This window comes from Hippocampus zosterae, chromosome 13 (assembly GCF_025434085.1).
Source record: "Hippocampus zosterae strain Florida chromosome 13, ASM2543408v3, whole genome shotgun sequence".
In the NCBI taxonomy this organism is placed as follows: domain Eukaryota; kingdom Metazoa; phylum Chordata; class Actinopteri; order Syngnathiformes; family Syngnathidae; genus Hippocampus; species Hippocampus zosterae.
Genome location: NC_067463.1, coordinates 11,064,763 through 11,184,417, shown reverse-complemented (window position 1 = coordinate 11,184,417; position 119,655 = coordinate 11,064,763). Strand labels below are relative to the sequence as shown.

Here is a 119,655-nt window from a genome sequence, read left to right as displayed (position 1 = left end):
TCCTTTAAAAATGGTATTGTAATCCGGAAGTTGTATAAAACAATTTCATTTACAAAATGAACTCAACCCAATGACTGACACGTCACCAAGCAGGATGAACAGAATGAACGCACAAGTTTCTTAATATGACACCTCCTAGTGGTAGTATCAGAGAAGCGATCCTCAGACTGCCTCCTGAACACTAAGGCGGCTGATAAGATACCTTTGGATTCACATGAGTGCTTCTGGCCCTCATATTTGTGGTGAATTGCAGGCGATTGAGTGTGCTGACTCTGCAGGACTCTGAAAAATAAATCACTCTAATTGGCTGCTCGTTGTAAGCGAAGCGGAAGGAACAGCATTGCTTTCCATTGCATGAAAGTACAGGGATTTTTTTTTTACATTACTTGGCCATCGTTGCTTGTCATTGAAGCGATACAAGAGAATCCTACCGCCCATTTTGATGCTGTAAGAATACATCAAAGGCATATAGGAAAGGAGGAGGGAGCAGAGGGTGAACTTGGGTAGTACACGGTGTTTTTCTATGAGCCAGCAGAGATGATGGCGCATACCACCACTCAATCTGCAAGGGGTGCAAACAGTTGACAAGCTCTACTGGTTTGCTGACATCGTCAACGACGGGATACCCCGCAGCCCTCCCCAGCCTACAGAGTGGGTAAGTGGATCGGTCCACATCTCAACTGCATTGCACTCTCCACACGCCACTGATGGAATACGATTTGACAGGTTGAGTGTATGTGTGCGCGCCCGTGAATAATGTACATGTGTGTCAAATTCTTGCCAAACTGTCCAATTATTGTTTAAAGTTGTAGTCAACAAAACAACATGTCATAAATCTTGACTGGCATCAATATGGTGACTCACTCCACGATTACCTGCCATTACTGTATGCTGGATTTGCACAAGGCAAACGAGTTATGAACTTTTCTGTGGAGGAGAGTTGGACCTTTAGCACCTCCTGGTGGTGACATTAAATGCAGGCATATGCAGTGTGTGAGCATATCTTGAAAAAGCTCAGTAGCGGTTTAATAATACTGTAATGTTCACCAACCGTGCAATTAAATGCATGTTTTAAATGTATATATACAAATCCATATCAACTTTTCGTTCTGACCAAGGCACCTGCATGTCTTTTTATCCCAACTTGAATGCATCACATTTTTGTTAAGCATACTTGACAATGGTTATCAAAATTTACCAATTTAAAATGTGATTAAATGCAGCCACAGTTACTGTAACGCCCGCCTCAATCAATAAACGGGTCGATTAGTATGTAAACTATAATGCCCGTCTCGTACCCACATTTCCCTGAGAAAAATCAATAAACTGGTCGATTAGCATGTAAACTGATCTTAAAATAGTGCCAGTAGATTGCTGTATGTGTTTTAGTTGGAGGCGGGAGTTGGGTGACACATCAGGACCAGTATCTCTTTGGTTCACGATTGTTCAACAGGGGAGGAAAAAGCTTCATACAGGTACAAATAGTTTTTCAGATTCATATAAATAGTCTCTGCGTGTTGTTAAAAAAATTTACGTTTTTTTTGTGTCTGCATCAAGCACTGCTCAATGTCTCTTGTTGATCCTTCCCATTGCACTGCTATCGCGAGGCAGTGGCATTTAGGAGAATGGATACCGTAATACACAAAGGAGACACACTCACTGGGTTTCCCTGCACAATCAACTGAGATCCAACGCAAATTCTGTCTTGACAAAGATAATAAATGCTAATAAATAAATACCGATGCTTTGTTTTGGGTAATCAATATTTTCATTGCAGTATGTAGGTCAGAGCAGATTATTAACTTCATACAGGTCAATTTCTTTCAGCAATCTTTGCAAACAGTAGGATCTCAGTTTCAGTGGTTGTAATGGTAACGGAGTGTACACAGCAAGTGTCTGTGTCCAATTTAAGCTCATTTTACCTTCACGGAGTTCGTGTGAGTAGCTACTGTACATAAACTCTTGATCCTGTTGTAAGGGGGTTAACCCATTTGTGTCTGCTGTCTACCTTTTGTAAAGGGTTTTAATTAAGGCTTTACGGACAGAACTCAAAAGTATGAAAGTCAGATTGCGTGCACTCTTCCACGCCCCAATTTCCATGTATAAATGGTAGAATGGGACTCGTGCTGCCACTTAGTGTTTCCACAATCCACTATCTGGCAATTCAGCACTACTGCAACAATGAAACCCCCCCAAAGTGCAGAAACATTCACAACAACATTCACACATGCAGAGAGTGCTCCATCACCAAGTAGCAATCTAACTTCAACTGCCCTTAAGCATCTTGCAGGTCTATTTTTAGAACCTTCGTACCTGAACTAGAATAAACCTTCAGCCTGCATAGTGAGGAGGAAACAAGCAGATTGTTGTGCATTGCAATTAAGAAGCATCTACTGTATTTATGATGCATATCCCTGATGTTTTTATTACTGTTGTATATGATACGTCCTCCGGCTAATGGAGGCGCAGCTCTGACTCATGGCCATCTGACAGAATTACAATGCATCCATGATTTAATGGAGGGAGGTGCTCGCTTTGAGACTGCTCAGTTAGATATTGAGAAGGCCGTGCATTTTGTAGGATGACAACACTCAACACTCACCACTGCTCCCTTCACTGGAGATGCTACTTTTCATTAGTTCTTACATTGGTTTGGCTTCAGGGAGGCATAACGTTAACCAGGTAAAGTTGCTGAGAGCAAGACACTAACATGCAAAAAATTATGTGAAAAGGTTTGCCATATTTGATAGCATCCCTTCAGGAAAGCAAGGAAGCACAAATCATTTTCATTGCAAAATGTTATATACCGGTATTCATAACATTTTTTTTCTTTTGCACCCGTCACAGCAAGCAAAAACACTCCATGTGCACACGCATCAACTACAGAGCGTCCTAATGGAAACAAAACTCCCAATAAGGAAGATAACATTCTGCATTACACAATCTGTGCTGGAGACTGAAGAGCGCCCACAACGAATTTACACGCAGACACAGTTTGTTCTCTCCCCTCAGGATATTGATTGTGAGCTTCAGCTGAACCCTGCTGCATCATATGACAGATGCCTGAGTCCAGAATAAGATAGAACCGCATCGTACCAGTCTTGGTGTGTGTGTGTGTCTCTCGGCCTTGCACAAAAGCTGATTATTGCCAAAATCGTCAAAGGTTATCGAGGTGGAAAATACTCTGCATATAGGTTCACTAGATGTTGAAGTCATTTATTCATTTATTCATCATACTACGATGGTGGTAGACCACGGACTGTATATATATACATTTTGTGTGTGTGTATATATATATATATATATATATATATATATATATATATATGTAAATAGGTATATATATGTGTGTGTGTGTGTTTTAATTACTTCTTTACTTTTTATGAAGGTTTAGACCCTGGATCGGACTATTTGTATTTTTATTATTCTGAATGAGAGCATGTACAGCAAACTAATTTTCTTCACAGGCCACATCATAGTTATGGTTTTCCGCAGAGGGTCATTATAACCTTAAACCCATATAAATGTATGATCCCTCGCATCATATTTTTTTTCTCAGTAAAGCTGTTGATTCATTTAATTTGCCAAACAGACGATTTACCCGTGCACCACAGTGGTTATACTGTCCTGGGTGTGGCAATGTTTGTGTGCAATTTGCAAGAGGAGGAAGGCCCCTCACAGCGATGATGTCACACTAGTCCAGACTCAGTGATCAATGACTGTCAAGCTCTTTTATGAGAGAAATTCTTGTAAATATTGGTCGTGACTAAAACACAAGCCTCTCAATTAAGTCTGCTCGAGCCAAAACGACCAACACACTTTTGATTACAGACAGTAACGGATGTTAGCGGTCACAGATATGATGTAAGTCATTTTGCAGGCCTCTCGTATCTTTAAAAGGTCAAAGCCGTAAAGCATGCAAGAAACCAATTCACTGAATCAAATCTACTGGAATACCACGTGGGACATGAACCCTCATGGGACCACGCCCGAATGCATGATGTGAAACAACATGGAGACCAGGCTGGAGGGGAAAACTCGGCGGTCTTGAAACCTTGATGAAGGCCCCTGGAGAAAATGGGTGGCAGGGGGGGATGTTGGCAGGGGGTGGGGGGGGGGGGGTATTTTGTCTAAAAGACCACACCCTGTAGCAGCCAAGTCATGCTTAGGCAAGTGCAGACACACTTTGCGAAACACAATGGATGACATTACAGTATCAGAAACACAATGTCCTTCAGTGTTATTGCTGTTAAGTAAACAAGGCTTCCCAGCGCATATGCGGATGAGCAGCAGTCTTCCAGGCAGAGCATCGCATTAACTGATTGTTTTTGCTACATCGACAGCAGAGTATCGTCTAGAGTACTCTACCAAATCTATGTGGTCAAATGTGCAACACACTGTACAATGATTTTTTTAAAAAAAATTTTACATCCATTCCTCACTTCCTCGAGTAATACCTGATTCAAGAAGTGTTAGATATAACATGCCACAAACATGCAAGTGTAACCAAGACCCACAAGGTGTTTTTAGGCTTCTGTAGTTGTTATATTTATAGTTGACTTTATCGTTCTGACCCACTGTTTGGATGCTACATTATTTAAAAAAGAGAGACCATATTCCCATCTGAATGCTGACCTCATCTGGCGTGAGCTCACTAAATTTATTGAGGCATGAAGTGATTTCACCTGTGAGTTGTATCAGAAATAGTCAAGCATGTGACCTAATACTCACTGCAGCAGCAACGACACGGCCATACCCGGAAGCCTTAGTCAAGCGTTAACAAACACACACACACAAACACACACACAAACACACACACACACACAAACACACACAGAGGAAAAGGGTTCATGCAGGCAATTAGTCAGACATAAGAGAAAAGCTGGACAGAATAAAAATATCAGCACTTCATCTTTCCAATAGATTGGCTTAAGGCTGACTAACCACGATGGGGTTGCTCTGAGATTCTGATGCAAGGCTTCAAACTGCTTTTAAGCTTCTGAGAAGTCCATTGATCACAAGCCACGCCTTTCTATCTTTCCGCTCATCTCCAGCAGGATACACAATGCAAAGGCCATGATGAATAATTAACATCTAAATGTGTCCAGCTGCTGCAGGTCAAAAAAGACATGGCCTCTACACTGTAAACCGAATGTTAAAAAAATTACTTAAAATATTTGAGTGCACAGTACTCAAATTTTGACAAAAAGTAGTATTGACTCAACTATGTCAAAAAATACAAGTTGGATATACTGTAATCAAAACATTGAAGTTCAGAGAACTCAAAGCTTTTGAGTAACCGTATCAAAAAATATAAGTTGGATATAATTAAAACATTCAAGTTGAGAATAGGGCGGCCCGGTAGTCCAGTGGTTAGCACGTCGGCTTCACAGTGCAGAGGTAGAGGGTTCGATTCCAGCTCCGGCCGGCCTCCCTGTGTGGAGTTTGCATGTTCTCCCCGGGCCTGCGTGGGTTTTCTCCGGGTTCTCCGGTTTCCTCCCACATTCCAAAAACATGCGTGGCAGGCTGATTGAACACTCTAAATTGTCCCTAGGTGTGAGTGCGAATGGGTGTTCGTTTCTGTGTGCCCTGCGATTGGCTGGCAACCGATTCAGGGTGTCCCCCGCCTACTGCCCGAAGACAGCTGGGATAGGCTCCAGCACCCCCCGCGACCCTAGTGAGGATCAAGCGGCTCGGAAGATGAATGAATGAAAGTTGAGAATACTCAAAAGCTTTTGAGTAACTATATAATCAAAACATTGAAGTTCAGAGAACTCAAAGCTTTGGAGTAACCGTATCAAAAAATATAAGTTGGATATTATCAAAACGTTGAAGTTCAGAGAACTCAAAGCTTTGGAGTAACCGTATCAAAAAATATAAGTTGGATATAATCAAAACATTGGAAGTTCAGAGAACTATCAAAAAATATAACTTGGAATTGGAATATGACAATCTCCGCTGACTGCTTTGTTGATGTTCCATTCAATATATCCTCATCGCTCACAGAGGTGCTCAATAAGTACGTGTTTTTAAATGAGTTTTTGGTTTAGGGTGTGCTTGTTGAAATGGACAGTCTTTACTCTAAAAAGCATAAAAATTAGGACAATCGTAATTTAGGATGCTTCATTCCAAACATTCATGAGAGGGTGAGTAAGATGACATCATACATATAGTTATAACTAGGTCACCTAAGATATTGTAGTTATGAAGTATACAGCCAAGAAGACAGCTCATGTTCCAGAGTGACATGATGGCATTTATATCCAAATATAAACAGGCAGATACTCTGGAAAGATTCAGGACTCCAGACAGGAATACGATTCCACTTCCAAGAGCCACCGGACACTTATAAGAAAACAGATAACATGATACGGCTGTTGCAGCACATTGCGTCAGATCTGTCTCCAGTCTGCTTGAAGCTTTGAAATTTCAAATTCAAACATCATCCCATATACCCCCAAATACTTCCCATCTTGAATTTTATCAAATTAATAACCCATAATATGCAAGACTCATCCAAAGTAGTGCCAGTTTCCCTACATTGATGTGAGATGGGACACCATATTCAAGTGAAAAAGAGAAAATGTTTTGAAACTAGCCCACAAAGTAAAATTGTCAATAGACCCTTGCTGCCTACTTTGACTTGATGAAAACCGTCCGGTCCCGATTATCTTAACGTAAAGCTGACGGACACATGATGAAATTGCCTCCTTGAGAGGCTTAATCAGTCAAAGTTACATTGTTTTTTAAGCTTTCCATATCATCTTATATCCGATTTCTATTCGACATGCATCTTAATCACATCTGTTCTAGTGCTGGAGGCCATCCGTTCATGCACTTCAGTGGTTCCTTTTTTTTCTGAGAGACTATTTTATTGCTCTTGTAAATACAACTATGTTAATGTGTGTGTATATGTACATGTGTATATTAGACAGAAACCACAACCTGGCAAAAATCCATAGATGAGCTGACGAACGTATGAAGTGAAGAAGTGATGGATGAATTGGAAAGCAAGTGAGGATAATCTGTGACAAGAAGAGCAGCAGGTAAAAAGTGCATTTGTTGAAGGAGGAGCTATTTTCAAAAGCCTACTCAGAGAAAAAACTTTGCTTCCTACCAAGAAAGAAATAGGTCATGCTGTCTAGTCAAAAACATCTTTAAATATTCGACTAGGAGCCGGCAAGCAAGCCCTTCCTATCTGGAGAATCAGAATCTGTATCAATGTTGCAAGATTGCAATCATCCATCCTTCAGGCCTTGCATTCGGCACGACAGTCATTCATCCACCCACATATCCGTCCATATTCTCTGTAATTTTTACACCAAGTACCACCGAAAAGAAATACTTCTGCTCTGCAAGTACCACCATTTTGACCTACTTTTAACTGCAGTGGCGTACTAGGCCTAAGTGTCCATCAAAACGAGAAAGAGATTTTATTCCGAAAACGGGATATTATTGGAAGTCACTGGAACATTATGGACAGTTGGAACATTAACAGTGCAATAAAAAATATTTCAACAATGATCCAAATGGTATGCACATAAGTTAAATACAAATTGTACCCGAATAAATATTGAAAAACAAAATATGTAAAGACTAAATGCAACTTAAAAATTTAACTCCAACTGAAGTGTACTGTGTGTAGGCAGCGTTTGTCCTCTGATGGGTTGAGGGTGAGGTGAAGGCTATGACAGTTGACTTTGGGCAAGAGCAGGGTATAAACAGAAGAAAATCACCTTGTGAGGTAGACTTGCTCATCATCTTTAGTGTTTTTTTTTTAACATACTAGATAATGAGCATGTGAACACCAATTACCGACCAGATTTAGGAAGAAAAGTATAGGTGGAGGGGGATCTCTTCATCAATTAATTACCAGTCAGGCATTGGACAAAATCCCTTAATTCCTGTTGAATCTAAAATGTTCATTTTATCAAGGCATTTTGTCTGATTCTATTCCTTCCAATTTCTATTAGTTTGACAAAAGCCCTTCGGGGTTCCATCTGCACATTCTACACAGAAAGGACTGCGAGGATGATTTTTGTGGCAAACAACTATGGCTGCAACTAATGATTATTTTGATTAGCGATTCATCTGTTGATAATTTGGGGGATTAATTGGATCAAAAACGTTCATTTCCAAACCTTTATTTAAAAGCAAGGCATAATTTAACATTGGCAGAGAAGAAAATGGGCAAACATAACACAACACATTATGACTCAGTTATTGGCTAGGTCTAGAAAATACTGTTGGCAAAAAATGTTGATCACTGTTTTCCAAGGTAAAAGCAGATAACATTGGAGAACATTTTTGAAAAAATAAACTCTGTTGCGTGAGATTTTTATACTGATTAAAACAAGAATTGGCATGCCGATTCCAAAATTGCAGTCAGATTTTTTTTTTTCCGGTACCCTTTTTTTTTCTCCATAGTTTTCCTACAAGAGCCAAAAAGTCCACTGATTAACTGTATTTAGACTTGGCAGCTGATTACGAGTGGACTTTTCTCTTTACCTTGTAACCATGGTTTCATTTAGTTTTATGCTCTTTATTAAGTTGTCAAAGCTTGTAAACTTTCCATTTCAGTGTTTTATTTACACACAAACACATTTCTTTGGGTTTTTTTCCCTTTAGGATTCTATAGCTCACAAACTTTAGATGATAGAGAAAAACTGATATCGGGTTTGGGTTCCGTACCTGAAAATGAGTTAAAAACATTGAAAAGATCTAATTACACAAAAATTGAGTTCCCGGATATGCTTTCATAGAGGCCAACAGACAACACCAAAATAATCACTGTGTTGAGAAACTGAAATGTGGATTTGGACAATTCAAAGTTCAGCAAACAAGCAATGTTATGATTATTCGATTGTCAAAACAGTAGCAGATGAATTTGATAATCAATGTGGTGTTGATTAATCAATCAATTGTGGCACCTCAAGATAAAACCTCATCAAACACAAGCTTGAACTCAGATATTGTTGTCTGTTCTTCAAAATTCAACATATAGAAGGCACACACACTCGACTGAGATGAAGCTATCTGTCTTTGGGACATGGGGCTGCATCACACTGTTTCCACATCGCCATTCTTCTTTCCACTGCTGCCTGCTATTGTTACAATGAGTGATGACTGCATTCATTTTATTGAACCAGCTCTGCCCTTTCACAGGCGTTGCCTTGTTTACTCTCATGTTCTCCGGCACCTGAGACCTGCATCCTCACAAAACTTTTGTCACCTTGCAATATCATCACATTCACACCGAAAATAGACAAACTTGAAACTCAGACAGCAGAAGGCGTCGAATTGGAAACGTCAACATTCTCTGGGTCGCATGTGTTAAACTCATGCAACTCAAGCGCGGCATAATCAAAAAGCTAATGATCTTAGCTTTCCAAAGATATGTAAACCACTGTTACTCATGACATCATTATTACTCTTTACATTAACACCACAGATATGTAGAGGGAAATATGACACGCCTCCTTTGACTTGTGTGCCCATTGTGCAATTGACCAATCAGAGGTCAGAATTTGGGGGTCATAAACTGTCATCGCAACAGTTACTTTGCTCGCGTTCATGGGGTGGTTTATTCTGCGAATTCTAATAACTTATAATGATTGATGATGTAGAATTATGAAATGAGTATGAAATTAACAAAAAGGAATCATTCATTGGGTCATGGCTGTGTTGGAGCCAATCACGGGACATGTGGGTACACACTCGACTGGCCACCAGCCAATCGTAGGTCACATGAGGAAAAATAACCCTTCACATTGAAATTCACACCTAAGAATAATTTCGATTCTTGAATAAAATCAAACATGTATATTTTTGGGATGTCAGTAGAATTAATGCTAAGAGCGAGGCTTAAGGGAAAAGTTGTTGCCCCGTTCATTCATTAAGGTGCCAATCTGACTGGAGTGCCTTTTACGGCAACTGTAAGAGGCAAAAGCAGCTTATTGCTGGATCATAAACGAGACTTGTGCTTCCATCAAGCATGACATGTTTTCAGTAAAAAAAAAAAAATAAAAAAAAACTTTCTACAAACAGGTGCCAAAAATTAAATGTTTTGTTTTGGCCCAAAGGAAAGGGGCTAATTGTGTTCATGAATACCCATGATCACATGGTTGGGTCTGTTCGCGAAAGCTCATCAACACACCATTTTCTTCCCTCTCTGGGAAGGTGGAGTTAATCGCAACTGACTGCAAGAATAAGGCAATTTACGATCTGGATTGGTCTGCCACATAAAGGGACAGAATTTCATTTGCACCTGAAGTGCAAATGAAATTCTGTGGGGAATCTATCCCACGCTGTGTGCACCAAAGTCAGCCATGTGCACAACTACTTTGGTGAATTTGCCACTTAATTTCCGTTTGACAGTCAGAATGGGAGAAACACAAAATGTAACTCTTTGCACGCAAAAATTGCCTTCTGGCAACAGCAACCAATAAGAAAGAAATGAAGACAAAATACTGGCTAACCTACAACGACGGCTGTCGACACGACAAACTCAGAAAAAAACCAACAAAAAAACTGTTTGGGTTGCATTGGCCTGTCACTGAGGTGGAAGCATTTAAAGCAGTACAAGCATGCACATTTTATGGCCATGAAAATGGACAGACATTTTCTCTGATGTCCAACAAATGAGTGTGTATTTTCTGCCACTGTGCCACACTATTTACACGGCTGATGTCGCTAGAAAAAGTAATTTAAAAAAGCAAGGTGAGAACCGAAAGTCTAAAAACAACAAAACAAAAAACCATGATGGGTGACGACGCAAGCAGACTGCACAAAGGTGGCTACAGGTATCAGGTATTATTAGCTCCAAAAGGAAATGAAAATGTTAATTTTATGGTGCATGCCACATCGGGAAGCCTGAATCAATCAATATTTTAAGGCTTTTTATACTAAAGTCTCCTGATCGGATCGAAGTAAGTGAGCTCAGTGGCCCCACCCAGCAATGATGGGGTAGTAAAGTGTGCTTAGCACTACAGTCCATTACTGAAATCACATTAGTGTCAGGCAGAAGCATAAGAGGTGGACAAACATCCACAGTCAACCGCCTTACATCACCAAGTAAAAACACATGACGACACCAGGTCTTCCAGGCTAATTATATGTTGATATGTTATAGAATGCAGGTCTTGTTTAGACACAAATGCAAGATGCGAGCATCTCATATTCACTCGATGAGGTCTGGGAGCGTCAATACAGGCCTTGTGTTGTTGACAACTCACTCGGTTACCTCTGCCACTCCCCCTGATGTAGAATCAATCACTCATCAACACAGTAGTTGTTTTCTGTGTAAAGAAGCTTCTCCACATATGGTAAATAATATTGCAACATCTGGGTGGCGGTGTCTTCTCACATCTGGCGCAGATGTGAGAAGACACGGCAACGCCTATCACTGCTGCCAACTCAGCATCACTGAGCGGTCCCAGGGACCGGATGACACCCACCTGCCGTATTCGGCTCTGGTGCAGCGGCGGCGGCTGTCCACCTTCCGGGGACGTGTTGTTCGAAGCTAGTTTAAGGTCGGAGCCGCCGCCCCTGGAGAGAGTGTCTTCGGGGCTGCTGGACATTCTGTCTGTCTGCAGCTGGTAGCGACGCGGTCAAAAGTCGAGGAATGGCGCGGGGGGTCCTTTCGCCGGTCCAAGATGGATGTTAGTGGGATGGCCTCAGAATCCACTCGGCTCGGGGGTTTTCATCCCGTGGCGATGTGAGTAGTCTGTGACGATGGAGGGCAAATGCAAGTGTTGTTTTAAAAAGCAAACGAGTGCTTCCTGTGTTCATGGGATGCTGCTCTGTCTCTCGAGCGCGTGTGGCGAGAACGCGCCGCTGACGCGCTTCCCCGAAACGCTGCAGAATCGATGCTGCATTCAAGGACAATCGGGAACTCCGGAAACAAGTAATAACAACCGCAACAATTTAAAACACTATGAATCGCTCTCAAAACGCATCTTGTCTTTTTCCCCTTTACTAAAAACTACACAACGTTATTATAGCAAAAAGCTCCGAATCCTTTGTCAAATGTATGGCGGGGTTACACGATACTTTTAAAATAGGAGCTTGTGTAATTTACCTATTGCTGATGGATCTAAATGCACCGACGTGCAGGACCCATGGCATTCTTGTTCTGCTGAGGGTGCCTCCACCCCTCGTATATTCCACTGCAGTGTCATGGAAGGAAAAGTTCATTTGTCGTTTAATGTCTTTAAAAGCCTTTCAAACCCATTTTTACTGAACAGAGATTCATAGGTGAGAAGTACAACGGAGTTCGGCAAGCTATAAAAGCTCACTCACTATGTCCTTACGCTCCCACCTTGGCCTGGTTCCCTACGGAAAGCAACAGATTTAATGAAGGCTAACGGGAAATAATACTAAATCAGTCTTTGGCAGTAGAGCAGGTGTTCTGACAAACTGTTGTTTTAAATAAATAAATAAAAATCCGGTTTTCATTAAGTCACACAACCTAAAACTCAAAATAGCAAATGCTCGTTTTATATAGTTGAGTAGTAAATTGTTTAGGTCTGCATATAGCGTTAAACTGTAATTAATTCTAACTTCATTTGCATTAGTGTTTTGAGAGTCATTCACTTACCTTTATAACTGTGTGACACTGCCCCCTGACTCTTCCACATGGGATCACAATCATTCATACGAATGAACCCTTGTTCACACTGCAAGATTTGGTCCGGTGCTACGCCGGGGCTGCCCCACAACTGTCTTCAAATTATGCAAGGCATGTGCGCGATAAAATGATGTCACTCTACAAAGGAAACGTCGATATATTGCAATGATCATATGACATAAATTTATAACAGATTATTAAGAAACAAAGGCAGGACTGATGTTTAAAAATATAAAAAATACTTTATTTTACATTGGAAAGAAAATGAACAAACGATTAATAACAGCAGCACCAATACAACCAGGGTTGACGAACGTTGACACACATGGGATTACATGGAGGGGAAATATTATCAATTGAAATCGTGATGTGCTCATGACGGATTTAACAAGATGAGAGCTGGTCCAGATTGTCATGGCTACGGCTGGTGAGGTGGGCCTCCAGAATCTCTATAAACAAATTCCTTTTTAGTAAATTGTAGGCCATGGGTAGGAGTTGCTTGACAACCTTGTGGAAGTACTATTGGAGAAAGAGGAGACAATTAAGACATACGTTTGACCAGAATTTGTCACCATGTTGTCGTCATTAATCCTGAAGAACAAAACTCAACTCAAGCGAGGAACAGTAAACATGGCCATGGAGCAGATCTGAATTGCCTGTAGAGGTGCAAAGTTTGGAGAACTTATGTAATTTTAAATTGTCCAAATTCTCAGAATTAAGCGTCTCAACAATATAAACCAGGGGTAGGTAACTCTGGTCTGAGAGAGTCTCTATCCTGCCTGTTTTGAACACACTTGATTGAAATGATTACTAAGACCGGAGTTGCCTACTCCCGTTATGTATATATGTTGTGAAATTTATGTTGGCCTCCATGAAAGCAGACTGATTATAGGAGCTTGGTAGCTCCTTCAGCCAGAGACTGTTACACCCGCGCTGCAAGAAGGAGAGATACCGACCCTCGTTCCTACCGACTGCTGTCAGGCTGATGAATAAAAAATAACAATCATAATAATAATAATAATTTTTATCCATTTGTGTTCATATTGTATTTAATTGAAAGATGTTTGTTGGTTTTTTTTTCTCTTTCTCCTTTATTCTTTCTACATACGGTACATTCTTGCTGCTGGAGGCTGTAAATTTCCCCATTGTGGGACGAATAAAGGATATCTTATCTTATCTTATCTTATTTGTCTAAAAAAATGCAAGCATCAGCTTTTACATCGGAAAACATTTTTGCCCATTTTCTGACATTATCCGGATTACATGAGTAACTTAATCATAATCAATTCATCCATCCATCTTGTTTGTTCATTTTCTGCACTTTCAATGTGAAATAATGTCCCGTCTTAGAAACAGGACATTAATTCGAAAAATGTTTTTTAATCCAAATCATCGATTATTCGACAAAATAATCAAGAGATAAACCTATTACTAGAATAATCGTTTCCTAATGACATACACATTGTATTCCACACTACTTACGTGGGATCCGAAACAGAAAAGGTCCACTCCGAGTTCATAGCCCATGCCATAGTCACATTCATCGTTGGCAAACTGAACAAACGTGATCATCTCCTGAAGAGGTCGAAAGGCTTTGACGCGCTCTTCATCATTCCGAGCTTCTGCAATGGCCTTGCAGATCTTTTTGAGAGCAGCTGGATGCAGAATAAAGAATAATTGATCAGAAGCAACAAATAAATCACAAATACCGAAGGACACCAGGATCCTCTATGCTGACAGTTTTAAGAGTACAGTGGAGCCCGCACACTCTGTTTTTTAACCGTGCCTTTGCATATTTGTGTTTTTTTTGTGGAAAATGCATACTGAATTTTAGTTGTGTTTTTGATGGATTTGGGTTTTTTTTGGTGGTTGGGGGGGTTACTTCAATGGGGGAAATTAATTTCATCTAGGGGTGAACATAGTTATGAGCTTGGTCACAGAATAAATTGAACTCAATTAAGGTGACACTGTATTGATTATGTGTGTATATATAGACTGACCATCAGTTTCTGGAAGTTCTCGGTATCCCACATCATTCTTGTCAACAGGTACAACAATACCAGCACCGTGGAAGGTTCTGGCGACAACCTAGGGAGGATTTAATATGTCATTTCGGCAGATCATAAAAGTATTATTTTGAGGGTGATACTCAGGGATTGCTGCACTTTAATTTTATGTGATCATGTTCCCAATATCCCATGGAAAGACAGACACTGCTACACTTAACTTGCTTATGATAAATATATACCCCGCTAACAAGTGCGGATATCAGAAATGCATTTTGAAAAGCATAAAAAGTGGATATACAGTAAGCAGAGTAATAGTACGAGTGAGGTTACACGTCTAACTTTGGAGGAGCTACCTTCTTGTCCCGCTGCTTCATGCCTTTTGTCTTCTGCTCTAGAGATAAGTTCAGAGTCTCTGCTCGCTCACACAGCCTTGCCTCCAGGCTTTCTAAATCTTCTTCCTCCATTTTCTGCCTGCCCTTCTCCTTCTTTTTCCTTAGCAGGAACAGGCTGTCAAGCAGTAAAACATGTAGTAGTTCAATGAGTCACTTGACTTACACAAAGAATACAGATTGTATTTTTTGTACAATTTTGTTGTGTTTGCGTCTTTATTCAGCACAAAAAACAAACAAAACAAAAAAAGTGCAAGAAGAGAACGAAGCTGAAAGAGCCTGCAAAGAATTCTCCTCCCTTCGGACAATCACCCTCAACCCCTATCAAATACATTTGTGATGAACTAGAACAGAGGTTGAGAGAACGGGAACCCTCACCAATGTTCTTCCGACAAGCTTTTTTAACACCATAAGTATATTTTTGCCATTTCCACAGCCTCTAGTTTCCTGAGCTGCTTACACTGTTTTCTACAAATTAATAACTTGATTGAATCGATTACAACTTATTGGATATGTCCCTAAAACGAGAAATGTGATGTGGTCCACCGAATGCAAGCATGGAATGAGCTCCGATAGTACTTACTGGACAGCAGCAAACACGTTGTCTCCCATAGCTGTTATAGTGCAACCCTTCTTGGCTTCATTCTCCCCAACAAATGAGGGGAGGGAGTCTGGATTATCTCTGTTAAAAGTTTGAATAAAAAAACGAACACAGTGACCAGTGACCAAAAAATAGTCTCTTCTGAAGACTTATTAAAAGAGATAGATTGACAATGGAGTATTAGATGGTGTATGTTTTGGTACCTGTAGTAGCCGATATGATGCTGGCTTTCTTCACTACCCTGTAAAATGGTTTGGAACTCTGGTGGATCGTAGAAATACCTCCAGTGAAGGTGGAAGTTAGGAGAAGCATTTTTGCAGTGTTGGTGAGCTCCAGCCAAGATGTCAAAAGGACCAACTAGCTGTAAACCAAGTGTGTCTTTCAGGGCACCTAGAAAACGATATTGTAAACAAGTGATCCATTAGTTGATATGCATACTGCAAAGATGATGCTCACGCGCACACGCACACGCACGCACGCACGCACACACACACACACACAGACACACACTGGTGAACAAATAACGATGGGCTCACCACAGGGGTTGTCTGGGCAAAGCTCCTTGCACAAATCCCAGAAATGGTACAGGTCATCAGGCATATGCAGTTTGTAGAGCTGCAGTATCTCACCGCGTTGCTGTTGAGACACCTTGGACAGGGGCGCTGCCGTGACATCATCAGGACACAGTTTTTTCACCTCTACATTGCCTTCTCCCGACTCCTGACAGAAACATTGAGAAATTGTAATCAAATGCGTGCCAACATAACAACAGAAGTAAGTGGTGCTCTTTAGTTTGTGTCTTCAGTAGAGTTTCGTCTTTGTTCTCATTCTCATGTTTTGGCAATTTACTAGTACTAAAGTAACTCTTCTTCGCAGCATATCAAGCATATCTTACCTTGTTACAACTGAAAGCCGTTATTGGATACAAAAAATCTGTTATCCAAATGGAGAGTTAATTTTTAGTTCTGGGACCTCTTCAACACATACATCCCTCCTTTTAATTGCATTTTTTCAAGCACTGCTGTGTCAGAAGAAGCAGGTTCTGGGACAAAGCAATGCACTTCATGAGTGAAGAAAACACAGCTGGGAACTACGTGGTTTCTCAAAACACAGACTACAACAAATCCATCAGAATGTACATTAATTAAAACAATCTTTTACAAAGCTCATGCTCGGTTGTTTACTCAAGGCATGGCTGTCGAAATTCGCCAAAACAGAAAAGGCTAAATCATATGACGTTAGGGCGGCATTATTATAATTGAATGAAACGAAGACTGTTTTACAGTTTAAGTTGTGAATAATAAATGATAAACAATCAGAAAATGCTTTGCGGACCCTGGTGGCTCATCACTGTGATAGAAATCATTGCAGCTTTTAGCAAAGTGTATTTGATTCGTTTTGCACCTTAGCGGCGTACACAACATTTAGTAACTCATACCTACCATGCATTCTTGTTGAGCTACACCGTGCACGAGTCAGACAAGTCAACAATCACCGTGAAAAGGTGACGCCATATTTTTTCTATGTTTTTGCCCAAGCGTCCGCTCTATGCGGGGCTGCTGCTGCTGCCATGTTGTTGCACCGCTGTCCAGGCAGCATGCCAAAGAACCCGAACACGAAGCACTTTGCAACCTATTCGAAACGCCGTGTGAAACAACTCTAAAGCTTGAATATCACTTCTTGAATCCGTATCCGCGTGTACAAAGGAACACGGTTGGGGTAGCGAGAATTTACCTGAATGGATTTGGACTTTCTTTTTGCGCGCCCTGTCATTTTTTTCCCCCTGTCGCTGGAACGAGTTCTTCCTCGACGGAATATAATATGCTGCCACTTCGCCAAAGCAAAATGGACGACTGTCATCTAGAGGACAACGTGAGCTAATGAATACTGTATATATAAAACTAGTGCAACTACAGTAGCCTACAGTTGTCATCACATAGGTTATTTACATTTACCGGATTAAAAAATACAAAATAATAATTTTATTGTGTATTTCATTTGTTAACTCTTTACTGTTTAATAAATACAAGGACGTGCTAACCAGTCAACCACCGTGCCACTGAGTACTACAATGTAAGCCAAAATAAAATGTGTATCTATAGGTACTAAGTACAGTATACAGTAAAATATATGTTGTAACTACAATATACACAAACTATCATCAAAACAAGCAAAATAATACACTAATATAGATAACTTATTTAAATTTAACGTCCTTAATTGTACCTAATATTGTGGCTCTTGACTTCACTAACTAACGTGTAGAAACGTCTAACTTTTGATCTTGCTTGTATGACATAATTTACTGACACATATACGGTATAGAAATTCACAAGTCCACCTGGTTCACAATACGGTCTCTGTAAGGGGAGCAAGCAAGTAATGAAAACTGATCTGACTGCAGTTGGAAATAAATTGCTTACTTGTCACTATGAAGCAAAGGAACCTTCTGGTTATTCGAAGAATGAAAAGTCAATGAGGTCATTAAAAAAATCAGGATACGGATTTCTTGGCAATCAATTATTTCAAGGCGCCATGCAAACAATGAATTCTAATTCGTAAAAAAAAAAAAATCCCGGATTTGAGCCTTCTTACGCACTATTGAGGGTCAACATGCTCCCCCTGCAGGCCTCTTCCACCTCATCAGCTGCAGTGGGAGGGCTCTGGAAGGCCATCGGCTTCGTGATTGGCTGGCGATAGAGAAGGCTGCCATGACACAGTGGATGCTGCACAGGATCACTTCAGCAGCATCATTTTACAGTGAATCCACATCCTCCTTGCTGTTCCCCTCTCGTGCTCATTTCTCTCCACCTTTTCCTCCCCTCTTCTCACCGCCACTCTTTCTCCCCCCTGTCATCCTCTCTCAGGCACACTGCGGAGGACCTTCACACGCCGTCAGGAATATAGCAGCCACGGCAGCTGGTAGGTGTGCTGAGGCCTGTCTACCTTCGTGCCTCCCGTCCTCCTGCAGCGCAGGCAAGGCATCACGTTCTCCTTTGCGCTCCATCAAGGACTATCTATTTGACAAAGTGTGTGAGGGAGAGTGTGGGCAGCGATCTGGAAAACATGCGGGGAATGCTACCACACCCTTGTATTTACTGTCATAGGATGAATCCAGTAATTATTTGTGTATTCTTGGTGTCAACTACAGTATATGTACAAGATTCATATTTCAGATCTGGTGGAGCATCGTGTCATTTTCCCTCCATCACCTTTGCTGCTACTGTACATTCATTGTTAGTGCATTTTCATATGTACGAGTGTATCTTCACAAATGGGTGTGTAACACTAAAGGACAAAACTTTGGCACGCTATGTTCATGCTTTGTCAGCCTGCCTTCTGACATGCTTATTCTTTATCTTCATCACCAGCAATCACATTCATTTGTCCACTCCTCTACCTGCCAATTTTTTCTCCTCCATCCTTTTTTCCACTGTTTTCCACATTCCGGCATCCTTAAACTTCACCTCTCAAGCTCATTATCCATCTCCATCTGCTCACTACCACATTTTCCCATTTCCCCCTGGCTTGCTGGTTACCCAGGATGCCTTGTTCCAGGCCCCTACGCTAGGCCTTAGCAGCATGGGCGGAGCCTGGGTTGGAAGCGAGAGAACGGATTGGACCCTTCCCCTTAGGACGGGCACGCTGGCGGGTCACCCTCCTTCAGCTTCAGATGGGCGAGGACGCTGAGAGCCCCAAGATCAACCACACCTTCCTACGAGACTATGTCACTGAAGGTAGTAGAACAGATGGCATGTTATCTGCCTCTTGTGTCCCAATATTGTGTGGCCCAATGGGTGCAATCCATCCTTGCAGAAATAAATGGATCATAAATCCAGTAAGTTTTCTTCTGGTTAACCATTCCCATTTTATTCTGTTCCAAGCTGATGTCATCTCCACGGTGGAGTTCAACCAGACAGGGGACCTACTGGCCACGGGGGATAAAGGAGGCCGAGTGGTCATCTTCCAAAGAGAAACAGAGGTCAGTGGCAGACAAAAATGTGCACAAAATATGTTTGAAGCAGATAACATTATTCTGGTCAGCACCTACAAACCTCAGTAGAGTTAAATCAGGGTTTGATTTTTCCAACTCTTGGCCAGTCTAAAGCGGAGTCCGAGGAGGTGTTGGAGACTGGGGACTCGGGGGAGTATAATGTATACAGCACCTTCCAGAGCCACGAGCCAGACTTTGATTACCTGAAGAGTCTGGAGATTGAAGAGAAAATCAACAAGATTAAATGGCTGTCACAACAGAATGCCGCACATTTTCTCCTGTCCACCAACGGTGAGAAGATCTTTAGATAAATTGTATTGGCAACACAGATCAGTTATCATTTGTTCCAAAACCTCACTTCTGAATTTAGATCTAAATATTCTTGTAGACAACAATGTAGATCAACAACATGGTTCTGATTGCTTTTCCTGGTCACATCCCATTTGGCCACGCGTTGGTATCGGCAAAATTGAGTCTATTGGAAAAACAAAAGCCACATGAATGTCATGCCCATGAGGCTGTTTGAAAGTTGCCATTCAAAGTGGCAAGCTGGACCCTGGACAGAGAACCGGTAGAAATGGCAAGTCAGCCAGACACACAAAGGATATTACTCCCAAATAATAACTGTAAGCATCACAGTTGAATACAAACCTTATTTTGTGATTGATGTGATTGATCTTAGTTGGCAATGGGTGAGGTCATCGTCAGAAAATAACTTTTATGGTAATTATGGCCTGGCACCATCTGAAAACACATGCTCTGCCTTCCATCAAATTGCACAGAAGTCATCCGTGTACAGCTGACAGCCTCTAGGGGCCATACTTGTATGTTATCTATCAAGCGATTGCTCTGACATGTTGTGATGTGTCCTTAATTCATCTCTTTAGTGCTCCACAAAATAAGGAAACTACATTCTGCTGTTATTAATTCAAAAAATGTCAGTAATACGATATAAGAATTCAGTCTTCACCCAAAGTGCTTTAAAAGTTTCAACATCATCAGCCAATCCCGCTGACTACTTTTCTATTTTATTTGTTTATATTTTCATTTTTCTCCTGGACTAACTTCAACTCCATATGGTGTTGTGAACATGCAATTTGGCATTTCACAGATAAGACCATTAAACTGTGGAAGGTGAGTGAAAGAGACAAGAGACCAGAGGGATATAATTTGAAAGATGAGGAGGGCCGCCTCAAGGACATCTCCACCATCACCTCCCTGCAGGTGCGCGCACACACACACACACACACACACACACACACACACACACACACACACACACACACACACACACACACACACACACACACACACACACACACACACACACACACACACACACACACACTCCTTGGCTCAGATGCATTGTACTGTAACTCATTTTCATCCGTCTTGTAGGTGCCAGTACTGAAACCCACAGATCTGATGGTCGAGGTCCGCCCCAGACGAGTGTTCTCCAATGGTCATACCTATCATGTCAACTCCATCTCGGTCAACAGTGATGGGGAAACCTACCTGTCAGCTGATGACCTGCGTATCAATATGTGGCATCTGGGCATCACTGACCGCAGCTTCAGTATCCTTCCTGCTTGTTTTCCTCCTCATTCATTTTCGTTCTCTGTGGGACTTGGGCTCATTCGCTGTTATTTACTGATTTTTTTTTTAACCAACTCAAATTGACAACATTTTGATTTGATTGCACTATCCATATAATTTCAGAGAGAAAAATGTCCTTTGAAGAACAGGCACATTTGACAAAGAAGCACATCATTCAGCATAGTTGGTGGAACACATGCATGTATCGACATGCACAGTGTTTCATAGCTAATGCTTCTTTTGCATGACACACCTTCCAAAGTGCCACGTTTGCATTTTTTTAGTTGCTTTAAATGCAAGTAGGTAAACTGAACAGTTGTCGTATGGGGTAACACCCCTATGCTGTACAGTGTGTGCAATAAAACACAATCCGTTTATTGTGATATGAATTCAGCATTTATATTTAAAATAGCCAGCATGTTTTGATTTATACTGACTACAGTATACGTACATCAGATACACGCTGCAGTCTTTCATGGGGTGCCGTTGGTAATCGTAAATTCCCATTAAAACATAAGCTGACCTAGAAAATCAGATTCATCTTGTAGTTTGGAAGAAGGGTTTAAATAATTCACAGGGTAAGTGTGCGCTCTTCTGAACCACTCGGGGACACCACAAATAGAACTGAGAGACGAGCAGCGTGTGCATGCATGCTGGGGTTGGTTGAGGTGTATGTTTAGGTCCTGATTATGTGATGAAGCGTGAGCTGGGCTACTGAAATAAGGGATGTGCGTGTTGGATAAATATGCTGACTATATACAAGGCTACTACTTGCTATCCACAACATCAGGTACCAAAACCAAAGAGATTCAATTAACCCTTTCAGGGACAGCGGTTACAACAATGGACAGCTTATCATGTGATCAGGTTCCAGGGTGCATGAAAGGGTTAAAACATCATCACGCATCTCGTTGTACGTATTTTTGTATGAGAAAAATCTCGTGGCACACGATCAAAACAGAAATGTCACGAAAAGTATCCAGGATGTGCTGAATTAATAATGAGCTTTGACAACATTTCACGACTTTACTGTGTGTGACTTGACTTATTCTTTTGCGCGATTGGCAACATGTGCAGACACAGGTTAATTATGAACCTTCTGCCATTTGATAGAAAACCATCGCATTGTACTTCTTGTCAGCTGCAAACCGCCGTGGCTGATAGATGAACTCAGATAAAGTCCCGGTACCGTATTTGTCGTGAATAAATACGTTTGGGTCCAATTGAATAAAATGAGATCGTTGCCCGTGGCCCACCTGCTGATCTCTCATGACACACTCATGAATTAATTACTCCTGTCCATGACCTAGACATCTTTTGTATTTTTTCATGCATTCTAAAGAAAAAGTGTCATCTTTGTACATTTAACATTTCATTGGATCTCAAGAGTATTTTTCCGGAGTCCATCATTTCAGTTGTGGCATGAGCATTGTCATGTATGACCCCTGACAGAGCATTTTGCTAGACATTGTGGACATCAAGCCAGCCAACATGGAGGATCTCACAGAGGTGATAACGGCAGCAGAGTTTCACCCTCAACACTGTCACCTGTTTGTGTACAGCAGTAGCAAGGGCACCCTGCGCCTCTGTGACATGAGGTCTTCAGCGCTTTGTGACAAACACACGAAATGTAAGACACCTACCTTCTTAAAAAAACAAAACAAAACAAAAACTGGACCACGTGTTTAGAAAAAAAGTGTGATCACTAGATTTTGTCTCCCATAAATATCAAACTGACCAGTGTTTGAAGAGCCGGAAGATCCAGGAAGCCGCTCCTTCTTTTCCGAAATCATCTCCTCTGTGTCAGATGTCAAGTTCAGCCACAATGGACGCTACCTGCTGACCAGAGACTACCTCACCGCCAAGGTGTGGGACTTGAACATGGACAAAGGCCCCGTGGAGACATATCAGGTAAGAAAGTGTTATTTTGGGTGTCACGGTAAAGAGTGAAGGCAAAGGTGAACTGCAAGATAGAATTGTGACTAAACTGTGGTATGGAAGAGAAATGTCGGCTTCTTGCTTTTCTCTATGCAGGTCCACGAATACCTAAGGAGTAAGCTGTGCTCACTCTATGAGAACGACTGCATCTTTGACAAGTTTGAGTGTGTTTGGAACAGTTCAGACAGGTGAGTGCGATCAACAACAAAAACACATGGAGTGTTTTTTTTTTCATTCCCTCAAAGGAATCGATTAGATAAGCTGAATCATTTTTTTTCTCCCCCATGACAAGAAACGGTACAAAGTCAGTCGTATTCAACATTGCCAAATACTGTACATGGTCGCCAGGAATATGTCACTTGTGATTTATCCTCGTTGGAAATGTTTGAGCCGAGGTTGCCTTGCCTCAATTCAAGTTTACATGCGAAGAGTGTGAGAGAGCTACATGCAAGGATTTCACATTCACTGTATGTGATTCGTCACAAACTCATATCAGAGCTTTTAATTGGCCCAAAGATAAGCTTCGGACGAACAATTTGTTGGCATATGTTTTTTTTTTTTTAATTCATGCGCTGCTCTGTCCGATGCTAGCGTCTGATTAGAGACCTCCTTTGTCAAAATTTGGTAAATTCTTTTCTACCAATTGATAAAATTGGTTAGCCCCCCACATGGGTACTTTTTAAAATAAATCATCGGTATTTAACAATATAAAGTGTTAAAAATTTGAAGGTATGCCCTAATTTAATAATGAGACAGCATCATCCTTTACTCCACATTATTGATGATTTACAGCTCCCTAGCATTTAGCTACTATGTGAGTTGAGGTCTCGGGAGATAAAAGTTCACCAATATCTCGCACCATGTACTGCGGTCTTGCAAAATATCTTGCTTGATGTCATGCATGACGGCTGCTCAAACGTCAAAGATTAGATTAGTTTTCTGCCATGATTTCTCACAAATTAGTTCAACTGCTGCGGCATTAGCGGTTCCGGTTTAGGTCTATTCATGTCTTTGTCTTATCTCTTATATCGGTTGTTGATCTAAGAGACAATTTCACAAACAATCTTCTTTCCTTTCTATTGACAGCGTAATCATGACGGGGGCATACAACAGCTTCTTCCAGATGTTTGACAGGGAGACGGGAAGGGGTGTGACCCTTGAAGCCTGGCGGGAGAGCAGCAAGCCACGGGCTGTGTTACGTACCCGCCGGGTTTACACGGGAGGAAAACGTCGCCGTGGAGATGTAGGCGTCGATAGCTTGGACTTCAGCAAGAAGATCCTACACATGGCTTGGCATCCGTCAGAGAATATCATCGCTATAGCAGCCACCAACAACCTGTACATTTTCCAGGACCGGGTCAATCCGGAGGCAGAGTGACAGGGATGGGCAACGACGTGAATAACAGACAAACATTTTAGTTTGCATCACTTGTCACAAATGCAAAGTGAGACTTGAGGAATAAACAATGAACGATGACATTCATTTAATCCCCTATCAATTGTGTGTCTCCTGCCCATCCAGTACAATTTTTGGTAATCCATCTGCAAGGACCACGACATGTTGACTCCTCTCTGCTGTGCTCTACATGCGTTTGCCAAGACTGGACTAAGTGTTTGTTGGGTAGCAGCACAGCAAGATTGTTTGATACTTCAAAATGATGGCTAAAAGTGGTGTTCACGTGCCATAAGTATAACATCGTGGTAGTGGTGATCACAATAACCGGAATTTATTCCTTTGTTTTTTTTAAGTTTGGTGACAGTTGCAGCAGAATCTCTCTTGAAGAGCAGCGCTCTTAAGGGAGATTGCAAGCAAAAAGTGACCCGTTATCTTGTCCACGTTGCAATGATAGCAATTCAAAACACAACGCGGCAGTATTTCTGCTTTCAAATCATGAGTTCTTCCGCAGGTAACAAATGTATACACTTTTTACTGTATGCTGTAAATAGTCCGTGTTATTTTTTATGCCACTGCCACTTTTGTTTGTCAAGCGCTAAATGTACGAAATAGATTGTTAAATACAAGAGAACACGAACCTCGTTTATAAAAGCAACTCATTATTCCAGAAGAATACTTGATGCAATGGCTTTGATATGTGTTTTGCTGGTTAAACAAAGAAAGGGGTAGGATGTACAAATCACCATTTAAATTTATTGTACAGAATTGCTGTGCTGGGCTTGTGTTGAGTTTTAGATTGCTGCTATTTCAAAGTATTCGCTTTGTGGAGTGGGGAGGCGGGAGGGGGGTAGTTAGGCAGACACCTCGTATTTAAGGTCAAACTTGCCGACGTTCAGGCTGATCAAATGAAAAATGGGCATAAGTTGCTTTTTGGAACATATGTAGGTTCAAATGCGAACATCAAGCGTACAATCATTGAAATAGAGGAATCTGAATAAATAAGCCCCAAGAGTCATGAGGGCTCATGTGCATGAAGGTGAAAGGTCATTATGAATGCCATAGTTCAAACATAAAACGTCATGGAAATGTATCACTGGAATGAAGGTTGTTCTCGTCGTCACACTTTTTACCTCACAGTGCCGCACACTACGCTGGGGTGCACCGCTGAAAGCCACAATGTACATTAAGGTGTTGTAATAAGGTGACGTTTGTTGGACTGAACTGTGTGACCTGTTCACACATTGATTGTTCACAGTGAAGTGCTTTGTTTTTAAGTGACCTTGGTCCCACTGCGACTAATGTAAGTGGTTTGGGATTTGGGACGGTGTCAGTGCAGGGTTGGAATGGATCGTGTTTAATAATTGCTGCAAAATGGGAGTTCATTGTGTGAAACCATGCAAAAAAACAAAAACATCTATTAAACGTGACATTTTCCTCACTCTTCACCTAATTGTTCACACACATTTAAATGACAGTATCCTTACTGGTATCTGCAAAGTATCTCGGCTGTAAAACTTGTACTAAATGGTTTGGCAAAATATAATCCATCACCCACAAGAAAATGGTTTATGTAATCGAAAACATTATATAAGTTTCAGGACGTAGTGCTGTTGAGTTGAAACCAGTCACTGGTGATTACATCATCATATATGACCCAAGAGAGGATTTGTGTTCAGGGGTGCAGCAGCAGCATGTTGCCACTACTCAATTGTATTATCTATAATGCTTACAAAAATGTTTAAAGATTGAAGAAAAAAAACCGAATGTGTATGATGGAATGTGCATTAATAAAATGACTGAATCTGACTTCATTATGTGATACTCTTTCTACATTTGCGATATATTGAATTGAGCTGCAGCTTTGCTTGTGTTGAGGAAAACTAGGACTTGCGTTGAGTTGGGTGTGAGAGGTTAACAAGATGTTAAACAAACATGACAGGTTGTGAATAGAAGAAATGAAAATAAAAGACTTCACAGAACTCAGTAATAGCCCGGTAAGAAATGGGGACTGCGAGGGCGAGGGGATGAGTCAAGGGGTCACGGGGATGTGAACCGCAGTGAATCTTTTTGGCTGGTAAGTAGTAACTCAAAGTCTATAAGCATAAGCTGGTGTAACAATAGCTTGTGCTTGTCAAAACAACAACAAACATACAAATAGGGTTTCTTTTGAAAGCACTTTTATAGTCATTGCATGTTTCCATATAGGCCACTGCTTGGATGAAGAAGCCACTTCTACTAAATGTATGACTGAAGTACCAGTGATTGTCAGAGAAAAGAAGAGGTTAACACTCCTGTAGTTCGCCCAGTTAAAGTATACCTTGTAATAGACAGTATAAGGGCAAGTACGAGGGCAAAAAAACGACACAAACACCATTTAATAGTCAGGAATGACCACCATTAAATCTTGTGGCTGATATGCTTCTTCTAAAATGGCCTGATCATAATATTCTTTTATAAAACATATAGTGATTATCTTGATCTGGGAGCTATTAGATGTCTATTAAAGAGATTAATACTCCTCTGGTTAACCTTCTGATTCAGCGACATCAATAGCAAGATATGTCTTAAAATAAGACATGTGGCGTGTGTAATGTAAACGGCAAAACTATTGCCAAAATATTTATTACATTTTGGCAACACAAAAGAAAATGAAACACAACATCTTTTTACATGGGTGCAATGTTCATAAGGTAGGTGGCATTGTGATCATTTGAACCTAAAATAAGTCTCAGAAGTTTTGAAGATCAGTTAATCTACAGATGTGGTGGTTAGTTCTCGTTACGATTCAAAAACTAAAGTAACAACCCACTCCATTTTTTCTTCATTTCGACTTCGAACGACTCGTCCCAGTGTGTCGATGCAATGGCCTCATAGGAACCTTTTTCACAAAACTAGACATGGAACTGATGACCGATTAGGGTAACAAGAATAAGATACGACTTGTCTTTGTGTTTTCCTTTTGTGTGCCTCCCCTTCAACGTGACGACTGGAAACGAAGCATTGTGGGGTTTAAAGTGACGTCAGCGTTAAGAGTCGAGCGGTGACTTTTGTGCGGCTGGCATGTGATCAATTCCACACTTTTTACAATTCCCTATAACTGATTGGGGCCAGGGTGGGGTTTGCCTTTTACCAGACCGCACCTTTCCCGTGACTCTTAACAATATAAGCAATCCGGGAAAAGACCGGATTAAAAACACACCTGCACATAGTCAAACTTTGGCTAGTTTTGCTCCACCAAAAAGGGGAGTAAAAACGATTTGGCTGATTCAACTTGTGCCCATTCTCTCTCTCTCATATATATATATATATATATATATAATCTCTCTCTCTCTCAATCAAAGTGGCACTCAAGGGAAGTTAAAGTGTGAACAATTCAGCTCGGTAGTTCTGGCTTTGCATCTTTTTTGGGGTCTGTTCTCAGCCAGTAATCTTTACTGACAGGAAGGGAGAAAAGAAGAAATCAAATGCAAAATTCAGGGCTCGCATTGTCGTACGTCTCCAGTCTCTCTCGATTTTTACCTGCCGGCCACCAGGCAGCAGTGGGGAAACACAGTCCAGACAGTTAATAGCCTTTAACTCCAAAGCCGGGGCCTTGGCTCCGAGACGGCCCTCCAGCTTGGTGCAGAACTCCACCATATTACCAGGTTCCAGATTGAGAAGGACCTGTCGGAATTCATGGCTGGCCATGAGCACAATATCCCTGCCTCGGTCGTCCGCTTCTGTGCTTTCGTTCCTGATCATCCCTACGGTCACTTGGAAGCGGTAGCTGTCAAATCGCTTGACATGACAGGTGTGTTTCGCCAGAGCCTTGATCTGACACATCTCTTCCTCTTCTTGCATTCGTAGCAGCATGGGTAAGGAGACCTGAACCGCTGCAGAGCTGGAAACTGTCTGGTTTGTCACATTCTTTGACTCACATTTTGGGTATCTCTCACCATAGAGGCATCGCAGCCAGTCCCCAAGAAACACTGGCAACATGTTAATGACAGACTGCGCGCCGTTCTCCGTCTCAGCCACGGTGACGAGCTTAAAACGGCCCGTCCAGGTGACTCTGTGTCCCTGCAGGTGGCTACAGAAGATCTGTGTCTTGGCCATACCTTTGGATTGCCAGGCAGGAGGTCCGCACACCTGACTGTACTGGTCCCACGTCAAGGTGGAGTTGTAGACTTTCTGACCTTCTGCGTGATACACATAGATTGAGAAGAATAGAATCACCAAGGAGATGCAAAGTAAGATGAGTTTAACGGGGCCACGGTGCGTCGCTGAGCGGAAAACACCCAGAATTGACGTGCTGAACCGCGTCCAGAGCCGCAGGATGACGGGGATGGCGCACACGACTAAAGTAACGATCATCTTGGTGAGCTCCAGCTCCAGGAACCACTTGAAGAGCTGGATTAAGAGCATGATGGCAAGGCCCACTGCCAGAACAGGCAGAGCAAACAGGAGGAGGAAATAGGCCACACAGGTGCGGATTATACCCACAGCCGTGGAATTCTGGAGGAGCACCACTGAGAATTCACACCACATGAAACACACGAGGTAGGGCACCAGGATGCAGTACGTCCCCCGAAAGCCACGCTTTCTGGCCATACTAGTCACAGAGAGAAGGAAGAAAACAAAAGAATAAAGAGCAAAATGTAATATAATGAATCCAATACGAAATGCTTATTACAATTATTTATAAGTAAAGAAGCTCCCTGTATTGCTCACCTGAAGAACAGGTAAAAAAGGTAAACATACAGCAAGCAGGGGAGACTGAGCTTCAGCACGATTGACTCCCCTAGAGGCAGAGTTGCAAAGGTGCGTCCCAAGATGCCAAGCATTGTCATGTTTTCAGGGAGGAGCTGAGTCAGGCCACAAAGAGACGACGCCACCTGAAGTAACACACAGGTGAATGTAACCACTGTAAAAAAAAAAAAAAAATAGGCTGCTGTCTCAAACCCCCCCAAAAGAACACAAATGGTTCACAGAGACTGGGTAACAAAGTATGGCCCGTGGGCCACATGCGGCCTTGCTCCATTCTTTCACTTGGCGGGCCAAGCAGTTATATTATTATGAGTCCTGTAATATATACATATTGACGTTTTTCCCCTCCTGCTAATGGTTGAGTCAAATATAGTTAATGATGGACTGATTCATTGTTTTATCATTCATTTATCCTGTTCAATATTAAAAATAATAAAATCAAGAAATTATAGTAAAATAAACAAGATCCTATATTCATTACATTCCAGTTATTTATTCTTGTTTGCTCATTAGTGAAATTGTAATGAGATTCACTCCAAATATTCAAATTCAAATTAAGATTGAATTAGGATCGGGTGATCATCGAATATTCATATATATTGCAAGAGAAAGATGATCAACATATCACTAGAAATTGTGTGTTGCTTTCTTTACTCATTTTAAACACACCTGTGCATCGCTCGTGGGGGTGACATTTAATATGTTGGTGGGGTTTTCTTCTTCCCACTTCTTTCTTGAGCAGTACATATGGATTTTGTTATTGCTAGCATATATGGCAATTACGCTTTTGCCTTAATTATATTCTTTTGTACAGTATTTATTATTATTGAGCTTCTTCTATACATTAAATGTTACCTTTGTTTTATTCTGCTCAAAAACAACAACAACAAAAATTGATGAAATGAAAGGAAATCAATCGTGTGCAACCATTCTCACCTCTATGAGCATTGCTCGTCGTGCATATGTCGCAGCCACGGGACTGAGGCTCTGGTAGCTGACGGCCGTGAAGAAGATGGCCACCGTAGAGAGCTCCGAACAGGGGATCCAGCCCTTGTCAGCAACAGGGAAGGAGAATATGACGAAGAAGACGGAGAATATAAAGTAGAGGTACGGCTCGAGGTTATTCCAGCCAAAGTCGTTCTCTGCCTGCTCCATATCCAGGCCAGAATCAAAGCGGGTCAGGAGAGACGTCAGAGTTCGAAAGTTCTCCCAGGTCTGTCAAAGCAAGGAGAATTAAGAGTAAAACGAACGACTACATTTGCTGAGATTAGAGATTTTTTAAGCGGCCGCATTGATTTTTATAAAGCGTAGACATTCCTCCCATCATTTCCTATTCTATCTTTGTGATTGTCACACAACAGTATAATCATTAACTTTTATAATGGGGAAAACCCATTTCAAAAATATCAAACATAATTTGTCCAATCGTCCCTCATATGAATAATAATTTTCCAGCAACGTATCACCCGATCAGGATCTGATTCTCTTAAATACAGTACATCAAACATTATTTTGTTCCCAATATTCAAAATTTGAATAAAGCTTGACCTTTAGCCAACCATGAATTATCCTATTTTTACGAAATTCATATTAAAAAATAAAAGAGCTCACCTTACTCCTCTGAAAAACACGCAGTGTGCAAATGATCATGGAGATGAAGGAGAGATAGAAGACCAACAGCGGGATGACAAAGGAAAACAAGTCAATGGTGAGGTTACTGATGATGAAGAAGAAGATGAGCGTGTTGACATGTTGCGTAGGGATGATGGTGCTCAGCCACTGGAGGCCGGCCCGCGATGCCCAGTCCACCAGGTGCTCTTTCACCTCCATCACAGCATCGATTGGATAGTGCAGCATCTGATGACGCCGGAGACACCACTTGAGGAAGGAATGCCAGCATCGACATTAATGATCATTGTAAGGATGATACCATCAAACGGGATTTCATATCCATTGCTTTTTGAATGGCGCCGGTCTGCTTTGCGTCCAGCACAATCCCACTTCTGCCAAAACTCCAAGACCCTCCATGGTTCTTCTTGTCTTCTGAAGGGGGCAGCTCAGCCTTGCACACCAAATCACAGATACAACACTTTTCACAGAGCGTAGACTTTTCAGTTTCTGTGCTTCTTTTCTTTTCTTTTACCTCCATGCCATTGGGCTTTCCTGTCTCGGATGATGAGGGAACAATCCCTTGAGCGTAATTTTTTGTCATCTCAACAAAGTCCTCCAAGTCCACCAGCTGCTTGGCTGAGGAGACAAAGTTACTGTCATCCATAAGTGACTGCAACGGAACTATTTCTCTCTAAGGCTCAAAGCCTAAGAAACTCACTCTCACTGCTGACCATGTTTTCCAATATTTTCTGAGTCTCTTCTGAAGTGGGTCCAGATATCTTCTTTGCGGCATCCCCTAATACTCAGGTAAAAAAATAAAAAGTGATTTGCAAGCTTGACTTTCTTCATTCTGAAGTAAGCAATCCAACCACACTGTCAGGGGAACATGGGACAATTATAGTCAGATTTTGTTTTGTGTAATACTACAACTTGCATTTATTCAAGTTTTTAGACAAATAAACCTTCCTGCTACTTCACTATTGTGCTGATTGTATCGGTATTTATAACAAGACTGTTCCTCTACACAATATCACTACTCGTAAAATGCTGCAATAGTACAGCACCTGAAACCACTTCACCAGCTTGACATGCAACGTCCAACACATTTTATTTTGTTTATGGTTATTATTATGTCTACGTAGTCAGAAAGAGCTTCAGGAAATGCAATGAATGTAGTCAGGCTTAAATGTTAGTACTTGTACTTGTACTTGTATTCTGTCCGAAAATGGGTATCTGTACATCTCATTAGCCATATCATAACACTGAACTGAATGTGTGTGGGTGGCTCATACCCAGTGCTTTGTTGACCTGGCTGACATTTTCCAGCATCTCAACCATGGCCACTTTAGACTTCTTCTCTGGATTAAGATTCCAGTACATCATCATGGCTGCTTTACGCACCGCCCTCTCGAACTTACTCTCTGCCGACAGTTTCCGAACATCTTCCTGATTCTCTGCAGTGATTCCTGGGTGAGGATGCCAGAACCAAAAAGATCAGCAATGCAAATCCCTGCCCTGCCCCCAACCCCCCACGCACACATATGTATTGGCACAATAACCTATTTTACGGATCCAACAGCGCTGCAAGGCTCTTGCTGCACTCTTTCTTCCCTGTTTTGCAGCTTTTATCAACCACTTTACAGCCAGACGATTGTTTAGATCTCTATCCTCCTCTTCGGCAAGAATCAAGTAGTGCTGACCCAGCTGATGGACAGAAGCGATGTAAAGAAGATTAATTCACTGTGTGTTGTGTGGCCTAACCTAAATACAAAAAATAAATACCGGTAGACAGATAGTGACAGTAAGAGCTATAGCTCAGTTTTGTACAAAAATTGAGAAAACAAATCAAATCTCATTATGATTTTGATAAAAAATTAGGTTCGTTGTGATCCAATACGAAAATACAATACAAATAGAACATTTCTCTTCATTTTCATTTTCAGTGAAGCAGTTTTAGGGTTTTGGTGCCTTGCACAAGGAGAAATTAGATCTACAAAGGTATGCCTTCCTGGATGTGTATGTGTCATATGATGCATTTTTATAGGCAAATACAAGTAGAAATAAATACAAAAATTAAAAAATAAAACCTCATTTTAGAAAAAACAGTGGGCAACAGTGTATCGGATTTCATTAGATACAGAAGTTAAACCTCATGGATTGTATGTCATCCAGGACATACAATCAGGCAAAGACAGTACGGTAATCCAAAAATCCCACATTGAGGTTAATGAGTCCCCCAGATTATTTTAGAAGCCATCGTTTCCTTCCACTTCAGCCACAGACATTGCTATCTGCAAGGGTGGGAGAGGCCATTGGAAGGTTTCAGATGACTATTTGCTAATATTAACTTACATTCTATAATGGATATCTGTCACTATTAAATGTGGAATTGAAGTATCGACTCTATCTAGTTTCTAATCACGGAAATATGTTCAATCCATCAATTGTGTGTGAAGTATTATGAATGTATCCAAATGCTGTTGACATGCGCACACCCTCTGTGGTTATTTAAGGGCTTGGTATGTCTAAAGACATGATACGCTTCTCTGCATAAGTACTAAGCACGCAGGACCTGAGACTGGTGGCTCGACCCATATTAATTTCCCCATTAATCCCCACAGTTTAATGTTCATTAAGTGTACGAATATTTGTCCAAGCAAGTACATTTGCTATCTTTAATTTGAGACCATGAGTACATAGAAAGAGCACATCATTTATGAGCTTTCACATTTGGTTCAAACCACATTTGAAGGGAAAACAACATCTTACGTATCATGCTGGGCGGTTGGCATCATGTTGCAAATTGATAAAAATAGACACTCGCACTGAATCAGACAGCATGAACTGGCGCAGTGGAAAACAATACCAAGAGTTGATGTGTAAAGCATGTGTCTTAACTCACACGGGTTTGAGCTCTGGCATCACCTGCTTCAGCTTTCTCCTCCATCTGGTTCTTCGATAAATCTTCCTCTGGTTCTTCATCTGTAAGGGAAGACAGTGGGATTTATCAATAAGGCTATGTTATATCTCATATTAGGGTTGCTCAAGTTGGGTCTTCGAGAGCCTCCTTTAGATGTCTCCCTCCTTCAACACACCTGATTGAAATGATCAGGATCTTATCATGCTTGCCAGATTTTTTTGATTGGGCACCCCGGGCTTATACCCATGTTGGACCATCGGCAAGTAATAAGATAAACATACTTAAGTTTTAGCCCAAAAGCTAGGTGATAGTGGGAAACAAAAGATCTTTGTTCTGTAACGTGATAATGCAATCATTTAACATCTTACCTTCTTCTTCATCAGTGTCATCTTCCTCTTCTGCTTTTCTAAGTCTTTCCTGTATGATCACTCGCTGGGCTACGGAGGCAAAGGTTCTTCTCCTAGGGATGGTAGATTGGTAAGAATCTGTGGATATTGTGGGGTTACAGTCCAGGCCAGCAGAAGTAGTGTTGGGAATAGGGCATGTCTCAGACAAAGGCTGAGAAGAAAACTCCATATTTTTGTTTAAGAGCTCATCTGAAGAGAGCGTGGACTCCATCACTATAGAGAAGAGTAGTTTGTGAGGGTGATGGTTGAAGGGCAGAGAGGGAATGGCAGAGAACTTATTGGAGACAGGAGAAGGAATTTTGGGGTGGCTGGGGAGAAGGCGTCCATTCAAGACAAGACATAACTTCTGGGTGTTGAAGTTGGCCTCCTTTTGTCCGTCCTAAAATGAGAAATGTGGAAAGGAGTCACATTAGAAGAGCTGTAAATCCATGACAACAGCCACACATGTTATGTGGCTGACAAATTGGACGATCCGTTCATTTGAATCTAAAAGGCCTGATTGAAACCTCATTTGATGACTGTACAGCCGCAGTATGTCAAGTCTTTAATGATGAGATGAATAGTATAGGTACATGACCACAACATTAGACACTCCCACACTTTTACCAACCATGCTGTCTTAAAATTAATTTTGGTCAATTTTAACTGACAATGTACATTGTCATGTGGTAAAACGTAACTCCAAAGTACCATTTAGAAGCACAGCGCATGATGCAGCGCAGTTTTAAAACGTTGCTAATTACCGGTACAACCACAAAAAATGCTAATGAAAGATTACATTTACTTATTTTCATTATATGTTGCAAAATGAATACATATCTGACATCGCCAATATTGTGTGTTGGTGTAGGCGACCTAATAAAGTGGCCGTTCGCTGTACTGGGCAACAACAACGTGCAGCTAAAATAAGAGTCTCACTTAAGTAACGCAGTAGTTGTTAATTTGAACGCGAAAGCATGTAGTGGGAACATATGCACTACAACAAATGCAAAATAATCTTAAATTATTCTCCTGCATGGACTGGAGACCCAAAACTAACTCGACCCAACTAAGTCAATAATACATACCGATTGATTGAAAGAAATGAAACCTCAAGACAGCATAAACTCGAGCAAAATTAACCTTACTCGGATATAAAATCACCTGATAACTTGAAAATAAAGTTTTTTAGTGTTGTCGTGGAACCAAAGCGGAACTCTGACGGTCAATTTCTTACGTGTCTGGGTGAAACACTCTAGTCCTCAAACGCCAGCCTTAAGACCCGCCCTCTTTAAAAAACTCTTTTTTTGATTGGCTAATAGGAACGACACTCTAACGCCAAATTCATCTGGTTTGCCTTCGTCTCGCGTTACAAATACAGTATGTAAAGGTTTGTCTGTTACAGTGTTTTTTGTTCACTACTAAATAAAAAGCTCCTAATATATCAAGGGAACTTTACCCGATCTGCAAGTATCTACATCTTTTTTCGCTAAAAGATGTACAGTATGTGACGTATAGATAAATGGGGGCACGTAAATAATTTGCAAATCTGTCTGTCTTCCCAGATGTGGGTTAAAAGCTGATGCTTTAATCCTCTCATCACCCCCTCTTTAGGCTTTGGACAGTGAAACAAAGTGTCACCTATCTGGATACTTGTTGCAGAGGTTTGTTCCGTCAAAATAACATAAAAACGGCATTAATTCTGCGTCATTTTTGGGGATTGCATCCTTCTCCATGTAGTGCAGTCCAACCAGAGGAGGAGGCGGGACCGTCTTTGCACCGGTGACATCGCGTGTTGCTGTCTCCATCCTCTCTCACAGTCTAGCTGAAGCCTCGGGTGGAAGTCACGATGTCGGACTGCAGGAGGCAATGGAACCGGGAAGATGAGCTACCGGTTTACTTTGCCGGACCCATCGCCACTGGACCGAACCAACGCAAGAGCTACGGCATGTTTGACTCCGTCGAGGGGGCGTTTGAAAGCAAGACCATCGACTTCGACAGTTACGCAGTTGGACGGAAAGGGGGCCGCACCCCCAGGAGTGGGAGCCGGGAGAGACTCCTGGACATCTGCGACTCCACCGGCGGCAAAACCTCTGGTGAAGCCCGAATGGGTTCACAGACCAACTCCCCCGAGGGAGAACGTGGTTGTCCAGGGGTTGAGACGGCGTTTTCCTCGGCTATGGAAACCACACAAGGAGAGGTAAATTCTGAGACAGACACATAGATTTGCGTTGCAAATGCACCTTTTCCACCCAACACATTTGTGCCTAAAACTCCAATAAATGTCTCCCCGGAAAGTGGGCAGGCACGTTGGGATGTTGTGGTGCTGAAGTGGACAGCAACCATACAAAGACGCCATTGTCGTGTCGCGCGCTCGTGCTTGCGCCACTCGCTGTGATCACAGTGTTCGAACGTGCCAGTGACAGTCCAGCGCTACTGTAATCACTGTGGCAAAGTGTGAGGGCGCTCTTGTGCTCGCCCCTTTTGTTGTGCACGTGCACAGTTTGTCCGCGCGCTCGCACGCACGTAACGCTAGTCGCTTGCCTTTCTCTGAGCGCGTACACGCCGAGACCGCGTTTTACAGCGGGGGGAACAAAGGGGATGCACTGGCGACCCCGTTGTGAGTAGAGTGCAACCTGGGGCAAGAAAGCATCATGTCTGGGATCAGTTACAAGGAGAACAACCTCCCCCATATGACGGTAAGAGGGAGCAGAAGGAAGCTGTTGGAAATCCCTGCTGCCAATGCAGGAAGAGGAGATTAAATTCTTAGCGAGGGGAGAAACACTGTCCTGTTTCACTAAGCCTTTTCACTACAGTTTTATTAGCCCGCTAATGTCAATTTCACATTCGAATGTGCACAGACGAGGGTACCGTTTAAGATCTTTTGCCAGAGAGATTCATTTGGGTGTCGTTATGTTGCAACAAGGATTTGAGCGCCAGGCTTCGAATATAAAACATAAAATCCCTTTATCGTTCAGATGGATTAGTCTCACTACCAATGACCGAACACTAAATGCCTAACGTTTCATGTCAAAGACTTTAACAAATGAAATTTATGAATATGATTGGCAGCCTTCACCATGGAGACATAACATTTTCTTCTCTGGCTTGGTGTCCTCGTGGAAGACTTCTATCAAGCGCTGGTTCATTGACTTTTTTTCACCTTAATTTCTCTCTTTCTCCCACTCTACGTCTCTCTCTGTCTTTTGCACTTTCTCTCTCCAACCATCCATCTGATTTTTTTCAACCGGCAGTTCTTCAACGGCATGTGCATAAAATAATGTTGGATTGCAAGAATTTTAGTATGAATAGCATTTGTTGTCAAAACGTGATGCAATGTATACACAATGTCTGACATCTGTTCAGTCCCAATTTCCTTGTACACTTTTAGGGTGACGGCCTGCTGATTAAAGGAGGGCGAGTGGTCAATGATGACCAGTCGTTTTACGCAGATGTGTACATTGAAGATGGGCTCATTAAGTAAGTACACAGTACGATAACCATATCCTGTTGCTGTGCAATATTCTTAGATCATCATTACATTTTTTGTCTTATCAATGTTACAATGACCATCTGTGACCCCCTCTCCTTTATTTCAAAACAATTACCAAAACATACACAAATAAAATGAAATAAGAGTGGAAGTTATTCAGTGGAATCTCCATTGACTCTCCAGACCCTATTTTGATTAACAGGTGTCCGTGTACTGCGCGCAGAAACAGGTGAAACTTAATTTTCTTAGTCGGGGAAGTATACGGTGTTTGTGATCGGGACGTGTGTCTCTCAGTGTTCTAGCAGACAGAAGGCTGATTGAGGTGCAGCCCCGCGGATTTGTGTGGTGGTTGTGATAGTATTTAATTCATAAATATGTCACCAGCATGGGACAATCCCTCTGAATCACAGAAATCAATTCATTGAATGAATTATAATCCTTATCATCTTCAAAATATTTTACGAGCACCCCCGTGACAAGCACAGCTATTGGGTGGGCCGGACCATATATGAAAGCGTGGCCGACTACATTTTCCGCAAGGGGTTGATCTTGCAGTTTACCTGTATAATGTTAAGGACTAGAATAAACCGAGTTTGGGGGGGATCCAAAAAACGTAGACAGAAACAAGGTCTCCGACCTAAAGACAATTTAATGTCTTAATCGCACCGAAAATAAGGCGAGAACATAAAGCGCTGGTCCACAATGAGGACCAGGAGGTAAATCCAAACGAATAACAAAAGGTCCTTGCACAAAAGAGCAAGAAAGCGAAAGTAAAGCGCCTGCAAACTATGAACGAAAAACAATGTAACACCTTGTACACGCACAAAAAGCCAGATCATCAAAATAAAACAGTACTTACACAAAACTTGGTACCGAGAACAATACGCGAAATCACGACGAGGTCAAAAGCCACTAAGTCAATGAACAGTGAGGATAGCAATGCCATAAACAATACTCCCACAACAGGTGTAGGACGGTGGAGTTCTTAAATAGTGCATCTATCGATTACCGATTGGCAGCAGGTGCGCTAGGAAGACCGCTCAAGCCACCTGCTGGCCAGACCGCAAAACCGAAACGTGACATATAAGCTCGTTTTTCATGCACCAATGTCATACACCAACCCGAGGAAGTCTATTTCGGCTTCTGCAATGTGAAGCCCTGCAAAACGTCAAAAATGTCTCTTTATGGCCATTTCTACTTGAGCAAAGTCTAGCGAAATACCAAAAGAAAAAAAAAATTAAATAAATAAAGCAAAAGAGTTACACTGTGCTTTGCGCTACACTTGGGCTGAGCACGAAAATAGCGACCTACATCTTTCACTTGCTTGTGAAGTACAGTACTTGTTGAAATGTAATTCAGAACTATTTGTCGGACTGTGGACATTCATCTAAAACTCATGAAATGGATTTACGGCTTTACAATGTGCAGTTAGTAAAACACAACATCTAGTCTTGGCCTTATAGGGTTACATAGTACTGGACATTGTCGTAACAATTTTTAAAACAATGATTTTCCTCACCTTGATTGCACTGCCGTTTTTTTTTAAATCTGCAGGCAGGTAGGGGAAAATCTGGTGGTCCCTGATGGTATCAAAGTGATCGACGCTAATGGTCGCATGGTGATCCCTGGTGGGATTGATGTCAACACCTGCCTGATGAAGCCTTATCTTGGTGTACGCCCCATTGATGATTTCCTGCAAGGCACCAAAGCGGCGCTTGCTGGAGGCACGACCATGATCAGTGAGTCTGCATGAGAAGTGACGATAGAGCAACCATGGAAACATGGTGCATCCTCTTGACCTCTGACCCTGCCCTATTCCAGTTGACCATGTGACCCCCGAGGTTGGGGACAGCCTGCTGGAGGCATTTGAAGTCTGGCAGGAGGCTGCAGACAAGAGGGCGTGTTGCGACTACTCCCTCCACGTTGACATCCCCCAGTGGAATGAAACTGTGAAAGATGAGTTGGAGATGCTGGTGCAGGAGAAAGGTATATCTATCTCCACTTTTTTGTTCCAAAGTGCTGGTGGCTGCTCTAATTGTAGTCAAATGCTGTTAATCCTTCCTTTGGAGAGAACACCAGAGACAGATTTGCAACAATTTGGCCTTATGCTGAATCCTCTTAAAGGGAAAGCACAGAGGAAATGCACTGTTCTTAATGTACTACTGTCATGGAAGCCGAGTACACATTTCGTTTGTATTTTTTTCAAAGCAATAAAAGAATCACTTTTCTTCTGGGCCAGCAACAAAACAGCCACTTGTGTGACTTGTGCCTTTCAAACAAATACAGTACAATACTTTGACAGAAAACAACATTCATATAGTAACTTTCGATATACATTTTTGTTTAGTTATTTAAATATTATTTTCCTTACATGAAAAACTGTTGCCCGGTAGTCCAGTGGTTAGCACGTCGGCTTCACAGTGCAGAGGTACCGGGTTCGATTCCAGCTCCGGCCTTCCTGTGTGGAGTTTGCATGTTCTCCCCGGGCCTGCGTGGGTTTTCTCCGGGTGCTCCGGTTTCCTCCCACATTCCAAAAACATGCGTGGCAGGCTGATTGAACACTCTGAATTGTCCCTAGGTGTGAGTGTGAGCGTGGATGGTTGTTCGTCTCTGTGTGCCCTGCGATTGGTTGGCAACCGATTCGGGGTGTCCCCCGCCTACTGCCCGGAGACAGCTGGGATAGGCTCCAGCACCCCCCGTGACCCTAGTGAGGATCAAGCGGTTCGGAAGATGAATGAATGAATGAATGAATGAATGAATGAATGAATGAAAAACTGTTCATTTTCTTACCACTTTTTTCAGGTATTAACTCCTTCCAAGTGTTCATGGCTTACAAGGATGTCTACCAGATGACAGATTCTCAGGTGCGCAGGCCTCAAAAGAGCAGAATCTCATCATCTTTACCACTGACATTCATTTGTGGCATGCGTTATTGTTATGTCCTAAACATAATGTCATTATTTGCTCACTTCTCCAGCTGTACGAGGCTTTCTCCTTCTTGAAACAAATTGGAGCTGTGGTGTTAGTTCATGCTGAAAATGGAGATTTGATTGCTAAGGTAACTGATGTAGCAACTTATCAGCTATCATCGTATCCTGCTACATGTTGACTCAGTGTTGCGGCCTCTTCTGCTTTATAATCTACATTGTACCATGACCAAACTTACGTGGAACATAAGAGTGCTCCTGCTGAAGATACGACATGCCTCCATGGACCAAAATTGTTGTCGGTGGTCCTTGAATACAACTTTACCAATTTAGAAGCTATAACTACTGTCACTAGTAGCACACTCGTTGACTTTTTTTAAGCCAAGAACAACAGACAGTTACATTAGAATGCAGAAGAAATATCTGCGCCCCGAATTGCCTACTCCCAATATGTTAACAACATTTATACTTGTCCGACTCTCTTAAGGACTGTCACCAACATCATACGCTTATATTTTATCCATGATTTAGGAACAAAGCAAAATCCTTGAGATGGGAATCACCGGACCTGAAGGCCATCTGCTGAGTCGTCCTGAAGAGGTGACGCCAAGCATCTGTCTGACGGTCCCAACACTGACACGTTGACCATCATTGTGTCCATTTAATAACCACCTGCCCATAGAACTAAAATCCCACTGATCCAAATGACTGACTGGCATACGGTACCCCGGGGGGAGCCCTGAGCACAACATTTTAGTCTAATAAAACCTTTGGACTGCGGTCATTGTCTCTCTCTCTCAAATAGATGTGAACAGGACATGATAACGTGTGACTCTGCAAACTAATTTAAACGGACTTATTTTGGCTCCCTTCCACACTGTCAAACATTATGTAAATTTCACATAATGTGACCCTTAAGGCTCAAATATGGGTAGGTGGACCCAGTGATAAAGCTACAGGTCGATTCAGGCACCAATACTTAAGTCCCTAACTAAGGCACCACTGCATCCATCCATCCATTGACGAGTTTTGATCTGTTCTTGCTTCCAAGTGCAGGTGGAGGCTGAGGCGGTGTTTCGTGCAATCACCCTTGGTAACCGCGTGAATTGTCCTGTCTACATCACCAAGGTGATGAGTAAAAGTGCAGCCGACACCATCACCCAGGCCCGGAGGAAAGGTGGCACTCTCATTCCTGCACCCCCAACTGTAGTTCATTCCAAGAGTGTCTGCATTCTAAATGCTGTATTATGTAAATATATGGAAATTCCTTTTCGGTTGATTCTCCAGGTTCTGTAGTTTTTGGAGAGCCGATCACAGCCAGTCTGGCCACTGATGGTTCGCATTACTGGAGCAAGAACTGGGCCAAAGCGGCTGCCTATGTGACCTCCCCACCTCTGAGTCCTGACCCCATGACCCCAGACCACCTGCACACACTTCTGGCCTGGTAGGACTTGAATATGTGTTTAGCAACGGATGCAAAGCATCCGTTTTTTAAAAAGGCTTTTACAGGAAGGCTGAGTTATTTATAGCTGTAAGCGCTGCATTATGTGAATTTTAAATCAGAGCGGTGACACCAAAGGATACGCATGCAAGGTTTTAAAGCTCTTTTTTTTTTTTTGGTATTCCGGTCACAGGCAGCTGCTCACTGAATACACAATGTCAAAATGGATTTAATAAAAAGTGTCTGGGCCATTGATTGACAGGAGGAGGGATAAACAAAAAGATTGGAATATGGATGAATATATACTTTATACGAATGAATGTCAGAATTTAAAGAAATTCTTCCTGTACATTTTTAGAGCCCCTAATTCTATGAATAGCACAGGAATGTGAAGCCTACATCATCTGTTGCCTTGGCTACCAAGTGCCTCCCTCCTCCTCCCTCCTCTTTCCTCTTTGGTCCTCCATTGCCCGGTTTCAAGCTTGTCCCACAGTGCCTTCTTTAACTGGCAGGGTGTATTTTTAGATTTTTCTTCACAGAAGTCAGGCTACTTCCATGCCAGGGCGGGTCCTTTGCATCATATTTAAACGTCATTATGCCGTAATACAATTACCCAGATCCAATTACAGTATTAGACTGTAAAGATCATAGACGATAGTATTAGCGGAACAACATTATGGTCTGTAGCCGTGCTATGTGCGTGTTGATAACAATGTATCACGTTATGACCCAGTGGCGACCTGCAGGTGGTGGGCAGCGCTCACTGCGCATACAGCACCTCTCAGAAAGCAATTGGGAAAGAAGACTTCACCTTAATCCCAGAGGGAATCAACGGAGTGGAGGAGAGGATGAGTTTAGTTTGGGACAAAGCTGTGGTAAGAGCAAACAAAATGTGTGTCTTTGTCTTTCAACATATCGTAGAATGCCCTTGAGCTCCACCCTTTTGGAATTCTCCTCAAATTTTAAGGAAAAAAAAAATCATCATTGGCGCATTTTCGAAAACACTGGGCATCAAACTGTCGTAATGCATGATGTCATGCAAGAAGTCAGGATTGCAATAATTAAAAAAATATATTTTTTTCTACATGCCCTTTGATAATGTTAAAATTTCACTTTAAAAATTCCCTCACAGGATCCATCGACTGTGGAACAGATTATTTATCGCCGTTATTGTGTTAGGTAGCGTTTCCCAAATTTTGCTGAGGCAAGACCGACATTTTGCAGAAGATAAATCTCCACACACAACATTAAACTAAAATGCAGTATCACAAAACCTATTGTGTATATCCACCCATCCATCCATTTTCTGATCCACTTTATCCTCACAAGGGTCGCGGGGGGGGGGCTTATCCAGATGTCACAGGAAGGCCCGGGGGCAGGATCGAACTCACAACCTCTGCACTCTGAGGTCGACGCACTCACCTATTGTATATACTGCAATTTAAATAGCCTCATGATGATCCTGTCTGAATTGACTCACAAATGTACCATTCTATGTGAAATTTGCCCTGCCTGTAGCTGGCATATGCACAAACATGCACTATTTGTATTCAAGAAATATTAATTGCCAGACGAATTAAGTGAAATTGGATCATTTCCTATGGCACACATGATGATCTCAAATGGCAATATGGGAATGGGAATAATGGCTTCAAGCAGAATGCGTTCAATATTTGAGACTCCTCGAGATTTACGTTTTATCAACTGTCCCTCTTGTCTCCAAGGCCATGGGGAAAATGGATGAGAACCAGTTTGTGGCTGTCACATCCACCAACGCTGCCAAAGTCTTCAATCTATACCCGCGTAAAGGTCGGATAGCGGTGGGCTCTGATGCAGATGTTGTCATCTGGGATCCCGACAGCACCAAAACCATCACGTCCAAACTGCAGCAGTCGGTGAGAACAAAGCATATGAAGAAAGTCAAAGGAAAGGGGGAAAGGACAGGAGGCAAGGCGAGCATGAACAGGATTAAAAACCAAATAAAAGATCAAAGAGGCCTTCCTGCATGTGCTAATGTGCCAAAAATTAAAGGCATTAGACATGCAGGGCTGACACCACAAAAGGGTAAGACTCAATTTCCCCTGACAATTTAGTGAATGCAATAAATATTCCATGAAAAATGTAGAACATACCTTGAGTAAAAATGAACAGCTGATACTGTGGTCTCGCTCGTGAAAATCGACATTTTCAGTGATGTGTAAAAATATGAGACTCATTGGTGGCATCCATTTAAATGACCTTTACATGAAATTGAAATGGAATTCATGGTTTGCAACATCAGGCAGTATTTGAGATATGTCATCTGTCACCCGTCTTTAGGGTCTAATCCCCCACCACTCCCTGGACCACTTCACCCATTTCGCACTGGCGTCTTTCTTCCCCTCCCCCTGTTTTTATCATCTTGCTCTCTGCCCTAAGCCTTTCTCGCCTTTCATCCCCCATCTTCCCAAATGCCGCAGTTTGACTGCATGCATAATTTTTTCTCTTATACAATGCTTGCAGGAATAAACCCTCCTTGCTCTTTGTGGGTTATTTTTCCTGGACTAATATATACAGAGTGCATATGTGTGTGTGTGTGAGATGTGATATCATTAATCTCAGTCCAAACACTTCTTGTCCCGACATCACATGAAGCTCAAGACACTTACAATTGTGCACTCTTATTTATTAGTGTTGGATATTGCCAGTCGAGGGATATTTGCATCGCATTATGCTACGATATGATGTGATGTACCACACAGTATTATGAGCCTCGATATATTTCTTTATACAGCATTTTTCATTGTTGCACAGAATTTCTCAGCATGTAAAACTGTATGTAAATGCTTTTCTCGCAGTCTGTGGAATATAACATCTTTGAGGGTCTGGAGTGTCGTGGGGCTCCAGTGCTGGTGTTGAGTCAAGGCCGGGTGGTGTTTGAGGAAGGGAAGCTTCAAGTTCAGCAGGGTACTGGACGATTCATCCCGCGCAAGCCCTTCCCAGATTTTGCCTACCAACGTCTAAAGTTCAGGAACCAGGTACAGTACAGAAAGGAGAACTCGAAATATATTCTTTTTGTAAAATATGCACAACTCTCCCCCTACCCCATCTCAAAACAGATTAAAGACAAAGGGGTAACACGTGGGCTGTATGATGGGCCTGTGTATGATGTCGTTGCAACCCCAAAATATATCACACCTTCGCCTTCGGCCAAAACATCCCCGACCTCGCACCAGCCTCCACCGGTGCGCAACCTTCACCAGTCCAACTTCAGCCTTTCAGGTGAGACACAAAACTGTGTTCTGTTTATTTTTTTGTATTCTGTACTGAGGGCTTTGCCAAATGTTATGTGGCACTTTAATGACTTTACTATACTGTATTACTTTTCACCTCATCTCTATGTCAAAATTTCAAAATATAATCCAAAAATGACCATTTCGAACAGTTTCAACTTTCAACTGCTCATTTTATCCCTGCCACAATTATTTTTGGAAAATTTCAAAATAAAAGCGAAAATGACAAATTCTGTGTTTTCTCCTCTAATCTCTGCATTTTTGGACCGATTCATTCAACCCACTCCAATTTTAAACGGCTCATTCCAGCTCATTGTATAGCATTCCATGTCATTCGAGTTGAACTCATGTTATTCGATTTGATCGATTTTGATATTGTTCCAAATGACAATCCACACGTTTTCATTCAACCTCTCATCCTTCATACACAATTTCTCTAGAATCTTCTCTAGTCACATAGTATTATGTCAACAAAACATTTTTTGTCAATAAATGTTATCACTGTATTGTAGCATTCTTATAGTCTCTATATTTTTTTATTTACAGGGGCTCAGATTGACGACAACATCCCCCGCAGGTCTGGCCATCGTATTGTAGCGCCCCCCGGTGGTCGCTCCAACATTACCAGCCTTGGTTGAACACTAGGCACAGTTGGAGGGGGGGTTGTGAGGGATTTCACCACTGCACATCACTGAAAGTATGAGCATGCGTTGTGTTTCCTTTGTACAGCAATGTGGCACGCACAAATCGCACCAAAATGATCTGCCTTGAATATGCACTCTGTCAGAAAATGCACATTATACTCGTGTGATTTACAATCAGTGAAGTCATTTGAAAATCAACATTCACAAACTAACTCACTTGAAAATGGTGGACCCTTTCCCTCATTTACAATATAACAACACAGTGTTAGCTCCTTTTTTTAAAAATACAACTTCCATTAAATGTTCCCCACATGATGGTGCTGTTGCTGTTGGTCACGAAATCGCTGCTGGCGGCTGTAGCCGCATCATCTGCAGATGAGCATTTTTGTGACTCATCTAGATCCTACGGCACAGACATCTCTTTCAACGTTACACTGTGGTTGTTAGAAATTGCATTCAGATGCTGTTTGTAAGCTTTGAGCACTCTTTGATGTCCTCCCCCCCCAAACAAGGCAACATGTTCTCCACTATTATGCACTTCCTGCAAAATACAAAAGCGTACAAGGCGTTCAGCCATTGCAATAAATAAAATGATCATTATAGCATTATGTCATGCAGAAAAGAATTGCGGCGTGTTATAGTTTTCCGCTCGCGCTAGAATTGTTTTTTTGGGCTCTCATTACATTTTTAATCCAAAATCTCTTCAGGCTGTTTTATACTTCAAGTTCCTTGTTATTTTTGTTGTTGTTGTTGTTGCTGTGTATGATGCAATATCTAACATTTTTATGTCAGTTTTATTTTGCTGTTGACTGAGCCATTCCTTGATGAATAATAAAAGACTGTTGACAAAAATGGAGAACCTGAACTCTTTCATTCAAGTTTGCATTATCGCATCAGGTGCAACTGCACATCGAATGCGCTCCAATTACCGGTACTCCAACTTTTGGTTTTGCCCTGCAAAGATGATTTTTATTATCACCATCAGAGAAGAGGTATTACTGTAATATAATCATCATCATCATCATCATCATCGTCATAGAAAACACTCAATGATACAGTACAATTCCATAGCACGATACAACAACAATGATCAGTGTTGCCAAATAAATACCTCTTTGAAGTAATTTTGTATTAAGTGTCATTAGACTGTACAGGGAGTGTACCGTGTTTATTGAACAGAAAAGATATAACAATAATCATCATCATCACAATGCATCAGATTTATAGAGCCTTTTTCTGGACACTCAGAGAAGCTTCGCAGTAGATGCATTATTCATGCGCTCACGCATACGTAGTTTACCACCACCAGAGTGTGAATCTATACTGTAGCTTCTATTAATAATTGAAAACTTTTTGGAATCTGCCTCTTAAACGATCCACTGCAGACAGATAAGTAGAATCATGGTCGTTCTTTTGATATTTTTCTCTTTGAATGGATTTTCCGATGCACCAGTAGATTCTGTCAGGTCGCATTGTAATTACTCCAGTGAAGGGCGTACCGCAAAGTCCCTAATGCATATTGTGCCTGAGAGGACTTCACACACAGCTACCCCAAGCAGGAGGCAACCCTGTGATGTCACTTCTTTGACCTTGTATATGAGGGCCACGAGTGTGCCTGACTGTAGTTAATTCAAGTACCAAAACTAATCGGAACAGATTATTCGTTTATTCTGAAGTCTGAAGTCTATTCTGATGTCTTTCCTTTATGATGATAATGATGATGATGATTGAAATTCAATTGACGTGATACATCGTGATGCACATCATATGGCTGCTTTAATCTATTACTGGCCGTGATCAGCTTGTAATGGGCCACTGCAGCATCTTTCAACACAGCGCAATCAGCGATGCTGCATCTGTATTTCAACCCATCTGTGATCCCAGAGGGCTGTTCGCCGTCCTGCACGCCTCGACACAAAACAGCTAATTTACTCTGCTTCATTGTAAAGTTTTATCTGGCAGACGTTCACTTCTTTTCAAGTCTCCGATGACTTCTGTGAAGACTGGTCATGTTTAATTTGTATTGTCGCTGTTGTGAAACCAATAATGCTCACGCTCATTAACTTGCACTTAATTAGGGGCTTGTTGGAGCCATTAGCGTGATTTTTATATGGGTAAAAAAAAAGGCAACACTAAAATGTCACGCTTAAGTGTATACAGTACAATACATCTGGATTTATATAGCGTATGACATCATTCACATTCACTTTGAGCATCTACGCTCTTATTTTTTTGAACGTTAATACAGTACCGGTAATTCATTGCTTACATTACCTTCACATTACCTAAATACCTGTACTGCATAATCCATCATAACCAAAATCACACTCTATATGTTATGTTTCCAAGAATTAGATTGGCCACCTTTGACAAAAAAAAAAAAAAACAACAACAAAAAAAAAACAAGTGCTTTGAGATTGTCACGTTTTGCATGTTGGTAGTTGGAGGAGCCCAAAAAGCAGGGAGGCAGGGAGGAGCAGGGTGGACTGACCAAGAAGTATTTAACAAAAATACAAACAGGAATACACTGGAAAAAAACAAACTGAAGTACTCAAACAAAGTCCTGAAAACCACATGGAACCTAAGCAACAAAAACCTGTGACAGAAACAAACAACGTGACAGCAACACAATAACTGGCAATGACTGACATAACCGAGGGACCTAAATACAAGCGAAGTGACGAGACGACAAGAAACACCTGGACAAGAGACAAAGGGTTGAGGCAGCTGATTGGTTAAACACAAGGGACCCGGATGACGAAAACAGGTGGAGACAAAAAGGGCACTTGAGGGAACAAAACCAAAGGCGACCTAAAATAAAAACATAACATTTACCGGTACTTTGTAATATATTTTTTAACTTAAAAAAAAAAACACACCCATTGTCAAATTCCCTAAGGAGAAAAATGTCTTCAGACAGCGTCACCTTCACACAAACGTGTTTGCTGCACGGCCATCTGTGGTGGAACTGAACCAAATGTGATGTAATGTCACAAGCAAAATGCAAATTATTCATATTCAGCAGCAAGTCATAAAATTATAGAAACTGAAAAATGTGTGTGAAAGTGGCGTGACTGTGTGAAAATGTCCCATAACAATGCAGTCATTCCTTGAGAGCATCGGGCAGCTGTTTCGAAAGGAAATGGCATTTGGGCAATTTACTGAGCCAGCTGTGCTGTTAGCGCTGATAATCCCTCAGGACTCTGCTATGCATATCCTAAAAATGTATCAAGTACAAAAAAATAAAAAATAAAAAAAAAGAAGCCAGATTTCTTTCACAAATTTTCGTCATGTAACTTTAATATGATGGATTTAAAGGAATACTAAAATGGGACATAAGACTCAGACTAAAACCAAATGTAACTGTTGTTGTTGACAAACATAATTATTGTATTCAAAAACATAATACTCTGATACGGGATGTTCGGTCACTATACCACCAATGTCAGAGTTTGGTTCGCATTGCCGGCAGTAAGTCGGAATCTTTTCCAGTGAGGGTAGGACTCCGCCAAGGCTGCCCTTTGTCACCGATTCTGTTCATAACCTTCATGGACAGAATCTCTAGGCGCAGCCGAAGCGTTGAGGGGGTCCGTTTTGGTGGCCTCAGTATTGCATCCCTGCTTTTTGCAGATGATGTGGTGCTGTTGGCTCCTTCAAGCGGGGCTCTCCAACTCTCACTGGAGCGTTTCGCAGCCGAGTGTGAAGCGGTTGGGATGAAAATCAGCATCTCCAAATCTGAAACCATGGTCCTCAGTCGGAAAAGGGTGGAGTGCCCCCTCCGGGTCGGGGGGGAGATCTTGCCCCAAGTGGAGGAGTTCAAGTATCTTGGCGTCTTGTTCACGAGTGAGGGCAGGAGGGAGCGAGAGATCGACAGGCGGATCGGTGCAGCGTCTGCTGTGATGCGGACGTTGTATCGGTCTGTCGTGGTGAAGAAGGAGCTGAGCCAAAGGGCGAAGCTCTCAATTTACGCGGCGATCTACGTTCCAACCCTCATCTATGGTCACGAGCTATGGGTCGTGACCGAAAGAACGAGATCCCGGATACAAGCGGCCGAAATGCGTTTTCTCCGCAGGGTGTCCGGGCTCTCCCTTAGAGATAAGGTGAGAAGCTCGGTCATCCGGGAGGGGCTCCGAGTCGAGCCGCTTCTCCTCCACATCGAGAGGAGCCAGATGAGGTGGCTTGGGCATCTGATTCGGATGCCTCCTGAACGCCTCCCTGGTGAGGTGTTCCGGGCATGTCCCACCGGGAGGAGACCCCGAGGAAGACCCAGGACACGCTGGAGAGACTATGTCACGCAGCTGGCCTGGGAACGCCTCGGGATCCCCCGAGGAGAGCTGGAAGAAGTAGCTAGGGAGAGGGAAGTCTGGGCTTCCCTGCTAAAGCTGTTGCCCCCGCGACCCGGCCCCGGATAAGCGGTAGAAGATGGATGGATGGATGAAAAACATAATGTTGCCCTTACCGTACCTCCATAATAAAAAGGCTCTATAATTTCTAAAACCATTTACAGTTGTTGCATTCAAGAAGCACCTGAAAATTTGCTCAAAATCTGCAGATTACTGCAGGTTTCTTAATGAATGATCTCGAACAAGACAGCGCACATATGGCCAAATGTCAGACAATTTTAAAAATGGAAAATGCATCGAACAAATAATAACATGTACATTTACAAATGTAAATAATACATACTGTTTTTAAATCATTCAAGCACCGACCCTCTCCATTGCCATAAACCCAACAAAGTGTCTCCAGAAACTCTCCATATTTTAAATCCATCCATCCATTTTCCGATCCACTTTATTCCTCATAAGAGTCGCGGGGGGTGCTGGAGCCTATCCCAGTTGTCTTTGGACATTCGGCGGGGGACACCCTGAACCGGTTGCCAGACAATCGCAGGGCACACAGAGACAAACAATCATCCACACTCACACTCACACCTAGGGACAATTTAGAGTGTTCAATCAGCCTGTCATGCATGTTTTTGGAATGTGGGTGGTAACCCGAATAACCAGAGAAAACCTACGCAGGCACGGGGAGAACATGCAAACACCACACAGGAAGGCCGGGGATCGAACCCACGACGTCTGCACTGTGAGGTTGATGCGTCCTCCCCCAAACCCCAGTCCTAACCCCTGAAAATAAACTTCAATCCCAAAACAAACAACCTCACCCAAACATGAAACTTGGTTCAACCCATTTCCTAATCTCTATCCTGTACTGTATACCCGAATTCCAAACCCAAACCACGAACAAAACTCCCCACTACCAACCGTGACCCTTACCAAACCCACTCATAATCATTACCCAATCATCGACCTAACCCTCACCTAACTGTAACCCACTAGCCCTTATCCCTTAACCCATAACATATACTCAACCTAATCCTGCTCTCACCAAGTAAATAATCCTTCAACTGTCAACTGTCATGTCACACTGCATTTTTAGGCTCATACGTGCATACTTTGCAAAAGGATTCAGTATGCGCCAACATGACATTTTTCCATCTAAGAGGGCAGTTGTTTGATTCACTCAGGCCGATGTGACCGTGGGGGGATCAAGAGACAGGGAACGAAAAAGCCCACAAGAGGATCAAATAGCACATCAACGGCGTGGCACATCGGCGAGAGTGTTTACAGCTCCGCTGCAAGGGTTTCCTCAATAGACGAACACAACACCCTGACAGGTGTTATCCTATCTCCGCAGCAATGACTTTGGTGTTGACAGCATGCATGTGACGTTAACTGTGATTGATGCAGGCTATGCAAAAAGGAGCAAGGTAAGAAAATGGAACGATATCTTTTAATGTGCCGACTAATTGAAAGACCATCTCACTTTCCTTTAATTAAATCCTAGAGGCTTTCGACAGCTCGAAAGACCATTTGATACATACACTCTCCAGTGTATTAGTGGTCCGCCGTTGCAATATGTTGTATTATCTGTCTGAAATCAATAATAAAAAAAAGAAAAAGGAAAGCGCATGCATTGAGTCAATCTGGAATTTCATTGAGGCGCCTGCGAAGACCGTCTGGTTATTATTTTGCTTTTACGTGGCACTTTTCGACTTATCTGGTGATTTATCCATAAAGCACACTGCGGTTATTCTTTGTGTTTGCTGGGGACAACAAGATTGATTTATGTTGCAATATGTCATGAGTTAGATGTTTTAATAAAGGGTGCTAATACATTTTACTTGGCAGAGGTTTATGATGTTTTTGATGATCAAAGGAAAATTAGTTCTTTATGATGACATGTCAGACGGCTTATCTCTAATAGACTCGAACTGTGGCCTCTAATTCTATCAATTATGTATTATAAGATAAGATATCCTTTATTTGTCCCACACTGGGGAAATTTACCGCCTCCAGCAGCAAGAATGTAGGTAGAAAGAAGAAAGAAGAAAAAACAAACAAACACTGTTATTAAAGCAAATACAGGAGATGAGCAGAAATGAAGCTGCCCCCCCCCCCCCCCCCCCATAGGTTTGGGGTATGCATCCATCCATCCATTTTCGATACAGCACTTGCCCTCATTCGGGTGGCCAGCAGCCAATCCTATAGCTGATTTGGGGCAAGTGATGGTAAATGGTGATGGGGCAAGAGGAGGTACTGCTAGCCAATTGCGGGACACATAACAACTGAAGGCTCGATGCTTTTCATCCTTGCATTCTCAAATATAATTCAAACTAATAATAATAATAATAACAACAACAACAACAACAACAACAACAACAACAACAATAATAATAATAATAATAATAATAATAATAATAATAATAATAATAATAATAATAATAAATGCATCCACAGCAGCATCCCCTGTCAAAAATAATTAATGGAGAAGCGGTCACAATTCTTTCAACAACCACACGGGGGCAGCGTTGCACATCCCACCAAAGCAAAACGCTTGCAGGACCTGATGACATTACGAGTCCTTCACGGTGTTCTCAGAGCAATTAAAGCCTGCATGAATGCAAGTCTTCAGTCCAAAATAGACTGTATTTTCTTTCAGTTGAATATTCATTTGACCAATGGGCAAACAAAAAAAAAGAGCAAATAAGAAAAAAAGAACATGTATGATAGTGCCGTTTGAGCAATAGGAAAGGATTTGGTCTTAGATTCGTTACATTTTCGACCTTGGAAGACAATGTCACAATCGTCTCTTTTTGTGTGCGTGTGCGTGTGCGTGTGCGTGTGTGTGTCTTTCATGTCGCAGAAATATATTGTGCCCATAATAATCTTTACCAAGTCGAAACAGCCCCAGTAAAAGCCATGCGAGGAAATGGAGACATTAAAATTGATTTCAGTGCCGTAAATGACATGTATTGCGTTTCTTAATTTGTGTCTATAGCGAGATCAGTAACCTCGTAAGGTGCAACAACTGCACTGTGTAATGAGATATGAGCTGTATCAAATATCTGCCATTCTAAAGATAATAATCAGGATTGGGCACGTTTATTATGATGTGATACATCTCAATTGAATTTAGCCTCTGGAGATCAATAAAATATTTCTTATCTTGGACAGAATATTGTGTTTCAGTATTAGCATTAAAAACAACATTCAGAACAACTTTAACACCCCCAGAAAGAAGCAAACTTTCTATCTCTCCAATTCTGGTATTCATAGGTGTTAATTAAGGTGTTAGCATTTTAATATGCATCTGTATGGCCTGCAGACATATTTTGGAAAAGGCTCCTTAAATGTAACGAAGCAAAGATACGTTTTGAAATGGAATGCCAAAACAATGACTAAAACAACTTTTGCAAATGGATATAAACTGTTTTGTACTGTTCCCAGAGTAGTGGCTACTTTTTACATGTGTGCGGTTTATTCAGGACTCCAAATTATACACAGAAGTGTAAATGCTTGTTTGTCTATACAGTATATGCCCTGCAATTGCTGGCGACCAGTTCTGGGTGTGACAAAGCTCTTGTCCAAAGTCAGCTGGCATTGGCTCCAATGCACCCGCAACTAAAATAAGGACAAGTGCGAGAGAAAATGGATGGATTGGAATATTGCGAGCTGTTATATTATTTTTCAGTTATCTGGAAATAAATCAACACACATTCCTAATTCTGGCATACTGGTTGTCAAATTGCGTTTGCCTTAAATGAGAACTTGAAATAATTACTCTACTTATTTTTTGACTGCTTTGTGAATGTGGGAGCTCAAATGGTTGTTAATCGCATGTAAGTGCGAGTGAAACACGGTCAACAAAGGGTAGACGCGTGAGTGTTCGACGTTTTTAATGTCAAATTCAAACTTTTACAGGATTCGTCTTCATACCAAACGATGTGCTGACAGGTCCTTCTCATCCTTGTCATAGCAAATGCAATTAGTTCTCATGTCAATAGGAGGAAGGGAACACAAAAAAAAAAAACAGTGAGCCGCGTAAGAAAAGAAAACCATGAAGGAAAAATAATCAGAAGATTTGAAAAAAAATGTTCCTCCCATTTTATTTATTTATTTTTTGTTCACTGTTAAGTGCCGATTTGAAGAGCTTAAGCATGCCATTGTCCTGTATTGTATCCAGTGTGTTCTGCAGTTCATCTGTACATGGCTATAAGAGAAGCAGCACAAGGGGGATGACATATGTCCACTGTCCTGTCTGACAAAATGTCTTCATCAAAGTATCCCCTCTTGTTTTTGCAGTTGTGAAACATTTTGAAACGTGCAGTATATTATTAAAAAAAAAAAAATACACACCCACACAGATTCATTTACAAGATGTTCCCTTCAAAGGTGCAATAAATGAAACTGCCTTAAAACAGCAGTTTGAAGAGCAGAGTTGGGACAAAACAAAAAACTAAATCTTTTCTGTCATGAAACCTAATAAGAAAATGGTCATTTTCCAACAATTCCAACAATCCGTGTCCGTGGATTGATCCTCAGTCCATCAGAAGCAAAACTCAGTACATTTGGATATGAGGATGGCTCCAGGAAGGGACAGCTGAAAATCAAGCTCAGGGGTGTCCGTCACTCACATATCGGTTAAGGTGAAGGTATATACATGTATACAAAGTGTCATTATTCACCTAAAAATGTGCCACTTTCCGGCTGTGATGTTCTCATTGAATTTTCCCGCTTTAAGTTCCATCTCGACTGTCATCCTCCGTTGGAAATCTTGGTGAAACTGCGGCGCCACAACCTTCCGAAAGTCCTGTCTTTCCAGAACAATAAGGAGACACACTTCCCTACAGTTTCCGGTTACATTCACATATTAAGACGTTCATAATAAGATATGTGTAGATCAAGGGAGGAGAGAAGAGCCAGAAAAGGAACTCATTAAGACCAGAGGGACGTGCTAACCCTATTATCCCCAGCCACACTCTGATGATGGGAATTAAGATGTGCTGGCCTCGATCCGCAGCCGCTCCTCGGCGGGAAGGACCAGGGAGTTCATGCACGCTCGCGTCAGCTTGGCACCATTTGCTCAAATTAAAAAGGGTTCTGAATTTCCAAGTTGGTTTTTGCACCCTCCATTTCAAGATGTCACCTCTTTCTGCCAACATTATTTAACCGTAAGCACACACTTATATTACAGATGTATCCAAACTGGCATGTTAACAAAAAAAAAAAGGCTTGTGGTTTTCCATCTTTCATTCTTTTTTTTTTTTTTTTTGGTAGAGCAAAGAAATAGTTAGCGTTATCTTTCATGCAGAGTCAGCTTTTATTTTTAGTCCTTTACCTATGAGTCCTACTTACACTATGCTGAATATGTCTTATCTGCACGTTGTCTAATGTTACATACAGTAGATGGAATTCATTTTAATGGCGCAGGATGTCATTTGAATATATTTCATGTTTAAATATCGGCTGGAGGGGGATCAGGCAAAGTGTTGCACTTAAGCAGTGCATAATGACTGCACATCCTCCTAATGACAGTGTGCTTGTTTTCTGCATGAAAGCCAATGCCCATTCGTCTTTATGTTACAATGTCACTGAAAGTATGCATGTCTTCCAGAATGTATAAATGCTTTTGCGTGGATTGATCTTCACATGCCCGCGAGCTCGTGCGTGTCGGCGGGCTTGCGTACACGCTGAGGGGGTCACGGGTTATGTCGGTGAGCATAGAATGCCGCTTTGTTGTCTAACGCGCCTACTTTATATACATACAAGCTGAATGCGAAGGCAATGTGTAAACGCGCCGTGATACTATTGATGCTGTGTGTTCTGAGTGGTTATATTGTATCATAATTTTTTTTTTAAAAAACCACATTGTTGCAATCTGTTAATAGAAATGAAGGGGAACCTGCATACAGGACCATAAAGATCATCAATAATATTTCCAATGTACAGTAACTGTTTACACTTGTTCAATGGTTGAGTGTCAGAAGTAAAAGTACAGTTATAGTCGCGTTTTAATCCATCAAGGTACAAAATATGTTTCTAAACTCTAAGTGCGAGGTACTCCTCAAGGTATTTTAATGTATTTGAACTTTTATATTATCTATGTGTTGTGTCGAACTGGTATGAATCAAAGTACGCAGTATTAGGGCCACACTAAAAAAAAAAAAGACTGAAAGAGAAGAAAAAGAAAGTGAAACTGTGACGTGAATCAAGTCACGTAGTATTACGGGGACACCCGAAGGTTATTTATTTATTTATTTATGTATTTATTTATTTTAATTTTAGAATAAAGCAATACTGTTACATAAAAATTGTCATTTTATAACAAAGTACAGTTTCATGTGATTGTGTGAATGATTGTCTGTTCCTAAGAAGCAACCTCAATGATATCACTGCATTAGTTGTGCTCATTAACTAGAAATCTTGCCTATGGAGCCTTTTATGTTTTTCATAAGATCTGAGTGCAGTTATGTCCTTGCGGAAATTCACTCATTAAAATGACAGATTCACAAATTTGTTCTTGGAACTTTAGAACTTAATTCTCGTAAAAGATTTTAACGAAGTAAACTATGACTTTCCCATCAAGATTTTGTTTTTGTAGTTTTAGAGTTTTATTGTAACACAATGACTTTATCCTTAAAACATCACAAATATGTCTCATCACATGAAGTTTTTATCTTTCAACAACTTTTTTTCTTTTTGATTTCCAGTGTGGCGCTAATAAATGCGGAAATTACCCAGTCAGTATTTTTTATTTTTTTTTGGTACTTATTTATTCTGACTGGACGTGACTGAATGTTTGATGATAGGGTCTTAAAAGTTTGATTTTATACCGAAGCCCGTGTGGCGTGATTTACTCAGTCTCTCTCTCTTTTTCACGCTCTCTCTATTCTTCACACAGTTGCCTCGGTGGCAGAAGGTCAGGCATGCATCAGGTTCAGGTATAAAAAGACGAGATGAAGTCTTCCTCCCCCACATGGACGTAATAGAATCATTGCCTCTAGGCAACTTTTTTTCCTTCTTGTTTTGTTTGTTTTTGAAAGGAAAGTACTCCTGGCGGGGGCTCTCAAAATAGTTGATCCATCACTCGCTGAAGTTTAAGTGCCTCTAAATATTACAATTCTGAAGTTTCCACCTCATGTACAACTTTTTGGGAACAACATTTTCACATTGTCCTTGGGACGAGCCACTGGAGCGATTGCGGCATGGGAAGGGGGTCACAGGTAGACTTCACGGCGTGACAACGTGAGGCAGGATGTGGTCTTGTAGTCCCCTCCAGTCCGAGTCAGCGGTATGACCTCTGCTGGGCTCTCGCCTCCTTCTCCTCCTTCCTCAGCTTGATGACTCCGCCCGAAGCCGGCGCTGCTGAAGGTGTCGTACGACGCCGAGGTCATCTTACGGTTGAGAAGGTTCCGATTGTGGTCGCCCATGTTCTTGTTGCCTCTTCCCAGGGTGCCGAGAGGATCGCCGTTGACTAGTGGTAACCTCTGACCTTCTCCCGCCATGACCACACCCGGTTCTGAGCTGCCGGCGCTGCCCGCGCTTTCGCTGTCGCTCTCGTGTTCGTTTCTGCGCAGATTGTTGTTGTCGTCACCGGGGGCGAAGGTGGAGAGCCGCGGGGGGTCGCTGCCGTGGCGTTGGCGCTGGCGAGGGGACGGGCGGACGGGCATCCAGCATGTGTCAGAGTGGCCGAACTCATCACATTCACGTGTGCACTTTCCGGTTAGAGCCACATCTGGCAGCTGCCTGGCATCTAAACGCACAAGAAGAAGCAACTTAGAAAAAACAAACCCCAAGATTTCATGGTATCTTGACTTACAATTGCTCCAAATTAGGACTTGTTCAGGTTACGAGCAGTTGTTAGTTTGATTTATTTATTTATTTAAATAATAAAATGATGAGAGATCTTAAACCATGCTGCTGCAGCTAAAGAAAAGTGAAGACAATACTATACAATACAATATATGCTGATTTCAGAACAATACTCGCTGATGCACTTTCAACCGTTTATTAAAACGGGACAATTGCGTAAATGCAAAATGAAGACATTTGCACTCACCACATGATTCATATATAGATAACTGGAACTGGTTGCACAGCCCCTGACATCACAAACTATACCACGGCCTTTCAAGGCATGTCAACACACAAATCCCAAGGTGTACTGAATGAATGTCTGTCTGACTGTCAGTGTCTGATAAGAAATTAAGAAACATGTTTATTTTTGCCTTTTATTTTTTAAATCCAAAATAGATGCACAAAAAATTGTTTTTGCGAATGTGGTGTTTGTTTTCATTGAGATTTCTTTCGGGCAGCACGGTGGACCGGTAGACTGGCTTTTTCTCCCTCATTACAAAAAACATATTTTCAAGCCCAGTATGAGTCAATGCGCGACCATACTGTGTGCATCAGTGGCGTTTTCTTTCTTTTTGTATTTTTGTAAAAATGAGCATTTGTGCCGTCATGGGTGTGAACACCAATGGAAGCAGCTCGAGCTCTCCCATTCCCTTTAAATTCAAAGCAGGAGAGTAGCACATATGACATTTGACGTGGTGGAAGCATAAAGTGTTGAAAAAAACATAATATTTGTAATAGTCTCTCGTCTACCCGTGATTCTAATGAGGACAAGTGGTCTAGAAAAGGAATGCATGGAATATGTCAACACAATGTACGAGCATGTGACCACTTGTGTTATTACTTTTTATATTTTTTATTGTCATGGTTTTTTTTATACCAGTGTGCAAACTGCAAGGTGCTCTACACTTAACATTGTGAGCTGAGCACTCCTACAGTTCCTGTTCTGAACGACAACATCCACATTCGAAAAATCACTTTTGGTAAAATTGCAGAAATGAAATGAAACAAACAGAAAAATAGTTCTTTCAGTTGGCCCACCCTTTCAAAGTGCTTCTAGGTCGAACCTAAACAAGCATTATCATGTCTCAATGCTAAATCCCCCTTTTCATCTGACTATGGAGAAAAGTTATGAAACTCCCCATGAGTAAAAAAATAAATAAAATCCAGAATCCTCCTGTTTGTGTGAAAGCAGCATTAAACCATACGCACAGTTCCTTAAGAATCTTAGGTCACAGTGACCTTCGTGCATTACCAAAGTTCCTCCGGCATTGTCATGTCCACATGCTGTTCAGGGGAAGGATGAAAAGGACAAATGTTGTCTTTCTGCAAGCATGGTGGTGATTTGATTTGAAAAATAACTTGCAAGTTTCTGCCAAAACAAAATATTTTATCTGCTGTCAGAGATAAAAACTTACATTTTGTAAATAAAAAATTCAATCATATAAGTAACACCTAAAATCGTGTGCATGTTCCTCTTTTTGTGGACAAGTTGGTTAGGCCACAGAAGAAAAACGCAAGGGTGAGTTGCTTTCACCCGTTTAAATGGAATTTGGCTGTGCGTGTGTGTGAATGAGTATGTCGAATGCGTCTGCGTGCCCACTGACCGTTCTCCACATGCTCCTCCTCCCCCACACTGCCTTCGGGTGTGGTGCGCTCGTATCCCTCCTCAGGCAGTGGCAGGGCTCCCAAACGTGGCCCCGATGAACTCTTGCTGCTGGGGGTCTCTGAGTCCTCCAGGCCACTGTCATAGCAACTGGCATCCTGGGCCTGGTTTACCACTGAGAAGGTCACCCGGCGAAGGGTCCCCTGCGGGGCAAGCGCAGATACAAAACACAAACAATATGGGATTAATCATCAGGGAGACTACTAATCTGAGATTCGCAATCTGGGGATTAGGTATAGGCAGTGGGCTGCAAAGACATATTGAGATTATCTGATGGTGTTTATGTGCACGGCGGATACAATGCGGGATCATGTCATCCACCAATCACGGCAGCTTTTCAAACTTTTTCAAGTAATCCTGTTTAGATTAAAACTGTTGGGCAATGGCTGATGTTGACAAAGCTTTTGGTCTGCCTAGATGAGTTGAGCGGCATTGAATAGTTGATAGAGATACAGCATTATAAGGCTGTGAATGAACGTTGAAAAAAAATCATGACGCATTTTATTTGTGTTTGTTTTGCAGTATTTGTGTTTTGTAGAACACTCTGAGAGGCAATCATTTCATCAATCTGCTGTGTGTATGATGACAATATTCATCCATTCACCATTATCCAAACTGCTTATCTCGCACAAAGTGCAGTTTAACTGCACATTGGTGGAGTTTTCTTTGGTATTTTGTTAGATTTGGATCAAAATCAAGACATTGCGGAAATACGGAATAGACTCGCTGGGGTACATGCATGACATTGGAAGCTAAACTGCAAGACCTCCCCTGGCGGATGATGTCGTCAGCCATGCACGTGGCGTGGGCAAAGGGAGACCGCTTTCCACTCCCCATTGTGCATCCGATTGTGAAACTCACACACCCCCACCTCTCAAATTGTGACCGGGTGCGATTAAAATATTGTAAGATAGTAAAGATTATAATTCATCGAATGAATTCATTTCTACAGTGATTCAGAGGGACTGGCCCACGCTGGTGACATATTTATAAATGAAGTACGATGACGCCCATCATACATGCCTTCGCTTCGATCATATACACCAAAAAAGCATTACCTGTGCGGAGTTAGAACTGTTTTTGCAAGTCTAAAATCTAGCCTACTTTTTCTAACCAAATTTGCAGATGCACTGGGGGCGAGGCAGAAACACCCAGTGAGGTGTAGTGTGTCTACCAAATTCACAAACATATTTAACTAAACCACCACCCTGGCCTGAAAAATGATAACGCAACTGTTTTTATACTGAGTACAGACTACTCTGTGACCAAATTGTGTGATGAATCAGGGGCGACTCCGTGCACTACAATGCAAAGAGAGGCGCAACACACTCCCAAACATGGTAGACCAGACTTGCGCTGACACGAAAAAGAAGTTACACTCATTCTTGCGCCGAGAGCATGGCACCAATCTACCAAGGTCGGGCTCATAGTCTTTGACCATTCAAATTTCACCTGAAGTTGAACTTGAGTTTGTGTGCGTGAGTAGCTTTAAGGTTGTTTGAACATATCAAACATTTCTTAGTTGGGTACAATTCATTTACATAAGTGTGCCAAAGGCCTTCTTTTGCACTGAGATTGAACTTGAAGCATCATGACGAGCAGTTACATTTCGTATATCGTTTTTAATACCAAAGAAAACTTTGAAATCTTTTAGTTGTTTGCAATCAGTGCGTCCAACAGTGGGCTGTGCAGAACCACCAGTGACAAAGCTCCAGGGGTGCTTTGTCACTGCAATTTTACCAAAAGGATGAATCAGGAAGTCCACATCATTCCCTCAAAGCCGGCATCGCACCTGCTGTGATTTCCACCACACAAATCACCTCTGTGTCGCGAATGGAGTCAAGGAAGCGTACATCACAGAGTGTTAAATGACTCCTTGTGGCCCTGAGGGATCACTCAGCACCCAGAAGCCAATTTCTAGAACACACAGCTCATAGCTCTTCTCAAAGCCGTTTACCTGAACACCTAAACATTAGAACCCTTTCAATTTCCATCAACTTTGAAATACGCCTTGTGAGGGGGAGGAAGAAAAAAGAAGCAGCAAAAAAAAAAAAATCTCAATGCAGATTAGGGCGGGAAAACCCTCAACTCGATACAATGTCGCCTCAGGATAATCTGAAGGAGAACGTGATGGACGGCTGGGATGAAAAAGTCTTTTTCTTTTCTTCCACACAGAGGGAATATTCTCGCCTAATACACGTTAGAGAGTAAAACACAGCCAAAATTAATTAAGAAGACAGTCCCAATATTGGTTGTAAAATGCAGTTGCATTTGTACCATTTTGGCCACGAAAAAGTCTAATGGAAAAACGACCACTCGTGGCCAAGCAAGGCAGTCTCAGTGTGCAACCGGGATAATGGAAAAGCACCATTATGACCCCACAAACAATCTTCTCAGTAAATGGATACACAATTCCCACAATGGCCAGGTGTCCAAATGTCTTTTTCTATTGCGGCTTTGCTTATTTGATTGCAAGGAGAGGAAGATTTGTTATTGCGAAGCTAAAATGGATTAAAAAAAAAATATTTGTGTGGTTTGAGTCAACAGGTTTCCTTTTCTGATGTTGGGCTTGTTGACGTCACTAACAATTGATACGGAGCTGCCGCCAAACTGTTTTCCTCTCATGGATAAATGAAAACTCGGGACCCCGATGCCCTTTCACGATGTACACAAGTCAGACATTGGATACCTTTTCTGAAAAACATCACGTTTAGACTTGAGAGAGTGTAACTATGGCAACTGAGAACAGGTTAATTTCCTCAGTCATATTACCTTCTCCACTCCTGGCTTAAAGCAAATACATTTGATAAAGAAATACAGTTTGTCACATCTGGTTATGGTCGCAGGTGGAATGAAATACAAAAGAAAAAGAAAATAATGGTTTCAAAAATATCGCAGATTCAAAACTGTGACATTTTCTTTGGCTATTAGAAACCTGCCCTTTGGGAACTAACAACGTGGAAACTGTAAAATGAAGCAAACATGTTGTACAATACGGAATGCAAGGGAAACATATCTGAGCTGACTTTGGCCGATCTGTGACACCTTGGACTGGGTGTCAACCAATCAAAAGACACATAGAGACAAATGGACTAGCTTCCTGCAACAAATTACATTCAGCTTTTGAGGGAACTAATAATTCATCATGGACAGCACCAAGCATGTTGAATGGGACAAGAATTCAACTGTTTGAGCCAAAAAGCATTCGGACAAGTATGTAAAGATAAAAGTATCTTTGCTGCAGATTTTCGATTTATAGCTTGAAAAATGTGCATGTTTTCTTTAATTCATGATCTCTATGTGCCTAAAGTGTGTGTATGTGTGTGGTGTGTGGTGTGTGTGTGTGCGTGTGTGTGTCTGTTCCGCTACAGATTTCATCAGTTGGGCCATAATTCAATGTAATTCAATTTCCCTCTGGTTCCCTTGCTGGTCTGAGGTGCCCTCTTTCATTCTTTCACCCTGCTAATTTTATTTCCCCTCCACTCCATTCTAGTGCTGCAATGAAACTCCTCCCCTAGTCATCCTTCTGAATGCAGTCAACTCTGCTTCCCCCAACAGTAACTCTCCCTCTTCTCTTTGGACTGCTTTCTTTCGAGCTTCATTTTTTCCACTTCGTGTGTATACCAGTCAGCTTTACGGTATGATGAGCCGATCAATAATGTGTCCTTGACCTGGTTATGAGACCTTCTCTTCTCCTTCACTCAACCAACCTTGCTTGCCGTCATCCTTGGGGGAGAAACAAAAAAAACAAAATGTCTTGTGTGAAATGGCATGTCTTCAGCAAAACTTTGACTCGTTAAATTCAATTAGTGTCCAAATTGAATGTGTTATGACCTTCACGCTTTCGCTTTTCATCTAGTCCCAGCCACTACTTTTTTTTTAATTAGACTTCAAAGTTCAAGTCAATATTTTCATATCAAAGCGGTGTTTTTAAAACTACTCCTTTGACTTTGCACGTGAAAACCTTTCGAGATTTTATCAGAATGATGCTTGCACATTTCAGACAACATTTTGGGTGGGTCGAATGAAGAACCGATTGTATTTTGGATCCAATCCTATGTTGATGAAACATCTTTGTGTCCTCAGGCTGAAGCCATCTTTAATGTCCCAAATATTGCTTTAGTGGTAGCTTGTGGACTCTTGGTGCTTCAAGATGAGAGCAAAACCTCGCCAAAACACCATTCACCTTTCACGGCTTCGCTGTTTCACCACATTTTCAGTGCGTCTTCTTTTATTTCATTTTATTTTTTATGCTTTACAGTGCATTGTGTTCTGCATCCTAATTGGCCAAGGGGCCGTAGACCAATCTCAACAGTCTCAACCGTTTTTGGCCAAATATCTACTTTTCAAGCCACGCACCTCCTGCGATCGACCCTTTATACACGCAAAAACACACATGCGGGCACACACACGCACGCAATAATCAGCAACAGCCATAACAGCCCCTAACATGAAGGAAACAAAAAAAAAAAGTAGAGAAGAGGTTGTGAGATTGTAAAAAGGATATCACTGCCTACCTTAGAAGAGACCTGACACGGATGCACGTGCGTTAAATGCAGGAACATCACAATTACCCATAACTATGTTCTTCTCTTGGAAAAAGCCACCTGCCCCACAGTCTTCAGTCAAAAAAGACGCTACAGTGGACCATAGTCAGGATGAAGGAACAAAGTTAAAGGAACTGTGAAATACGTGAGTAACAATGTGTCCAACCTCACACTGACCATTAGTTACTGCTTATTATTATTACTGCTGGTCCTCGACATGGCGGAAGAAGAAACTGATTCGCTTGGGTCCGGCGGCAGATCAAATCACACAAAGTACTTTATTAAGGAACTGCAAGCAACCCCCTATGGGCTGATGATATCATTTTGGCTCTGGAGATCTAAGATCTGTGAAGTGGACGCTTGGAGACCACCTTCCACCGGGCTGTGTGTGACAACACTAAGACCAGCGGGGGAACACAACAAAACAAGCATATTCTGTTTTTGCTGGCGAGCATGTGTTTTTATCCGTACGCGGTTATCAGCATGATTGCACCAATGGTCAGATCAGGTTCCAGCAGGCATAAAGTTCAAATGACTTTGCGCCATTAAAATATCATGAGCTCCGGGCGCTTGTCAAAGGAAATACCCTCGGTATGCCATAACGCACGCCCACCATGGCGCAGAGTAGCCTGTCAAAATTCCCAAACTGGCCAAAGGAGAGTTTGCACCGGCATGGAAATCAAGATGCGGCAGTTTTTACACTTGAGTACAACTGCGCTGTCTATATATATCTATATATATATCTACATATATATATATATATATAGACAGTATATAGAGCCCAAGGAGAGGGCATCTATGAATGTGCACAAGTTTTTGCTGATCCAAATTAGAATCGCGAGGTGCGATTGTCGCTGCTCTTCAGTTTTATTGGTGTCTGTATTACGCATAAGACCACACACACACAAGTGAATGGTGAGAAAGGTGCAGTCTTGCCTATGAATTCATGCCTGATGGAATATTAATTGAGTTTGACAGAGGATATTAAAAAACCCCTTCCCAGTCATCTTACACAGGCCATTAGTGTTCACTAGTGACATGGGAGCTCTACTCCACTGTGCTGCGCGTGCGTGTTGGCCAGTGTGTTTAATGTATGCAGCTGCTTTGTACAAACATGGGGAATCTTGACAGTTTGTGCATTGTAACCTTTTTGTCTCGAAAAGAAATATGGTGTCCCTGAATGCAACTTGCGAATATGAATTTAAAAAATATAGCTTTCAAAAATAAAATAATAAAAAATAATATCATAAAATATAATTTAAAAAATAATAAAAAATAGCTTTCATGTTTGTTTCTGTGTGTGTGTGCGAATGTATGTACGCTTATGAGGTAGACTTCACACATTTGCATGTGTGTGTGCGCGCGCGTGAGTGTGTGTGTGTGTGTGTGTGTGTGTGTGCGTGCGCGCGCGCAGGTTGCCTTCGCCATCAAGGTAATTAGTGTGTAAACCTCCTCAGCAGTCGGTTCAAAGCGAATCAACGACTTTGAGTTAATTAACAGTCTCCCCTCTCTTCTTGCTACATGTGTCTGCATATTCAACACGTGTGTTTGTATATACGTACGACATCTGCGCACGGTAGCGTTTGTGTGAACCGTGCACTGCAGTTGGATGAGCAGTTTGCGTCCTGCTACACGCCGGTCTGCATAATGAATCAACAAGATGAGCTTCAGACACGGCAAAACAACAAACAGGGTTGTCTGGATGAGAAGCGGCATCCTTTGGGATCGCTGGAGATTTTGCATAAATTTGGGGTTTGACAACAAGGAGTTGTCCATCCAGACCCATTATCGGACCTCAGTCTTAGGGGTGTGGGGGGGGGGGGCATATAGAATGCATGGGAGTTCTACTTAATTGTCGCTTACACTGTAGGCCATACTCTGTTCGTGCAGCACTGCCACATGTGATCATCATAATAAACATAAACAACAGCAAATATGATCAGCTACAGCCTCCAAGGTAGTTGCGCTGTGCAAATGATGAGGGACCGGTGTAAGCCAAAAATGTTCGTGTTATGTTCAATTTTTGTTTTTTGTCTCACTCCAGCCCAGCAAATCATCCTCTCGTCATAAATAATGGCGACGGGTTTGAGGTGACATTGAGGCCCGTTCACAATATATAAAGTCAAAAAGGACAAATACAAATCAAAGAAGGGTTGGTAAATTATTATTAGCACAATACTCTTCCTGTTCCTAAATGCTCATGCTAGCTAGAGTTATATCATAGGCGTCAAACTCAGGCTGTCCTGCATGTTTTCCAAGTCTCCCTGTTGCAACACACCTGATTCAAATGAACAGGTTCAACGTCAGGCTTGCGCAGAGCTTGCTGATGATCTGATCATTTGAATCAGGTGTGTTGCAACATGGAGACTTGGAAAACATGCAGGACAGCGGCCCTCCAGGACCTGAGTTTGACACCTATGAGTTAGATGAAAGGACACTTTCACTGCTAGTGATGAGCACCCTAACTTTAGCAGGCTGACACCAAAGGTTCATTACGAATCCAGATGTCATCCATTTGTACCCCTCCAGACTTTTGAACACTTCCAAAGATTCTCACTCGTACGACAACGGAAAATGAATGAGGTACTTGCATATATCCAAATACTGTAGAACCCCAACCTTGCATTTCATTATAAATGACTTGATTGATTTAAAAAGCATGCTGGGTACATTATACAGTTTGTTCATGTTTAACATATTGAATTTTGGCTGGTATTGTTCAATATTAATGAGATTTAAAAGCACAGCCGATTCTGAAGACTTGTATCTGACATTGGCACCATTCATTTACTGCTTCTCTTGCCAACACTGCGGCACAAATACTAATCGGATGATATCTGGAGCTGTATTAAATGTAGGCTACGTCACTTAGGCCAACAATTCAAAATGAGTGTTTCTTTTCACAAAGATAGCTACCATAATAAAATATATATAAAACATTACGTTAAAAAACTGTTTATACAGAGCTTTGCCTCAATTTGGGGAACAAGAATTTTTTGGGGCACGATGGCCAGAGCAGTTTTGGCCTCAGCACAAAAACAGTTTTTTTTTTCAAGGAATACTGAAGGACGAGTTCCGAAAACAAAATCTGCAAATTAGTGAATCACGAAAATACGGGAAACACGGTATACACCTACGTTTGCCCGTACAACACAAATAAACACATTGCAAACATCTGCAGGAAATCTAAATTGCCAGACAAACACAGATCATTGACTAATGTTGAAATAGAAAGAAGGTAAATAATTGTCAGCTAAATAATGTGGAGGCTTATTTAAATCAGTAAGTGGAAGATTCAGCCTGGGTGTCATCCAACATTGTTTACATATTGCTTCTGTCAGGTGTGGTTGTTTATGTGAAGGGTTTATGTAAGTGAAATATAAGTAGATCAGACTGGAGGCTATGACCTGCCCGAAAGACTGAAAGGAGACTTCTCAGGCATGCATACATTTAACAGCTAGGGATGGATGACAATACGAATTTTCCTCACAGAAATCTTATCTTGCCGTTGGCCGCTATCACAAGGGATACCTCTTTTATCAACACACGATTGGATTTGCTACGGAGTTATTTTTCTGCTGCTGTGGTTTTGCGTGGAAGCAGCATTGGCTGGCCGTCAATCAAGAAGACACCTGACATCCTCTTTGCAATCTCGCCTGTCAGGTAGTTGATATTTTCCGAAACAGAGATTGAGGGGTGAAACTTTGCATCCCAATTATGCTGCTCGCTGTCCTTAAAAGTCGAGTTCATTTTGTGGCCATGTCTTCGCTTGTTCAATGTGATTATTTCCATGGCAAAAAAGTGGATCATGGCCATCCACATGGGATATTGTAAGACTCAATTAAAGGCCAGATTTACCAAATACTTTGAGGGGGCTTAGCGGTCCCTAAAGGGACGGAAGACCTATTCATTGTGTGACTTGTTTCAGCCGTATTAGCAAAAAATGAAAATTAGGTTAATAGAATACTCACCGAGACACAACTGAATGGGGAAGTAAATGTCTACGAAATGATTGCTGCGACTAAGGCAGATAACTGAAGCACACCTAACATCGAAATTCACTGTGATCTGAATTTTCGCGTTGGTAAAAGAAAAGACACACACACACACGCACACGCACACGCACACACACACACAGGCAATTTTAAAATAAAGACAGCAGCCTCCATGTTTTTTTTTTTTTTGTGCCAGTAGACAGTAGCGGTACAGTGCCGTGAAATTTCATTTAATTTTTTATGCTATGATGAATAGATTTCTCGTAAGCACACAGTAGTTGTCTGCACATTAATGTACTCGATATCCGGTGATGAAACATCAGTTGGCGTCGCTGCGCTTGTTCCTTGCTGCTGATATGAATCTATTAACTCATTCGCTACCGTGGACGTTTAGATACATCAACTGGAATCCAACCGTTTACTGTGGGCAACACGCACTTGGCTTCATACCAAGTTTGGATATAAAGAACTGCAAGATCTCCACTTGCAGATGATGTGAAATTGGACGCTTCTAAGTGGACATGTGGAGATCTCCTTCAACACCTGATAGTGTGCCCGTTTGAAACCCCGACCCTCCCACAAAAATAAAGATGATAATAATTATAACAATCATAATGCAGTCAATGAATTGATTTCGAAAATGATTCAGAGGGATCGATGCACCCTGTTGTCATATTTACAAAGAATGAAATGCAAGGAAATCCACCTCGCACATCGGAGGAGTTCCGAATCTGTCTGCCAAATCCACCGAAATCATGTTACACCACCTGGCCCACAAACCGATTTACGTTTTGTCACCAAATTGTCAATGGCATGTAAAAAAAACACCCTCAGGCTACTAGCACACCCGGTGAGGTGTAGCCAGTTTGCGAAATTCCCAAACAGGGTCAACTAAACTTGCCGCCGGCACAAAAATGAAGATGCACCCGGCAGTTTTTACCCAGAGCACGTGTGTCACCGTGCACAAATATACTGTAGTTCTCTCCGGTATGAAAATGGCTTTTTAATCTCGGTTAGCTTGATGACAAATGCACACTTACGATTTTCGATTTGTATTCGGTGCAGTGGTTTAAAAATAAATGACATTTCACAACACTAGGAGGTTGCTTTACTTTTTACAGTTGCTTTGTTCAATGGATTTGACCTTATTGAACTCCAATAAAAACTAGAGAAATTGGGGTTTTCTAAAATGTTCAACCGTTTAACATAGTTCTTGCACTCATTAGCATTTCACCATGAATATTTAATTCGATCCACCATTCCTTATTTTATCTTTTTCTCCCCACATATGCTTTAAGTGTGAAATTAGCTCGTGAGATATGAAGATGAATATCTTTGATGCTTTGTTTTATCTCATCAACACAAACTAGATTGTAAGTCTTAACACTGTGCTTTGTTATCATCACTTTACTTGTCTGTTTTTATCACTTTGCCAAAGGGACCTGGGAATACAGCAAACTCACCTTTGACCTCTGTGTGATTGAGTGCACTTACAGGCTTTGTTGTGAGTTTTAGGCCTGTTCATGAAACACTCATACGTGAATCTTTTGAGGCCGTTTGAAGTATCTGTTGAAGTTATGCATTAAAGACTAACGAGGAGACGCGGTGAAATATGCTGACAGGAAGCATTTCAGGGCAAGCTGCGCGAACGAGACAGATGTATTAACAACTCATTTGAAGGCGTTTTATTTACACTCCTTATTTAAATCAGTGCATATGTTCTGTGTGTGTGTGTGTGTGTGTACAGTGAGTGACATGGAATGTGTTTCCCCTTGAGCCTTTGCTGCAAAGAACAGATGTATTGTTTACTGAGCCTAAGTATGAGGTCAAGCGGACAGAGATGAGGAAGGAGATGAGGAAAAACATCGGATAAATGAAGGAAACAGTACAAAGTGTTTGTACACTTAGTGCGCTTGCACATGGAGACCCAACACTATGTTGTCATCCTGACTCTCGACATTATAGTTACATTTGCCACGAAGGTAGTGTTTTTGATAGGCGATTGATACAGTCGTATGCATGTATCATATCCTGACATAAATACTAATATGCAAATATTCTGGCTGGATAATCAGACAATCGAATAACTAGTAGGGCTGTAACCGTAATGACAGTCTTGCAATATTGCAACATTAAAATTGCCACAATATCATTGTCGTCATGTTCTGTTATTAAAAGCAGCACATTTATGGAGAAAAACAAAACAAAAAAAAAACGTTTTATCCCCTTTCAGTCGAACACAACAATGTCACATACATAGACCGTGATATTTTGGGGCCCTGAGCCAATAGAAACACATGACAATAAAATGTGTCACTGACGTGATGTAGAAAAACAAGATTTTTTTTGCCAATGTCATGAACTTTCTTTTGCGAGTTTTGATACAATATTGTGAGATTTTTTTTATTTCGCCAACCTGCCCAGAATATTGTGATAATCATCATATCGTGAGGTTCATATCGTTATAATATCATACAGTGACATTTAGATTCCTGACATCCCTCATAACTAACTAATCAAACGACCAACAAATAAGTAATGAAAATTATTTGTTGGATGTGTGCCGGATGAACTATTTCTTTACATTCACCATTTTTTTTGGGGTGGGGACAATTTATAAGTGAACAACGTGCATGCAAATAAAATAAAATTAAAAAAGCAGGCATTTTAATTATTTAATTTCGGAAGGTGTGCGAGGTGGTTATCTTTTATGTTCACTGACTTCAGTTTTGAGTTTCATTGAATTTGTAGCTTCAGTTTTCATGTTTGTGCTTATTGTGTGTTATTTTATATTTTTGTAATGAATGCTCACTTATCATGTCTAATAGAATAAAAAAAATTGATACCTTTGTAATTGTAAAGTTTTTTGTAAACCAAGCTATAAACCAAAACAAGTTTTTTTTTCAGATGGTAATGTTAATGTCGTTTAGAAAATGAATGACAAAAAAAATATCTGCTAAGTGGAAAAATGTCCAGATCTAACCTGTACTCGGTCCTCTTGCCCCCCATGCAGAGGTTTCCATGTTATACTGCTTACAAACAATGATTAGCACATGAAATCGTTCCTGTCAGTCTGTGTTGTTTGGTGGGGCTGACAGACTCTGACCAGCAGTGGGGGGGGGGGCTATGAGGGTTCTTTTTGGCTCGCCTCTTACGGTATTTGCAGAATGCAGAAGATGACTTGGAGCAAGTTGAAACAGCTGGTGGGAGGAAGGACGATGCGAAACAAACAGCAACTGTCTGCTCCCACATGTTGATGAGCCAAGGCGCCTTGTTGCCACAACACACAGTCGGCCGCCATGCGAGTAGTGCAATGACATACCCATTAGGTACACTTATTCGGAGGCGTGCGCGTACACACACGCACACGCAAGCACACACATTTATATGCAGTTTGTTGCAGTGGGACCTCCTCTGCAGCTCGAGCAGTCGTCCTTTTTTCATGCTCCTGCGCTCTTACGCCAAGTATCGTCCTATCCGCATTTCTCCCCTCTCCTCCACACACTCTCTCGCTCTCTCTCTGCAGACCTTCTCCTTCACTCCTCTCTTCTCTCTGTGTCTGCCTCCCTCCATTGCTCCCTCTAGGAGCAGGTGATAGAGAAGGGTGCTCAGCAGTATCTGACTATCGGGCCTGACTCTGTGAGAGGAATGATAATCACCATGCTGCACTGCAGAGAGAGGAAGAAGAGGGGGAGCTAAGGAGAGGCAGATCAAGTTGGGTAGGAGGTGTACAGAGAGTGGGGGGGGCGGGGGAGTGCGGCACGAGTACAGAAATACTCAATGAAGACCTAAAGAACAAAATGAAGAACTGTGAGCTACTTATACCAAACTTTGTAGCATGATCCTTTGTCCCCACGACACACACACACACACAAATGCACAAGCGCATGCATACGCACACACAAACTAACTTGTAGTACAGTAGCCCCGCGGTATGAGGGAGAGCCTTAGCCTTGTGTCTGAATGCCAGAGAGCATTAACCGCAGCAGCGAGGTCATCTGATCGCCCCGATGCAGTGTCTCTCTCTCTCTCTCTCGCTCGCTACTGCAGCAGTGCGGGCCCCTCATGCGGGCACCACTGGTAATACCCCTCCCCACAGCCTGATAAACACCATTGCAGTGCAGTGTAGAACCTCTTCGACACTAGATCTCTTTCTCTTGCTGGGAGCAATTAAAGCTTAACCGCAGCTAGTGTCCACTTAACTCACAATCATAGCCCTAACTATTTACTGTACAAGTGTGTGTATGTGTGCGTGTGTGTGGAGAGAGATCACTTCTGGCCTACCGCATTGCTATCCACCACAGCTTTGTTATCAACAAGCTGTCCATCTTGGCATTGGCCAAACTTGCCTACTCCCAGACTCCATCTGGGCTTGTGCACTCACACACACACATTAACACACATGCATGCTGCTACGCATGCACACACACAGAAAAGCAGTGAAAATCACTGACTCCGCCCACAGGCTTTTGAAATGTTTATCCCTTTGTGTAGCCTGAACCATGTATAGGGAGTTGAAAACAAAACTGCAACAAAAGCTTATGGAGTGTGATGTGAGGTCAGACTTACCGGACAAATGCCCATGACTCAGATTAGCTCCTTTTGTTGCAATGGGTTTTTGTGTGTGTGTGTGTGTGTGTGTGTGTGTGTGTATGTGTGTGTGTGGCACACTCGTGATGCTCATGGCTTTCCACGGCTCATCCCTGTAACAGTCATTCTCTTTTAAATATCCATGACAACGACCATTGTGGGAAAAAGACGCCGACAGGATGGTGGCGCACAAGGGACCCTGTGTGTGTGTGCGTGCGAGTGGCGTCCATCCATATGTATGACTGCTCTCCAGTTGTGGGGACCATTAGACTCTAATTGTGTACGCGTTACGAACATTGCTAATGTCCATTAAGACTTGACCAGAGGAGGGTGAACAATGGCATCACTGTGGGGAGGCAGTGAATGGTCACGTAAGAGTGAGGATAAGGATGTAATCACTCACTCACACACATAAGCACGCATACACAAAAACACACACGTGCACTTTGTTGAGAGTAATTAGGAATGCTGCTGTGAACAATAGGGAGTCAATAAAAGACATCAGATATCTGACTGCAAGGTCTCTACTCCACCTCCAAATGCAGACTTGCTATTTCTATGCATTCTGTCCACTCTGTCTTTCCATATACTGTCACTTTTAACTCCGACAAGTCACACTTTTGCCCATTGCCCGGTGTCGTTTATCATATCTGGCCACGTCTTTGCCTTACATCTCTTCCTGGCCTCTCTCTCTCTTATATCAAGTCATTGTCTTGTGATGCTCGACGGGCTGAAGCGAGAGAAGGGTGACGTGACGGTGCTTCACAACAAACTGAAATCCATCCTGCCAGTTTAGAATCAGCGTCACTCATGCTACAAGGTTAAACATATCTTGGCCTAATGTGCTGTCAGATTGGAGAAAATACAGCGTTGGCCATGGCCCCGCGAAGACCTCTCACTCCAATTCATAAATGCGCACACAGATACAGCGGGACCTCCATATTCAAACTCCCTAAATGTCATAGAATCAACCCTCAGTCCAACAGATTTGACATTGCCATGTCAATAAAATTTACAATGACACGGCTAGATAATATAAAGATAAACTTACACGCTAGCTTAATGTCAATCCGTTGCTGTGCAGTATTACAGAGTAATCCGCATTTTCACAGACGGTATTTGTGGAACGTATCCTCAGGTTTTGGCTAAAAACATACCTACTCATGTTTTTTGGGCCGTTTCTGAAACGCTCTAAGATGACATAAGATACAACTGAAGCCCTGTATAAATAGGAAAGTAGTAAAGTCATCAAGGAGGTACCGAGGAATCTATATACCCCTTTTGAAATCGCTCTCTCACTCTCTCTCTTTGCATATATTATATATATATATATATATATATATATATACACACACACACACACACACACAGTCAAACCTTGGTTTTCAAACGTCTCTGTTCTCAACCAAATCGGTTTTCGACCAAAAATTTCGAGTTTTTATGCTTCGGATTGCGACCGAAAATTGGTTCTCGACCAAACTGAGCGCACTTGAATGCGGCACTTGATTCCTCTTGCCTTCCTTACATGAGGAAGTGACGCTTCCTCGTGTAGTGTTCCATTGGCAGCATACGTGTTCAATAAAGATTTTTTTTTTAAAGAGTGTGGTTTCGGTTTTCAAACAAATCGGTTTTCGAACAGCTTTCTGGAACGGATTATGGTCGAAAACCGAGGTATGACTGTATATATGTACAATATCTATCTATCTCAAAACCTTCACGAAAGAGGGTGGGATTTTAATCAACCATGTAAGCATGCAACCACACTGGTGCTGTGGAAACTTACTGCAAGTGCAGAGTGGATGTACAGTATGAAGCAGATGCTATGGGAAGTGAGCTGTATTTCATTTTAACTTTAGAATATGTGGCTGGTTGTTTTGCTGGTAAAAATGGGACATGGGCCGCAAGGCGTTTGGACACCAATGACTTAAGTGAAGCCCTCTCTGCCCTTTTGTGATGGACAGAGTGGCACACAAATGGCCTTGGGAGCGCATCGGCCAACGTCTTGACAATAGTCTCAGTGTGTGTGAGTGACACTGAGTGGCTTGGGGGACACAGAGAGGGCGTTATACTGGCGAGACAAAACACACACACACACACACGCACGCATTAACATGAGTGTGCAACGGTTAAGGACAGTGCACTCTTTCTCTCTCACTGCACAATTTCTCATTCGCTCTCTCTCTGACGCAGAGCGACTCAATCATTCTCACACTCTGACTTCTTTGACGCAGAGGAAGAATGGAAGACAAGTGCACCCTCGCTCTTTCTTTCCATACATGTGTGTGTGTGTGTGTAGTCTGCATAATTAATATGCCTTTCAATTTCTTTGAGCTATGAAATATGCTTTTGGTATGCAAACAGACTTCTTGCATGCGCGTGTGTGCGCATTGATGTGCGTTGATGTGTATGGCAGTTCGCGTGCATGTGCCATTCGATACACCAGAGACAGATAGCGCACAGCCGGGCCATCGAACGGAGGAAGAAGGAGGAAAAGAGGCGAGTTAATGAGAAGGCAGGGGAGGATTTGGCCCATTCCCATCAATAACCTTACATCACACTTTGCTACTTTGGCTCCGCTTTCCCAATTGCCTTTGAAAATTACTGTTGGGCATTAAGAAATTACGTCTGCTGTCGCATCCGACGCTGAGCCGAGCCTTTCACAGAGGACTTGGACTGATTAATATGCGACTTCTGGCATTAAAAAGATAATGTTTAAAAATTCAAATTATTCCACGTTCTCTAGGGTGGGATAGTTATGCTGGGATTGAAAGCAATGTTTGTTGCAAATTGAACCTACAGGTATTAACCAACAACACAGAGAATGACCAATTTTATCACTCATTCTTGCTTTACAATACGTCTGTTTTGCTCAACAGTGTGAATTAACAAATTCCAAGCAGCTAATTCAATTTTCAACATTGTAAAATCTTGAAATGATAAGGAATGACAACGGATGGTTGGGACCTCAGAACAGATGTAAAAACACAGGGACATTTAAAATTAAGCATCAGCTCAGATCTGTGAGTCAGTGGTGGTGTTGGAGCGGGGGTGGTCTGCATGGGGAGTGACTCAGCGTAAATTGAAGCTGATAGTAGAACGTGAATTCTGTTAATGCTCGTTGTTAGAAAGTGACTGAAATGGATCAGAAATTTCATCAATCTTCTTACAAGGGTATTGAATTGTTTGACGTTAACTCAAATAGCATTCGTTCAAAAGTGCGGCCCTCTGCCAAAGCCAAACACCTCTAATAAGGACCAAATTGCACACATTATTGTTGTAAACCCATCTCCTACATGTTACCATAGCTAATTTATATTAAGACGAATGAAAGAAAATGGACTGTTGACATCAGAACATTTTTCAAGGGGTGGGGGATCAAGAGCAAAATCGAATGTGTGCTTCCTTAGCACATGCCTCAACCTTGCTCAGAGTTTTAACAGACTCTGTTGTAGAGTTATGCGAACAAACAAAACAAAATTAAATTGGCACTTAGTAGCGTGTGGACCTCTGCCAAGGCCTAATATGGATCAGTACCAAATTATACACCTTCATCGATACCCACAACCAGAGTAATTTATCTCTCCACCTGAAGATGTAGATCTCCAAATTGTTTTTTTTTAGAACCGTAACCATTTTAGGAGGTTAATATTAGATGATCTAACAAATAATCATTTTCCCAATTAGTCAATTGGTTCACAAATTATTGTTAGCACGCTGAGTTAGTCAGTCTGCATGGTTGAACAATGTAGTGAGCTAAAATAAAAGGTATTCAGCATTAAACTCTGAAGCTTTGCTGCTCTGAAGCTCACCACCAGAGAAATGTACCAACTGATCTATGCAACAATGAAATATCCAAACCACCACCATTGTGTTTAGCTACTTTGGATATTCGCTACGTTGGATACTACAGTATATAAAATACTTTGTTTTATAAACACCAAACTAAACAATCTCGAAAAAATAATATTTGTATATATGAAATGCAAAGTTATACCTTTTGGCTTTAGCTGTCTTCTCATATTTAAGGTGCTAGTTTTAGTGCTATGTTACTGTATCTATTGATGTTTTCTGACTGAGTTTTTAGATGGCAATGGTTGTGCTAACTTTCTTAACTGAATGTGAAGGGATGTGACAACAAAATTCTTATTTTTGGTTCCAGCGAGACCAATGCCACCAGAAAGGGCTGGAATAAAACAGTAATCAAAAATATTCAGTATGCTAAGAATTAAGAAAGTTGTGGCATTTTAAAGGCTTCAAAAAGCGGTTGAAAATGTAAGTAGCTTTCTCCATTGTCACAATGGAATGGCCTTTTAAAACTGCGTCCGTTTAAAACTATGGATGGGTAGCTTCTGTGGCTGCGACTTGATTATTTGATCCGGAAAGGAGCTTCACTTTACGACCGTGTGACTGAAGGAACGTCGTTAAACTAGTAACCTTGCTACTCGTAATGCTGCTACTGCCCAAGCCTGAGAAAACAGGATGTGTGATACAGCAACTGCAGGCAAAAATAATAAGTCTGATTATTTAGTAGTTATTTGTAATTTATACAGTGTCTGGCACAGCATTCGGCCAGTTGCCTGCTGTGTCTGCTCCACTAACACAGCATGATAACCACAACAGCAGGAGTTTATTGTGCAGCAAATACTGCTAATCAAAAATATGGACTATAATGATGACCCAAGTTTAACAAACATCACCAGCACTTGCAGACAAATATATTTGGGATAATGCATTTGTTAAAATGTAACACCGCTGACCGAGGCATTGATTTTAGTTAGGTCTGGAGAAAATAATCCTTCAGCACAACAAAGACAGATATTTTATGAGGATGAAAAATGGAGAAAGCATTCATTGTTTACTTCTATTAGTCTTCCCAATCACTCGTTACGGGTCTTTGTGCTGCATCCTAATCTCACTTGTGAAGCTTTCAAATTGTGGAGGCGACTCACTCCGGGATATTGGAAATTGGAAATTGATTTTCTGCGCAAGACGTGATCCTGTGAAAGAAAATCACCAGGGCTGCTGAATGTTGGCTGCATTTAGAGCAAGAATTTAATTGGAAGAATAACCATACCTCCTATCAGTCACAGACCCCGTTGTCACTGGAGACTTTTCATTCCAGAAGGCCATTTTTGTTGAGGTGCGGTAACACCATTCATAAACATTATTAAGAATATGGGCGTGAAAGTTCCAGTTTTTTTTTTTTGCTTTATGTTTTTGGTATACAGTATTACCGCATACCATCATACTGATTCAAAGTGATGACACTCCCATCTTCATGTGATTCACACACATATTGCGGAACTATCTTGACATACTTCCCCCGCAGGCTTGTGCGCCATACTTGTGCAGGGTCCTACAAACAAGAGTCACATTTGCCAGAGGGTCTCACTCATGGCTTATATCAAGGAAGTTTGGCGTAGTCTTCCCAGGGTGAACCGTCCAAGCAAAACATTGCACTACATTCGTATCCAAGCTGTCGAAAATAATTGTGTGAGCGGTCGTTATGTTGGCCACTAAACAACGCATCGTGCTGTTGAATGCAGGGGAGTGATCGCAGAGGCCCAAGGCTGCTCATTTTGTAGCAAACATGTCATTGTTTCTGTGTGGAAAGAAGTAAAATGTTTCCCTGGATCATGTCAGTTTTGAACTGCCCATGACACTGAGAAAACACATAGGGCCTTATTTTCGGAGGTAGCGCACGGTGCGCTCGGCATAAAAACTGGCACATCTTCACTTTCGTGCCGAGACAAATCTAGTTTACTGTGTTAGGGAATTTACCGCGCTACGCCTCCCTGGCCGTTCTGGCGGACCGGGGACATTTTCTAGGACATGTCCCCGGCACTTTAGACCAGGAGTATAAACGGGTCTAAATTGGGGCACAGGCGATTTTGGTGGATTTGATCCAGGCCCAGGCAGACAGCATGCATTGAACCCTCTGAATCATTGTTGAAATCAGTTCATGTAATGCATCATAATCATCATCATCATAATTATTGTTTTTTAGTATTTTTCTTATTAGTATTAATATTGCAAATTCTTACAGTCAAATTTATTTTGCGCATGCTAATCTGCCGTATGGACTTTCGAGCGAGTCAGTTTCTGTGATTTTATTTTATTTTTTACTGAATATGTCCAAATTGTAAATATAAACATAGCTTTGGCCTCCCATTATTGTTTTAGAAAAAAAAGTTTATTCTTGTTGAGCCATTGAAATATGTAATACATGTGTTAACCACAGGATGGCAGACATCACTCACCAGCGCCTCCAACCCAGAGGCTGTAATTAGCGTCACAGAAGCCACAACAATCACGGTCTCAAAAGTGCAGACAACAGTGATTTCCCCTTACATCATTATCATATTTTTTTTAAGTGCATGTGGAGTTTGTGAATATATGTCCTCCAAAGACATAGACGCTTAATAGTGTTACAAATGCATCTGGTGGCTTAATTGGACAAGTAGCTGTTGTGATGGACTCTGCTTACCGAGGGGACGCATGTGGGACCAACTTTATTGCCCTATTCTGCACAGGTGAGCGAGCCAGGCTAGCAATGTGGGGATTTAAATGACATGCATTTTTTAAAAATGGTTGTATAATATTAAAACCTTTGAGTGAGTTGATTTTACTGAAATCATACATGAAATGAGTTCTTGCACCGTTGGTTTGCTGTTCAATAGTTATGCGCTTCTTTTTCAATTGGAATTTGTGTAGAGGATGTGGTTATTTTTTGTAGTTGATCAAATGTATGCAGATACCCGTTCGCACGTTGGTTCAAGAATAAAACAGACACACCACATATTTTAGCCATATTAAAAATGACACATTTGACACACATTAGGTTAGTGTGTGTTCCGATGCTGACCCCAGTAGGGCTGATGAAAAATTGTGGCTTCCTGCAATGCCCCTTAAAGCATAGGTGTCAAACTCAGGTCCTGGAGGGCCGCTGCCCTGCATGTTTTCCAAGTCTCCCTGTTGCAACACACCTGATTCAAATGATCAGATCATCAACAAGCTCTGCGCAAGCCTGACATTGAACCTGGTCATTTGAATCAGGTGTGATGCAACAGGGAAACTTGGAAAACAGGCAGGGCAGCGGCCCTCCAGTACCTGAGTTTGACACCTATGCCTTAAAGGCACATATTCAATGCATGAATACTACAGTGTGTGTACAGTAATGGCACTTTTTCAAACTACTAGATATCTTTACATTCTCCTTTTAATATGTAATATCCTTAGTACATTACAGTGCTCTTTTCCTTTATAACAGCTGCCGCTGTTGTGAGAGCGCTATATAAATCAGCATGTATTGTATAGTATTGTATTATAGCACATTAATTTTTTTTGTTCTGTGTGATGGGATGGATGAATATAATTTAAATTCATTTCAGCGGGAAAAATGCATTTGATTTAAAAGTCTCTGAACGAATCAAGGTGTCACTTTACTTTTGTTTTCTCTCTAGGTAGGAAAGATTCATTTTTCCCAGTGATCATGTCAGTGACATTTCATTTAGTTTCCTAAAATTTACAGCGAATATTCAGATGAATGTAGAAATAGCAACCCCTTTTGATATTCAATTAGCAGTATGCAGTCAATTATTTCAAAGAGGGCGTTTGATCACTCTTGAAAGTGTAGATTTGTGGTTGTAATTTCCTGAAAGTGGGACCATGTAGAGCCACTGCAGTGGACTTGCACAACATTCAAAGAAAGAAAAACGATGTGCAAGTAAAATACTTGATTTAACATTTTTTTGACAGAAGGCTGCCCTGCTACGGCTTCGCTGGATTTAAAAGCATCGTCGTCAGCAGCGGCCAGCATTAAGGACGCTCTCACAAATCACATTCTCATCAAAGTCGGCTCTTTTTTTACAGCCATGAAAGCTTTCATGTTAACACGGCATCACAGCCGCTTCTTTATTCAGACTTTAAAAAAGGGACTGACCGGTGTGAGAGAGAGAGAGGGCGAGAGAGGGAGAGCGAGAGAGAATGTGAGACTATCAGTGTCCTTGCTCTAATCTTACTGTGTGTGATGCTGTGTTTTGCATTCAAGCATCTAAGTGTCAGTGTGTCTGTGCCCATAGATCAGGTGTAGCATTTCAGGTTGTCAAGCATTCTTTCATCCGCACGATTAAAGGTTGCTGTTACATCCACAAGGAAACCTCTCAGGAACCCTAATTTGGCTGCTACATTTGCATGACTTTGATTAAAACATGTTTGTGCTATATCTTCACATCTGATATTCAATAAGACCGCTGTTTTTTTGTTGTTGTTTTGCTTTGTTTCATTTCCCGCTTTTTTACCTAAAGGGCTGCGAGTGGCTATCTCCATAATAGCTGTGTGTATTTGCAAAATAAGAGAACAGAGTTTTGAATAATGCACGAGTGATTTGTGCCGGTGCAGTGTTGACTGGTTGAAGTAGCGACTTTGCTCTCATGTTTTGAAATGGGTCTGCTGAACTAGGGGGCCAAGCTGTGGTTAAAATTCTCAAAGATCAGTTGTTTTAGGCAAGTGATGAACATGTTGGCAGGAAGTATCATGTTTAACTTTATGTATTCATTCATAATGACAATGGTACTGCCTATTTTGTAGCCCGCTCTGTTAACGAACAAACATGCTTACAGTATGTCATGCTGTAATCCCCCCATTGGAATTTTCTTCACAGTTACATCGGCCTGAAAAGATTTATGTGGTCTTCTGAGTGACACCCTACAGTGGATCTGTTAAATTTCACCAATACATTTGGGAAAATATGCCTACTAAGCACAAAATGCATTCCGATTTCAAACCTCATCATACATGTACAATGTAAAATTTCTACAATAGTCTCCATTGTGAGACAAATAACGATTTTTTAAATAATTATTTTTAGAGTAGGTTTGTAATAGTTTTTTTAATGCTTCATTTTAGTTTAGCTTTTATTCGTTTTAGTCGGAGTATTTTTAATATATAGCGTGTTTTTCGAGTGCAAGATGAAAAAAAACAAAACAAATCACAAACAGGTCACTGAGCATTTTATCATAAAATATAGTTCTTCTTCTTGGCTATTTCTTACAGTTGGGCTCTCAAAGCATTTTTGTCAATGTTTGTGCTGATAGCTTTCTTATCTGATGTACTTGTGCAAGGAATAGCAAAGCGGGGTTGAACAGAATGAGCAAAAAGCATGGCGGCTTCCACTCATAAATACCTGCTTACGTAGATTAAGGAAGGCGTGGACCGATAACCCTATCTGGAACATCACTGCCCACTCACATTTATGTAACCTCCACACTGCAGGTAGAAAGTTTTTCTTCATTGAGCGTGGCCTCACTTGTGGACTTAATAACAATAATAATAATAATACATTTTATTTGAAAGTGCTTTTCATCACACTCAAAGACACTTTACAAGAGCTTAAAACACAGGATAAAAATGTGCATTTAAAACAAGCATACATAATTTACATAAGCACATTTAGATGAACAAAAGAAAAATGGGTAAAAGAGATTAAAAGGTATTAAAAGCATTGCGGAACAGGTGAGTTTTAAGGGATGATTTGAAGGATTGGAGGTCAGTACAGTTGCGGATGTGTTGTGGTAGAGCGTTCCAGAGGGTCGGGGCGGCGACAGAGAAGGCTCGGTCCCCCCAGGTTTTGAGCTTGGTCACGGGGATGGCGAGGAGGTTTGTGTTTGAGGAGCGGAGATTGCGGGAAGGAGTGTATTGGTAAAGAAGGTCGGAAAGATAGGAGGGGGCCTGATTGTGAAGGGCTTTATAGGTGAGTAGGAGCAGTTTAAATTGAATACGCTGGGGAACGGGGAGCCAGTGGAGGTTTTTAAGGACGGGGGTGATGTGATCACGAGTGAAAGAAAGAAAGTGATGGGCGGAGACGAGAAATGTTTTTGAGGTGGAAGAAAGCAGTTTTGGTGATTTGGGTGATGTGTTGATCGAAAGAGAGGTTATTATCAAAAAGGACACCGGGGTTGCGACAGTGAGAGGAGGGGGACAGGGTGTAGTTATCTATAGTGAGGGTAAAGTTGGTGGTTGTTTGGGTGAGGGACCGAGGACCGATTATAAGCAGTTGAGATTTAGTACAGTTAAGAGTGAGAAAGTTTGTTTGCAACCAGGATTTGACATCTGAAAGACAGTTAGACAGGGTGGAGTGGGTTGTTGGGGTAAATGATTTGGTGGATATGTACAATTGGACATCATCAGCGTAGCAGTGGAACTGGAGACCATGATGACGTATGATTTGGCAGAGGGGTAAAAGGTAGAGAATGAAGAGAAGAGGACAAAGCACTGAACCCTGGGGGAAAACTTGGGACAGTGGGGCAGGATAGGAAGAGCAGTTGTTTATGTATATGAATTGTTTCCTGTCTGTGAGATATGAGTGTAGCCAGGTAAGGACTTTGTCGGTGATATTTAGGGATTGTAGGTGGGAGAGTAGGATGGAATGGTTGATGGTGTCAAAGGATGAGGTCAAGAAGGATGAGGATGGAGAGTAGGATGGAGTCAGAGGCGAGGAGGAGGTCATTGGTAATTTTAAGGAGGGCTGTTTCAGTGCTGTGTTGTGTGCGGAATCCAGAAATTGTTCAAAAAGTTGGTTGTTGTTTAGGTAGGTTTTAATTTGAGATGTGACGGCACGTTCTATGACTTTGGACAGAAAGGGGAGGTTGTCGATGGGTCGAAAGTTGTTCATGATGTCAGGGTTGAGTCCGGGTTTTTTGATGATGATGATTACGGCAGCCAGCTTAAGTGAGGAAGGGACATAGGCAAAGTTGAGGGAGGAGTTGACAATGTTCATGACGAGGTGGGAGATGGTGGGAAAGCAGTGCTTGACGAAGGAAGATGGGATGGGATCCAGTGTGCAGGTGGAGGAATTCATTGTTGAAATCATATTGGTGAGTTCGGCTATGGAGACAGGTGTGAATTCAGAGAGAGGTGAAGTAGTTGGAGTGATGGATGCTGGTAGGAAGGGAGGGGGTACAGGTGAGGTGGTGAGTGAACTGTAGAGGATGTCGATTTTGGATGGAAAGTGGGATAGGAATGATTGCATCTGTCAACGGTGAAAGAGGTTGAAATATTGTCGCTGGGTTTGAGGAGTTTGTTGACGGTGGAGAAGAGAGCCTTTTGGTTGTTGGAGTAGTGGTGTCACGTCCCGTGTTTGCCAGCAGGGGGCAGGCGCTGTTGCCACCTACACACCTGTCACCCATTGGGGACTAATTACACGGGCTTTATTTGTGCGCTCTGGCAGTTGACTTACTGCCGGAGTATTCCACGCCGTGCCAATTCTCCCGGTTACTACTAATTCCATTCGTTGCCTTGAAGCCTTGTGGCTGTAATTGCGCGTCTTTATATCCGCTCGTGTGTATTTCTATAGTTGCCAATTCGTTCTTCTTGCTATTTTTCCCGCAAGTGTTTTCTGTTACCGCCTTAATTTATTCCTGGTCCTTATTTTTGACCAGCGCCTTTTGTTGTTTCTCCCGGACGGGTATTTTGTGTTTTTGTATTAAACCTCGTTTGTTCTCTGACAAACCTTTTCTGTGTCTGCTATTTCGGGGATCCACTTCCTTATTTTGTTGTGCACGAAGCGATCATTCTATCGCTTCGGGCACAACGTGACAAGTGGGTGGAACGGCTGGAGTTGAGTGCGGTCTTGGATAACTGAAGGTGATCAGTGTAGGTGAGGAGATGAACAGTTAAACCAGATTTTTTATAGTCTTTCTAGCTGGTGTTTTCGGGTTTTAAGTTTGCGGAGTTCTGGGGTGTACCAAGGTGCTGAGCGAGTGAAGGAGACAGATTTGGTTTTGATGGGGCGAGTTGATTAAGACAGGAGGAGAGAGTGCTGTTGTAGTAATTGGTGAGAACAGTGGGGTCATGGGACAGTGGAGGAGGTAGTATGGACAAGTGGTTGAGGACGGAGATAGGGAAGTTAGTTGGGGAAACGGATTTGAGGTTTCTGAATGATATGGTGCGCTTTACCTTGGGAATGGGGGTAGGGAGGTGGAGGTCCAGAATCATAGCCAGGTGATCGGAAATGTTGAGGTTGGTGCTAGAGAGTTTTTCAAAGGTGAGACCGGTGGAATAGACCAAGTCCAGAGTGTGACCATGGGTGTGGGTGGGGAAGTTGACATGTTGAGTGAAGTTAAGGCAATCCAGAAGGTCAAGAAATTCAGAGGCATGTTTGCAGTTGGTGTTGTCGATGTGGAAGTCGCCAAGGAGCAGAGTGAAAGGTGAGATAGGTTAAAGCTGTGTGACAAAATCTGAGAAGTCTGATAAAAATGATGGGTTAAATTTTGTGGGACGGTAAATGACAGCAATGACCAGGAGGGAGGGACCAGGGAATTTGAAGGTGATGTGTTTAAAGGACTCAGTGGGTGAGGTGGATATAGTGCTGATTTTAAACTATTTTATGGACTGATGCCACCCCACCACCTCAGCCGGTGAGGCGGGGCTTGTCGATGTAGGTGTAACCAGGTGCGGTGGTTTAGTTGAGTGAGAAGTAGTCCAGGTGTTTGTGCCAGGTTTCGGTGATAAAGAGGAAATCCAGGTTATTGTCAGTTATGAATTCGTGTAAGACGAGTGCTTTGTTGTTAAGTGAGCGGGTGTTAAATAGAGCCAGTTTGAGGATTTTGTGGTGTGTGGGTGACAGTGAGGATTGGGGGAGTGGGCGGAGGTTGGTATTAGATATTTTAAAATATTTTCTCTTGTTATCATAGTAGTGAGGGTGTCTGGCTGTGATGATGGATTGAATGGGGTAGATGGCAGCAGGATCAGGATGAGACAGTGACAACTGGGGCCTGTAGGGGGACTATGGCAAGCTGAAGTGCCGGGTGTTGGTAAAGTGGAGGAAGGGGAAGGTGCATGTGTGTGATTTGTGATTAGTCAGGTTGTATAGTGGTGGACAGCATGCTGGTCATTTGCTGCCAGTATTATGCTGCCTAATTTGTTGGGGTGAAAACCGTCCGCCTTTAAAAGGGATGGACTTGCACCAAAAGATATTAAAATTGTCAATGAAGCCCACATTATGTGTCCTGCAGGCAGTTTGCAGCCAGGTGTGGAGGCTAAGAATGCGGCTGAAAATGCCCATGCCACGGTGCGGAGAGTGTGGGCCGCTAATGAAAATTGATTTCCTGGTCGAGTTAAGGAACTGAAGAAGTTTGTTGAAGTGACCTTTGGTGATTTCTGACTGCCGGTGGGATGCATCAACGCAGCCTACATGTACAATAATTCGATGGGCAGATGGTGGGAGTGGATGAAGCAGGCTGGGGAGTTTTGTGAGGATGATGGGAACAGTGGCTCCGGGGAAGCAGTGTGTTGTTGCGTTGAAGAATCTGAGGTTTCTGGTTATGGAGTCACCAACAATCAAGGTGGTCGGAGGAAAAAGGGGGCGAAGTGCACAGGCAGGGGTGGGTGAAGGGAGAGTGGATCCTGGCGCAGGTTCAGTCTGTGGCGGTGAAGTGGAGGGGGAAGTGCGCGGGAGCAAACCAGGGACAGTGCGCTACGGGGCCAGAGTGAACTGAGGGATAGAACGGCGGTGAGCAATGGAGGAGAAAGGTGGACAGGATTTTCTGACACAGGTTCGTGGGGGGTGGAGCTGGACATGAACATGGGCTTGGGGTTGGCACCCAGTCGTGCCCAGGTGTCATCTGGATCGACGAGTAGCAGGGAGTCTTCAGGTGCGGGATCAGGAGTGGTGGTCTTGTCAACTGTGGGAGAAGCAGGTTTGGCGGCAGCAGCTGTGTCGGTGAAAGATGGCAACTCTGGTTGTCCAGGACCGAAGATGATTGTGTCCATCTGCAGCTCAGCATCTCGGATATGGTGAAGTGTGGAGATCCAGTTCAGCAATCTTTTCGGCAAGGCGGATGCAGCTGCTGCAGCCGGACGCAGAGGCAAGAGGAGGCATGTGTAGAGAATGGTGTAGGTCTACTGGTGTTTTAGCTAGCAGTGGGTGGTCTGGCTAGCAGTGGGTGGTTTGGCTAGCAGCGGGTGGTTTAGCTAGCAGCGGGTGGTTTGGCTAGCAACAGGTTCAGCATGCAGCAGATCGTTGGGCGAGCAGTAGGTCGTTTGGCTTCCACCAAACATAGACATAAGCTACCTCCATCCCCCTCGTCACTCACCTAAGACTCATTTACCGCTATCATTTTCATTCCATTGCAGGATAGTTTAGCCCCAACCACACACTGGAGAATTATGTTTTTGTCCAAGTCATCTAATTTCATCTCTTGATCTCCCTACGCAACATCACTCTTCTCTGTCAATCATGGAAATGGTCCTGTGAGTCTTTCGTACTCGTTTTCTATACCCCCCCCCCCCCCACACACACACACACACACACTCACACCCAGGCCGCACTTCTTCTATCTCCATTTTGATCTTGCGATTTATCTGTCTTCCACTAACAATCCTAAAACAGATGGCTACATTTGGCCCGGGGCTGAAACATTGACTTTGGACTAGAGCTCTACCATGGTCGGTCTTTCACGCTCACGCAAGATCTAATAAGCCGATACCCGGAGAGAAATGTGCTCTGATTCGCCAGTGGCAAAAATTCATAGAAAGATACAGCATCTCCTCATATTCCCACTTAAGGCCTGTTCCTTTGTTCCTTCATTTAATCAGAGAAATTAAAGCAGTGGGGCTGATTTAAACAACAACCTAAAAACAGAAGGGGGGCGGCGGGTGGATTGTTAGGAGCCACTTGTTATATTTAAAGACACCATTAAGCTGCATTTAAAAAAAATCTTTGATGTCATTAAAAAAAGGATTTAAAAGATGGCTCCAGATATCCAGATGGAGAGCAATGAAAAGAAATGAACACACTCTGAGGGAACAGAGAGATCAATCAAAAGGAAGACAGACGGTGGATGAAGTGTGTGTGTGTTGGGCGGGCAAAGGGAGGGAAGGGTGGTTATGTAGGAATGCAGTGGGGGATTGGAAAGAGCCAAGCGCCTCCTTTTACTGGCTGATTTACAGAGCATTGGGTACAAAAGCATAGAGTGCATGCAGGTGTACAGTTTATGGAAAAGCCAGTCATTCATAATAGACAGCTGAAAAAAGTAGACCTGTCTTCTTCACGGTTTTCAAAAATAGTCGTTTTATGTACTCATGGCCCTGCAGTGCAAATGCACTGCACGATGCAACCCTGCAGCTATTTTTAGTCTTTGCATAACTATTTCCATCACCTTTTTGCATGTACTGTCCAACTGAGTGCACCATTTCCTCTTTTTTTTCTGCAAGTTGATTAAACACTAAGCCGTGGAGTAGACATCAGGGAGATATATAGTGATATATTGCAGAACAAGATGCAAATTTACCACGCGTGTATGTAGGCTGTAGATCAAATCTTAAAAATAAGATGCACAATACTGCAATTCTCACAATTTAAGACTTTTGTGTTTGTTATCAGCAAACAAATTGCAAACACATACCGGACTACAATCGTAAGTGTCATAAATGGTGTCCCTGACTGAACTACAGAATTTCTGAAGAAGTGAAAAATGCGGCAAAGTTTGTGGGCACCCAATTTTCCAAACATTCGGGCTCAAATGTGTGCTTGTAATAAATTACCGTGACTGTTTTAAATGTGATGTGAATAAATGTGATAGGAAGTCCATCCAGTCACCTTTGTTGTTTTGTGCCTGTTTTTTTTTTTTTTGCGGGGGGGGGGGGGGGGTTCTTTTTGCCAACAGCTCATTCCTTTGGGAAATATTTGATTCAGTCAAATCTTACTGTCAGTAAAATAACCTTAAAGACGATTGAGAAACAACCTCGCAGGCGATGGGAATGGTTCTTAGCCAGCAAAACAAAGTTGATCGTCGAAAGGCAATAATGAAAATCATCCCCCCACGGCCCACTAAAATCCCACTTGATCCAACATTCTGGCAGGGTCAGCAAACGTACACAACCTCACATGAGTCTCATTTACTTTAACTTGACATCATCTGACACCAGCCTATTTAACTGGGTTTTGTTCAATTCAAAATCTATTTCTTTCAGATGAATTCAAACCAACACTTAATGCACTAAAGAGACGTTTGTGTAGGAGGAGAATGCCAGTCTCGGGCCAGCTCAACTATTTTGATTCCCGGTCTGCTGCGAGGGAGGTTGTCTTTTGTTTAGCGATATTGGGCAATGTTGTTCAACCCCCAGACAGCCATTAAGATAATGCTGTAAGGCACACAAGCTGAATGCAGAGATACATACTGAAGCATAGAACTCTGAAGAAAGCAAATCAATGGCAGCATCTCAGTGTGGGGCTTGCTATGAAGATTTTTTTGTGTACTCCACTGCATGTGTGTGTGTGTGTGTTTCCGTCTAGAGGGAATGGAAGAAGAAACTGATGTAAGAGCTGGAAAACTTTTTATCCTGACTTGTGTGTCATCACATTCTTATCGGAGCTTTGTGGTGGAAGGGGAGTATGTGCATAAGTAATGGATGTGTGTAATTATGCACTATTATGCACTCATAAGAGCGTGTTTTACTGAGCCGGTCTCTTTGTGTTTCTGTGTGTGTTGCAATCACACATCTGACGGAGTCTGCGGTGCGTATCCCATGCCTCAGCTTGTCTGTGAGTGGGAACGACATACCCGCATTCTTGCCATTTTCTCAGAGAACTTGAAACAAAGGCCAAGGAGAGGAGCAATCTACCATGGTGACATTATCAGCATGTGTCTTTTATCGGTGGTGCTCAACAGACTAGACAGACATGCAACTTGCAATCACATTCCAGGCCGGGGTGACCTTGATGCACGAGACGGGGGGAAAGACCACTTCTGTCTCGCTGACTTTTGCAAGCCTCCCAATTCTTTTTTGGGGGGGTGTTGGGGGTGCCTTTGTCTAGCAGACACACATCACCACTGGTGACTGAATGTCATCTAGCAAGGACTTACCACTGACTTTCATTCTGGGAAGCCTATAAAGTAGCCTTAACTCTTACCTAAATACCTCAATAAAACCTTTTGAGGTCTAATCCTCATATCCCGTGGAGGACATGTGGATTTACATGACGATGATGTGTGTGAGAAGCAGCGCAACCGCAGCTCTCCATCCTTTTCTAAAGTACTTGTGGAGAGCTCTCGTAACCAAATTCTGCTGTTGTACGAATGCAGATTGTAGTGAACAATGTAGCATTGGGAATTAATTACTAAATTAGGGGATGGGTGAGTTGTGGAAACCGTGCAGAGGAAAAGCCCTTTGTCTTCCCAGTGTATAAAATATTTATAAAGGCATGCCTGGAATGTTTATGTTGAATATATTCACTGTTGTCATTTTTAGCCAGAAGACATGAACTAAAAATTTGGCCATTTTTAATTTGTCTTACTTTTATCTGAAATGCCTTTAATTGTAGTGTCTGAAAATGTGGCTCTGGCAACAAAGCAATTGTCTGTAGATTATTTATATTGCGTTTATATCAACATTGTTTTTGTTTGTTTAAACTGCGGCAAGAAACTGTGTGGCACTCGGTGTGAGTGACCTGTGACCTCACAAATGTTCTTCTGGATGGAAGGGCAAACATTCCCAAGGCTTATAGGGTCTAGGCCAACTCCATTCCTCCATTCTTACTTCATGTAGGTGTGAAGACCAACTGTCCAAATACTTGTGTCTATATTGTGTGTCAACGGGTATGTCTGAGACTATCCAAAAACATATTCTGAAGGTCAAAGAGGAATGATCAAGCCATCTGGTCAAGGTAAAAAAGGTCACCACACCCTTAGTCGGGTTCTTCCAATTACTAGTTTACTGTTGAGCTTTTGTTTTTAAAAGAATAAATCAAATTAGTCCACACGATTTCTTAGCTGACCTCAGTCGTGAATGTGGGATGTAAAAGTGCTGGAGTAAATCTTTTCTTAGAACAACAGAGCTGTGGAGGCATCTTTCAACCCAAAATATTCCCTTGCGTTCCCGTATGAGTCAAGTGTAAATCAATATTCACAAGGCGCTGAACAAAAACAGGCATCTGGATCCATTTGAACCTTTCTTCAACCTTGTCTCCCAATCCTCTCCCACACTTGTGGCTCATGTTCCCACCCAGATGTCCACTGACTGCACCAAGCCCACAACCACCCTCCCTGCCTCTCACTCTTTGTCTCCAGGTCACTAGATCAATTTTCGGTCGGGCTCATTGGGTGATCCACGCATTGCTCTCAACTCTTCACCTTCCCACCTAACTCCCCCTTTCCGAGTGTACGGCCGAGTGCGTGTCCTTAACCCACTGTGACTTTAATGAATGTGTCAGTGTTTTGGTATCACCCTGACAGGAGGTTACGGGCCGGTTACCGCGGCTGTGTAACAGCCAGAAAGAAGACAGGGACAGGAGCGGCTTGTGCGCTTCCCGTCTACGTGGCTGACAGCGCCTTCACCCCTTCGACCTTAATGCGGGCGCCTGTGCGGATGTGCTCAAGTGACGTGCCGGTCCGGGTGTCAGTCCATGACAGACGCTCATCATATTTAATCCGGAGGGGATTTTGCAGAAATGAAAAGCTGCTTTTCAATTTTATAATCCTTTAGACCTAATCGCTTCACCCACATCCGTCCATACAGTCCAATTAGATGAACAAGACTGTCGGGATTATTTGCGGCAAACTCATCTTCGTAGTTTGTCCTTGGCTTGTCCAATCACACAGGGGCCTGATGTGGTGAGAAGCTAGCAATGACCTCCTGCTTCGTCATGTAAGGAACTAAAAACTGCAACCCACCTGCAGTCTTGGCCTTGATAGGGTGCCATTGATTACTCCGTAGATGTGTGTGTGTGTGTGTGTGTGTGTTTGTCCAAGGTTCGAGAGTGCCTTTGTGGCCCTCTCACCCAATGGACTCACTCCGAGCGCGAAAATGCTCACTACAGTAAAAGAAGTGGCAAAAACGCTGCGTGGATCTATTCAAGGTCAGAGCAGGCCAAGGGACGGCACAAAGGTAACGTGTGCCCACGCATATGCCAGATACAGCCGAGGCACAAAACAAGCGCCAGAGGTGAAAGGCAAGGTGGAGGTAAAAAGTGTGGAAAAAAGTTGCTGTGACAGGATGAAAAGCATTCCTCAAGGTGACATTATTTCCTTGAAGTGATATGAAGAGTAAGAAAAATAAAAAAACGAGAACTGCAAATGAATGAATGGAATGAACACAGCTGAGCTGAGAAATGATCGTGGACATGAGCCAGGAAGAACGGTTGGACCGTGTGTGTGTGTGTGTGTGTGTGTGTGTGTGTGTGTGTGTGTGTGTGTGTGTGTGTGTGTGTGTGGTTTGAGGGTAAAACGAGGCCACTTTGCCCATATTGACTGTAGTGCCATGTGACTGCTGTGATCATTAATGTGTCCTGATGCCACCGGGTATCCTGGTGACCCACATCTCAGCAGTCCACTCTCGCTCTTTGGCTGCCACCCAATCTAGGCGGGGTGGGTTGAGGACCTCCACCCTGCGCTCTCCCCCCAACCCCTCCACCACCACTCTCCATTGGTCGCAAGCCATAGCGCACTACTCGTAAATGGACACTTTTTGGTATTGACTGCAAAATTTTGAAAAACGAACTTTAGTCTGGCGAGGGATTCATCTAATATGTGGTATTGAATGATTTAAACCATGCTCTAACATCATGTGGCAACTTCTTGACAAAAAAAGCCCTTCTTCACAACTTGCCCACCTTTACAATGTAATTAGGTATTTGTGGTGTTATGGAACTATAATGCAAAATCATTATGAGTGTGTCGAGTTTTTATGATTCCATTATTCATTAGCCAGATTAGACTGGAATCTAGAAGAGCTACGACTACTACTACTACCTGCTACCAATAATAATACTACTGCGACTACTACCGCTACTACTTTTACTACTACTTCTCCAACTAATTTTACTACTAAGATTATTAATAATAATTACATTGTAAATTAAAATGTATTTTTTTTTTCTCTCATATTGGAAAATTTTTGATTTATTTAACCTGAGTGTATCCTTCCCCTGCGATTGGCTGGCAACCGGTTCAGGGCGTTCCCCCGCCGACTGCCCAAAGACAGCTGGGATAGGCTCCAGCACCCCCCCGTGACCCTTGTGGGGATAATGTGGATCGGAAAATGGATGGATGCATGTCTCCTTCCATTTCCCTTATGTTGTAGCAATGTAAAAAAAAAAACGTTTGGTTGCGGTTCAGCCAAACACTCATCGCCTTATTCTCTTTGTTTATCAGCATAAGCTTTATGGAGGTCCTACACAAAAAGGAAAAAAAACCCACTGAGTTCCCTGTGCCCTTGACCTTCATCGTCTAAACACCATCAGTTTATCCTTTGATAGACGTCTGTGCCAGATGCAACAAAATTTGCTCCAGGTGTTGTTAAGATATTACATTCAATAGCATGGCAGGGCCAGATGGACTACACATGAACAAAGAGCCTTTGGCCACTGTGGTTTTGGAGGTATTTAAAAGCAAAAGCCACCGATTGGACAGCTTTAGCATGTTGTTTTTTTCTAATGCAATCCAGCCCCTCTTCCAGGATGATGTTTTTAATCAGCCATTTTGATGATGAGCTGATATCACATGCAGATTTTTTTAAATGCTTTTTTTACTGACACAGTTAAGTAGCTCCGAAATGTAAACATTATCCTCCCATCTCATTTATGTCATCACCCTGCTTCGTAACATCCTATAATTCTCATCCACTCCCTCTGTACTGCTACTCCCAATTCTGTCAACGGCCCAACTTCCCACATTTAGCAAAGGCCCGCCACCTTTCCATCCCAGAGTCTACCTCTCACTTGCATTCACATATAAAATGCATTTGAATCAAGTAATCCCCGAGGACAAAGTCTGGCCCCAGCCAACACAAACCTACGTGTGGAAACTGTTTACGTTAACAAATTCAGACACGAACAAGAAAGCACAGTCGTTAGGACAAGGAATAGACTGGGTGTGAGATCTCCTGGAGGTGGACTCGAGATGGTGGATGGTGCACCCTAGGCTGCTGCGGAGGAGTTAATTACTCCGTACAATCAATAATTCATTACGCTGTCAGTTTGTGTGTCTGCGCTTCGTTCAATGTGTGCTGGCATGTTTTGAGTGCACGTAAGCATCAAGACCAAAACTCTCCCAGTAAGCATTTTCTTACCCTGGGAAAGGCAGATTAAGAGGATTGACTCCGTAATGGATTAACCTCATAAGTGTGTGTGCATTATTTTGTGCGCACTCTAGCAGGTGTTTGTGTGTGTGCGTGCGTGTGTGTGTGTGTGTGTGTGTGTGTGTTTAGCAGGATCAGTGGGTCCTGTGTATGAATTGATTAGCCTAAGAAGCTCCTCTGGTTCTCTTTTAATGACCACATCAGCACTTTTTCACCACAGGGAGGATAAATGTGGAGCCGTCAGTCACGCAAACAAGACGCTGCCCCTTTAAGAGGGTTGAGCTGTCACTCAAGCATCACTCAGAGCAGCACTCCCCTTGGACTTGTGAGCCCATGCTGTGTCAGTGCATCTAAGATGATAGATGAGGTCTATCTGTGTGGGTAGAAGGTGGACTCGGCTGGTCTTGATGCAGTATTTATTCATCAGCCGGACTTTGGCTTTTAACTGCATCATCCTGGGACTGGTTTTACTAGCTTTGCATCATCCTGGGACTGGTTTTACGAGCTTTGCATATGCATGGCTCAAGAAATATACATTCAATCTAAAGTGAAGAAGAACAAGCGACGAGACAGAATGAAATATAAAACATGACCAATTACCCTGTTGGAGGCAACGATGCGCCCGCTCCCTCTCTGGCCGTCCACCCTCTGAATACCTCAGGGGGGTTAACCGTACATACAAGCAAAAAAAAAAATGTGCATTCACATATACTGTCATTCAGTGGTGGTTCGACTTCATTGTCCCTTGTGTTAGATCCTGCTAATACGCGATGCTGAGCGCACACACATTGAGACAGCAGGGCACCGACGCATGGCTCACGGGCTCGGGATGCTGAAATGTGTGTTTGCGTGCGTGCGCGTGTGTGTAGATAAGTGTGTCGGTGTGTGTGTGTTTGTGTTTGTGTGCATGCCTGCACACACACACTGGCAGCTATTTTGCGGAGATAAAACGGTGTTTAGATGTGAGCTGCGGGGTGTGCGCTACCGTATGTCAGCTGATGTGTAAATAAGAAGACATGAAGCCAGGGAGGAGACGACAGCGATCAGGCGGCATGACGTGGACAAAGAGCACGACAGCCAGACAGAAAGAAGTGGCTTAGTGTCAACGGCCCCAGCATGGTTTTGAATTTAAACAAAAACGGGGAGCAGAGTCAAAGCAAATTAGTTTAAGTGTCACGCGAGTGACTTCTCAAAGTGTTCTACCTGTTTGTTGTACTTGTTCCCGGTCTGGCAGCCGTACTCTGAGCACTGGTCTGATCCCAGGGACATGGCGTCTCCGTTTCCGCTGCCTCCGCTGCTGCTGCTGCTGGAGCCGGTGCTCCCCACGCAGCCGCCGTTGCCCACAAAGGTGTTGGAGGGCGGCAGCTCCTGGACCGCCTGATGCTTCTTTCCTTCAGCTGGAGGGGAGTGCGGTTGGAGATTGACTGCGGGGAGAGGCGAGCTGGACTTGTAGTGCCTGGCCAAATCCGGGCTCGACTGGTGGCGCCTGCCGCCGCCCATCCTTGGGCTGCCGGGGTCACCATCCACAGCGCAGTAGCGTGCTGCCAGGCGCTCACTCGCGCTGCTAATATCCTCCTCCTCGTCATCATTGGCGTGGCGGCGAAGCCCGTTGACAGTGACGATGCCGCTGTAGAGTGACCTATCCGACTTAACAGCTCCGGCTGCTGTGCCACCACCGCTTCCATTGCGCTTGTCGCGTCGAGGTTTGCGGCCTCGATCGGATCCGCCGCCACGGCCGACCTGCGGTTGGGCCCCTGATGGACTGAAGAAATCTTCTTCCGGTTCTTTCTTGCCGGCTTCGTAGCCATTCTTGCCTTGAGCACCGCACTGCCTCGCTGTGACGACGAGGAGGATGACCAGGATGACAGCCGCGGCTCCTGCCAGGACACCGATGGCAACGCTGAGGCGCTGTTTACCTAATGCGCGTTCACTGTCTGGGTCACCTGCAATGTCCAGTGACAATGGAGCCAGCAAGCTTCGGCTTACCTGGAATGAAAACAATAAATAGCCAAGAAGTTACAAGGGGAAAACAAAAACCAAGGGCGAAACCAATGTGTCACTTCCTGCTATTCCGGGTGAGAGGGTTCAGGAGTCTCGAAACTGAGCGTGATAGCTGGGGACCGATCATCCCACGCTAAGGCAGACTGTACAGTACATTTACATGGGAATTAAAAATAATATATATTTAGTTGGTTGAGCTCGTATTACAGCTTGTTGATCAGTTGAGTAATTCAAAAGCAAATTTGACGAAACTACGATTTGTGCATGTTGCTCCCAGTCGTAACCGACTCATTGGCAAACAAACCCGAACCTGGCAACCGTACAGTGAACAACACAAAACAATAAATCCAAAATGGGCGTTGTGCATTTCGTTTCTAATACAGTAAACCCTCAAAAGGCGAACAGCCATAAGTATGACCAAAGTTTTAAATGGCGTTTCAAAACTAAGCTAACTGTGTGTGCACCGTGGAGGGAAACCCCTGACACACGGGAGGAACATACAACCTCCTCACAGAAAAAGCCTGAGCCAAAAAAAAATCTAGACACAAAACATTCTAGCTGTGAGCCACCAGCGATAACCACTCCTACACTGTGCTGCCACGAGACAAATCACAGAAACAGCCTTAATCAACAATGACACAGTAGGTGTGAGACGCAGTGAAACATCAAACAGCATCTTCAGCTTAATTAAACCCATCACGGTGTTTTATGGGAATCCTTTCGATTCTTCCCAGACACATGGAGTGCCACTAAATATATAATTTGCCGTGCGGCGAGGTTGTAGCATTTTAAATTGCGTCCGTAATCCGATTGTGCACATCATCTAGGTCGTACAGGAAATAGCCCAGATTAAGCCTTTTAAAGTAGATGTCAAGAGGAAAAGGCAAGTACGGACTTCAAGGTCGCGCAGTGAACGAAGCAGCAGTCAATACACGTCCACAAAAAAGGACAAACACAAAAACCTAAATGGCAGAAAATGACTGCATCTCCATTACAAGCGTTGTCTCTTCAGCACAATAAGCCGGAATTGTGAAGGCAAGTGTGGGAGTGGATTTATGCAAAATTTGTTATCCTTTTTTTCCATGGAAATTTGGAAGGATAGTGATCCGTAAAGGCTGCAATGCATTCCTGCTGTTGATGTCAGGCTATTTGAATCAATATCTCTAACACGTAAAACATGATTTGAAGACTGTGACCTTCCAGTAATGGTCGACACTGATATCAATGCACACATATCATCCCCAACTCTCCTACTATGATTGCTTCAAGAAACACATTTATTACTGGTTATGGCCCTTTGCTCTGTCGGTGACAATGAGCTTTTGCAGTTCAGCTGGTCTAATCACTTATCTGGAGCTACCTGATCAATATGAGTCAAACCACGCTGAGAAAATCATTTTGCGTGGACAACTGAGAAAAACAGAGATACGTGCTGATATATATGTCTGCACTTACACGACTCAGGCAGTGTAAGCTGCCTGTTCGTTAGACACCTCATTATGCAGCCCTGACATGTAGTCTCGAAGCTCATATGACAATTTCTTCTCTCCCGTCAAGGCTGGAAATGATATACTCAAGTAATCCCTGCAACATTCTGGCGGCTTAATAATAAAATTTGGCGGGAATGAATTACAGAAATAGCAAAGGTGAAGGTGAGTGTGTGGTCCAGGGTTTGCAAAACCCCCAAGAAAAGTAAAAAAAAAAAAACTCTTCCCGAGTAATACTTATTATGTTTCCGTGAGTGCTACTGTGCTAAAGCCCCCAACCCAGTGGGCGGCAAAGGTTTATACGTTAGCAAAGACTTTCTTCTCGCCAAGAAATTTTTAACATGTTCAAAACTTAGAATGAATGTCAGTACATTCAAGCCTGTCGCTCAGAATCCATTTTAAACTCCTAAAGGAATCTTCTCTTCTGCTACATGACCTTGATTCCAAGTTAGCTTAACATGAATATCGACATATTGCACGTCTTGCGCTCTCCTGAGAATGATCCGATTCCCACTACAGATTCGGATGATGCTGGGGCCATGACATATTCTCTTGTGGCCATGCTATTGATTCCAAATTAGAACTCGGTTGTCGCTGGACGTATTTGCAATATAGATTCTGTTTGGAGGCGTCAGCTGTTATAATTTATTCATCACTTAATTATCCAGGTAGGGAACGTGTAAAGTGTAAAACCTCTGCCACGGCTAGTGTCAAGTACCACTTCTTTTAATGATGAACGATAAAGAAGCCTTGCACAAAAGTCATTCACGCAGAAATGTGGAGCTATATTCTAAGCCGCACACGCAGAAACAAAAACAATGACAGCCTTAACACGCCAAAGACAGACAGCAATATAAAACGAATAAAGTTTGAGTATTTTTGCTATTACAGGAAAATGATATCACATTAGAGACATTAAAGACATTCCGTCTGAATTTACTTGTTAAAATGTATTGACTATATTTTATATTTTGGTGCAATATACATTTCAGCAATTTCATTAAATTAGCTTCAATTGTATATTTTTAATGAATAATACACTAAAATTCATCATTGACATTGACTACGTAACAATTTCACATACTGTACGTATCAACAATTTATCGTTAGACACGGATGATTATCAATTGCAACACTATATCGATAAAATTCTGCAAGTTTGTACATTTCCAAGTGATCCCTTCGACAACACTCCTATGAAATCAATCACCGGTTAGCTAGTCTTGGTGACTCGTGTATATAATCATGTTACTAATATTATTCTATGCAGCTGGGCGTCTCAAAGTTTTTTTCAACACGACTCAGACTTGAGGTCAACAAACATTGTTTCACACATTACACCATTCAAAGATCAATGTGTTGAGTTTTACCTCACTGAAGTCTTTGGCCACATGTACTCCACGTCAGGGCACTCAAATTTTTAAATTTGACTGTGTTTGAAGAATGTGTTTCAGCTCTCTCGTAGGGTCCCATTCATTTGGTATTCCATAAAATATTCACATAAAATCGACATTCTTACTAATCTGCTGAAATGTGAAACTGGCCTTTTTCTTCACACTCATGCTTTAACACAACACAGAGTTACATGGAAATTCCTCTGCTTGTATCCGCATCATCATCATGATCTCTGAATCTCGATTCATATTTACAAAACGGTGCAAGTCTGACGTATAAAGGTTGCTAAAGTTGGACCATGACAAAAATGCTTTCAATAAGTGGCTCCGACGGCATCTTTGAATTGTTGCCAATTAGCGAGCACCAGCAATTGCAGATAAAAAAAGTAACACCAGTTTCCTGTCAAGATGCCACGGCTCTAGCAGGTGTTTTCCCTGCCTAATTACAACTGGCAACTATCCACCACTGTTTGACTGCATTATGAGATGGCGATATTGTCTCTTCACTGACTTCCCTTCAATAACGCTAAACTATGCATATATAAGAATCAATGACACCGTTTACACCAGTTTGGACACATTATAACCTATTGTTGGACTCAATGGTCCCAGTCATTTAGGCCCGTCGACTTATATTCCTCCTGTCAGCACTGCTGTTAGAACACTTTCCAAATGGTCGGGTTGTAATTGCCCACAGGGCTGTCTTGTTGTTCAATTTCTACTCTCGAGTGAAACCTTCATAACAGTGAGGTGGACTGGCTAGTGTCCAAATACAAAGTTCCCTACTATGCCTTGTTTTTATTTTTATTTTTATTTTTGGCTCGATTGTTGCCCTAAAATTCAATTTTCAACAATCCCGTTAAAATATCTCAAAAACAAAACAAAAAAAACCAGTTGATTGTTAAATCTCTATGTAGTAAATCGGGGGACATTAAGTCAAAAGTCCAATGCGATTGCAGGGACTGTCCTTTTCCTTTCAAATGGCTCCAAGCCATTTTACTTTGCTCTGTTCACCTCACTGGAAATGTACAGACCTGACAGTTGGAGACCTTTGCTTTGGAGGAAAAAAAAACCCTCTCCAAACTAAATCACCAGGTGGGATAAAACTACACACTTTTTGGAACATACAACGTTACCACGCAGCCCGTGAGCCAATTCAATTACTAGTCAATTCAATTTACTTGATGCACACCAGAGAGGGACATTTTTGTGGTTATTACCTTTCAGCATTTGTAGATTAACTGAGCCATTTTTCAAGCATAATGGGATGGGAATTTTGTTCATATAATGAGGACCGGGGAGGAAAAATGGGGTTTGTACCAGCTGTACACAACCTTAATTTGGACTGCTGTAGTTGTGTCTAGTGTAACAGTAATGCTGTTTTGTCTAGTCAATTTGCTCTCCAAGTTCGTTGTTCTTGTAGTCACCTTTTTATTTCCACAAGACCACACGTTTTGATAAGTGCAGATGTTTTGTTTCTTCATATTCTCATTCCCCTTGTAAAATGACTTATTTAGCGTTAAAACTTGTTCTCAGGTACTTTGTTTTCATGTTGGAATACTAAAGCACAGCGAGTGCGGCATGATACAACAGAAACGCCTAAACCTCATCAATATTCAGACCCTACTATAGCGAAGCTACCCTGCTTAAGTGCAGCTTCCATTCAAATGAAGATACTTCAACAGACTCTGGGAGGCCAAAACTGGGCCAGTCAGTCTCTCTCTGTCTGCCTCTAACACAATATCACTGCTAATGCTTTCGCGCTGTCATTTTCTCTGTCCCTCACACACACACACACACACACACACACACCTATTTCCCTCAGCTCTGCGTTCAATGTACCGTAAACGAAAAGCTGCTTCAGTAATAACTGTTATTTTAACTACGCAGTCATTATAAGAAGTCAGACCGGACTAAGAACACCACTCCTGCTGGATTCAAACAACAAACAAATCAGCGCTGCCAATAGTCTTCAAAAGATAAATGTGATTCTTTATCTGGGACGAATGTGGACACAATTAAAGTCCTAAAAATGGTCAGAAAACTGCAAACCCGGAGTGGAGAATCCATTTATTTAATTCTAGCAAGAAAATAATTGCCTTCCCACTTTAGTTTAAACAGCTACAATCAGTTTTAATTAGTACCCGCCTCTTTTGTAATGCGATATCAGTGTAGCCATTATTGGAATGGATAAGAGGACGGAATCATGTCTGGCTATCATTACCATCTCGGTAGAACGATCTGCCGAAACCAAAACGGGACCGATCATTGCCTCTTCCAATTAGGATTCTTTTCATTCGAGTTCTGCCTACTTGAACAAGCTTCCTGTGCAGGTGTAGGTGCGATAATCCCATGAAAATATTACCTGTGCGTCCACCAGAGATGCGTTGACCAAGCTCTCGTTGATGAAGACATGCACCAGAGCGGTGGCGCACAGCGAGGGGGCCCCGCTGTCATTGACCCTGACCACCAGGCGATGCAGACCTTTGTGGCGCCGCTCCAGTGGCTCTGCCAGTGTTATCACACCACTTGAGTGGCCGATCTCAAACAATCTGAAGGGATTCCCCCCAACCAATGCATAGTGAAGGTCCGCATTTGGGCCGGTGTCCGAGTCGATGGCCGTCACAGTCCTGACTATGGTGCGGGCACTACTTGCAGGTGGGAGCAACGTATAGGAATCATTGGCCGGAGATGTGACGGAGGGGGCGTTGTCGTTCTCGTCGGTCACAAAAAGTGACACAGTGGCTGTGGCGGTTTTGCGCGGCTCTCCTCCGTCCACAGCGCGTACGCGGAAGGTGTAGGTGGAAAGCTTTTCACGGTCAAAAGACAAAGTGGAGAAGATGGTGCCTGTGTTGTTCTCAATGGAGAACACCTCCTCTTGCTCCTTCTCACCGTTTTCTCCTGCACTTTTCTCTCCCGACTTCTTCTCGTCCAGACCATCCATGTCTACGAAGAGGGTGAGCTCTGCATTCTCACCTTCATCAGCATCCGTCACAGTGACCATGCCCACTGGGCTGTTGGCGAGTAGGTTTTCTTTGATATAGAAGGTAAAAACTTCCTGGACAAACTTTGGCGCATTGTCATTGCGGTCGGTCACCTGAATAACAACAGTGACTGAACCTTGCAAATGAGGTGTGCCCTTGTCCTTGGCAATGACTTTGAGTTCATACCTCTCTCGTTGCTCTCGGTCCAGGACGCCAGTGGCACGAATATCGCCGTTATCCGGATCTATATAAAAGGGCCCATTTGAAACCGGATCCAGTGAATAAGCAATCTCTGCATTCTTGCCGCTGTCTGCATCTGTGGCCACAACAGTGACGACCCTCTCATTGGGAGAGTTGTTTTCTGCAAAGTGGACCTCCACTACACTTTGGGCAAAGACTGGGGGATGGTCATTGTAATCGACAACTCGCACCATCAGTGAACTGTTGCTGGAAAGACTGGGGCTTCCAGAATCGACTGCCACAATAGTGACGCTGTACTCTTTTGTGACCTCGTAGTCCAGCAAGGCTGAGGTATGCAGGAAAAATTTCTTCTTGTTCCTGTGAACAAAAAAGTCAAGGATACATTTACGCAACACAATACAATACATATTTGTTTATATGTACTCTATGCAGCATGCAGTACATGTATGCAGGTGCTTTTCAAGTCCTCTTCAAGATCTCATTAAAAGAATGCACATTCCATAGTAACGTATGTTGACTGTTTACATTCACGTTGTTTTGTAACAGTCAAGTAGTCAACCTCGAGGGATAGTTGCAGAGGAGTATAATTATTGAGTCTATTTCCCTGACTTATTATCACACGTGTTTCTTGTCAAAGACAATGAAACTCCGTTTCATAACTGTAACACAAGAAATGCAAGTATTGTGATAGCTATCGTTTTGTTTGCTCACGTTGCTTTGTGTTTTTTCCTCACTCTCTCGTCAATGTCTTCGGAAAATAGTTTTACAACTGACTTGAAAGCGCTGACATTTGGAGTATGCCCTTGTTGCAATAATACTACTAAATGAGTCAGAAAACCCTTGACTTCATTGAATATTTATGAAGCAGATTTACAGATACCGTGACATTTTATCCACTCTGTGGTTTTAGTGAATGAGCGGGCTACTTGAATTGAGCTGAATTTAAAAAAGAAAATTTAAAAATTGAATACGCATGAAGCAACACTTCCGACTTTCCTCTGTGGATTCTCTGTGGATCGTAGAATTTGTTCAGTCACTTTTTGGAGCAACAACGTGAGGACGATCACTTGTACCGTATCGGTTTTGTTCTTTCTCAGTTGTTGTGGTGGATCGTTTTCACCCCCGTTACTCGGAATGCTTTGTTACTGTTTTGCCTAATGAGTTTTTGTAACGTCCTGTAAGAATAATTTGAGTCAATCTTTAGGAACCAATTAAGCTCCTCCTTTATGAAGGATTTACTTTTTCTGACTCACCTGTCAAAGGCTTCATCTGCAGGTAAGGGCGGGAGTGCCGTTTCACCAGCAGGCTTCAAAGTGAATGGGACATCTCCTACAACTGTACAGGTCACAGCTCCATTTTCTCCTTGGTCTCGGTCTGAAACTTGAACCAGAGCGACAGGCGTGTCCACCAGAACGTTCTCGGGTACCAGTGCTGCTCCATCTCGCACTGGGATTCGTCCGATCTTTCGAATCTCCACAACTGGGACGTTGTCGTTTTCGTCACGGACTGCCAAGATGACTGTGGTTCGATCGCTGCGCGGCGGCTGACCCCTGTCCCGAGCCGTGACCGTGAACCTTAGCTGGGCCACCTCTTCCCTGTCGATCCTGTGAAGAACGCTCAACCAACCCGTTGCTTCGTCCAGTCGCAGCAGGCGCCTGACCGATTCTGTGGCCGCTCCAAAGACGTACTCCACCTGCCCGTTCACACCGATGTCACGGTCTGAAGCCCTCACCTGGAGTACCGGTGTTCCTGGAGGTGCATTTTCTGCCATTTCCGCCTCATAAGTGGGCCTTTCAAACATTGGGCTGTTGTCGTTTACATCTGTGATAGAAACCCGAAGGAGAGCTTGAGATGATCGTGGGGGGTTCCCTCCATCTCGAACCCGGAGGATCAGTTCATAGGAGTCTTTTTGTTCGCGGTCCAACGTACCCTTGACAATGAGTTGAGGTTGTTTTTCACCATCAGGAATATCTGCCACTTGGAGTTCAAAAACAGTGCTCCTGGCTCCTCCCGCATTATCTCCACTCCTCCCCCTTCTATCTCCGAGCCCATCGACTCTACCAATGGGATTTGATCCCGTTGTGCGTCGTGCCGAACTCGGCCCAGTTGCACCTTCTTGGATCAGCTCATAGCGGTCGATACCGTTTCGCCCAAAATCCCGATCTGTAGCAGTGGGCAGCAGGTAAAGCGTGCCAATTGGACGATTTTCCTCCACTGAGAGCTGGAGCACCGGTGACGGGAAGGAAGGAGTGTTGTCGTTGATGTCCGTTATGACGACGCGGCCTTCAAACAAATCCACCCAGCTTTGCAGGGGGCCAATCACGGACACCTCAAAGTCCAAGAAGCACTCGTTTTCATCAAAAATCATCTGGCATTGGGGAAGCTTCTCCCTGTCGATGCGCCTCTGCCCTGTTGTCAGCTCACCGGTCACATTGTCGATCTTGAAGAACTCAGAGCCGCTCTCCAGGGCAAACGTGACGTCCCCACTGCCCGTACCCGCCGTCAGGCCCAGGTCTGCGGCCACGTTGCCTATCTTGACGTCAGGGGGGCCCTCCTCAGCTACCCGGTACCGGAGAGCTGAGCGTGCACCGGGCAGCTGAGTCAGCAGGTGCAGCAGCACTAAGACCACGAGGCTGAAAGCCTGCACCGAGGAGTGCACTGCGCCAAGTCTATGCATGGCTCCGTCCTGCTCTGCTAGCCTCTCTCCTTTCTGTCTCTCGAATCACTGGCAGGCCTGCCTCTTCTTTCTTTATAGCTCTTTCCTGATGTATTGTAGCCCACGGTGTGGGTGTTGGATTTATTCTTTCTCCCTTCTGACTGACAACACTCTTTGCTGCTGATGTCTTGTTACTTCCTTTATTCTCTCTCCTCCTTTCTCTTCAACTTCTATTGCGACCGAGTCCTGCTCTTGATGGGCTTTTCAAACCGTGTGATATATTTATATAGAAATCCAACGTGCTGCAGAGAAGAAAAAAAAAAAGAAGAAACCTATGATTAACTAACGCATCACTTAAATGTTCCAGCTGTGTGATAGTCGCCACTTTTCATTCTTCTAGTCACACACGGGACATCGGCTTTTTCTCGCGTGTCTCACTTTACCGAAACTGCAATGCAGCACCTCCACTCCACACAAAGAGGAGGCGAGCTGCGCTTCCTACTCATGAACAGCACAGAGAAGGACCAATAACAACTCCAATTTAAAATCACTCAAGGAGCGGGGATAGGGGTGAGGGGGGCGGTGGGAAGGGGCAGGGGGGTCCTGAAGATTCGCGTCTTACCTTAAGAGCCGGCGGATGCCTTCGCTTTCTTTCCCCGCAGTGGCGGAGCAACGTGCCAAGCCATTGGAATCCGACGCGTAACTTGGAAGGGGACACCAGCTTCCCCGCAGTCACTTTATTTAATGCCAATGGTTAAAAAGTAACCAAGCGAGGCAGTTAATTTAGCGCCTTTCTTGACGAGTTAAAGCGGGAGATCCCAGCAAGGGCATCAATTACGCGTTAATCCTCGCCAGCACTCTGCTCGGGATGTCGGTAATGGACCGAGTGAAGATGCGTCTTTTTCGAAGAGTCCCGCATTCTCTCTCTCTCTCTCTCTCTCTCTCTCTCTCTCTTTCAACTTGCACCTCCTCCTCTTCCTCCTTCTTTGCCCCCCTCCCTCCCTCTCACCTGCACTGCTCAGGACTGCTGCTGTAACCGGCGATGCTGCAGTCTCTCTCTCTCTCTCTGTCTCTCTCGCTCTCCTGCAACATTCTCTGCCCTAACTCATCCACTGGGCAGGGGAAGGAAACAGAGGCGATGTTGGGTCGTTGTCTGTTTGTGGGTTGCAGAGGAAAAAAAAACCCTTCAACGGTCAATTCATCTACCCCCCCCCCTCCCCGCCCCCCTATCCCGTCCTGCATGCTGTCATATAGCGAGATTAAATGGCTTGCTGTCCCGACTGCTGACACCCCCCCCCCCCCGCCCCGTCCATGCATGCTGGCTTTACATCTTTATTCTCATACTCATGAAATAAAAGGAGAGTGGCGCAGCTTTGTCAGCCCATTGCAGACCAGTGTCATATTTATGCTGGTGCAGCTATTTTGGTGGCGGCTGAGTGCGCGCGGGGGGGCACACAACAGTAGGGAAAAGCTTCATTCACTCTTTGTGTCAAAGAGGCGTGCATTGGCACACATCCTAGTGGGAAATCATAACAGTGGCATGCTGCAGTAATTTATACTGGGTTTAAACCTGCAGTGGCAAATGGTAGTCAGCCTAGACAATGCAAAGCCACACAATGCTCCCATAAGTCCTACAATGGAACGCACCAGGTTTTTGGGATGTAAAATAAATAAATAACTACATAAATAAAGTGAGTGACAGAGAGAGAGAGAGAACAAAAATAATTTTAAAAATAATCCATAACCAGAGCATATCAAATGAAAATAAAAACTAAACAAAACTAATTTGGAAGGGAAAAATACCTGTAACCTTAAATAAACTTACATATAAAAAGGAGTCAAATAATTATTACCCTCATTCATTCATCTTCCGAACCGCTTGATCCTCACTCGGGTCGCGGGGGGTGCTGGAGCCTATCCCAGCTGTCTCCGGGCAGTAGGCGGGGTACCCCCTGAATCGGTTGCCAGCCAATCACAGACATATGATGTAATCATGCCATTTTTTTCAGTTGTCACATGTCACCAAAACAGTAAATACAAAACTTAGCTTGTAGTAGACATGTGCACATTTTCAGCATGACGTCTTTGATCCACTGGTGAAAAGATCACTTTGATTCGCTCCTCTTTCAAACAAGATTTGAAATAAGATAAGATAAGATTGCACGACTGTCTGTGTCTTATGTGTCGTGTTGTATTATTTTGTCATTTTATGTTAACTGTTCTTACGATTGGCGGCGCGGGCCCCCGCAGCGGCTCCTCTTGTTGCCTTGTCTGGTTGAGAAGGAAGACATGTTATCTGTGCTGTATGTTGCACAGACAGCGCATTTGACAATAAAGTTGTATTTGACTTGACTTGAAAACACTTTTTTTTTTGGACAAGGGATGTGGACAGCAACCAGCCAATCAAGTCGTGACTAACGTTAGCAGTCAACCTCATCACCTAGCCTTGAATGTCTCTTCAGCCTCACTCGTTTTACTCATGCTACCTTTTCATTCATCCACATGGTCACGGATAGTCGGGTCGTCATTGTTTGCCTCATCTCCAGCTGACATGGTACTGAAATACACTGGACACTCCATGGGGACTGGAGTTTGGAGTCTGCTTTCAATGTTTCCCCTTCCGGTCTTCCTTTTTTCTTCTCCAGTCACTTTCTTGTGTCAGAGTCTATCAATTAGCATGGCAATAATTACTTATTCTTCCTTGCCAAAGCACTCCAAAAATGTCAAACTCTCACATCTCCTGTGCACAGTCCCTCCTAGTTTATATCACTGATTTTCAGTTGGCTTAGGTCTGTGCTTTGGCTGGGCCATTCTAAAACTTGAAGTCTGCCTTTTGTGGATATGGCTTCCCAAACTTTTGGCAGCACATTTGAATACTTTGCGTCAAAACTGACTGTGATTTTGAAGTCTTCACGGGTTCCATCCATTCACATACTAAACGTACTAAATTATGCTGCTGTCTGATGGAATCAATGATGAAGTTACTGGTGGTTCCAGTTGTATGTACTGTATGCTTCCCGTGACTGATGAGCGAACAGATCAGGTCGTAGTCTACCATTCGCCCAGAGCCAGAGCAGATACGCATCAAATCAAATTGTTATCCTGGACAGGATAACAAAGAAAACGGATGTATGGATTGAAACCAAGATTGTTTTTATTTTTTTTTTGCAGAGCAACTCGGACAGAGTCAATAACAATGAGAAGTATTGTATTTTGAAAGATAACATGTTTAACAGCTCCTATATTTTATTTCATTGGGTTGTCGAACTTACTTAATGTGGTACCATGTAGTCTGGATAAAGGAAACATTCCCAGCAGATGCAGTCTTTAATTGGAGCGAGTTGCTCAGTGAGGAACGCAATGCAGTACCGGGCTGCTGCTGCTGCTGCTGCTGTTATATTGAACGGAGTTTCCACGCTGCTGCTCGGTTAAACGCCCTCTGCATTTCTAATTTCCCCCCCATCAGGTCAGTCAGGCCTTTTCAGGTGAAATCCCCTGCAGAAAGCTATCAGAGCATCTGGCATCAATGAAATGTTATTTACTTGGATGGAGTTTTGTGTGACCACGATAAGTGAACTGTTTGTGGCTGGCAGAGGGTAAACACAACTTGACAAACTGCAGCGAGGTCACGCATACACTCATGCACGTACGCCCCCTCACTGTGCTGGGGTGAAACTGGAAAGGCTCGCTTCCGCCCCCTGTTGCTTGACCCACACACCCTTTTATTGTGCCATCCTGTGTGTGTTTGTGTTAATAACATGAAAGTAAATAATAAGCAGAGAAATAGCAATACTGTATGAGCATATTTTCAGGTTGTCCTACCTAGGGTCACCTCAGGTCATTTTTATTTCAGTGGAGACAGATTTGTTATAAAACATGATGTTGTTACACCCAAACCATTAAAACAAAGCTGAGCATGAATCCTCTTTCATCAACAAATGAACCTCTGTTTCAATTTGCATATTGAATGTAAAGTGCCTTTGTGTGTTTCCGTGTGTGTGTGTGTGTGTGTTGGGGGGGGGGTAGGGGGGGACCTTAACCCATGTTGACTTCCCTTCCCTGCTGAAGACCTAATCTAATCAACAAAAGAGGATTGGAGCTCCAGCACATGGCCAGCAAGGATAAGTGTAGAGAAAATGAAGAGAGTGACGTATTTAATAGCATTTAGCAACAACAGCTGATATTCAAGTTAAGTATCACAGATTGAATTTTGCTTGGATATCCTGTGCTCTGTTTGTGCTCAATTTGTCTGACCTCGTTGCAGAAATATTAGGGCACTTGTCCCAGGTAACTTTGACCTAATTTGCTGTCCATGAGACATTTCTAAACCCAATAATTAACACAAGGTTGTGTTGTCATTCAAAATGAAGCATTGACTAGTTGACACTTTTTTGGGTTAAAATTCTGCATGCTTCAACACATGGCCAGGCTGCTTCAGGTTTTAGACATAATTCTAATGATTATTTATTTATATAATGTCAGTTCATAATTGAATCACTGCTCCGTATTAAATATAAAATACTGTATGTATTTGGAAAAATAGAAAAACATTGTCGTCTGATGGGGAACTTCCCTCCTGCATGAATGTGGTGGCTACTGTGCAAGGTGAGATTTCCCAGAAGGAGATGTGTGTGCATGCGTGCCACATGGGTCCTCGCAGCACAGGTCAGCGGTTGTGTTTTGAGACAGTATATTGTCTCTCACAGTTTATCCATGCAAAAACATCCATGCTGGTCCACAAACAAAGCCATGTAACAGCAGGGACCATTGTTGAAACATAATACTGAGTGGAAGGATCCCAAATCCCTTGCTTAGCCCCAAATGCTATCCTCACGTCAGGTGGGAAATGTGCTGCCTCTGGCTTACTCTGGCACATCTGCTCACGTTCTTATCCCCCGTCTTTATTTGCACCTTTAGGCTCTTAAGGTATCCTACCGATGTGATGGAAGTGGTCAAACACTAATCCCCTTTGAAAAGCATGTACACAAACGCTAAAGAACCGTGTGAAATGTCCGCTCCGTTGCGTTTCTGTAATGACAACTAGCGCTTTGTCGGCTGAGGGTTTACATTGCACTGGCGGCACTTTACGCAACAAATAGACGTCTTGTTGGGTGAGGCTTTAACAAACAGTCATTAACCGCCTTAGCTGCTCTGATTCAAAGCGGTGTTTCAATGTCGACTCCATGAAAGCAAAACCAGAGAATAAAAGGCATACTGAATTGATGACATAAAATCAACCGAATCATTTTATGCCATTACATTAACAATTGCCCATTTTACTCATGCTGATTACCAAGAAATAATTTGCACCACTCTCATTTATTCTTCTTCAAAAGGTCTTTCAGATTGTTTTTTTTTTTTGCAGCAAATCTGTGCAAAAATAATTTTTCTTTGTCAGAAGTATTGAAACATTATTACCTGATTTCACAGGAAGCTTCATTAGGTACAATGGAATCCAATTTAAGAGATGTGAAATAATATTTCCATAAATTTTGCCCTTACAAAGATAACTGTGCTCAGTTGTCATTGGTAAGAGATTTTTATTTAGCTCTCACTATGAGAGACGATAGTTATACAGCCCTCCACCCCACTGCTGTTCCAACAATTATCACGTGTGATATTTTACGACCCCCCGCCCAACTCTTGTGTGACTTTAGTTTAGTGACTGTCTCAAGGATTAATTGCATTTGCTTGTTCTTAGCTTCGTATGTGTATTTTACCCTATGAAGTATACCAGTGACGGCAATTGTTATTATTTACTTCCTGCCAATGAAAATGAGCGGCCATTCACCCCACATTCGACGACAGAAAAAAATTGTCAAGTACTGCTTTCATTACCATGACGACCTGTGCAGAGTTAGGTGGTTCAACGATAAACGCAGTTGCTACTTGCGGAAGCAAATGTCAAGAATATAAAGGTATTTTCACATATGTTTTACTTTATAAAAGTGTCAATTCGTGTCTGGGATCTTCGCATGCGGTGGCACGGTGAACGACTGGTGAGCATGTCCGCCTCACAGTGCAGAGGCAGGATTAGATTTCAGCTCTGACCTTCTTGTGCGGAGTTTGGTGTCCCCATGCCTGCGTGGGTTTTCTCCGGGTATGCCGGTTTCCTTGCACATACCAAAAACATGCATGGCAGGTTAACGGAACACTCTAAATTGTTCCTAGGTGTGATTATGAGCGCGAGCCTTTGTTCGTCTATGTGTGGCCCGCGATTGGCTGGCAGCCAGTTCAGCGTGTATCCTGCCTTCTGCAGTGCATTGCAATGTAGTTTAGTCCAGCTGTGGCTTGAATGCGGCAGATCTTTGCCTGATCTTGCTGCTAAGTAGTGGGCGGAGAAATTCGCCTTGGAGGTGGTTATTATGTTAATTGCCCCATTAGTTCGCTCGCAAACACAGTCTCAGAAAAGAAAGTTTTCGTAAATTTTCAATATGTTCCCTTTGTGAGTTTTATTTTTTTATTAATGCCAGAAACATTTCGTATCATTATAGAAAAGATGGCGCCTAACTAAGAGTTTCCACAGTGGGATTAATAAACCCGCGAACAGGTGACGCGATAATGAAAAACTAAATGAATCGTGTAGTCGTGCAAACAGTGTGACAAAGAATGGAGAAATGTGTAAACCCATCTGCAGGCAGAAAGTGAGGAACAGAGACTATTGCAAAATTAATGACATTTTTGCCTGAGGCACAGGACTCAGCGGCAGAAAGAATTGGCCAAAGTCAAGCTAAAACTGAGTAAATGAATGTGGATGAGCAAAGAAGAAATCGCAAACTAAGCAACCTCGTGAGTACAAGCAAAGTAATCACAAATGAGCAGTCTGGCGACTCAAAGAATTGGATTGAATTGGCTTTTGTGGAGAGATGCACATTCTTTGTATCCTGATTTATTTTTAATTGGAACGACGTGATTTGTTTCGATTCGATGCCGTCACGTTCTGTGTGTGTTTGTTTGGTTTCAGTTCCAGCTGGATTGAAGGGGCGGTACCCTCTAGCAGGCGCACCTGTTCCTTGTTTCCGGTCAGGCCTTGTCATGTATTTAAGGACTGCGCAAGATGCCTTGTCTCTTGTCGAATTATTGACTTTGTTTGCTGTTCATACCCATGTGTTGTTTTCTAGACCTCTCAAACTTGTCATAGTCGTTCTTGGTCCCTTAGTTCCTTCTAAGTATAATCATAGTTTAGTCATTTGATCTTGCTTTTGTGTATTGTGTGAATTGGACTCTTGCCATTTCATTTGTATTCTCAATGTTACTCTTACCTTGCCCGTTGTAAGGTTTTGCTTATGCCTTTTATTTCCCTGGCTCCTTGTGACCAGCGATTGCTGTTTGGATGTTGTCGGTTTTATGTTTTTGAACGATAAATGTTTTTGTTGATTGCATTTTGTCAGTGTCTGCGTTTTGGGGGATCCAAAACATTTTTCGGTTCGTTCTCGAACCTGACAGATGCACTCCTATCGTTTAAATCAAATTAGTATAAAGAAATTAAGATTCATATTTATAGGGTGGCACGATGGAAGACTGGTTAGCATGTCCACCTCACAGTGCAGAGGTGCATGGCTCGATTTCGGCTGCGGCCTTCCTGTGTGGAGTTTGCATGGTCTCCCCATGCCTGCGTGGGTTTTCTCCGGGTACTCCGGTTTCCTCCCACATTCCAAAAACATACGTGGCAGGTTAATGGAACACTCTAAATTATCCCTAGGTGTGAGTGTGAGCGGACGGTTGTTCATCTGTGTGTGCCTCGTGATTGGCTGGCAACCAATTCAGGGATTTCCCCGCTTACTGCCCCCGAAGACAGTTGGGATAGTTTATATATGTGACGATATGGACTGGTAAGGGAAAAACGAAAAGACAGAGATGTCACAAAAAAAGACAGCGAAAGTAATCAATCTGATTATGACTGGGAGGCTATGTGTGTTTGTAACTTCTCAGTTTGTCACACTTGGTACTCAAGTTGGAAGTAAAGGCTCTCCACTCCTCCGTTGACCAGTTTTCCTGACACGACGCCATCAGCTTTGGAAATGCTGACAGCCGCAAAAAGCAGCCGAGTCATTTCTAATGAAGATCATGCGGACTTTCCTTCTCTTTTTCCACCCATCTCGGACTAACAAGCTGGCACTGACAACACCCAAGCCCAGTCCTTGGGAAATGGCGTGCGCTGTACAAAGGTTGTCAGAAAGTTACAGATTTTTGGCAAATAAAAGGCAGGCCCAGAGCTGATTTTTACTTGACACTTCCTCTTTATTTGCTTGGAGCAGGTTTTCCCTGCCAGTATTGATGTTCAACGCTCAACACCCGGTGAGGTGTTGAATACTAAATGAAACAAAACATTCAATCATTCTGCGAAGAGACATCAAACTCCAATTATACATTCGCTCCAAAAGAAACCACAGCTGAGGAGAGAATGTGTTGAAATGTCATTGATTTCGATGGGCTTCAATGAGAATATGACAAAATATTATCCGTCCATGTAAACATTGTACTTTAGATATCAAACCAGAAATTTAGAGGCTTCATATGCATCCATTTGATACTTGTTTCGATCCTCTGGCGGTCTTTGAATTCTTGCCGCTATTTTGCCTTTGCTTTGTTCCATTGAAACTGAGTTATATCTGAAACATCTATCAGCATGTTCTTCACTCCTGAAAACTACAACCTGTTTCAGATTATTTTAACAAGCCATCATCAGCTATTGAGAAGCACCTCTGAGCTTTGTGGGAACAGTTTGAGGAAGGCTCGTTTTCATTCCCAACGCAAACTACAAAGTCATGCTTGGATGAATTTGGTATGAAATCTCTTTCACCTGGTGATGAGAGAAACGGTGACTTCCTAACTTACAAAAATGTTCTGAATGAATGGTCACAAATCCTCAGTGATAGAAGTCACTGCAGAACAATGGAAGTTGCTTGTGAGTATCTCACCTCACCAGCTCTGTAATGGCCAGATATCCCGACCTGTTTGACCGCATCATTTATTTCTGTCGAGCTGTTGAAAGAAAGCCGTGATTTAGTTTGATTGATGGCCAATCTTATCTGCAACGGCCTTATTGAAAATAATGTTAGGTGCGCAGGTCTACGTGATGAATATTTCAACGATGGCGTATTTTTCAAATGCGGAGTTGTAAATTGTTTATTTGTGGCATTGTATAATGGCGTGATCTATAAAATATGCCCGTATTTGTATGCCAGGTCTACTGGCACATGCATAGCATGGTAAGCGAGGAGGGACACATTTAAAGCTGTTTTATATGGACGACGTGTTGACATCTAAAATGAAGAGGGTTGATTTTTTTTTTACTTTGTTTTTTTTTTTAATTCTTGGGGGTGGCCCTTTCTGTGCGATGTATCAAAGCATGTGCCATATTGTGGTCATCGGATTAGCCATGTAAGAATCTGCAAATGAGGTTGCAATTTGGTGGTGCAAAGGGTGTGCGGCAGGGTATTATAAAAAAATAACAGTGATAATAATAATAATAATAATAATAATTGAATACAAATAATTAATGTTAATTGTGTTTGTTTGCACCAAAAATAGCTGAATTTTGAGAGCTGCCCAGTAAAATTAATATAGTATATTTATCTGTTCTTTGTTGTTGATATTTTTTTCAATTTATTTGCTAAAAAAAAAAAGAAATCAATTCAGAAATACTTCCATGATAATTTTTACACCTAATTAGAATATGGCTATATATAGAAGAAGAAGAAAAAAAAATGTCTCACAATGGAGAAATTTGCAATTTATCGCAGCAAAAATTACGAAAAGGAGAAAGTACAAAAAGAAAACAAGTATTGCATGCACAAAAAATATATATTTAAAAACAATAACAACATGATATATCATATCAAATATATCATTAGACAGATTGAATTTATACCTTCATATGCATTTTTTGCATTCATATTGTTCAGCTCTACTACACTTATGCATCCATTTTTCTTTTTCTCTTAAATTCACCATAAAAGAAGAACATTGGATGTTATATATTGACCGTAACACAATGACACAAATCCCCAACAATAGAGTTGAGGAAATTAAAGGCGGCGAGATGATCCTCTGCGATAAAGAAAAGTCGGTTGAGCAGATTAAGAACCGCAATGAAAGTGTTGTAATCTTGGCCGCGCTGATCTCATTATTTGCTTCTTTCCTCATCACACCTGCCTAGACACTCTGTTCCACAATGTTTCCTCTCTTCATTAGAGTCGAGCTGCTGCTGTGCACTAATGCATGTTCTCCGCTCGCGCTCATGTCCTCGTAGCTCGTGTGTACGTGAGTGTGTGAAAAGGCGGCCATATTTTCTCCCTCTGATTAAACTCCTGCGGTGAAGCGATATCGCCTGCGCTCTCCGCAACCTCGCCGTGTTTTTGACCTTTCTGTCACACTCGCCCATGTTGGGGCCGCGCCGGCTGATTGATGGCATTATTACTCAAAGCTTTTAAGGGGCAGTAAGGAGAGTAAGTGAACAAACACATCTGACTCTTAGTGCTTCATCATCATGAATTAACACACTGATGCTCTCTCTCCTTCTCACACACACACACACACACACACACACACACACACATCCACTGACGCACACAAACATATAAAACACGAGCATTTTAATTAGCTGAGACAATCTGATAATCTCTCTTTATGAAGCTGAGCTCCAAAGTAATATTTGCATGACATCACAGCATTCCTATACCCGTGCATGATTTTGATCTCTTTGAGATTCCATTCGTCTATCTGCTCGATGCTTGGGCACAGAGGTTCTCAACTCTTGTCACCCCGGGACCCGCGTTTCACATTGCTACAAAGGTGCCCCCCTTTTATTGAATTCAAGGACAATGACGGGGGAAAAAAAAACGATTTTCAACATATGAGGTGTGTCAGAAAAGTTCCGTGACTAAAGTCAAGAAAGAAACCGTATCTTTCAAATCCAAACTTGTCGGTTGCTCAGGGCATTGTGAGCGGGTGCGTTGTCATGGTGAAGGAGCTACAAACTGTCCTGCCACAACTCTCGCTTCTTCGCTTGCGCTGAACAAAGCAAACGCTGCAGGATCTCTTTGTGGATGTGCCGGTTGATCACGTGGTTCACACTGAAAAGGAGAACTCTGCGTTTTATACTTTTGATTTTGAAACATCTTCTGTGATGCCACTCCTGAAGCTTTTCTGACAGACCTCCTATGTACATTTTGTCATATCTTTTGTTTCGGCTCCGTCTGATGAGCGACAGTTTAAATGTTGTTGAAAGTTGGTTGTTTATGTTGGCGCTGTAGCTAAGCTCATGTTCAAAAGGCAACGTCGCAAATACAAATAACGTACAAACGCTCTCCCTGAGCCATGACGTCGCCGAGACAGAGGATGTGCTACACTGTTTTTGTTGATTTTCCTTCCCTCCACTAGATCGGCATCTGTGAGCCACCCAAACATCACTATTCGTCCTCCAGACATCATAGCCTTGTTTGGATACATCTAACAGCATCCATATGTACGTTCCAAAGTTGCTTGTCATTCATCAAATTAATCAATGGACTGCGACCAACATCACTCAATCTTTCTCTGAGGTCACTGCAAATGATTTTCCTGTGAGACTGGTTAAGGGGAGCCAGAATACAGCGTTAGGAATGCCTGCAAGACTTTGGAGGATTTTGCAGTGATTTTTGGGGACTTCTAGCGGTTGCTTCAGTATAGAGTGCCTTGGTTTTTATTTTGTCAAGGGTAAGTTTTTATTTGATTTGATTGTATTACTATTTCTTCCTGTTAAATACTTGTCCTATTTTTGGTTTGACCTCATGTTGTCAACACTTCATTGTAAATATGCTGTTTGTGCAAGTTCTTAATACAGGTGATTATACAAAATGCATATCAATTTGCCGATCCACCTCCATGTGACCCTATGACCGGAAGGAGACATATTGGTTTCATCCCTTCTTTTTATCACGTTGCCACCTCTCTTTACACCCCCCCAACCCACCCCGCCCGCAGTTCTACTCTCTGTCTCATCCACCTCCATTTTTGCTGATTGCTTTTCCCCATTAATATTTCATGTGTAATGTGGCTCTTTTGGATCGTGTGAGCATGTGTTTGTGCCCCTGTGCGTTTTTTGCTTATAGACACACACACACACAGGCGCGCGCGCATGGTGTGTGTGTGCGGGCCCCACAGGATCAAATTGCGCTCTCACAGCTGTTGGCTCTTCTCAGCTTGGTTGTGATCCATCTACCTCTCTCAGCCTTCTACCTCTCCTTCTGTTTCACTCACATTCTCCTCTTCTTGCAAGTTTGTCATCAGCATCCGTCTGTTGGGTGCCTCTCTCGTCTTGCCTCAGATTTTCCATGCACTTTATCCTTCCTGCATCATCGCTGTCCTCCATGTCCCTTCGTTATCTTTCGCTCTGACTGGCTTTGCTTCTCTGAAACGTTTACAAATGTCTTGTGAGTTCTTTCGGAGAATAACAATGGGGTAACTAATAATTTGTTAACCTTGATTTTAAAGAAGACGGACGCAGGATGATTTTTAGACTGTTTGTTCTTCCCGGAAGTGGAATTCAATGTGAACGTATCCATCCCTTGTTTCCAGATGATCCTGTACAGAGTCACAGGATGTCACCGAGTGGCAAATGAACTCTCGTTACCTGCATGGTCAGTTAGACGAATCAATGAATCACTAGATCAGGGACTTGCCACTTCTAAGCCACATAATAAAGCATATTGAGAAATGTAATTTGTTGTCAGACAGAGACACGCTAAATAATTGATACTGAATATCCAAGTGGAGTGCAGACATCTGCCAAGGTCTAACATCAGCATTAAATTGCACACCCCTTCTGAGACAACTACTTTCTTCACACACCTGGGTTTTCTCATATTTTAGTCACTGAAAAACATTTCATGGGGATTGGTTAAATCCGTTTGCCGTGCTCCTGTTCATGAACAAATGAACTAATAATCTGTCCTAACCTGACCTCCCTGGATTGCGTTAGCTAAAGATGCGCCATGTTCGATTTAGGAACTGTGACCATTTATGCTTCATTGTGTTGTAGCGTGACCTTTCGACAAAACTATAAACTATATAGCCACTGGCTTTAACGCGGTCCATGTGGGATGATCGGAGCAAAATTTTCACTATGTTCGAGATACGTTGAAGTCCAACGTGTATGTGAAGTTCTGCACTTGTGAGTGATTTGGACTTGTTCATGACAAGTGAGCCCAGCATGCACTTCAATGTTCTGCCAGCAGTGCCGATCTGAACTGAAACCAGCATGAAGTAACAGATGACAGTTTGTTTGTTCAAATAAATGTTAATGGTTGTAATAATTACCCATTAATTACTGCATTGTAATTGAAATGGCACTTTTTTAACATTGTATCTTGAATTGCTCTGTGATTATCAGCCTTAAAAGGTATGACTAGATACCCATTTCAGATTCTAAATTGGTGATTACACGACTGTATATGTTACGTCATTGGTGGGAAAATTCATATAATTGACAGGTAATGAAGACGTTTTGATCCTGACATGGTGGGTGTTCTTTGGTGACAGCGCACCCTCCTCAATTCTTGAGTCCTGTAAAGTGATAAGAGGTTGCAGCAGCAGGCAAGTGACAGCGTCATATTCGACAGGACGATGTGATATGGCCAGCAGACAGTTTGACTTCTCTGGAAACTGACAGCTGATCGGAGTCATTAAAAAAAAAAAAAGAGGACGGTAGAGAAAGGTGCTCAGTAAGGTATAAGTACGGGCAGTTTGCTGATCCTTATGTTAAAAGTCACAATACCTCTGATGATTAAATGGTTTGAATTGCTACTCATAAAATATGCCTGAATGTCGCTTGAGGCAGCCCTCCTGGCTGGTGTGCGTGAGGGCGCGAGTGTGTTTCTACATCCCACTCCTGATTGCAGGAATTGTTTCTTGCATCTCAATGAACATTCAGCGAACATATAGTTTCCATTTATTAGCCTTGTCCCTCATTAGGCAGTCCGCGTGCATGCTTGCATGTGTGTGAACATTTCTAGAACGGTGTACTTTAATTGTGCTGCGTGTTGACTTTGAGCAAAGTGCATTCTTTTTAAGAATGGACCACTTTCACATTACTGCTCATTTAAGTTGTCTGGGAATAACTTCGTGACTTTGGCGTCTTGTAAATATGTCAGCCCTTATTCTTAAGTGTGTTATTTTTATTTTGTACAAACCTCTTTCCAAACTTAAGCAATGCAACTCTCCCTCGCATTAAGCATTTGTCAATTGAGTTAAGACGATACATCTCCAGATTACCATCACTCAACCATGAAGAATGTTGTTTACTGTACTCGCAAGACCTCACAAAAAAATAAAAAATAAATAAGAGTGTTTTAAGACTTTTATTGCTCAAACAAAACTGTGTCGGTACATTTAATAAAGATTGAAGATGTTGACAAGACTATTTCTGTTCCTTTGGTTTCTAATGGAAATTTTTATTTATTGCTAAATCAGAACAAATTGGAAGCCAACCCAAATCTGAGACTTTAGTGGCCCCACTGCTAATTAATCATATAACACATAAAAAAAAATATTGACCCCCCACTCCCAAAAAAAAAAAACATGCCGTCAGATCATATAGCTGAGAGATGCCCCCCCCCCCCCCCCCCTCACACACACCCTCAAAAAACTGGATCCAGTTTTAGTTTTGGAATTCCCTGCACAAATAGTGCACTCTGATTATAGAAAAGTTTGTTTTCACTGACCTGAATATTGGTATAAGCAAACAGAAAATAATATATTTTTAGTGACAGTGTGTGACCTGTGTGTGAATATTAGCTCCCTTGCGCTGTGGGCTCAGGCACATGATTGGTTGTGGATGAGAGCTCAGGTTGGCACTGAAACATTTCCGCAGAAGGCAGTAAAGCA

General features: G+C 42.5%; 5 protein-coding genes across 13 annotated transcripts; 2 read left to right on the top strand and 3 right to left on the bottom strand.

Moving 5' to 3' along the window:
• Positions 1 to 12,850: 12,850 nt before the first annotated feature.
• Positions 12,851 to 17,500, bottom strand: LOC127613494 (histone PARylation factor 1). 2 transcript variants are annotated; one of them, XM_052084561.1, is made up of 9 exons: positions 17,362 to 17,471; positions 17,070 to 17,259; positions 16,164 to 16,347; positions 15,831 to 16,017; positions 15,610 to 15,708; positions 14,991 to 15,144; positions 14,629 to 14,716; positions 14,111 to 14,283; positions 12,851 to 13,147 (listed from the first exon to the last, which is right to left on the bottom strand). In XM_052084561.1, exons 2-9 carry the CDS (start codon positions 17,070 to 17,072, stop codon positions 13,013 to 13,015), a joined length of 1,023 nt encoding a protein of 340 aa, XP_051940521.1. In that variant the 5' UTR covers positions 17,073 to 17,259; positions 17,362 to 17,471; the 3' UTR covers positions 12,851 to 13,012. The 2 variants fall into 2 exon arrangements, with proteins under 2 accessions (XP_051940521.1, XP_051940520.1); XM_052084560.1 differs by lacking the exon at positions 17,070 to 17,259 and having other exon boundaries at positions 17,362 to 17,500.
• An 899-nt stretch (positions 17,501 to 18,399) lies between these two features.
• On the top strand, positions 18,400 to 25,206 carry ppp2r2ca (protein phosphatase 2, regulatory subunit B, gamma a). Of its 4 annotated transcripts, none has more exons than XM_052083454.1 (10): positions 18,400 to 18,549; positions 18,999 to 19,364; positions 19,512 to 19,609; positions 19,729 to 19,912; positions 20,733 to 20,845; positions 21,020 to 21,197; positions 22,683 to 22,847; positions 22,959 to 23,128; positions 23,252 to 23,343; positions 24,242 to 25,206. In XM_052083454.1, exons 2-10 carry the CDS (start codon positions 19,301 to 19,303, stop codon positions 24,531 to 24,533), a joined length of 1,356 nt encoding a protein of 451 aa, XP_051939414.1. In that variant the 5' UTR covers positions 18,400 to 18,549; positions 18,999 to 19,300; the 3' UTR covers positions 24,534 to 25,206. The 4 variants fall into 4 exon arrangements, with proteins under 4 accessions (XP_051939414.1, XP_051939416.1, XP_051939415.1 ...); XM_052083456.1 differs by having other exon boundaries at positions 18,401 to 18,549; positions 19,186 to 19,364; XM_052083455.1 differs by having other exon boundaries at positions 18,409 to 18,549; positions 19,171 to 19,364.
• Positions 25,207 to 27,952: 2,746 nt separating this feature from the next.
• Positions 27,953 to 35,494, bottom strand: wfs1a (Wolfram syndrome 1a (wolframin)). 4 transcript variants are annotated; one of them, XM_052083717.1, is made up of 12 exons: positions 35,379 to 35,494; positions 34,197 to 34,614; positions 33,811 to 33,890; positions 32,468 to 32,612; positions 32,201 to 32,374; positions 31,627 to 31,704; positions 31,441 to 31,544; positions 31,228 to 31,359; positions 30,909 to 31,154; positions 30,234 to 30,512; positions 29,262 to 29,425; positions 27,953 to 29,142 (listed from the first exon to the last, which is right to left on the bottom strand). In XM_052083717.1, the coding sequence occupies exons 2-12, from the start codon at positions 34,444 to 34,446 to the stop codon at positions 27,969 to 27,971; spliced, it is 2,826 nt and encodes a 941-aa protein (XP_051939677.1). In that variant the 5' UTR covers positions 34,447 to 34,614; positions 35,379 to 35,494; the 3' UTR covers positions 27,953 to 27,968. The 4 variants fall into 4 exon arrangements, with proteins under 4 accessions (XP_051939677.1, XP_051939676.1, XP_051939679.1 ...); XM_052083716.1 differs by having other exon boundaries at positions 35,303 to 35,468; XM_052083719.1 differs by having other exon boundaries at positions 31,633 to 31,704; positions 35,303 to 35,468.
• Positions 35,495 to 35,987: 493 nt separating this feature from the next.
• Positions 35,988 to 46,843, top strand: crmp1 (collapsin response mediator protein 1). Of its 2 annotated transcripts, none has more exons than XM_052083475.1 (14): positions 35,988 to 36,414; positions 37,606 to 37,694; positions 39,262 to 39,446; positions 39,529 to 39,693; positions 40,510 to 40,571; positions 40,685 to 40,765; positions 41,166 to 41,234; positions 41,691 to 41,811; positions 41,922 to 42,078; positions 42,809 to 42,950; positions 43,800 to 43,970; positions 44,913 to 45,092; positions 45,174 to 45,336; positions 45,894 to 46,843. In XM_052083475.1, the coding sequence occupies exons 1-14, from the start codon at positions 36,064 to 36,066 to the stop codon at positions 45,983 to 45,985; spliced, it is 2,028 nt and encodes a 675-aa protein (XP_051939435.1). In that variant the 5' UTR covers positions 35,988 to 36,063; the 3' UTR covers positions 45,986 to 46,843. The 2 variants fall into 2 exon arrangements, with proteins under 2 accessions (XP_051939435.1, XP_051939436.1); XM_052083476.1 differs by lacking the exon at positions 35,988 to 36,414 and adding an exon at positions 36,744 to 36,913.
• An 8,732-nt stretch (positions 46,844 to 55,575) lies between these two features.
• On the bottom strand, positions 55,576 to 105,976 carry pcdh7a (protocadherin 7a). Its single transcript, XM_052085227.1, has 6 exons — positions 105,410 to 105,976; positions 103,385 to 105,089; positions 101,312 to 102,488; positions 95,268 to 96,050; positions 59,799 to 60,000; positions 55,576 to 58,090 (listed from the first exon to the last, which is right to left on the bottom strand). The coding sequence occupies exons 2-6, from the start codon at positions 104,806 to 104,808 to the stop codon at positions 57,555 to 57,557; spliced, it is 4,122 nt and encodes a 1,373-aa protein (XP_051941187.1). The 5' UTR covers positions 104,809 to 105,089; positions 105,410 to 105,976; the 3' UTR covers positions 55,576 to 57,554.
• Positions 105,977 to 119,655: the final 13,679 nt, after the last annotated feature.

Excerpts from the sequence above, each read along its gene's own strand:
- wfs1a (XM_052083717.1), bottom strand. The coding sequence starts at position 34,446 with ATGGAGTCCACGCTCTCTTCAGATGAGCTCTTAAACAAAAATATGGAG. Across the intron at positions 30,513-30,908 it reads GTGTTTTTCAGAGGAGTAAG|ACCTGGGAGAACTTTCGAAC; the intron begins GTGAGCTCTTTT and ends TTGCTTTGACAG. Across the intron at positions 29,143-29,261 it reads CTTTTTTACCTGTTCTTCAG|TATGGCCAGAAAGCGTGGCT; the intron begins GTGAGCAATACA and ends CTCTGTGACTAG.
- ppp2r2ca (XM_052083454.1), top strand. The coding sequence starts at position 19,301 with ATGGGCGAGGACGCTGAGAGCCCCAAGATCAACCACACCTTCCTACGA. Across the intron at positions 21,198-22,682 it reads CATCACTGACCGCAGCTTCA|ACATTGTGGACATCAAGCCA; the intron begins GTATCCTTCCTG and ends GCATTTTGCTAG. Across the intron at positions 22,848-22,958 it reads TTGTGACAAACACACGAAAT|TGTTTGAAGAGCCGGAAGAT; the intron begins GTAAGACACCTA and ends CAAACTGACCAG.
- LOC127613494 (XM_052084560.1), bottom strand. The coding sequence starts at position 17,487 with ATGACAGTCGTCCATTTTGCTTTGGCGAAGTGGCAGCATATTATATTC. Across the intron at positions 15,709-15,830 it reads CATCATATCGGCTACTACAG|AGATAATCCAGACTCCCTCC; the intron begins GTACCAAAACAT and ends AACTTTTAACAG. Across the intron at positions 14,717-14,990 it reads TGAAGCAGCGGGACAAGAAG|GTTGTCGCCAGAACCTTCCA; the intron begins GTAGCTCCTCCA and ends AATCCTCCCTAG.
- crmp1 (XM_052083475.1), top strand. The coding sequence starts at position 36,064 with ATGTCGGACTGCAGGAGGCAATGGAACCGGGAAGATGAGCTACCGGTT. Across the intron at positions 40,766-41,165 it reads ATGGAGATTTGATTGCTAAG|GAACAAAGCAAAATCCTTGA; the intron begins GTAACTGATGTA and ends TCCATGATTTAG. Across the intron at positions 41,812-41,921 it reads CACCCAGGCCCGGAGGAAAG|GTTCTGTAGTTTTTGGAGAG; the intron begins GTGGCACTCTCA and ends TTGATTCTCCAG.
- pcdh7a (XM_052085227.1), bottom strand. The coding sequence starts at position 104,808 with ATGCATAGACTTGGCGCAGTGCACTCCTCGGTGCAGGCTTTCAGCCTC. Across the intron at positions 102,489-103,384 it reads GCAGATGAAGCCTTTGACAG|GAACAAGAAGAAATTTTTCC; the intron begins GTGAGTCAGAAA and ends TTTTGTTCACAG. Across the intron at positions 96,051-101,311 it reads CATCTCTGGTGGACGCACAG|GTAAGCCGAAGCTTGCTGGC; the intron begins GTAATATTTTCA and ends TTTTCATTCCAG.